Genomic DNA, 144179 nt, shown 5'->3' with positions numbered 1-144179 from the left:
TTAAGGTGACCGCTGACAGAATATGTGCAACAGTGCGCTCCAAAACTCGCAGGAAAGAGGGCGGTCTTTGAAGACCTGTATTCGATAACAGATCCAGTTCACTCTGTCGGTCAGGTTATACACCATTTTCCGAAAAGAAGCAAGATACTCTCCAACTCTATGTCTTAGGAGCGACAACACTTCCGTTTCCGCCTTTCCATGGTTGCCATTTCTCTTGGTATTGATAACCCAGCACACGGAGCAACGTAGTACGTACGTGCGTGTGTTCGCTGCAGTAGCCCGTGTTATATACACATTTGCCTTGGTGCAAAGAATGGTGCAATGCCGTATGCAACTCCAACGTCATCTGGACAGCACTGCGCGGTCGTGGGATGCGGCAGTATCCAGCGAAAGCGGTAAAATATTGCCGCTAGTTCGTGCGCATGGCATGGTACTCTGAAGTCCGAGTGCGGCTGCGACATGTTTTTGTTACATCGTTTTTTTTGCCTATCCGGAGTTGAATCGACAGTGGTTGGCCTCAATTAATAGGAAAAACTTCGTACCATCCCACAGCTCACGTGTATGCTCCCTGCACTTCGTCGATGGAAAGCGCACAGAAATGAACCCACTGCCTATGCTGAGTCTGGGATACGAACAAAAGGTACGTAGTCGCGACTGGCGATTTTCTTCTTCCGCGCTGTGATCGAAGTCGTTGGCGTTAACGCTGATGCACAGTTAGAATAGTAGCGTGTGTACTGTGAAAATTACTGTTTAACCAACTATAAACAGCACGCCGCAAGTCTGATCGAAAACCCTTAAGGAACTATCCATCTCACACCGTCAGCCGTTTTAGATGTTTTTTCGCTAACCGCAGTCTTTAGATCCTTTTATTTTTGCAGCGAAGGGTTCGTCGATGGATGCACGCCCGTAATTGCACGGCTTTGCCGACGCTTGCTAACAGAAGTGGTGCCTTTATGGATTGATTACGGGTGACATTTCTATGCGTTCATGTGTTCCACGGCCGCAGGCGCCTGATGCGCGAAGCCTGCATCCCGCCGACAGCGAAACTAAAGGTGAAACATATCAATTGTAAGCATAAAAGCTTTGTGACACATGTAAATTTTGTTTTCATTTCAGAAATAAGACAAGGACAGTAATGCACCAGATAACGCATACAATACATTACAAGTGCCTGCCCAAAATCTAAGAACTTTTTTTGTCACAGACCAGTCAAAAGAGCAGCATTAAAAATAACTAGGAATGATCTAAATATGGCAATATAAAAAATTATTCCTCTATTCAGGTTCACTCTGAAACTAGGTAGCTTAGCACCAGGGCTGAGCTACCTAAAGAGACAAGCTTAGCATGGTAACATATAGCATTTTGTTTTTTGTCTATGAGCACTGATGTTGCCTAGTGCAGGTCTGCATGTGTGTGTGTGGCAGTACTTGATTTGCCAACATTATGAATAGATAGGTAGATAGATATATTTATTAAGACACCAGCCTATCGGGTGCAGGGGCAAAAGGTAGATGTGATCTGCCTTACGGGGCCAAACCAGCCCTCAGACAACTCAGAATAGGCAGCGAAAGGAACAAGAACTTCATGCTTATTTATTACATAGAGAACGCACTTTTAAACCAAAGTAACAATGAGGACAGTGCATACTTTTGCAATAACTAAATTATACACTGAAGATACAAGGCACGAATGAAGTCAGAAATGCAAGAAAATTTACACAGTCAAGGAAACAGCAGAAACAATTTATATTTCTATCAACAACCCAATAATCGCTAGAACAAGAAAGCAGGTAATATGAAGCATTCTTTATAAAAGATTTCTCGGACACATATTTCTGAACAATTTTCATGGCCTGTGTACGTTTATTGAGAATACTGGGAATTAAATAGGAAAGCATTTGGGTACCATAGTTCGTTCGCACAAGTGGCATTCGGTAGTTGTGTCTTAACTTATAAGAGCATTACTAGTTGAGTGAATTGAAAATACTTAGATGGATACGGTTTCTATTCCTTGAGGATATGACAAAGCAATTTCAATTCAAATAATTGATCCACCTTTAGAACGGAGTGCTCTAAAAGTACTAACCTGTGTGATCATTATAGGCAAGATTTTCGACATATCGTATGGTTCGGCGTTAATTTCGTCTACGTCTGAGGCAGTGGGTTTATCTAAATTTTTAAAGAATGCTGCAAGCAGCCTGTTCTTACATTTAAAACATTACCATCTTCTGCTTTTCACAATTCACTCTTCCTTCGAAAATTTACTTTGAGCCATTCAGTTGCCAACTGAGTAACAAATTTTCACCTTCAGACTGCTCTTTGCATTGCACAACCCTCAGTAGTAAATGAATTGTACCTGCACGGATTATTGTGCTGTCTCGACAGCTGCCTCCTAATAGTGAAGACATGGCAACACGTCTGCTCCCAAATAACAATCAAGCATGCGTTCAGCTGCATACATTAATTCTAACTGCCACTTAGGCACAATTAGCGCACCTTATTGTTCGCATTTTTAGGCCACTCCTTGTACTGCATCTGAAACGGCCGACTAGGCTTCTGGTAAAAATATAAATGAGGTAGTGTTGTTTCTGTCTTAACATAGTACATTTATCATACTGTGACGACTCATTTTTGCACTCGCCTCTCTACAGGTGTCTTCCGACACCGAGACGCTGCAGATCTGCTCCCAACCTTCGAGAGTAATGTAACCATGCATGCTGCTGCAAATGTTAACTGAATTGCCCCACAGGCACAATTAGTGTGCCCTGTTTCTATTTCCAGGCTGTAGCTTCTACTGCATCTCGAACAGCCGACCTGGCTTCTGGTTGGAACGTAAATGAGGTGGTCGATTTCTGTGGTTACATACATCTATCATATCATGCCAACTCATTTTTGCACTCATCTCTCTACAGGTATCTTCCAACACTAAGGACGCTGCAGATCTGCTCCCAACCTCTGAAAAACAATGTAAGTAGGCTTGAAACAGTACAGTGTGAAAAAAGCTCACAGTTCTTTTTTCGTGTGTTGACAGGTTACCATTTCAACGGACAGTTACCCAAATGTAAGTATGTACTGGTGAAAGGCTTGACCAAACTCATTACCATTCTATGAATGTGTTAATAGGTTCTGCCTTTTGCCACTGATGATACCTGGCATGGCCTGCCCATCAGGAATACAGTGATTGTATGTGCGCAGGCACTGGGCCTAGAAGCGTGCGGAGGATTCTAGGCACAGATTCACTAATTTATTTTTCCCCAGGATGGTGTTCCTGTTCAGAATATTCCAAGCAGTTCACACAGCAGCGAACTAAATGTAAGCGCACATGATTTCCCAACTTTCTCGACTTGGCTGCAAATTAGACCAAAATCACTACTGGTTTTCTTTCCTGAATGGTTGATGTTGTGTCAGCTGGCATGCTGCGTTCAGATGACAAAGACGTGAGTGGGCATGCAGGTCTTTTCATACATCATCTCGACATGCAGCAGATGCTAAGTGGGTGTATTTTGTGTACCAACAGGTGGCGGCCGACCAAAGAAACGCGCCAGATAAACAAACAAGAAATGTAGTCCTGTTTTCCGAACCTCAAATGTGGCCTCAAAAATAGCCTCAAATATGGCTACGCTAAATTTATCATTGCAGGTCAAAACAAAAGACAACTCTACGCAGTGGAAGAAAACACCAACTGACCACTCATATGCATCAATGAATTAATTACTCTTTAAGCACTTCTTTTACCACTAAAAGTATTCATTCCCAATTCCTGACACCACAGCACATGCTCTTCTACACAGGAGTCCCAATAACAGTATTCAACAAACTTGTGAAACTGCAAGCGATGAGCGCTAATGTTTCGAAGACTATAAGTCTCAAAGAGCAGCTACTCCTGACGCTCATGATGCTTAGACTTGGTCTGCTGTGTGCAGACCTTGCAAGGAGGTTTGAGATTTCCGCGGCAAGTGTGTCGAAAATTTCTGCAAATATGCTGTGCCACTTAGAAAACATAATGGAAGATGTAGTGCTTTGGCTTCCAAGAGCAGCTATATATGACAGCATGCCGCACAGCTTCATTAAAAGTGGTAATGGCCGTACCACATCCATCTTTGATTGTACAGAGGGGCTGCTTCAAAGGCCCAGGAAACTTCTTGCTAGATCGCAAAGCTATAGCCCATACAAGGCTCAAACACAGTGAAATTCCTCACTGTAATAGCACCCAACGGCCTTATAATGTTTGTGTCGGATGTGTACGGCGGAAGGGCCTCGGACAAGTACATTGTCAGAACATGCGGCGTCGAAGATTACCTTCTTCCAGGGGACCACATTATGGCTGACAGAGGCTTTAAGCTATAACCTCACCTTGCAGCACAGGGCATCAACACTAAAGGTGAGTGTTTTCAAGTTTACAAGAAAACACATTACTTATTTTTTTTCCCAAACTCAAATGGCTTTGATCTTCACTTTCAGGAAAGACCCAACTTTCCGAAGAGGAAGTGACAAGAACAAGGAGGATCACTTCAGTGCGAATACACGTCGAAAGAGCGATAAATAGGATAAAAACTTATCGAATCTTCAAGCATGCTCTGGCAATTAAGTCCAGGAAGCACAAAAACAGAATTGTTTTTGTGCGTTCCGGGCTCTGCAACTTGAAGGGTCTTTTAATTAAAAAAGATGAATAAAACAGGCGTGCACACCTGCATCACAGTAGTCTGAGTCACATTTGAAGCCAAACATACATAACATACTAGTAATATGGGACACATATAGAAGACACTGTACAGTAGTATTAATGTGCAAACTGGGGCAAGCAACTCCGATTATTAAAGGGCATCTGAAACACCTTCCGAGGAGAGGAAACTAACTTTTTCAATCACTGCAGTATGTTGTCATCAACAACTGAGCCAAATAATACACTTCTACAAGAAGCAGAGAACCCACAATCGCGCGAAAGTTGGCGAGCCCTTCCCGGCGACATTTTCATGTTGGCACCCTCCTCCGTCGCTCCCATCTACGTATATATATGAGAGGTGGCTATTGGTTAGATTATTTCAGACGTCAGGCAGCTACCAAGGTCGCGGCCAATTAGCCGCGTAGCTCCAGCGGGTCAGGAAGCTTTCCCTCGGAGGTGGGGCCGGCGGAGAAGAGCATCGACCTTCCAGCGTGCAATAAGTGACGAGAGGAGAGGGAAAGGCTTGAAGACACTGAAATTCAACTTTTAACTACAGATAACTCTGTTTCTATAAAGCGCTATAAAAAATTCTTCCTGGACAATATTCGTGAAGCAGCGTGCTTTAACATCCCAGGCATACCGCAACTTTATTAGAGCCCCTTTAAAAAATGACTGCTGCATCACTGCTCAAGCTGATGTTACAGCCTGGGCAGCACTATCTTTTAAAAAAGCTCTCTAGAGCCTTTACATGTGCGTCCATGAAATCCTCCGCTTTCTGCACACCAAGCAACATACCTCCGTTGTCCACAGGCAAATATAGGTAACACATAGTACTGCCTATTATATTAAGATGGAGCTGTGCTTGAACTTGAGAATAGTACTTGTGAGTCACCTTTAATGCACCAGTGGCATCTAAACAAAAGTCTGCCTCTGTTTGCCCTGCAGTAACTAAGTGATTAGGATGGAGGTCTCGGAGTGAGTAAAGGCATTTCATTTCAAGCAGTGCAGGAGAACGGCAATCGCAACAAAAAACCCCATCTGGACTGCACCCAAGATAGGGGTATTCAGGAGGTATCATAAGGCCACAGTCGTCTAGCCTTCTATTTACATGCTGAACTTTAAATGCAGTAAAGGCACGCGACTTAGCAATTTCTTCACACTCTATGCCATATTGGATGGCAGGGCTGAAAATTGGCTTAGCTTTAAATATTCTATCCACTAATGATGCGCAGTTCTGCCGCTTTGAGCGGCTGACTTCCTTGAATATGGAAGCAGTTATTCTACCCTTCCTATTGTGACATTCCGTGTGTGCTACGAGGATCCACGTTCGATGGCGCGGCGTAGACGGAGACCCGTGACAGCGGCATCATCAATTACCCAGCCATGCTCTTTGAGTGACGACCAGAACAACCGGACCCGCCGCCGCCCCGGAGAAACAGGCTTTATCCTCCCCAATTTCCGGGCACATTCCAGGACAAGGGAGCTGTCAGCGGGCCAGAGCGCGCCGTACCACAGCCGACGCTATGCGCTACCGCGAAGACAACATTCTTTCCCTCCCCCCCCCCTTTGTCGTGGGCTATCGCCGGGAAGGCACCCACAGCTTCCCAGAAGGGCCGTGACGGACACCTGTCATGGCGGACAGGCAGTACTCGCCAAGAATGTGGAAAGACAGGCGCTAGTGAATTAGCTCCGAAGAGAGAGCCTGTGTATACTATCACTTGAGAGAGAGTGGTGGCGTTTTTGTTGTTTATTTAGTTTGTATTGTTAACAGACTCTGGGTTCGAGGCTAAGCCCAACCCAAGGGGTGGTCCCCATCTCGCATGTTATTTTGGATTGGAGAATTGATGCTTTGGGCGGGCCACTGGAAATGACCGCCCTTAGTCCTTTGTTAATCAAGTGCTTAAAAGCACATGTAAACGGATGCAGTCCAGTCTGAGCTGGGGCTCCATGCTGAGCATGTAATGTGATGCTACTTAGGCACTAACCTGCCCGGTCGATGAGTAAAGTAGTGCAAAGTTTGTTCTTCTGTAAATTCAGTTCTGCTTTTCCAGTTTAACTCTCTGTATATGTATGTTGTAAAATTATGCTCTGCTGTCATCATCTACAAGCTCGCCTCCTGTTCATCTTCCAAGCCGAACGACACTAGAGGAAGGGTTTGTGAACCATCCTCGAAGAAACGGACGACTATTGAAATTCTACTGCATACACGCTCAGGACGACATCGTTCGCCAAGAGGGCCTTCAGCGCCGAAGCCCGTCGGCGTGCAGCTTCTGCCAGCAACCGCTCGAGCCCAACTCCGGAGCCACTCCATCGCCCCCATGAAGTCGTCGGCACGTAAGCTCGGACGCCCCAGCCTCTGATGTATAATCTTAATCATGTGTAATTATTGAATATACCTGTTTGTTTAAACTGAGCCATACGGTGTCTCTTTGCCTCTCCGTCCCGTGTGGACCTGCGCATTATGGGGGTCATCACACTGGTGCCAGAAGTGGGGTCTCAAAAGCAAATGTCCTCTGAATGCTGTGACATTCATGACTTCAAATTTGTAATCAAAAGGGAATCACGGGACTGATTGTGGGACTTTTACCCCCATTTGAGAGGCTTGAGGCACTGGAGGGCTTGAAAAAAAAAATGACTGTATCTGAGGGAGCTCCCACTCCACAGCCGTCGCTCGGAGCAAGCATGCTGGCATTAGGAAGCGTCATTCCGACGTTTACGGGAGATAAGACAGGGGTTCCAATCTGCGATTTTTTTTCCATGCTAGAAGAGATTGGGAAAATGGGGGGATGGTCCGATGCTCAAATGCTGGGAATGGCGAGGTGTAAGATGGCAGGAGCTGCTCATGATTTTGCCTGGCGAGACGAAAAAGTAAAATCCACAAAATCATTTGCGGAATTTAAGAAGCTCGCGTTTGAGCATTTCGACACTGAACCACGTCACGTGCGGGTACAGAGGTTCCGTGACGCCGGACAGATGGTAGGGGAGGACGTGCGAACATTTGCGTCGCGGCTTCAGCGCCTAGCACGCGATACGTTAAGCAGGGAGGAGGAAGGAGACCAGTTAAGGAAGAAATACGCGGAGGATATACTTAAAGAGGAAATGACCGCTTTGTTCGTGGCTGGTCTGCAAGACCCCGTGCGCCGGTTCGTGCTCTCGCGCAAGCCGAGCAATTTCGACCAAGCCGTGGAGGCCGTATTGGATGAGGAACGAAATGAGGCGTTAACGACAGCCGCAGCGAGAGTACGCGTCATAGAGAGAGCGGTGCTCAACCCTGAGGTTGCTCTCTTGACAGAGCGGTTAGATCGCTTGGAACAGCTGCTAACTCAGCAGGTAGAACGCCAGGTTGAAGCGCGCGCTCAACAGCGCCCATTCGCTGGAAACCGGAGACCGCCACAAAGCTACAGGCGCGGTATGCGAGATTTTGAAGAAATCGTATGCTTCGCTTGCCAGGGTCGCGGACACATCACCAGGTTCTGCCAAAACGTGCGCCGTGGGGAGCCACAAAGAGAAGCAGGCGAGACACGCCCTAAGCAAGCCGACAGCGGGGCTCCAGATACCGAGACAAAAAACTAGTTAGTCCTCCCCAGCCTGAGGAGCGTGGGGAGGGAGCAGTAGATGATGAGGTGGTGGTAGTTTGTGTGGCCGACGAGGCATGCCCTGTTGTGCGTTGCAAGTTAAATGGTTGCTGCATGGAATTGTTGATAGATACGGGGTCAAAGGTGACATTGCTTAAGGAGAGCAGTTTTAACACGCTTCGAAGGAAGGGGGACCGCGAGGTGTTGGAAGCGTCTGGTGGTATGGCAACCAAATTTGTAGGCATAACGGGGGATCCTCTTGGCATAAGTGGACTCTACCGGTTACACTTCTCCCTCGGCGGAATTGCATTGGAGCACCCCTGCTACGTATGCCCGGACACGGTGTCTCTGCCAAACGGAGTGTCAGGTATATTAGGGCAGGATTTTTTGAGAAAAGGGAAGGTAGTAGTCTCATTCTCTGAGGAAGAGGTTAATGCGGGCGGCTCAAAAGTTCCGTTTTTGAACAGGAGAGGGGCTGAGATTCGCATTACCGATATTGACACCCGTCAAACAGTGGGATCATTGGAGAAGGTATATTCGCGGGTTGCCGTCCGGCTGGTCGAGGAGGCGGTCGTCCTTCCTTGGTCGGAGCACATTTTGTACGCGTTTGTGCCTTCAGATGTAGAGAGCGGCGCCGTGGGAGTGCTTGAGCCGGTCGACTCTCTCAGCAATGGCCTGAAGGCAGCCGCGTGCCTCGTGACAGTTAATGACGCCCACAGAGTGCCCCTACGGGTGGTTAACTGTAGCCAGCAGCCACTGAGCCTTCCCAAGAACAAAACATTGGCTTTCTTCACCTCTGCGATAGAGCAACGTGAGCCCACCGATACGGTACTCGCAACTGTAGAGCATGCTAGTCCTTCGGCTGCTCCAAAGGTGTCGTTCGATCTTTCTCACGTAAAATCCAGGGAGAGGGAGGCTCTGGCTGGTTTGCTGAACGACTACTCGGAGGTATTCGCCGCGTCCAACCTGGATTTGGGCTGCTGTGGCGTTATAAAGCACAGGATAGAAACCGGCACTTCATCGCCCGTTTACCAGCGTGCGTACAGGATTCCTTACTCCCAACGTGAGGAGATGGAGCGGCAGGTGCAGGACCTGATTGATCGCGGCATTGTCGAACACTCAAAGTCACCCTGGGGAGCACCAGCACTATTGGTGGAAAAGCCAGATGGCTCGTATCGATTGGTAGTGGACTACCGCAAACTAAATGCCGTAACTCGCATCGATCCATACCCCATCCCCAATATACAGGAGACGCTTTCTCAGCTGGGCTCTGCCAGGTACTTCACGGTAGTGGACATGGCGGCGGGATTCTGGCAGATAGCAATGGATCCGGCAGATGCCGAGAAAACGGCATTCAACACGCCCTCAGGGCACTATGAATGGAAAAGAATGCCGATGGGTTTGGCCAACAGCCCTGCTGTCTGGCAGAGAACCGCTGATGTTATCCTGGCAGGTCTTCTGGGAAGGCTGTGCTTCGTGTATATGGATGACATTATCATATACAGTGACAGTTTTGATAACCATTTGCGCGATATTGAGCAGGTTTTGGTGCGACTAAGAGCAGCGGGCCTCAAGCTGAAGCCCTCTAAGTGCCAATTCCTCAAAAACGAGGTGAAATACCTCGGGCACGTTGTTTCAGCTGACGGCGTGCGACCGGACCCTGAAAAACTAAGGTGTGTCTCGGATTTTCCATCCCCGACTAGCGTCCGCCAGGTCGGGCAGTTTCTCGGCCTGATCGGTTACTACCGAAGGCACATAGAGGAGTTCGCCAAGCTCGCTAAGCCGCTCACCGCCTTAACAGCCAAAAATGTCGCCTTTCGCTGGGACGAAAACGCGGAGAATGCTTTTGGGGCCCTGAAAGGGAAGCTAATGAGTGCACCGCTGTTGCGCCACCCGGATTTTAATTTGCCCTTCGTTATGGCCACAGATGCGTCAAAGTTCGCAGTTGGTGCCGTGCTATCTCAGATTATCGAGGGCAAAGAACATCCCGTTGCTTTTGCTAGCCGACAGCTGAGCCCCACAGAGCAAAAGTACGGAGCTACGGAAAGGGAGTGCCTCGCCGTTGTCTGGGCAGTAAAGCACTTCAGATGCTACCTTTACGGCCGCAAATTCAAGCTAGTCACAGACTGCCATCCTCTGAAATGGGTGATGAGTGTCAGGGACCCTAGCTCGCGACTCGCTAGATGGAATCTACACCTGCAGGAATACTGCTTTGAAGTTGAGCACAAGTCAGGAAAGACACATCTGAATGCTGATGCACTCAGCCGCACAGCTGCCGTGGCAGCTATAGAAGAGTTTGTCCCCGTAGTCGACCCCACCGAATTACGCACAGAGCAGTGCAAAGATCCTGACCTGAAGCGAATAATCGAAAGCTTAGAGGGCGCACCGTCTCACCCCGAACAGCTAGGTTATTTCATTGACAAAGACGGCACCCTGTGTCGGCGCACGAGGCCAACCAGGAAAGGGAGACCAGAGAAAACCGCTTGGGAGAGAGTCGTCATACCTCGGTCGTGGACAGAAAGGGTTCTTCGCGCGTTTCACGATGCGCCATGCGCCGGTCATTTTGGCGTAGCGAAGACACGCAGGCGTGTGGAGCGTTTGTACTTTTGGAGTGGCATGCGACAGGATGTTAGAGACTACTGTGCGAAGTGTCATTCCTGTCTCGAAAGAAAAACACCCAAGGGACGAAGACCAGCTCCAATTCAGCCGTTCCCTGAGGTTTCGGCTCCCTTCGAGCGGACAGGTATGGACATAATGGGCCCATTGCCCACGACCACTTCCGGAAACAAGTACATTTTAGTATTTGTCGACCACCTTTCAAAATACGCGGAAGCGGTAGCACTCCCAGATCAGAAGGCAGACACGGTTGCAAGAGCATTTGTCGAACAGATCGTGCTCCGACATGGACCCCCGAGGCAACTCTTGACAGATCGGGGAACGAACTTCGTGTCGCAGCTAATGAGGAGAGTTTGCGAGCTGCTTAAGATCGCTAAGAAGCAGACAACACCGTACCATCCGGCTTGCAACGGCGCGGTGGAGCGACTGAACCAAACCGTGGCCGGGTTCCTGTCGCATTTTGTTTCGCGCGACCAGCGGGACTGGGACTTGTGGCTCCCGTATGCAATGTTTGCCTACAATTCCGCAGCACACGAGAGCACGGGCGAATCGCCATTCTTTCTTCTCTACGGCCGAGACCCGGACCAGCCTAGTGAAGTGCCAGAGGGCCCCCGTCGTGTCCCATACGCTTCACTGGACGACTATAAGGTGGAGCGAGAATCGCGCTTGCAAGTGGCGAGGGGCATCGCAAAGGAGGCCTTAAAGAAAGCGGCGAAGCGCAGGAAGGAGGTGCACGATCGCAGTGCTAGAGACGCGCCGTTTAATGTGGGGGACAGCGTGTACATTGAAAACTGCCAAAGGCAGATTGGGCTAGCTCGTAAGTTCCAGACGAAGTGGAGAGGACCGTGCGAGGTTGTCGAGAAGCTTTCTCCGGTAAACTTCAGAGTCCGAGACGTGAACCGGCGTTTGATAAGGATACACGCAAATCGCCTCAAGTCGGCACCGGTTCAGTATTCACGAAATGAGGAAAGGGAAAGCGCGGATTTTGATGGGGACAGAAGTGAAGCGGAGCGCGCAGATAGTTCGCAAGAAACGCCCTCTCCTGCATTTGTTCGGCAGGCGCCCGAGGTGACGGCCGGAATGCCACCGGATTTACTTCATGCATTGCTAGAAGAAGAAGCGCGCGAGGTTGCCGCGCAGATAACGCCAGGAGAGGCTCCTGCCACGAGCCCTCGCGAGTCCCAAAGCAGACAAAGGGGCACAGACTTAGTATGACTCATGAAGGCCGATATCCGCTGCGAAATCGGAAAGCTAAGTCGGACTAATGGCGTAAACAGAGCGGAGTTGTGAACTGGTTAGAATTGTGTAATGCCGCAGCTCATAACATTGCTATGTGCTTATGTGTTAAGTTATCGGAGTTGGTAGTTAAACCTTTCTGTCATTAAGTAACACCTTCACAGGAGAGCATGCGGAGCGCATGCAGAACCTGCCCTACTTCCTTTCGTTATCTATATTTTTGTCTGTGCCGTGATCGTGCTAGAAGTGGGAGCTCCTTTGTAACTGTGGTAAATTTATTTCGTCCAGTTTGGACTAGAAAGGAGAGGCTTGGGGGCTGAGTTTCATGTTTATCTGTAAAAGAAGATCGGTGCTGCCCCTGGAGACGCCAGTATTGACAGCGGAGGCATATGGTGTTGTGCAGTGGTGTTGAGTGCAGCGAAAAGTGTTTTGTCGGACGCACTGTGCGAGGCGATTCAGAAAGACAAGGGGAGCTGCGTGGACTCAAACGTTCGGAGAACATTCTTCTGGAGGGTGAGCGAGTGTGACATTCCGTGTGTGCTACGAGGATCCACGTTCGACGGCGCGGCGTAGACGGAGACCCGTGACAGCGGCATCATCAATTACCCAGCCATGCTCTTTGAGTGACGACCAGAACAACCGGACCCGCCGCCGCCCCGGAGAAACAGGCTTTATCCTCCCCAATTTCCGGGCACATTCCAGGACAAGGGAGCTGTCAGCGGGCCAGAGCGCGCCGTACCACAGCCGACGCTATGCGCTACCGCGAAGACAACATTCTTTCCCTCCCCCCCCCCTTTGTCGTGGGCTATCGCCGGGAAGGCACCCACAGCTTCCCAGAAGGGCCGTGACGGACACCTGTCATGGCGGACAGGCAGTACTCGCCAAGAATGTGGAAAGACAGGCGCTAGTGAATTAGCTCCGAAGAGAGAGCCTGTGTATACTATCACTTGAGAGAGAGTGGTGGCGTTTTTGTTGTTTATTTAGTTTGTATTGTTAACAGACTCTGGGTTCGAGGCTAAGCCCAACCCAAGGGGTGGTCCCCATCTCGCATGTTATTTTGGATTGGAGAATTGATGCTTTGGGCGGGCCACTGGAAATGACCGCCCTTAGTCCTTTGTTAATCAAGTGCTTAAAAGCACATGTAAACGGATGCAGTCCAGTCTGAGCTGGGGCTCCATGCTGAGCATGTAATGTGATGCTACTTAGGCACTAACCTGCCCGGTCGATGAGTAAAGTAGTGCAAAGTTTGTTCTTCTGTAAATTCAGTTCTGCTTTTCCAGTTTAACTCTCTGTATATGTATGTTGTAAAATTATGCTCTGCTGTCATCATCTACAAGCTCGCCTCCTGTTCATCTTCCAAGCCGAACGACACTAGAGGAAGGGTTTGTGAACCATCCTCGAAGAAACGGACGACTATTGAAATTCTACTGCATACACGCTCAGGACGACATCGTTCGCCAAGAGGGCCTTCAGCGCCGAAGCCCGTCGGCGTGCAGCTTCTGCCAGCAACCGCTCGAGCCCAACTCCGGAGCCACTCCATCGCCCCCATGAAGTCGTCGGCACGTAAGCTCGGACGCCCCAGCCTCTGATGTATAATCTTAATCATGTGTAATTATTGAATATACCTGTTTGTTTAAACTGAGCCATACGGTGTCTCTTTGCCTCTCCGTCCCGTGTGGACCTGCGCATTATGGGGGTCATCACACTATGGAGAAACCATGCCTTGCACTGTCTTTGTTTTTTTGTGGCTGCTTCGATATACACGGATGCGGGAACTGTAATTTTCAGCTGCTCTAGCACATTGTGCTGATTTTCTTGGCCAGCTGCATTCATACTGCCCAGGTTGAGATAGCAAAGGGGCCTGCCCAGCGCAATCTCGAATCCAGCCACTTGTCCTGGAGTACTCCTGGCACCAGCTGCTTTTGCGGCCACCTAAACAATAAAAAACAACAAAAACTTGTAAATAAACCCGCATCTATGACTGGAAAAGAGAGGGTCCATTTTATTCAGCGACAAAGGGACATCAAGGCTGTGCCTGCTTGCCACTTAGTTATCAAGGTTGCTTCTGCATTCTGTGAAACGCGTGACTTGCCAAGAGAAAGGGGCAGCCTGAAGGTTTCATAACACTTTTTTCCAAATTTTTATGGCGCAAGGGCCTCTATGGCCAAACAGCGCCATGACACAAGAAATTTTCGACTTCTCAAGGTGGGGTCAGCGATCCATTTCCCAAGCATTTCACCCTAAATAAGCTGAGCACCAGGGAAAGCTTATACCCATTGTATCACCGGCGGGTATCGGGTGGCACTGGGGATCGAACCCCGCACCTCCCACATGCAAGGCGGATGCTCAACCACTTGGCCACCGCTGCGATAGGTTTCAGACTTTCAGATGTTATGTTTTGAATGTTTTTGTGACGGTTCTACAAATTGGAGGCTAACAATAATTTTGCAGCCAGTCTTTTAGATTGAGGAAGCTAACCTAAGCATACAAACATAAAAAACATGTTCTAAGTAACAAAGTGAAGACATTTGATGGGTGCATTGTTTCCACAACTGTAAAGTTGACAATTTTGTTATTGTTGGGTTGCGGAGCTTTCTGTCAAGAAACATGAACTTTCACTGCTATAATTTTTTTATAAATACACCAGATGCAAGTCTAATCTTGCATGTGGTGTTCTACCTTTTCTGGTGAATGCGAAGACTGCCGAGATGGTGTCTCTTCATTTTTTTCGATGGCCGGCTATTGCATCTTCATCCTTGTAGCACGTATTGTTGCTTCTAGAAGGGTACCTGCATGGTATGCTCTATCTGTAATTGGTCAATATGTAAAACTTTGAAAAACATAAAAAAATAATTTATTCCTAAGTTCTCTTGCATAGAGTACTTTAATACTCCGTTTACCACTGCATCGCATCACAGGTTATTTGATTGAATGAGTACTGCATATGCTCTACTATCTGCAAACCCAAGCGACTAGTCAATTTAATTTAGAAATAATGCACCTCAATGATGTGCACTACTCAGATTACCCACCAGGTATATTGAATAGGCCCTGGAATGGGGACTTGTTGACGTGGTCGAGAATGGCTTCCTTGCTGCCGAAGTGTTTTATCTTCCTAGTTGGTCTTGGCTTTTTGGGGCTTTCCTGCTCAGAAGTGCGCTGCGCTGAAGTGTAAATCCTATGTCACTAACCAAAGCTGGTTCGACATTTCTTTTCGTGCCTCGGTTCCATGCTGTTGCGACACCTGTGCATGTGTGTCCAGTGAGGCCATGTTGCACAGCGATGTCAACCTTCCATAACGGTGCACCAATATGGCTGCACACTCGTGCCTTCCCTGCCATGCAATTGCAGCCGGCAGTCAAGACCTGCCCCGTTGTTCTGACGCAGGCCCAGGCTAGCCATGGCTTTTTGCTAATCGCCAGGGATGATCGCACTTCTGCTTTGAGGCACACAATGTCTTGGCTCATTTGGTAGCAGAGCACTTGCCCAACCCACCCACTCTGCACATAATTAGACGTGTCCAGGCTCTTGAATGCTTCGGCCTCCCTGAGGTGACAGGCTTTAGTTTTGATGAGGTAACAAACAATGTGGCCACTTGTCAGATTTGGCGATGACTTGGTATCATCGCACCATTTGTCCGCAAGGCTTGGGTGAGTGTAGGTGCAGCCATCTTAAACAAAAGACAGCATGTAGAGAACATAAGAAGGGACAAAAGCACAGTACTGCATGAATGGAACTGGCCGAGATGGAACATTAGGCAGAGATGAAAATTAAGAAAACATGTGGCAACAGTACTAAACGATGTAAGACATGGTCGAAACAAAAAATTATGCCATTCATTGCAACCTTGCTTTGGCCGAAGGTCGATCAGATGCAACTAAAAAGAAAAGTTGACCTCGTTGAGAGTAGGTGTAAGCATGAAATGGATTGCAGGGAAGGCCTACCAAACTCAAGGGCATCTCATTTCTGCTTTGACACGTAACTTCTTTCAGTGCAATGCTGAGGTGACCACCGAGAAGCGAGAGTCATAACATTTTTTCTCAAAACCCATTTTTCACTGCACACTATTAACTAATGAAGGATAAGCAAACTGCAATAAAAATTGATAGCCGACTGACACTAAGTGCACTGTGTCTTTGTATTTCTCCGCTTTCATGTTGCACTTTACTACGTACAAGCTTAGAGCCAGTGCTTTGCGACCGGCTTGTTGTTTAGCAACCTATGCTTCCAGGCTAGTTCGTTCTACATTCGTAAACTGCCAAAGATAAGGTGCTACGTGCAAAAGCAATGATTACAAGCAGTGCCTTTTTTAATTAAAAACAGTCTTATTTTGTTCCTTACTGCGAGCAAAAAATGCATTAGGGCAAGTTACCCGCTGCAGTACCACCCAGGACCTAGATGTTGGTGACAGTTGGGTAGAGTATCTGTTGTTAGAGCAATTGCTTCTAACCGAGTGCTTAAGCACTCGGTTAGAACGTGGTTATTGCCTCGCAGCTAATCAGTCAATTTTCGTTGTTGTAGCGAGTGGGGGTATCGACTGCTTCAGCAATCGCTTAGGCGAACGTATTTTGCTGCGAGCGTAATTTGCCAACCCGACGCAGCGACTGACTGTGCTACCCATTCTGGAGACGCAGGGTTCGTCAAAGCTTGTTTAGGATGGCCTTGGCGTTTTTCCCTCGGCTCGCCTCAGTTTTCTCAATCTGGTTCAAGGCCACTATTTCGAATCGACAGCGAAATCTAAAAGCATTTCACGTTAAAGAAACGCACTTTGTTGCAGTCACGCATGTCAAAGGAGCCGACGACACGAGCGCATCTGTACAACAGATATGAACGCGCAACAGACAGCTGGTTTGCTTCGTAAGCGGAATAACGCTCCTCTGTGGAACCCACCTCTCAGTAACAGTATTACGCAAGAACTTCAGCATGTGCAAAACGAGTGGTGCCGACGACAGCGGAGAATATTCGAAGGCAAACAGATACCAAAAAAAATGGCTCGTAGTCGCACCTGCAGACCGACGCGCGGTGCAGAGGTGATTGAACTCAGCCAATCAGTTTAAACGTGCGTACTAAAGCGAGTACAACAATTGCAAAAAAAGAGAAATGTCTAGAAGAACTATCGCCGTTTTTTACTTTCAACACACCGTGATCTTTATGGAAACAACTCATTGATGCTAATTGTAGTCTCCGTCGACGCCTGCTGCTCGCCTCCTCCGGGTTGATTGCAGCGGGTGCTTGTGGCCCCTAACGCCATATCATACACGCAGATATAAGCAGAACGAATCCCGATATTAATGTTTCCGCGTTAGAGCAAAACAGGAATGGGAAACGCAGCGCGAATCCACACAAAACACCGCAAACAGTCTTCAGGTATGTCTCTGAAGGCAGCCTTATCAGTCCAAGAGCGCACCGACGCTAGGCGGCACCAAACCAGACAAGCTACGACAATGTGGCGGCGCCCAGGTATCGAAACTAAAATCGTGTATAGCGAAATCCGAACAGAATGCATAGAGCTCCAATATATGACCATGATAGACAGTTAGAAAAACATTTGGGGCAAGAAGAAAAGGGGTAAATGTACGTGTTGAAAGAGATAACAAGAAAACACATGTGCAGCCATTCAGGCCACTATAATACATTCGTGAAGTAATGCGAGCACAAATTTAATCCTTATTTCAAGACAAGAATGTTACGCTCTTTCTCAAAATCACCACTCCGTTGTATGCTTCTTAGCCAATTGCTTTGATCAGCAACGCGCCAGTATCAGGGCTATTGTCTAGATAGACATTTTTGAAGGCGAACATAGACACCAGCCAGCAAGTATCTCACGCTTGTGAGATTGTCACGGGCGCTGAGATCGAATTAAAGAAACGAAAAGCACTGTTTTAACATCCCCTCCTTCATTTCAGCAGCTTTTCCGGAAAATTTACGTGGTAGTATTGCGTTGAATTTATTACACTCGAAATTGGCGTTCACTCACGGATATGTGACAGTGTGAATGATTTTATTTCCTTGAAATATGCCATTCATTTTGAGTTTGAAGCAAAACATTTGCAAATGTCGACTAATAAGTCCATGGCTACTATTTTGTTCGGTTTTCAGAAGCTCCCCCATAATCCGCACACCATCAGGGCGACGAAGTGCCAATTATATCCGTGACAGTATTCCGTAGGTTGATAGTTTTTTAGAAAGTAAACGACCCTTCGCGACCGCTTGTGACAGTGCAGTAGTTTATAAAGACAGTCTATAACAAAAAATCGGAGGCAAATCTCGACACGCTCTTCACAACGCCTATACCTCCGCTACACCTTCACTCACTACGCAGAGCCCTTGTCATCGGTCCACCAGTCCAGGCAAGCTAATTGATCGCCGACCGAAGTTTACAAACAGCAGCCGTGTGTGATTTCCATCGCCGTAATTGGAGAAAAAAATGTGGACACCCATGAAAGTTCTCGATTCACCGTCGGCTTCTGTTGGTTCTCATAACGGAATGCTACCATCGTCATCTGTCAGGAATGGCTGAAGCACAGTTGGGAGCCTTATATATGTGTCAGGATCTCAAAATCGTCTAGAAAATTGGCTACACAATTTTCTACGCGATTTGTCGCCGGACCAGCTCTTACCAGTAGTGATGACCATGTTTACTAAAGGACATCTCTATCTGCTGCAGCTGCTGCTGTTGCTGCTGCTGACAGGAAGAAAAGGAAAGTGCACGGGCCTGCCCATTGGCTCAAGCCAGGAGGAGGAAAAACATTTATTCAGAGCACAAAAACTGGTTGGGTTCAGTACGAGAACCCATTGGTCGTCATCATAATCCGGCCCCTCTCAACCAGCAATTTCTGGTCGAGTGGGCTTTGGCTATGAAGGGTTGCCTCCCAGCGCTCATGAGTCGGATCGGGATTGCTGTCCAAGTCTGGGTTTTCTTGACATTCCCAAACCGCGTGAAAGAGTGTGCCAACTGCTCCACAGAAGGGGCAAGACGAATTGTAGGTTTCTGGGTACCATTTACTCATTAGGTAAGGATTGGGCAGAGTATTAGTTTGTTGTCGCCTGATTATGTGCTCTTCATATTTACTTGGAGTTTTGTGAGAAAGAGAATATTCCCGTCTTGTGATCTTATAGTACTCCGTAATTTCTGCGTAGCTTAGTAAGGATGAGGGGTTGTCAAATGTGTCAGAGAGAGGCTGCGTGCCAGATGCTCGGAGGAGGAGAGCTCGAGCAGCTGTGTTGGCCGCCTCATTGCCCGTCGTTGAGAGGTGCCCTGGCGTCCAGAAGATCTGGATGTTGGAAGGATTAGACCTTTCCAAAATTTCCCAACACGGAGCGCCAACGCGGCCTCTGAGGTAATTGCGTACCGCTGCTTGTGAGTCGGACATAACCGTTGCCTCGCTGTTCTTTGATATCGCTAGTGCGATAGCTGCTTCTTCAGCCGATGTGGTATCCACCGCTTGGATAAGGCTGCTTGCAATGATATCCCCCCGGGGTGAAACTACTGCAATTTCCGCGAATCCGTTAACGGGTCCAGCCGCATCGACGTAGATCGTGTCCTTGTTTCCATCCCGGCGTAGCATTCTAGAGACTTGTTCGGAATAGGCTTGGAGCTGTCTGATTGTAGTGGTGTTAGTGTTGCCGCTGGGTATGATGGCTCCCAGGATCTTGATCTCTCTCTTGATCGGAATGCTCATACCCTGGACCGTAATGGCGACAGAGGGAGTGGATGGCAAAAGCCCCGTATTCTGCCTCTTGCCACGGTCGATCAGGAGTAACTCTGATTTCTCGGGAGAGCACGTTAACCCATGCCTCGCCGCATGCTGGCACACGACATTCGCTGCTTCCTGAAGCCGGCCTTGAATTTCCTCTTCATTACCACTGCAACACCAGATCGTAATGTCGTCGGCGTATATAGCGTGCTCAATGCCTTGGATGCGGTCTAGCTTCTCTGGTAGCCCACGCATGGCCAGGTTGAAGAGAAGCGGAGACAAGGCCGCTCCCTGCGGGGTGCCCTTGGAACCTAGATTGAACGGAGAGGAGGTCCGATCACCAATACTTATTGACAATTTTCTATTGGAAAGTCTCTCACGTAATTATATGTGCGGTCACCACAGTTGATGCTTAACAGCTCATCCAGTATTCCCTGGTGGTTGACATTGTCAAATGCCCCCTTTTAAATCGAGCGCAAGGATGGCCTTGACCTGACATCTGCCGGGGTTGTCCAGAATATCCTATCTGATACGGAGGAGAATATCCTGTGTAGACAGCTTTTCTCTAAACCCGTACAGCGTGTCAGGGAGGATATCAGTCTTCCTCAGGAGTTGTTCCAGTCGGGCGTTCACGACCCTCTCGAACAGTTTACCCAGACACGACGTCAGGGAGATCGGTCGTAAATGATCAATATCGCATGGCTTATTGGGCTTGGGAATAAATCGCACTAAAGCCAATTTCCAGGAGTCGGGGATCTGGCCCTTGTGCCAGCACAGCGTGTTGAAGTATTTCACTAATTTTCTTAAAGAGATGTCATCCATATTAAAGAGCATCTTGGTGTTTATCTGGTCCGGTCCAGGAGCGGTGTTCTTACGCATGACGTCAAGCTCCGCCCTCAGTTCCTCAACCGTTACGTCTTGGTCCATCTCTTCATTGGGTGCACCGGTGTACGCAGGGAGAGGGTACGAGGATCCCAGATCGAGGAATTTCCGTACAAGTTCTGCAATGAGGGCTTCGTTGTCCCCTTTATAGCTGTGCAAGGCGTTACAGAGCGTGTCTGTTTGCTCTTTCCGGTTTGAGTTCGGCTCGATAAGGGATCTGAGGAGTCCCCATGCTTTAGCCGTGCCCATTCTACCGTTGAGCTCATCACACAGCTTGAACCAGTTTTGGTTAGCGAGGTTATGTGCGTAGTCATCCGCTTCTTTGGTGAGTTCTGCAATCTTGGTCTTCAGCTTGCGATTTAACTTTTGCCTTTTCCACGTCCTTGTCAGAGATCTCCTGGCTTCCCACAGATGTAACAGGTGCGGGTCAACTGCCGGAGTTTCCTCCGTGGTGTTCACTGTCGCAGAATGCCTGGCGACGGTTTTCATCTGCACCGCTGTCCATGCCTCAATATCTGTGATATCTTCGTCCGGGAGACGTGCGAGTTCCTCTCTCCACTTGTCCCAGTTCACAATCTTAGCCTTGCCAAATGGTTTCCGACATTTAACTCCCTGAACAGTGCAGGATATGATGAAGTGATCACTGCCCAGGGACTCGCCAGTGTTAGACCAGGTGGACTGCAGGAAGTTTTTCACAAGCGTGAGATCTGGACAGGTGTCTCTGCTGACGCTATTACCCGCTCTGGTGGGTTGCAGGGGATCCGTTAAGATTGTGAGCCCTTCTCTGTTAGCGATCTCAAGGATACTCCTGCCTTTCGGGCTGTTAAAGTGATATCCCCATGCTTGGTGGGGCGCATTGAAATCACCGGCTATGACGAGGGGGTCCTTACCTGCCCTCTTGATAAAATTATTAAATAGCGTGGCTATCTGACGACATGAGTCCCTGGGGCGACTGTACACATTCAGTATGTGCAAACTGAGTTTTCCCCTGTGTTTGGGAAGAATTTCAATGTAAGCATGTTCGATATTTTCGGCTAGCGGTTCTTCCAGCGTTGCGGTAAACTCCTTGTGAACAAGTATTCCTAGCCTATGCTCGTCTTGGAAAGTTTTGTACCCCTTCATGCTGATGACCGTATTTGCTTCTTGAACTACTATTACAGCAGGTGGCGCCTCCGACGTGTCGATGAAAAATTGAAGGCTTGCTTTTTTCTTTTTAAATCCCCGACAATTCCATTGCCAAATAATTGTTTCCTGTCCCCTACGTGCCATGGTCCTTATTCGTCCTCTTCTGGAAGGGGGTGCCTGTCGGCATATTTGGATATCCTATTTCTGAAGTTGCACTCGTTGAGTTTCGATTTGAATTCGTCTCGGACTGTGGCAATGGCAGAGTTTATGTATTTCCTAGTGTTGGCGGACTCGTTTGCGAGCTCGTTTTTGACCATCTGAATAACTTGTAGGAACTTTTTATCCTGCTCCTCTCTGTCAGCCCTCAGCTCTGCAATGACGCGCTTATAAACTGACTTTGAGTTTGGCCGGGCTTCGGGTGTTTTGTTGTGAATTGTTTGGGACTGCAGCCTGACCAATTTAAGTTCAGCTCGCAACGCCTCATTTTGTTTTTTTAGCTGAATAATTTCTGCTTTCACGTCGTTAAACTCCTTAGATATCGCGTTTCCGGGGAGGGATGGAGGCAACCCAGCATAGCCCACCTTTACGATGTGTCTTATGTCTTCTTGCTTCTCAGAAGACGGTCCGCGTTCTCGGGTGCGTGGCGTCTCCTGTGCCGGTGGATCCGCCTTAGGTGGAAAGGAGACTGACCTGGTGGTGCCCTGCTCTTTATGATGTCTTGGTTTGGCTCAAGCCAAACCACGCTCGCTGCCGCGCGCTGAAACTAGGAGAGTTAAAGGACAGGAGAGGAAAGATGGAAAGAAAATGAGCTCGACATTATAACCCGGGCTGATCCCGGAGGCAGTGCAATACCGGGCCAACCCGTGCCAGAGTGCTTCAAGCACTCCGCCTTGCGGCTTAGCCAGGGACACAACGTGCATTGAATCAATAATAGGAGTTACAGAAGAAGCTGCGGAAATTCTAACCGCGGTCCTCTCGCAGCTATAGCGAAAACGGTCACTCCAATACTTATTCCAAAACATCAAATTTCGTCTCCACACTCTATACCAGCCATATTATACGCGTCCGTCACAGCCTCACCGCATACATCTCGTATTTGACCGTTTGAATGCGCCACCTTCCGCCATACTGTGGGATGAGGCAAACGAATTGGAACACGAAGTCTCAAAGTGAATTTCCCTGTCCCTAAGCGGAGGAAACCCCGCGGGCACACCGCCGCGTGCCATATGCCCAACGACCGCGCCGCGAAACGCTGCTCACGACCGCCGTCGCAGAGTTCCCGAGGGAGCTGGGCTTGCACATGGCACGCTGGCTGCCATGAGCGGCTGGTATCGAAGGTCGGGGGGGGGGGGGGTGTAGGAAGGAAGGAAAACGATTATTTAGCTCCAGAGAGTAGGTGACGAATTTGGCGGAGTCAGATGGTGTCTTCCGTCTTCATAGCAATGGCCGTCTGCCCCTAGTCCAGGGCTCCGCTGGATGCCGCTTACAGCTGTGCTCGCCGGATTAGCACAAGTTGGTTGTCCTGACGGTCGCTAGAGAGCATTCCTTCCCATTACTCCGCCCTCGGTTTTGGTATTTTTGGTGCCACCTCTTTTTTCTGGTAGGCCCACGTTATGTGATAGAGCGTGGGTGTTTCGTGGCACCATGAGGTGTATTGTGTGGGTTGTATTTTGTTGAGTGTCAGCCGCAGCGGCAGATGGGCTTTGTATGGGAGGCCGCCGATGATGTGACATACGCCGAGATCGGAGATGGTGCCCTTATTATACAGTACTAGTGCGGTAGCGGTGGGGACAGCGATGCACCAACGCCCTTTCCGGACCGAGGAAGACAGGAAAGAGAGACAATTAAAAAAGGAGGGTTGGGGGAACGGATTCGGGGTGGGGTTCCGAAAACCAGGTGCTGGCATCGGAACATGGGTCTGCCGGACATGTGTGTGAGGCACGGTTGCGGCGATGCCGCGGCACTGTGGGAGCATCGTTGGGAAAGGAGAGTATGTGTGTGTGTCAGGATAGGGCGAGAAGAGGAGGGCGTTGAAAGTGGATTGCGCGTTCATACGAGATTCAAGCATGTGAGCGTATTTGCTAAGCGTGCACTTGCTCATCTGTGATATCCGTGTACTGTTTAGTTTCGAAACTGCGCAGCTGCTGACAGTGTCCTTCGAGCACTGTATATTTTGGTAACTCTGTGGAGGGTCAACCACATTTATTGGACATCCCGGTAACCGCGGCTGCTGAGACGGTGGAGTGGACTGTTGATGCCTGCTAGGTCGGTTCTGAAAGCGTTCTCTGTTGCACGAGAGAGAGCTTCTGGATTGCGCGAGGCAGGTCGCGCCCGCGTCATCTTAATCAGCGCCGCTGGTGATGCCAGCACCGCTACAGATGCTCCCCCTCCCCCCCGCTATCGCGGCGCGATGCGCGATAAAGGAAAAAAAAACGAAGAGGGTTATGTACAAGTCCCGTAAAGGGACTGGAGATATGGGCGAGCACAAAATGTCCAGGGGGAATCGAAAGTCGATGATCCGAGTGGAGCGTCAGCATTGGCTTCAGGCCTCGGGAGGTCGGACAAGGCTGAAGGGCGGTGGCCGAAGAAGGGCCACGGGGCAGCAGGATGAAACCAGAATATAGGTGTCCCAATAGGCACAGGCAAACGGCACACTGCTCACGTGAGAAATGGCGCGCTGGGAAGTGACCCGTAAAAGATCACTGTTGAAAGCAGAAGTGTCTCGGTGGCAGGAGGCTTTGGGAGACGGGAAGGAGACACTGTTGTGCGCGAAAGTTTCAGGTGAAAGGGGCGGCGCTGAGATGGACTGAGGCACAGAGCGCAGGCCATCGGAGGTAAAGTTCGGATGATGTGGTAGCGTCTGGGCTTCCAAAAGGACAGAATGATGAACTGCGCGAATGCGGCCGCTCAGGTGTCCAAGCGCAGGGAAAGGGGATGTGGGACCGAGGGCAGAAGGGTGCTGTGTGTCGAGCTCACAAGAGGACTGTGCCGGAGGATGTGCGCCGGAATGCACAACACAGGTCGGTGGGACAACTGAAGTCGACACAGCGCTCTTGGCATCGCCCGGTCGCCAGTGCCCGCCAGTGGCATGATGGGCGCCCGGGGGTTCGGAGGCGTGGAATGAAACGGAAGAGTCCGAGTGGAAGCTGGGGCGCACAGGGCGTGGGGCATCCCTGGAGGCAGTGGTAGCGGCGCTTGAAGGGACGGATGCAGCAAGCTTGGGAGACACCACGGTGTTGGATGAGGCAGCTGAATAGGATGGGTGGCAAGAGACCGACGCGTGCTCGCGTGGCACTTACCGAGCCATGTGTGGGAGCTCAATCGGAGGCGGCAATAGTCGACATACCGGTGTGGGCAGCGGCTCCGGTGCATAAGCTGGCGGAGGGAAAACTGAAGCAGCTCGGGTCGAGAATGCGGCCAGGGGCGGTGAGTCGAGTGACGCCGCAGCTTCCGAGTCCGGAACAGGAGCGCAGAGAGTCGGCGGGAGCTCCAAGCCAAAATATGCCCGTCAAGCCCTTCGTGAAATCGGCGTATATGTCAGGGCCAGGAGGCGGCAAGCGCAGCTGTGCCAGGAGACCGAATGGTAGTTCGCGGCTGACGTGCTGATAGCGCAGCAGCTGGCTGGACACGTTGTGGACATGAAAGTACGGACCCAGCAGCGCCAGCTACAAAACAGGGTCGCTGGCGTAAAACGCGGGCAGACCGGGCAGTCGAGGAAGGAAGGGGCGTTGATACGGCTGAAGGAGCTCACCGGATGTGATGGGAGGTGCGTACATGGCGATGAAAAGCTGCCCAAAGCCTGTTGTGAACAGGGGGCGTGCAGCGTCAAGGCCAAGTGGCGGGACAGGACGGGTAGTAGATGTGGAGGGTGAACCACATTTATTGGACGTCCCGCTAACCGCGGCTACTGAGACGGTGGAGGGGGCTGTTGACGTTGCTGGCTAGGCCGGTTCTCAAAGCGTTCTCTGTTGCACGAGAGAGAGCTTCTGGTTTCCGCGAGGTAGGTCGCGCCCACTTCATCTTCATCAGCACCGCTGGCGATGCCAGCGCCGCTACAACTCCTTGCCTTTTACCTAGCGTTTTGTTTCTTGGTTTATTTCAGTCGAAACGAAGTGCAAGACTTCCTCGCTATTACTATGGCTAGAACGAAAGCTTCAACTAAAGCACAATGCATGTGACAAATTTAAGCGATATGATCCTCTTTACATGTTAGACAGAAGTTTCTTTTACCATAAGTGCAGTCAATACACCAAAAAAACGCAACGTAAAGCCACCCTGTGCCTTGCGAATCCTGTGATAGTAGTGACGTGACCACGCAGTATTAATCGTACAAATATAAGTTGCTGTACATTATACGTACCCTAGGTGCATCGAAAACCAAACTTTTTTGGGCTACCACTATGTCCTAATCAGCAGAGAAGTGAATGCAAAGAGGTGCTGTCTAGGTTCGCTTAAGCTACAGAAAAATACCCCCAAAAAACAGAAGACCCACGTTGCGGGGGTATAAGTGCCAGGAGAGCAGACGAAACGCAACCCTCGTAAGCAACAGAATTGTAGACATAGCCCATGACGTGATCGAGAATACACAGAGTGAACACGTAATAACAGAAGTTATATCTTAAAAGAAAAGAAAAGCTAGGAGTACCTTATAGTAAAACTAATTGTCCCCCAAGGCAGAAGAAAGCGGGCGAGCAGGCTTGCCGGGCAGAACACCCTAATTATAGCGGGAGACTTTAACGCGAGGAACCCGAGCTGGGGCAACCCCAAAGACGTAAAGAAGGGGCGTAATGTCTGCGTAGCTGCAGAAAGCATCAAATGCGAGCTCATCACAGACGAAAATCAACCAACTAGGCAGGGTAACAGCGTAAGCCTAGACACATGTCCCAACCTAACATTTGTCAAAGCAGCAAAAGAAGCGGAATGGGAGAATCTGCTAGAACACCTTGGCAGCGACCATCACATCATAAGAATAAGTACCGCAGCAGATAACGTCAAGAGAAAAATTGGCACGACCCGCCTAACGGACTGGGATGCCTTTAGGCACCACTGCTGGCAACTAGAGGGCAACATCACCTCGATAGGAGAGTGGTGCCTACAACTTGAACAAATACAAGAAATGTATGCAAAGGGGGTAGACCGTACAGAAGAAGCACCAGTGGTGGACAAGCTGCTACTCAGGTTATCGGAGGCAAGACGTAGTCTTACTAAGAAGTGGAAGAAACAGAAATTTAATAGGAAGCGAAAGAAGAAGATAGCCGAGGTAACATCCCAAGCAGAAGAGCACGCAACACATTTAGCCAGGCAAGGGTGGCAACAGTTCAGAAATTCGCTGAATGAAACACTCAGCACGGCTAAACCGTGGCGGATTCTAAAGGCTCTAATGGATCCTACCAAGACTGAAGCAGAGAGCGGAAAAGCCATACAGAGACTAGTGCACCAATATCAAGGAACAGACGAGCAGCTCCTCGATGAAGTCAGAACCAAATGCTACGGCAAAGATGAGCCCAAGGCCTACGAAGGAAACTACCTTGGAGAAGTAAATCCAGATATGGACAAGCCCATCACCAGAGAGGAAGTCACCGCGGCAATGAGAGCCATTACGAAAAACACAGCGGCAGGAGCAGATAGAATTAGAAACTGTCTCATAAGAAAATTAAGCGACGAAGTGGTAGACCAGTTGACGGCCTACCTAAACAGACCATGGGAACAGGGAAAGATACCAGCTGAATGGCAGCATGCCGTAGTATTCATGATCCCCAAACCAGGCAAGAAGCTACAGATCGAGAACCTCAGACCAATCTCCCTCACTTCTTCCCTGGGAAAACTGTACGAGAGGATCGTCACGAAACGCATCCAGCAACACCTACAAAAAAAGAGGCTCTACCCGGACACTGTGCTCGGCTTCACAGCGAACCTCTAGACGCAGGACATACTTCTGCAGCTTAATGAAGCGCTGGAGACAATGCTGAAACAAGGGGAGAATGTAGTCATGGCACCCGACATAAATGGTGCCTTTGACAACGTCGGCCACGCCGCTGTAATGGAGGGGCTAAACAACACCAACTGCGGGAGAAGAATCCTTGACTATATCGAAGACTTCTTGACCAACAGAACGGCCACGGTGGGACTAGGGGAGCTGATGAGTGATGTCTTCACCACCCCAAGCAAAGGAGCACCCCAAGGCTCGGTCCCCTCGCCCATACTCTTTAATGTGGCGATGATCGGCCTAGCGAGAAGACTCCGCAGAATCCAGGACATCCAGCACGCGATGTACGAAGACGGCATCACGGTCTGGATGAACCATGGATCCCTGGGGAAAAGCAAGAACTGCTACAACGAGCAGCAAAATATGTTGAAAGATACGCGAAGAAAAGAGGACTAGCCTGCTCCAGAGAAAAGTTCGAACTATTGAGGGTAGGAAGACATCCCACCGACGCGCGGCTCGTAATGAAACTAGAGGGGCGAAAGATCCCGGAGAAAAATATAAGAGTCCTAGGGATGTGGCTGCAAGCAAGAAGAAATTGCAGCCACACACTCTGCCTGCTCGGAGAGTCAGCCGAACAGGTAGGCAGATTGATAACCAGAGTCTCCAACCGAAGACATGAAATGAAGGAATAAGACACGCTAAAACTAATAAGAAGCCTCATAATAGGGTCATCTACTCGCTGCCATACCACCCTATGATCAAAAGCGAAACGGAATAGTCAGAGGCAATCCTGAGGAAGGCATACAAGACGGCACTCCACCTACCAAGAAACATATAGAATGAGAAGCTGCTACAGCTGAGAATCAGCAACACTTTTGTGGAGCTGGCAGAAGCACAGCACAAAGCACAGCTGCAACGACTCATAAACACGGCTGCAGGAAGAGCGCTCCTGACACGGTTGGGTGACGACTTAAAGGGGCATCTCGATCGATCCGCCGATATGCCGGACGAGATCCGTAAAACCCTGCAGGTCAATTCCATTCCGAAAAACATGGACCCAGATCTCCAGGAGGCCATGAGACAGGCGCGGGCAGATTATGTGGAGAGGTACTTAGACAAATTAGAAAACTGCCTTCACGGATGCAACAATGTATCCATGGAATAGACGCGAAAGCTACTACAAGACAGCTTCGGTGGTAGTTGATAACGCAGGCAATCTAATCACCTGCGCAACCACACGTATCGTCAGGATAGAGAAGCGGAGGAGGTCGCTGTTGCGCTGGCAGCGGCTGAGGGCTATCGAAAAGACGAATCACTGGTCATCCTAACGGACTCAAAAGAGACATGCAGAAACTATACGAAAGGTAGAATCTGCAGGGCTGCCTTAGCTGTCCTCCGCAAAGAAGTACACCTCAGAAAGACAGCAACCCAGAAATTAATCACGATTCTGGCACCCACGGGGATAGAAGGAAGCGAAAGGGCAGACAGCTTGGCTCGAGAGATCACGTACCGAGCAGAGCGCCCATATGCCCTGGGACAGCACTTCACCGTGGAGATCGAATTTTCAGATTACCTAAAATATCAGAGTCAGGAGAATTAGATACTCCCCGCCGTATAAGGTCCTAAAACAACAAGTAGCAGCTAGTTGGCGGAGGCTGCAAACGGGAACATTCTTTATCCTACATATACTTAGCAAGATGTATCCTACCCAGTATAGGAACACATGCCCGGGGTGCTGGGCAACCCCCACACTTTACCATATAACCTGGGAGTGTAAGCGAAACTACACTTTCCACCAGCACAAAACCCCGAGTGCGGAGAAATGGGAGAGCCGGCTCACCAGCTGCGAGCTCGCCGCCCAAAAAGCAATGGTGCAACACGCAAGCGCAGCAGCGCGACTCAGTGGAGCCCTGAACTAGGGGCCCAACCCTGCTTTGAAGGTCAAGAGTCTGCAGCGATGAAGACGAAGACCGAACGCTAAACCCTTAATGGATCAAATAAAGTTTTTTTTCTCTCTCTTTCTAGCACCGGCATCTTGCATCGATACTGAAGCACCTGAGTTGGGACAGCGGTGATAAAGGATAGCAGGCAGAATGGAGAAATGAATGTAAAAAGTGAGAGACAACAAGAGAGCATAGGCGGAAAGGTAATATACACAAACTATTTACGCAATAAATAATGTGTCCAGGTTGTGCGCGCGATTATGTCATGACGGAGCACAGCGATGGTGCCTCAGTGGATGTGCGGGTTGTTTCTATAGTAACGCTGAGCAATGATACACCGATGTGACATCAGCAGACAGAGAGCCTGGGAAATCTATTAAAAAATAGCTTCGGCTTAACTGGCGAACTTTGTTAAAGAGAGCGAAAGCTGTGGTGTGCCCGGCAAGTAGACGCGGCTTACCATGTGTAACGTTGAGTGCGTTTCGCACACTGGATATGAAGCGCGCCAACCCTGCCACCCTTGTAGGTGGCAGTTAATGGTTCATCGCGAGTGGTTGGTCATCCAATTAACGCTTCGGCCTATTGTTCCGCCCTCTTCCAGCGAATAGAAAGGTAAACTGGTGCGAGACCATATGATGGACCACAGATGGCGAGGTCTGTAGCCACACTTTACCTCTGGCTCACTTGAAGGTCAACCGGCAACGCACGGCGAAAGCGGCTTTACCGAGTGTAGTGAAGCTTCCGTTTCGAAAAGTACCTCAGGCAGAAGTCTGCTTACGTGCTATGAATGCGAAAGCATTGGGCACTACTGCAGTTCCCTTTGGTGCGTTCGTGGAATGTGCGTTTGTGCAACTTTTTTTGTCTTGCCCACCTAACCGCACACCATTCGGAGATGCGTGGGCTAATGCCGATACATGCAGAATTTATCATTCTCTAACCCGCAGCGGAGACTCAGTGGTTAGGGCGCTCGACTACTGATCCGGATTACCCGGGTTAGAACCAGACCGCTGCGACCGGGGTTCAATGGAGGCGAAACGCAAAAGGCGCACGTGTGCTGTGCGATGTCAGTGCATGTTAAGGATCCCCAGGTGGTCGAAACTGATCCAGTGCCCTCCACTACGGCACCTTGCTCTTCCTTTGTTCTTTCACAGCCTCCTTTATTACTGATCCGGAGTTCCCGGGTTCGAACCCGACCGCGGCGGCTGCGTTTTTATGGAGGAAAAACGCTAAGGCGCCCGTGTGCTGTGCGATGTCAGTGCACGTTAAAGATCCCCAGGTGGTCGAAATTATTCCGGAGCCCTCCACTACGGCACCTCTTCTTCCTTTCTTCTTTCACTTCCTCCTTTATCCCTTCCCTTACGGCGCGGTTCAGGTGTCCAACGATATATGAGACAGATACTGCGCCATTTCCTTTCCCCCAAAAACCAATTATTATTACTGCCTCCTTTATCCCTTCCGTTACAGCGCGGTTCGGGTGTCGGCCAAGATATGTGAGACAGTTACTGCGCAGTTTCCTTTCCTCAAAAACCAATTTTCCTTCTAGATCGAACGCTCACAATGGCACTAATGCTTTTCCTTCACAGCACAATATTAATAATTGGCTTTGGGGGAAAGGAAATGGCGCAGTATCTGTCTCGTATATCGTTGCTTCACAGCACGTAAGCATTCTTACGCGCCCTCTGAACGTTAACGGGATCACGTTAAGGAGCTCAAGTCACAGAAAATCTGTCGTCACCGTCCCCGTTGGCGTTGACCGTGAGCGAAAAATGCACGAAACAAATAGGAGGGACCACTTAAGCGCGGCCTTAAGGATATGACGCGGATAGCGTAATGCGGTTATTCCGATTTACGCAGTACGTCTTTGTCGACTTTACATGTTTGCAAAAAATTTTAGTTGCATAGGTGCACATGCCAAGGTTTTCGAATACATTGACATTCACAGGCATACATGACGCTAAGCGTGTATGGCGAGCCAGTTAAAGAGGTACCATAAGAATTTTTGAACAATTAACAGTAATTGCTTGTGAGCGATTCAAGACGGGATAGCATACATATCCACAGAAGAGTGGAACAGCAATAATCTGACACGGAAAAATGTCCCTCACGCACTTGACATTCATATATACCCGGCAGTCCTCATGCCCCTCCTGGCACAGTAGTGCAGCGGTTAAGTTGTGCGCCACTAAGTTGCGATGGCAGGTGCTCCTAGCAGTGGACCTTGTGCGTTCAAGTTGCTCTTCCCGAGTGACAAATGATTAAGTGAACCACCGCCTGTCATGGTAGATGTTCTTTTTAAAGGTATGTTTTTGCCACAGGGGTTAAAAGGTTATGCAATGATGCATGACCAGAATGTTTAAATAAATGAAAAAAAGATTTGGTAGTGGTTTAGCTCTGGTTAACCATAGTTGAATTGCGAAAGCTTTGTTTCGTCGGCACGTCGTCTACACAGAGTCTTATTCTGACGCACTCGTGAACTCAAACCGGCCACTTCGGCAATTCAGTCACTCGGGAACGTGGCGCGACTTCTAGCCGTATCTTCGTTAGACGCTTCTCGAGTCGTGCGGCGTGCTTTTCTGGCGTCTCTTGAGCGCGTTGTCGCTTCCTCGCTTCGTTCTGTCGTGGGTGCCTTAATTTCGCGCTCTTCATATCGACTACAATACACTTATATATATATATATATATATATATATATATATATATATATATATATATATATATATATATATATATATATATATATATATATATATATATATATATATATATATATATATATACACCCCGCGAGGCGACACGTCCTATCCCTCCACCCACGCGGAGAGCATCTGGTGGAGCGAGCGGCAACGGGAGCGGCTTCGACGGCGGCGCCATCTGTTGGAGCGCGCCTGCGGCGTTGCTTGGCGACGGCGGCTCAAGGTCGTTCATCGGCCACGGCATACGGCTGAAGTGCGCGACGAGCCAAAATGCTCGCTGGCTGAAGTAGCTTTAAAGGTTTCGTTTTAAAATTCCGCTGATTTAATGACGTCAAGGAGTGAACGATGTTGTGGTCCCTGCGTTCAAGCGGTATAAGAATAAGGATTGTGCGGCGAGAGACCCGCTGCCACCCGGTGCCGAATTCTCGTCGGCTTCAGCGCTGGGCAAATCCACAGCAGGTAGCGAATATCGGCCAATGAGTGCATGCAGTTCGCTCACCATAAAGTGGGCAGGTTGCAATGATGCCGCAAAGACACATGACGTAGGTGGCTCACCTGCATCCGGTGCTCTCTGGGGACAACCTGCCCCAGCTATGATCGTGATTTTTGCTGGCAACGCTGACACCGGCAACGCCGACACCGAGAGCGTTAAAAGCCCAAGAAAGAAAAACCTAGATGGCAGGTGCTCACCATGGTCGCGTAACCTTGACGCGTCGTCAAATTCTGCCACCGGATTGTCAGCAAACTGCGCGCCGTGGCAGGTGGCAGTTAAATTGATGATTGGTCGCTAGAGGCAGCTCGAAAAGAGGGCGCATAGGAATCTATGAAAGTTAAGTGCAGAATGACGAATTCTGAACATAAGGCCCATAATAAATTATCAGGTCACACACTTAACGCGAAGCTTAAGTGTCCCCTTCATTTTTACAACTCCTCTCCGTAGCTTCTTCGCCCAGTGGGCCCTGTGCGCGTGTTTGACATTGAATCTAGGAGAAATCACGTGATAGCTATGACGTCACTCAGCCGACGCCACCTCCGGAACCGAGCGCTCGTCGTAGGCGTTCATTTTGTTCATTGACGTTGGCGTGGAGAACGTTCTAGACTGTGATGATTTTTGACGAAAGGAAGGGCAAAAAACCGGCTGCCTGGGTCAGTTAACGCCTCCATGGCGCTTGGATGTGCGTGGCGGTGGTGAGAGAGAGATTATGGCTGCATGCCGTAGCGCCGGCAACGTTGCGGCAGAGATGCGTCACTGCAGAATAGGCCGCAGCGTTCATTGGATGACCATCCTGTCGCGATCGACCATTAATTTAACTGCCGCCTGCCAAGTTGGCACGGTGGGGGCGCTGCCTATCCAGTGAACGGAACGCAGTTAACCTTACGCACGCAAAGCCGCGCCTACTTGCCCGGTACATCACAGTTTTAACTCTTTACCCAGGTTCAGGAGTACTTAAACTGCAGCCAATTTGTTTCATAAATCCCCCGCTGAACAACACCTAAGCAGTTCAATAGTTTTGTTGATTACTGTGTTGTCTAAGAGATGTCGCCACCCTCTACCTCACTCGCTATTTCGAAAATAGCTAATGGGGACAGTCGGATTGTGGCGCATCCGCCCACAAGAACCGAAACAAGGTAGCCTGCATTTGATCTCGGCGGCACCGATAGGGCTCGGCGTTTTTCATAGCTCTGCACTGGCTACATGTAAATGATCTTTTCACCGAGAATTAGAGGTCTGATGGCATTTGATAATCACTGATGATTGATCAAGCAGACGGACAGTAATCAAGACCACAAAGCCGTAAACTCCGAAATGAAACTGCCCCACAACATCGTAAAGCAGAGAGAGAGGGTTTATTGACGAGAAAGGCCGAGTTGTTGGCCTGAAAAATAAAAATTGGCAGGGACTTAGCTTGGCTATGCCAGGATATACGTAGCGAGAGGTACGTTTCCCTGACTGAGCTTGTTTTTCAGAAACTCGAATGATGTGATTCGTCACACGACGGTCCCTCACATCCGCTTCTGTTGGTTCCGGTTGACTGACGCCTTCCCTATCGGCTCCATGGCGGCGGCTATGCGCCATTTACTATGCTCGGAGTCTGGCATCCCCCTGTGGCAAGGCGCTCCCCTTTTCTGGCGTCTGCGCTGCTCTCACTCTTTTCTGGCGCTCATTGTTTCTATGTATTCAGAGGCTTATTCAGAGGAGGTATTCAGAGGCTTGAATTGAGAACAGTTAGGAATAAGAGTTAATGGAGAATACTTAAATAATCTGCGATTCGCTGATGACATTGCTTGTGAAGTCACGAAGGAGACCAACTGCAAAAAACAGGAACTAGTGTATAGAGGGAGGGCAAATGCGCAAGAACACTTTGAAAGGTACAGGCCTATCGTATATATAAAAATGTGGGAATTATTGTGCTAGCACTGCTTGGTTGGCGATCCATACAAATGAAACTGGCTTTCCTTGTCTCTATGAAAACTGTTGACCAAGATGTGTTGATTTCCTTTGCGTATCGTGTTCTTCTTGTGGATGCCTGTTTCATCGCCCTGCCTTCACGCGATTTAATCAATCTTTTCTGTTATGAATAACATATCGCAAGCATTACTTGCCCTCTAGTTCTGTGTTGAAAATGTGCTTTCGTTTTAAGCTGCATCTAGAGTAAGCAAGAACAGTTCTTCTTCTAAATGTTCATGACCTGACACACAGGCTGCAATGGAAATGCTTAATTTTATGTTCAGGTGGATTTAATGTCGCTGCTGAAGTCAAAAGTTGTTTTGAGGGTGGTGAATAAAACTAAGACACAGGAATGCAGGAAGTTGTGGCGTGAAACGCGTCTGGAGCTTTAGACACTTAGCAGCATAACATGCACAGAAAATCACTTCGCTTTCAGAACGCGCCCTATCGGGGGAAAGCGAGCATTGTGTGAATAAACGACCGAATGAAATTTAGTAATAATGCCATATACTACAAACCCTCAAAATTGACCTCAAGTTGCTCAAGCTGCTGCTGCACGCCTTATTTTGGAAGCACAATAATCATACAAAATTATGAGAGAAACTGGTTATCAAAGCTCTTATAATGTTATAATTCAGCAAAGGGGAGATTAATGTAGAACCACAGTAGTCATCAACATGTTATGAAAAATAAAAACCGCCAGATGCCGATCTGATCTCATCTAATATTTCACATCAAGATGACGTTTCTGCTACTTTGATTTCTTGCTTTATTCTGCTAACTCTTCCCCAGCCACTTCTCGCAACAGCAGGTACAAGAGCCCTGACTAGAACGTCAGAAACAGTTCTTAGCTGCTCTTCGGCCTATCTATTTGGTAAATTTTCGTCCTTCTTACTAACCGCAGTGAAACCCAAATCTGGAATGCTACAACTGGTACAAATGGCCCACAGAAGTCTAGCATATATGGACTTCCGTGGCCAGCGGGCTCAAGCAATAACTGATATGGCCTTTGGGAATCATTGGATGTGCTGCCATTACCTAGCCTGTGCCAGTGCACTGTTCTTCACGAAGTGCGCTGTTTTTGACATCGGGAAGTTATGTGTAACGTGTTCGTGATTTTATGGGGAAGCATTTCTTATCCTAAATAGCAAATACCTTTTACTAAGTCTTTAAAAGTGGCTATTTAATTAAGTGAGGCCATTTCCTTCTCTATATTGCTTAATTTAAAACGGTGCCTGTGTAAAGAATCAAACGCGTTGTTATTTTTTTTTCTGTATCACAAAAATGGCACAAGAATTACTAACAGAATGATTTATAATAGCGCGGCTTGCGCTTCTTTGGACATCCATTCTTTGCAGGTATTGAAGGGACGTCTCACGTTTGCATTATTCCACTATCATTACCTTGCAACCAAGTGAAAGGGAGTTTACGGACGGGTTGTGCTGCATGCCTGTCGAATGAGAATTCTGTTTAATGAAAAGCACTGTTGCGTTGTTCAGGTACAATAAAAAAATTGCGTTCAAGATTTTTCAGGCTACGCGTTGCTGTGCTGCCTCTCGTCCTTGTCGCCTGACACTTTTCATTGCACGCTCTGTCAGCAACGAGTGAAACACGAAAAAGAAAACTGAGGTAGCAAAACAAATGCATTACTGTATTAGCTCCTAGAGAGCAAATACAATCAAGGTTCATTAACACTTCTATAGAACAGTCTTCTCGCTTTCGAAGTGACATTACCTTCCGCTAGCATAGAGCTTATCCTGGCTAAGCGTTTCTTATTTTCCTGTTCGTGGCTCAGTTGTCTTCTTTGCATTTCATTTTTTGCTGATAGTGCACACAAAGGGCACAGATGTAAGCATAGGTCCCCGCGCAAGAGAACTAGCGCGTTGAGATGGGGCACTATACTTTTGTAGTCTTCTAACGCTAAATAAGGTAGCTTCTGGTATGCTTCTACCCTGACGCTAGCACACATTCCTACAGCTACAAAAAAAAACAAAAATATTTTTTTCAGCTATATAAGACCTTGCAAAGAAATTACAGGACGTGCATGCATACCGTTATTAACTGTGTACATAGTATAGAAAACAAGCAACCGATTACAACTGCAATTACTTCATCTAAAGTGTAGCTAATTTCAGTGATCATTAAGCCAAGGAAGTGCAACTGAATAAATACACAGGAAAAATTTATTACAATACGTTATGTCTCGTCTATCTCTTACTAGCTTAGCACAAATATATACGTACCAGGATCATTTGGTCCAGCTTGCCTGATCTAAACTTTACTGCAGTACAAACGTGGGTAGCTTCATCTGCAGCAGTCGTCTTTCTATGCAGGTTTCTTTGGAAATTTTTTCACGTTCACAGGAAAAAATCATCAGCGACACTGAAGAATATCTCGATGCACGCGTCGGAGGGAAGTACTCTTCCTTTACATACGAACACCTTGCCCACTATCTTAAGCTACGCAAAGCGCCGCGCTTCGCAGTTGTTCTCGCTTTCGGGGAACTAAGCCAAAGCTCTCTAAATGCGATATTTGTAGCGTCGTTGAGGGGAAATGTGAAATCGAAAGCACAGAACACGGGGCTATGCATATGCAGGCAGCTCGAGCTTAGCGTGCAGACATTCTCGAGCGCGCGGTTTTGCTGGAGTTCCACGCTTGTAGCTGTAATGACGGAGAATTCTGTGCTACACCAGTAGCTGCCGGCCACGGGAGGTTCTCGAAGGTATACCACTAGTTACAAGTTGTATTCAGAAAATTTTTTAAATAGATTATCAATAATCGGGAACGGAAAAGAGGAAATGGATCGCTATTGAGCGTTACGCCTTACAAAACGCAGTCAATGCATAACTAAAGTCTTAAATGTCCGGATCCCGTAGAGTATCTGTTACGGGTTCAATGAACTTATTTTTGGAAATGTGGTGGTGGTGGTAAACATTAATTATTTACAAATTTACAAGGAGGTGTTTGGGCCCAGGCCCTATGGCCCAGGTCCTCACAAATCTAGGTGGAGCCCCTAATCCGGAGCCCCAATGGCGTCTAGCGCCGCTTGCGCCCTGTCGACCAAGGTCCGTTGGGACTGCAGGTCATGGCAGCTGAGCAGCGCCGCCTCCCAGGCCTCCCTAGAAGGGTGGAAGATGAAAGATTGGGAAGGGTGGGGATTGGAAGGGCAGGCCCAGACCATATGGACGCGCCCTCAGGGTGCGACCCAATCCCCGAAACATGTCACACTCTGACCACAATGGCCAGAGTTTGAAGGATGCTTCACTCCCGCCAACGGTTGGCCCGGTATTGCACTACCTCCGGGATCGGCCTTGTCTTTAGCGCGTCTGTACTATCCTGTCTTTCTATCCCATCTTTCAACTATCCTACTATCTGCACGTGGTAGCGATTTTGGCTCGGCTTGAGCCTGTGAGCAGGCCTGTGCACTTTCCTTTTCTTTCTTCTTGACAACAACAGAAAGACAGACAGACCAAAGTCGTATAAAATGTTGTTTATGTCAAGTAATTAATTACTTGCAACGTGTTACCTACAAGTGTGACATCTGAATAACTTTCAGCAAGGGTCATATGAACATATGCGACAGGAGCATCTCTCAAGCTGCTCCACTGCGGTGGTAACTTCAAGCGGCTACCGGTAACACTGAGCAGGATAGAGAAGACGAACAAGTTGTTCCGCATCAGAACGCTGCTTTCACTACTCTGCAGTTTTTTGGTAAGTAGCCAAGAACCCCCACATGAGCGACTGGGATTGCTGATGGCCTTATAAGGTCGAGAGACTCGCGGTGTTGTGCTCGGGACCGCCTGGATTATCGCCCATTAACAAAGGTTAAGATCCTCGGACCGTGGCTGCAGCAGTCGACTTCTCTCATGCCATATAACAACATTCGTGAGAGCGTCTGGCTTGAGTGAGAACCTTTGACTGTGCTCCTCACCCTTCTTCCTTTCTCTTTTCAATACCCTCTTCCCTCCTCCCCAGAGCAGGGTAGCCAACTGGAACACCCTTCTGGTTAACATCCCCGCCTTTCTTCTTCCTCTTTATCTCTCTCTCTCTGAGCAGGATGGTTCATCAGCAAGTTGGACATCGATTTGTTCTTCTTGAAAAAGCTTTTAGTGGTTAGATTGTTTGCGTATTTGTTCTTTAATGTGAAGTGAAAGCACCCCGCGTAGAGTCCTATGTGCGTAATACTTATGAAAAAAGTGTGCGCAATATACTCTAACTTTGGCCTGCTGGGCCAGGATTCTAGTTCATGCGCCGGTAGTTCAAAAAGCCGCCACCACGCGCCGCATGAAATTGAGCTCCTCCTCCTTCTCTTACATTCTCCTTGCCTGGTTTAGGAGAGAGACGACGATAAGCATCATTGTCCACTTTGTGCGCTTTCCCCTCACGCTCATCTTCTCGGGGGGGGGGGGGGGGGGGGGGGGGCTCTGCGCTTCTGTTTTTTTTCTTTTCTCACCCAGCGTGTTGAAAGGGCAGAGACTGTGTGGCTCCCCTTCTCACTTCCTTCGCTGGGGTGCAAGAAAAGGAAAGAAGTCGGGTCGCAGCTAACGCGGCGTAAACGCGCTATCTTCGTCCGACATTGAGCGGTCATCTGTCAAAAAAGATGCCGCCACCGTCTGGAAGACGTTAAAGTAACGAGCGTTAGCTGTGGGGTTTACTAGAATTGATATGCAGTGAGATTAAGGTGAGGTACAGCAATGAAAATACGAATTTGAAATCTTGCAATTATAAATGACGCAACCAATCAATCACCAATTCGATAAACTCATGACGTTACCAGTTAATCACCAAATGGGTCGGAATATCGGTTTACTATGGCGGCTGCCATCTAGAATTCCTCGGACTTAGAAAACTGCACACCGAAGGGAGGTGGTAGCAGACCCCAAGATATCGAGAAACGTGATGAGTAAGAGCTAACGCTCTTAAAACTACTGTAATTATGCACATCACATAATAAATGGTCGGCTTTTCGCCTTTATTTTTTACGGCTACATAAAAGCTGCTGTGGTGACAAAGACGAGTCTTGCTTTACCGTTAATCACTCGCACTCTTTCACTGCACGACCCCTGCGAACCGGAGAACGAAGCGATGAAAGATGACGATGACGACGATATAGGTAATTCCTACCAGCAAGCACTTATCATAGCGCGGGATGCCACGGCTGTGGCTCAGTGGTATGAAGCGTACGGAAAGAAAGAATGCCAATTTGTGGCGGTGTCGGTTACAATCCTCTCTGCGCTCTTGGTTGCAAAGTCTTTTTTTTTTTGTTAGTACGGTCAAACGAACTTTGGAAGGCTTTGCTTCAGTCTGCTGAATGTGGCGGATAGAGAATTTCAACGCTAAAACAGTACTCGAAAGCTTATTCACGTCAGTGTTTTAAAAAAAATAACAAAATATTGACACACTGAAGTAGCTTTAAAGACTTGGACGATTTGTTCGAGAAAATTTGCGAAGCAGAAAGCGCCACTGCGCGTTGACTTTCAGATGGAGAGACATGGAGCAAAAAAGCGGCGTGGGGTATCGCTCCATGCTAAAGCTAAATTTTATCAACGAGGGGCAAACACTGCTAAGCAAGAAGGGCTGCCAAAGCAGCGACGCTGACTCTTCTGTAAAAGTGGCAGAAGCTGATTTCGGCGCCGCTGCACTAACTGAAGGATAGGGCATAGTGATCTAAAAGAATTTGAGTGTTAGACTGAACGAAGCTGACCGGTTGCTCACTCAGCTGCAAGTACCACCAGGGGCACGGTTTTCCTCCGACACGTTGTGCATTGCGTGCGGAGATGAGGAGGAAACGGCTGAACACTTGATACTTTTCTGTAAAGGGCTTCACCCTACAGTGGAAAGCAGCGGGGTTGATTTATCCAAGGCAATGGTGTTTCAGGACAGTGAACGTAAAGTAAATTTTAAGCGGGTAGAAGTAACCAAGCGAAGGATATCTGATTGGTGGCTAAAATCAAGAGAAGAGTAAAATTTCATAAGTCATGGCTAGGTGGCTTGAGCCACCGCCCGATTTAAAGGGTTCAGCCGTATCCATCCATCCATCCATCAACCGACACATTGAGAAAACACGATCATTTTTATCCGACATTAGGCCATGTCCTCATAAAAAAGAGACATTTTATGCTTGATGAATTGTTTGTCTTCAAGAAAGCCACGCCTCCGTGCACGGCGACACACTTCCTAGTTTTGTTAGCTAGGAAGCCGCTCTTTACACACCTCTATGTGAGAATGAGTCAACCCGAGTACACACACGCGACCCGGCCGATTCCTTTTAATTTTTCGAAAACGCCGCATTTTCTCGCATAAATCCTCATCTAAGAAGAAAACAATTCTGTGTGCTTGTTCGAACATTGCCGAGCGCTGTTTCGAGCGCACATGTGCTTGCCGGAAAGCCTTCCTCTGGTCTAAACAACGTGACGTCAAGGGATCGCAGCTAAGTGTGCAAAATTTCTTTCCCCACTCAGCCGGTTCGGAAATACTCCTCCGCCACCTCTGTTCTGCCGTTCAAAGGCGCCTCGTTATGCGCCGCTGCCTTTCTTTATTCGCTATGCGGAATTCACAGAGCAAGAAATTCAGCAATATCGAGAGCTAGTTGCTCACACGTCACAAACGGCGTCATTGTTGGAGCTAGGATGTGCGGGGAATTCCCAACCATCCATGGGAGTGCTGGAGCTTTTGTTCTGCCAGCACAAACGCTTCCTGCCTACACGAGAAGCCAGCTCGGAGACGCAGTCAGCGCAGGGGAACAAAGCGGTGGGGTCTCACCTCTCGGCCACCTCTCAGCCATGATAACAGTTGTTAACACTTCCCTCAGTGCAGTTCTATGCACATGATCGTGCGCGCCAGCAACCATTCTTATTTTCTAAGAATGAAAAAAAAAGAATAGAAAATTGCCTCCCTTCTATCGATGAAGACAGCCTTTCTGCGCCTTAATTCGACGCTGATTTAACGGAAGATGTTCAGGATCACCGAAAAATTTTGTTTGTGAGTCCAGCAAAACTAACCCAGACAACAAAGTAGGTCTTAAGTCCAAGTTTTAAATGCGTGGCTTGAATCCCAACGGAATTCTTCCTGAATTACCGCTTGTCCTCGAAGAGTTCTGAAACACAAGCTCGGTTTTAATCTTCGCGTCCTATAGCTTCGCCATCGTAGAGAGACATGCTTCAGTAAAGCCTTGACAACACACATGCAGCATCAACTTCCTTTATTGCAAGGCTGCCGCATAGACCTCAGGCTTTTCCATAAAACACACAGGAGTCAGGGACGATTTAACAAAAAGACAACAGCTCAGCAGATACGAATCAACATGAGCACGAACTCTCGGTAAAAATTATGCACACATGCGAAGGCCCCTAACTGCCACAGCCAAGTGCACTTAAGAGGTGGAAATACGACATTAGGAAGACAAAAATAAATTGCTACAAACGATAAACGACGCAACCGAGGCATGCTCCTCGCAAACGCCCGGGAGAATGTTCGGTGCGTCAAGAAAAAAAAAGTACGTTGATAAAGTAGAAGGCTCGAGGCAAAGCCTTGCCAGAAAACTAGGAGAAACACGCAGTAGCGCAACAAAACTGAAAACAAATACCACGTGCTTATAATATATAAAATAGAACCGAAGCTGAAAATGTGACAAGAGTAAAACGTTTTTTGGTTGCACGTCTTTCAGGTCAGTGCTTAGGGTTTAGTCTGCGTTTACATTCCTATTAATTTTAAAAGAAGCGAAAACCGGTTTCTTTTACTGGTTTCCTTCCCAGTACCCACAAGTGATCAAAACGGTTGCTATGATTTATTACAATATTTTTGAATGGCTTGCTTGCTGCTGCTAACTGGAGATGTAATTCTTCCGCAAGGGCCTACCACCCGCTCCGACCGAGTCTTCACTCTTCCAGATAAAATCATTTGATCTGCAACTATAAATTTCAGTCGGCTCTTGATCAAATGGAAGTCACGTCGTGTTAACAGTTTTCCTTGACTCTCTGGGTCATAACAATATTTCAAGAAACTTAAATATACGGAAAGCTGTAATAAATTGTTTCCGCTTTTTCCGCTGAACACATTCTGGTTGCCATGGCTCAGACGCAACCACGTCCTGATGAACTGCGCTCTTTAGTCGCAAAATTATACAACTTTAAAATAAAAAGAAATGTTATCACTACACATGCCGTTCGTTTCGATCACATCATACGTGATGACAACTCATCCGCGAATCGCTCAATACGAAAAGAAACGAATTAACTTCGCTTGCAGTCAACCACAGCTGCCTAGTTTTCAGCCTCGTTACAACTAGATTTTATGAACAAGGAATGCAGCATATATAACTCTATCGCCCATAAGGAGCAGGAAATTAAGGTACGTTGTTAGGAGAGCGCAAGGGGTGATGGCCGCTAAAACAATCCGCTTCTTGCCTTCCTTTTCACCACCGCTAGCAGCGTACTCTAAAAATGTAGCTCCTATTCATTCACGCTACAGATACGTTCTCACCTCAAGTCGTAGCCATGCCCGGTAAGCGGATTTCTACAAATGCTTACTTTGAGCTGTCCTTTGGGCTGACTAAGATTATTCCATCGGCATGTATAAGTGCGAAAGCACTAATCCGGAGCTTCAGCACCTAGAAAGACCATCCCTTGCCGATGTGTGTCCACTCCGTCCCGAGCATAGAAAAAAAGAGGAAGAAAAGGAAATCACAAATATCCAAGAATGGAAGCCAAGCCCGCGGACACGCGAACAAAGGCCGCTGCGCAAGACTTCTTGGATATCAATCACCGCATTTTTCTTCAACCTGGAACTTGCTGCACGAGGTCACGTATGTATAGAAAGGGGCTATATACAGATTATTTACTAAGCACGCAGCTAGTGGCTGCACAGCACTAGCTTGACAAAAGGCAACACAACAAAAACGGCGGCAAACATAGACACCGCCTCAACAGCTGAAACCAGTCCGGAAGAAAGTCTTTTCTGTCATAAACGTTCTAAGTTGTAGCCGCTATGCTACAACTAAGGTTATCGCCGCAGCCGAACACGCCTCGTATTAAACTCTACCGCACTCTTGATCTGTACATTGCAGAGCGTCGTCTTCGTCAACTTCTATCCGCTCCGTCCCGCGGCACTGGTCGCTCATTGTCGTCTTCTCCGTAGCACAAATCCGTGCTTTAGCAATGATTGGGATGTAAACAATCTCTGCAGATTTTTCTTGTCAGCATCAGCCTGGACTTCGCCAGGGGTTTCGAGTTATGGCTTAGCATAAAATAGTTTCCAAACTTCGCTATGTTTTGCCGACTTTTGAATAGATCTTTATGTTATAAGAATGAAACCGTTTGGCGGCTTTATTCATCTGCCGTGTATTTGTTCGATGAATTTCGTTCATCTGACGTTGTGTGCAATGTTGAGCCAGCTTTATTTTATCCTTTTCTCTATCGAGCATGAGTGTTTCTAGGCCTGTGTTCTACATTCACCTTCTCACAGCTAACCAAGCTACTAAAATTCACACCTGCCTCAGACAGAAACAGTAATTTAACTTTACCTAAACCAAAGCTTATACATAGCACATCGAGCTTTCAAGGCGTACGTGACCGCTCGTTACTTAACCTGGCCAAATGGCGCCTGCTTTAGTTCCCTTAAAAGAATCTCTTTGGGATCGGTCAAGTGGCTGGCGATATACACGACATCGTTAATGTAGTGGTCTGCCTGAAAATCCCACTTAGACTTGACGCTGTAAAAATGTCTTGTCTCGATCGATCTCATACGTTACGTGATGTGTAAGGTCGCATGCGACATGCAGCCACATGGGTGATGTGCCGTGCCTGTGCCCATCCACGTCTGACTGAATTGGTCGACACTACTTGAATGCTAGGATTTCCAGAAATAGCTCTAGCTATGCAACAAGTAGTTTTTCAAATAAATTTTACTGTTAAATCTGAATTTTTAGAAACATGTAGTTTCATCCCTCTGTGGCTATGACAAGAGGCAGCACATTTCGCAGCTGTCAGCGGATAGTTAAGAAACCAGAGGGAGTGAATGCCGGAGGTGACAGATATTTAGGTTGGGAGATCAGGGAGAAAGAAATATGACACAGTAGTTGCGCGGTACGTTTATTCACTTTCGTCACAGCCGCGGATGTGGTCAATTATAGTTAGGGGTCGTGAGGGAGCGTCGAAGGAATGGCTCTGTCCGCGTTGTAACCGCAAGTTTGTTCTCTATGTTTTCAGAGGCATGTTTCTGCGTTTTGTCGTGCTGTTCAGGTAGCAGCATTTGATGTCACTGTGCCAGTAAGAAATTATTTCACCACCTTATAATGCTTCCTCAAAATTCAGTCCATAATAGCAGCGCAGCATTCCCTGTGTTTTGTCTAGTAGGCATTGTTTGAACGTGACGGGTTAAATTTTTAACTGAAGAGAGCAATTTTCTTTAACGAGTTGCTTTCATTCCATTGCCAAGCATATTAAAGTTTATTGATGCCATTACTCAAATCACCCAGGAGCTTCTGTGGTAGCTTAGTGGTTATGGTGCTCGGCAGGTGACCCAAAAAAACGCGGCTTCGATCCCGACCTCGTTAGTCGCATTTCGATAGACGCGAAATTCTAGAGGTCCGTGTACTGTGCCTTGTCAGTGCACGTGAAAGAATCCGAGATGCTCGAAAATATCTGGAGCTCTCCTCTACGATATACTTCATAGCCTGAGTCACCTTGTGACATTAAACCCTGTAAAACCAAATGATTAAATCTCCCCACCACAATAACGAGTGAAATAAAGTTTTGGTCAGATACATATTTCATTTCGTGCTTCTGTTGGGCGAAAAACGTTTGTTAGGACTCGATATTTTGTTCAGTGAAGAGGGATAAGTAGGGCTGGTTGGTGAATGTTGATGCAAACGACTGGACAGCGCCAACGGTACGGAAGAGAACACAGACACCAGCGCATGTGTATGTGTGCTTTTCTTTTGTCCCGTCTGTTAGCGCATTTCAGTCGTTACCAGCAACAACCAGGCGCACATACGCATTTCTTTTTGTGTAAATAATTTGCGTATATTACCTCTCCCCCTATCCTCTCCCACTGTCCCCTGACCTCTTTCATTTCCTTTCTCCATTCTGCCTGCTATCCTTTACTTCCGCTGCCCCAGCTCAGGTGCTTCAGTATCGATGGCAGATGCCGAGGCTAGCAAAAATCTTTTCCTGCCTTTTTATTATTTAATAAAACCACCACTACTATTACTACTTGCATATATTCAAAACAGTTACAAAATATTCAGTTCGCAAGCAGAAATTTGATACTCGCACACCATAAGGTTCTCGCTCTGAAAGAACAAGTCACTCACTTTTTTTCGCAAGCCTCCTCTCTTAGTTTGCCAAACAGCCATTTTTCTTGAAAGCGAATTCATCATCATCATCATCATTTATTTACCCTTAAGGGCCCCAGGGGGCATTACATAAGGGGGGGGGGCGAACAGTAATCATGTCACAAAGAACAAAATTGGAACATAAACTTAACACATGTAGATACAACTGTGAACACTTCAAAAGAAAAACAAGCAAGTAAGTTAGTAAACAAAAAAAAAGAAAAGAAAAAAGGGCCTTCAACAGGAATTAGTTGGAGAATAAATCAATTAACATCTGTTTAAATTTTAGGGAATTAACTTCATTCACAACACTGTCTGGAAGGACATTCCACTCGGCTATGGCAGCTGGCAAGAACGAGGAATTGAACGCATTGGTTGAACCATGAATGCGTTGAATACTACGGCAATTATACAAACGTCGCGATGATCTTAAAGGGGGCATAATTAGGCTCTCACGCAGTTGGGGAAAATTATAATAAAGTTTATGAAATAGACAGAGTCTTGCTATCTTACGACGGGATGCCAAGGAAGGTAAACCAACAGAGGATTTGATATTTGTAACACTCGACCGAGAATCATAATTTGATATTATAAACCGAGCGGCTCGATTTTGAATGGCCTCTAACATATGTGTTAAATACTTTTGATGGGGATTCCAAATGCTCGATGCAAATTCGTTTAGTGCGGATGAAAGTTTCGTATGCGATTAGTCTAACCTTAGGGGGAGAAAATGTGAGCGATCGTCTGATGAATCCTAGTGATTTAGAAACGCTAGCAGCAAGGGACGTTATGTGCTTCGACCAGTTAAGATCACTTGTTATTTCTATGCCGAGGTATCTGTAGGATTCAACTTCAGATAGCGCGGTCCTGTTTAGCGTGTAAGAAAAGTGCAGGTTAGATCGTTTACGGGACACGTGCATAAACTTGCATTTAGTTTCGTTCAGTTTCATGAGCCAGGTCGAGCACCAACATTGTATCAAGTTCAAGTCGTCCTGCAGCAATAACTGGTCGTTCGTAGTGCTAACACGGCGGTAAAGAACGCAATCATCTGCGAACAAACGGATGGATGATGAAATGCCGACAGGAAGGTCATTGATAAAGACAAGAAACAGGAGCGGCCCAAGAACAGAGCCCTGAGGTACTCCAGAGGTGACTTTAGTGACGGTAGAAGGATGGTTGTTGATGACGGTGTATTGCGAACGATTAGTTAGGAAACTGCAAATCCATGATAATATCAGCGGGTGCAGTGAAAGGGAGGAAAGTTTAGCCAAGAGGCGCTGGTGAGGAACTCGGTCGAAAGCTTTCGAAAAATCGAGGTAGATAATATCTGTCTGAAACAAGGAGTCAAGGTTTAGGTGGAGGTCAGTCGTAAATTCGAAAAGTTGAGTTTCACATGAGTAGCCTGAACGGAATCCGTGTTGGTTTGGAAAGAAAAAAGAATTTCTATCGAGGTGATTAGCTACTTGGGAGTAAATAATATGTTCAAGTAGTTTGCACGCAATGCATGTTAGCGAGATGGGGCGATAATTTGATGGATCAGAGCGGTTACCTGCCTTAAAGCAAGGCACGACTCGGCTAATCTTCCACTCAGACGGGATTTGGCCACTAGAAATGGATTGCGTAAAAATGATTTGCAGGAAATGACTGGATATTACTTTGGTACCTTTAAGAATTTTCGCAGAAATGTTGTCGGGCCCAGGAGCACTTGATACCTTTAAATCTTCAATAAGTCTACATATTCCTTCGGCTGAGATACTAACAGGTGGCATTTCAGATACATTTAGGCTCTGTGATGTAGGAATGTTTACGGCTGGTTCGTTGGTGAAAACAGATGAGAAGTACGTATTCATTACGTCCGAGCGAAGCTCATTTGGAACATGACAACCATCTTGATCTAATAAAGATATATTATGTGAACCGCTACGACCTGGAGTTAAAATAGTCCAAAACTTTTTTGGGTTGTTTCGAAGGATATCGAGTAGGTCATTGTTGTAAAAGTTTTGTTTAGTGCTCTTAAGCAACTTGGTATAATTTCTCAGACAGCTAAAGTATTTCTCCCATTTAGACGCCAAGTTGGAGCTCTTAGCTTCTCTAAATAATCGTTTTTTCTTATTGCACAGACTTCTTAAAGAGTTGGTAAACCATGGTTTTACGGCATCACCACGAATGCAAACGAGGGGTACATAAGATTCAGTTAAAGAGGTGATTTTTTCTTTATACATGGACCAGTTGTCATCAATAGACCTGAAAGAAGCAGTCTGTTCGAAGTGGAGAAGAAATTTGGCTAGTTCCTCATTGATTTTAGAAAAATTGGCTTTTTTGTAGTCACGTATGTGTTTCACTGAGCGTTGTTGTGAAGTAATGCGAACTGAAAAGTTGAACAACACTATGCTATGATCGCTAAGACCGGCGATGGATGACAAAGACTGGATTAAATCAGGATTAGATGCAAGAGCAAGATCTAGGATGTTGGTGCCCCGAGTTGGTATTTTGACTGCTTGAGAGAGGTCAAACGAAAGAATAAGGTCCAAAAATTCTCTGGAATGGCGGGAAGATGCGGTTAGATTATCCCAGTCGATGTCTGGGAAATTAAAATCGCCGCTAACTATGAGGTTGGCATTGGGAAACTGTTTATTTATGTCGAGCAGAATGATACTTAAGTCGTCGATGAAGGAATGATCGGAGTCAGGTGCTCGGTAACATGCAATTATTATATTAGTGCAATGAGCAAGAGAAACGTTCACGCAAATGATTTCGCTTTTACTATTGACTGCGATAGCAGAAGAGACCAGAATACTTTTAACAAGAACCATCACGCCGCCTCCCCTACGCCCTGGTCTGTCACGACGGAAACAAGTGAAGGATTGCTTATCTTGGAAAAGTTCGTCATTCAGTATATCAGGTGTGAGCCACGTTTCAGTAAAGATGGCAATATCTGTGCTGTTGTCTTGCAATATAGCTTCAACAGCTTCTTTCTTTGGAAAATAACTTCGGATATTTGTTAGTAAAACGGAAACTGATTTATCGGTTGGGGCAGGGGCTGCACGCGTGCGATTCTGGAAACATTGGTGCATAAAGGACCTGTGTGCCTGCGGTGAGCGCTATAAATTTAAGTCAACCACAGAATCTTTAACAGCATCGTACACAAACTGTTTGTTGTTCATGATGAGCTTATCAAAACGGATTTTAAATGAGCCACCTCGTTGCTGACCATACGAAAAAAGTTTCTTCCTTGCCAAGCGAACGCGTGCAGAGTAGTCCTCACGGACAGAAAAGGAAGAATTTTTAAGCTTGGAACTGGCAAAAAGGATACGCCCTTTGTCTTTAAATCTCATAAAATTTACAATGATAGGGCGGTTTTTTCCTTGTTGGAAACGGCCAAGTCTGTGAACACGCTCAATATCATGGCTATCAATTGTGACATCGAGCTCGTCCGCGCAGAATGAAATAATCCGCGATTCAGACTCGGACCATGATTCATCTTGTTGATCTGTGATTCCAAAAAACAGCAAATTGGACCGTCGGAGACGGTTTTCAGCGTCATCACATTTATCTGAAAGTAGCTTAATGTCGGATGAAAGTTTAGCCATATCAGGATCGGCTGATAAACTCGGGCTACTTAACTGATTAGAGCTCGTGATTTGTTCCAGGGCGTCAACTCGCACCGAAAGGCTGGATATTGAATCCTCGACCTTCGACTGAGCAGCCCGAATCAACGCTAGTTCACTAAGCATAGTTTTTTGAGAGCATTCAATGCGGGATATAGCCAAGGCAATTGACTCGAGGGACGGGTTAGGGGCGTTATTCTCTGGGGGTCCTGGGTTCAATTCCACATCCCCGGCTAGCACAAGCATTAGGCAAACGACATAGGCGTTGATACACTGGTAACATGAAGTGCACAAGAACTTTCGCAAACTGCAGTCAGCGTCGATGGGGCACGACACCGCAACCAAAAACGCGTTATCAGAGCGAATGCAAATTGAATTTGGTAAGTAACCAACCTGCATGAAAAAGGGCATTCGTGTGACCTGCATCGTTGCGGTGGCGTGCCCCGAGTGATCGCAGTGTGATGGCGGTATTTGTACTCCAATCGATGCGGTGGCGCTGAGCGCAGTTCCTGGTTGCCAGATGCGGAAACGGTTCGCCAGATGGGGAAAAGTTGAAACAAGCGGGTAGTGCACGGCGTCGCTTTCGTTGTCCAAGAAGTCAGCTTGCTGCCAAACGTCGGAATCCATGTCCAGGTTGTAACAGCTGCCTTGACAGCCCGGCAGCGTGGTAATCCATGTGAGTAAGGCCTGCATGAAAAAGGGCATTCGTGTGACCTGCATCGTTGCGGTGGCGTGCCCCGAGTGATCGCAGTGTGATGGCGGTATTTGTACTCCAATCGATGCGGTGGCGCTGAGCGCAGTTCCTGGTTGCCAGATGCGGAAACGGTTCGCCAGATGGGGAAAAGTTGAAACAAGCGGGTAGTGCACGGCGTCGCTTTCGTTGTCCAAGAAGGCAGCTTGCTGCCAAACGTCGGAATCCATGTCCAGGTTGTAACAGCTGCCTTGACAGCCCGGCAGCGTGGTAATCCATGTGAGTAAGGCCTGCATGAAAAAGGGCATTCGTGTGACCTGCATCGTTGCGGTGGCGTGCCCCGAGTGATCGCAGTGTGATGGCGGAATTTGTACTCCAATCGATGCGGTGGCGCTGAGCGCAGTTCCTGGTTGCCAGATGCGGAAACGGTTCGCCAGATGGGGAAAAGTTGAAACAAGCGGGTAGTGCACGGCGTCGCTTTCGTTGTCCAAGAAGTCAGCTTGCTGCCAAACGTCGGAATCCATGTCCAGGTTGTAACAGCTGCCTTGACAGCCCGGCAGCGTGGTAATCCATGTGAGTAAGGCCTGCATGAAAAAGGGCATTCGTGTGACCTGCATCGTTGCGGTGGCGTGCCTAGCCTCTCAGGAACCAATACACACAGTAAAGGCCGGCCAAGACCACGTGGATCGAGTACTGGGCAGAAGAGAAAGGCGTCAGAGGCATGTTTGGCAGTCCATGTTCTTGGTGCTGGCTGGCTCCCCCTCTCGAGCCTATGGAGGAGGAGGAAAAGCTTTATTGTACTCTGGTGCTTCTTTCTACTAACAGAAAGAATTTTAAGGCGTCAAGAAAAGAGGCTGGGGAGCGCTGAAAGGACAACTTAAACCGCAATGAAAAGTCTGGGAACCTGGAAGAGTTTCAAGCCATGAAGAAAAGTCACCAAGAGCGCCGCTGTATTCAGGTTATCGTAAGCCGGACTCCGCTTCCAACACATGCGCGAGCGCCCGTAAGCTGGCGCTGGTGTCTAGCACGGACAGATATAGGCACCTCTCAGTGGTTCGGCGGCGTCTCCTGCAGTGCGCATACGTAGACCGGTTATGTCGTATGTTAAGAGCACCCACTTTGGGCGCGTGCACCAAAAAGGGCCATTGGAGCACACTTGCAGAATATCGATTGTCCTCTACAGTTTGCTAACCGAAAGCCCTCGTTTACAGGCGGCCATCTCTCATTCTTGCTTGAAAATGAGGAGGGAGATGTCCCTTTTATCTGTTTGAGAGATGAGTTGTTGAAAGGATGTGAGGAGCGGGTCGAGAGAGGTAGTCGTCAAGGGAAAACATCATTGTAACCTTTCTACAACTTCTTTTTACAGCTGGTAGTGACAGCCGGGGCTTCATGTTCGAGAATAATAGGTGACCGCCCCTCTCATCATTTAGAAAAAGAATACAGTGGAGGATGACTGGCTCATCTCTCCTGATGCTAAACCCTTCAATCAGCAGAGCAGGAAGTGAAAACGTGGTTTGCGAACGTGGGTTGATGGTTGAAAAAAACCCTCCTTACAGGAAGGTCAGCAATTCTGCAAGTTGCCCATTCACTTCTGAGACAATGAATGCTGCTTGTCGGTTGTAGGCAAGCGCCGCCAAGCTACCCACTGCGAAAGCGGGTATCTTCAAAGGAGCCACTCTGTCGATAGTTCTTTGTGTTTGGCTGCCTTAGGGTGCAGTGACGCGAGGCAGTGCACGCGCTCACGTTTCCCCGCTGAGAGGTATACTAGCATAGTGACATTACGAGTAAAAGATTACTGGCGCCATGCGTACTCAACGAAATATGAAAATAAATGGAAATAAATAATAAGAAATATGGCGTTTTGCAGTCGTAACCGAGCCTTGTGATTTTTGTGTTCTACTTTCTGGTGTTTTTTTTATTTAGTGGCGTTGGAGACTCGATGAACCGTGCTCGACGCTTTTCGTCGCCAGATGATATCCGGAGAAATGGACAATTTGCTCCATTCGAGTCGTTTCTTCGCCAAACAAGGAGAAAACACTTCATTTTTGAAGCTTTTACCAATTACGTGGCCGCAGAAGGGACTCGCCCGTTCACAATGATTCGTTTTATTTTGTACTGTACACAGGCCATAACAACACAGTGCACTCACGTTGGATGACAAGGAAAGAAGTAAAGGCTAAAGCATTTCAGCGTGCCGTCTTCAGTGAGCGAGCAGATGAGAACCACCGGCACTAGATGATGCGATTCCACCGAGCAGCCGCACTGGTACCTGACCTGAAATAAAATAATCGAAAATGTTTTACAGCCGCGAGTGAGTTTCGAACCCGGGGCGGCGACAACATTTCAGTTTTGCTGGTTACTGCATTAGACAACTGCAACACCACCGCAGCCGAACATTCTGCGTCCCAAAATACCAGTCTCTTGCGCTGTGTTTCGGATATCGTCGTCTTTATCAACTGCATCCGAGCGCCACGGAACCGAACACTGAAACACTGAAAACCGAAGTGCTAGCCCCCCTAGTTGCCTTTGGTGAAACCACGCTAAATTGTCCGAAATTTGTTTTTGTGCCACTGTTTACCTGTTCCATGCGCTGCGCTTTTAACAAAGCTGGTGGAATTCCTTAGGTTCGTGGAAAGCATTAAAGAATGTAACTCATCTTCTGCAGAAGCTCTGATGTCATTTTTAGGGAAATATTTGTCCACCCGTGGAGAGACCCTTTGCCAGGACTGACACATTAGCGGTTGTAAGTTTATTTTTATGACAACCTAGAGAAAAGAGTGTGTCCATAACCATTCCAGGCCGTTTGCGCCGAGGCGTCGACTTCGCCGTGCTACACACTGTAGGGAGCAGAAATAACGCACGATATTCAAAGAACTCATCATATATGGCTACCCGAAAAACTTTATTCAGAAAACAACTCGACTTCAAAAATACTGCATGCGCCCAGAAATCAACGCACAAAGACCAACGCCACCACCAAAATACGTCACTCTACCTTAGGCTGCAGGTGTCAGCGAAACAATCGCCCGAATCCTGAAAAAAATGGGGCCTCCAGGTTGCGCACAATTTGCGCTTTGCCTACCTGTTCCCAAAGACCGGCCGCGGAGAGAGAGCCCAAGGCATTGTCTGAAAAATTCCTTCCGCCGAGTGCGACGCAAGAGACGTGGACGAAACAAAAAATCTCAAAGAAAGAATCCGGCAACATTAAAACGACGTCCGCCACTTCGCAAGAGAGCGCAATTCTGTAGCAGAGCAATCCGTGGACTCAGATCAAAGAATCAACTGCGAAGAAACCAGCATCCTCGGAACCGAAACAAATTACCACAAAAGGCTCCTTCTCGAATTATGGCGCATCCAAACCACCACGAACAACATCAAACGCACAAAAGGTTTATGGTTTACGGTTTATGGGGGTTTAATGTCGCAAAGCGACTTAGGCTATGAGGGATGCCGTAGTGATGGGCTCCGGAAATTTCGACCACCTGGGGTTCTTTAACGTGAACTGACATCGCACAGTACACGGGCCTCTGGAATTTCGCCTCCATCAACCGCACAAAAGAAAACCTGCCCCAGTATATGCCCAGGGTCTTCGCTCTTCATCTCAACGAAAATAAGTCGCCATTCACCACCTCCCGACAGTGGGACAACGTGACTGACAGCCTAAACCCCCTCCCCCCCCCTCTCCCACGCCTCTCGCATTACAACTTTCGTTCCTTTGACCCCCTCCTCTCCTCCAAAAAGATGCTAGCTACTGCCCTCAGTAACCCCTGATGAAGGAGCCGAGTCGGATTCCAAACGTCGGGTTAAAATTAAAGTTTTTTGGTTGGAGATGTGCAGTTTATTATAAGTCTTCAAACCCAACCAGACAGGCAAATCTGTCAAAATTATTAGTTTTCATTCAAGAAGCAACCACGGTCTGCGCTCCACGATTCGAGAAAAAGTGAAAGGAGGAAAAAAAAGAAAGGCAGGCAAAGCCACAGCTGGAGACCCCTACCCACTGTCATTTTCTACCTCCCACTTACCACCCTGCAACGGGCTGCCCGTGTAGCTCTTGAAAAAGAATATTTCTCTACCTATGCACATGCACCTGCTCACATCCTTCGCTCTTCACGTTCTTCTTCTTCTTCTTGTCCTCAAGTAATATGGCACATACCCACGTGGGGGGGATTGGCCAAGGTATAGAGTACCGCCCCTTCCTCTTCTTCATCCCTTTGATGCTGTGAACAGCGCGTCTTGTTCTCGTAGCTTTTTGTGAGAGGAACACTGCCAAAAATTGTGTCCGAAGGGTAGGGTGAAATTCAAGCAAGATTTGGTTCAGGCGATTCCCAATTCTTGCTTATTGGTTTTAGAATCAGCGACAACAGCAATGGCATATCGCTTTAAGCATGAGGCTCGAGGACGGTGTGTGATTCGTTCCCCAGTGCCGCCGTGTACCCACTGGTTTCCAATGGGCACACGTTTCCTCGAAGCCTGGCGCATGGTTTCCTTGAGTTGAAGTGCTCGGAAAATGGTATTTCTCCTAACCTTGGGTTTAAGAAAGCACTCAATCCCATTACGCTTGGTGCGAGGTTGCCATTGCGCTATTAAAACTCATCATCAGCAAAAGAAAACATTTCTAAGAAATGGATACCCAAGATTCCTCACCCGATGTATCATCCAAAATCGAAAAGGAAGCAACAAAAACAACTCTATATCCTTACGCTAAGGACACGCCAGTGGCAAAAACGCGCATGCATTCCGTACGTAAAAGGTGTCAGCGAAACTTTGGCCGGTATTCTCAGAAAGTAACGGATACAAACTACACACAAGCCGACCACCATTATCGACTTATCGACCCTTCAAAGACAGTCATCCTAAAGAAATGGCCTACGGCGTTGTATGCAATATACTTTGCTTCGACTGCTTGGCGTGGTAGGCTGTGGAAACCAATCATTGCGCATTTAAAAGTCGCGGGAGAGTGATAATCTTTTGCGAAAACAGATTCCTCTTCTTACACCCGCGGTTTGTCTCCTTAAAAAGCCCCTACAACTCCCCCGGAGCCACACCTCGAAGAATTAGTATTTTTGCAATCGCCTCAGAGGCAACAACTGACAAAAATACAAAAAGACAGCTAAAAATGTTGCCGGCCCGGCGATTGCAATCTAATCTCTCAAGCACCGGAACTGCAACCAGCGTAATTAAAGGCAAAGAGTGATGATAGCGAGACGTACATAGAGCGACAGAAAAAAAATATGAAAGACGGGGCTAGGTCTGCACCCTATGCAAAAAAAAAAATATTATGTTCGCGCCACTCGTGAGTGAGTGCCTATAGGTATTCTTGCACTTATTCGCAAAACGGTAAATTCACTGCATATTCAGGGCCGCGCGCACGTAGAGTCCTGTCGCTAATTAATCACGCGACCGGCACAATACAGAAGCGGGCTGTGGGGAGCGCACAGCCGCTGCGCTGGAGAAACCCAGTAAGCTTTGAAATGTCGTGTTATCCGACAATCTGTTCATTTCTGAGCAAATTTAAATCATAATCAAGAACATTTAATGAAGGTTTGACTCTTGATTGCTGCTCTGGGTAACGGCATATTTACTTGCTTGCCGAACAGATGGCCCACTCTTCAGAATAGTTCCCAGCATGCCATTCTATGAAGTCTTAGTTGGCGGTTCATAGTTTACGTACACCGTTGACAAAATTGCCGAAACTAGCATCGATTACAGCAATGATAAACTCTTTATCGACGGCGAACGATCGAATCATGAGAGGCACGTTACCAACCTAGAAAAAAAAGCTGTGAACTACCACACTACTAATTGTTACATTAGCCAAATTATCTACTGCCATAAAACGCATTCACTTCAACGCTGCCGTGCTGCACTTTCACCACATTGACAAAAATTTCGAAGAGAGCTGTCTGCTATTGAGGCCAATAATATCAGTGTTAAAGTCTAGTCATTATTACAAGATTTTAATATTTTAAATGCACAGTGCAAGAACCATATAAAGGAATCGGTGAGTGAGCTCTAGTATTAGTGAACGCATTTCACTGCTTGAACAAAAGTACCTGGAAGTTTCATTGCTTTGCACTGTTACTTCGCACGCAATTCCACTATCACCTATGCCTGTGTGGTCACTGTACGCGCTTAATAAAAAATATAACTGTCAAGCAAAAGAGTCTCTATAAAATTTCCTCTATATACCTCATAGTAGGCACGCGCTTTCTTGTAGAATTTTATGTAGCACCCCATGGTCATAGCCTCACTCCGATGGGGGAACTTTTGATAAAAGTGCGCATTCGTACGGCACGGCTCAACCTCCCGAAGCAACCTACCAAAGCAGGGACGCTTAGCAGGGACGCTGTTGCAGGGAGAATGTAGCAGGAACTTGCGCCTTGCCAACACACCGAGAGAAGGCGCCACACGTTTCTTGCCGATGCTGAGGATGCACGATCAATAGAAAAACAGCGCCGGGAAACTTTTACTCACTTCAAATGTAAAATACTTTATATTTCTTTAAAGGCAGGACATTACGCTACTTGAAGCTCCGAGAGCTTGTCGACATATTGTAAATTAGGCCTGTGGTCAGCGATAAAGTGAAGTCAAGTGGGGTATTTTTTAGGACCTCGCCATAGGCTCCATGCTATCGTAGCTCATTGCGCATGGTAAACGTAGCATGTAAGCTACATAGATGAAACTCTACAAAAAGAAACTTTAAGAAGCATTTAACACCTAGACGAGAGAGTTGATCTCAAGCTTTTATACGCGAGGAGGTAATAATTTTAATTTTTCATCGCATTGGATTACGCACCGCCACGCCGCTGGCTGTCGCGAGATGGCGCGACCGGTTTTTCGAGGGGCATGGGTCTGAATCCTAGGGATGAAGGAAGCTAAATTCTCTTGAAGGGCAATGACTTCTACGTTATCCTGTGAAGTTTCCCGGCTAAATCTGGTCACCAGTAGCGGGCTTTGCTGGGCGTGTTATTGCATTACTGCAAAACAAATGCTCCCAACCGACATCTGTTCTTTTATGTGGCATTTGTGGCTTTAATTCCGTTCCTTTTTTCTGTTTGTTTATCCATCTTCTTTCGTTTCCCAACAGTCTTGTGAGAATATGGTCATCAGATTGCGCCTTTGAATGTTAACCACTGTATCGTAGCTAAAACGGAAAGTTCCGTACCCAGAGAACATATCTTCAAGCCACACAGGGCTAAGACGAGGCTGCGATACAAATCTATTGTTTATTTGCATTCTCAACATAAAGTACTGCACACAACAAAGACGCACAACGCTAGCCCGCAGCATCACAAGCAGCCGAAGCAAATAGGGTAAGCGCCCCAAATATTTATTTCATGTCGAAAGGGCTCCAACATGGACCGCACCTCATTGAGCTCCATTTCTGCTTCCACACCATTAATGAGCGGGCGTTTGAAGAGCGAATTGCCAGTCTGCACTGTCAGCAACTAGGATAGCCGGCAGTAATCATTGCAGAGAGCCTTCGAATGGGTTCTCTTCGAAGAGCAGCACCCGGGCACCCGACGGGTTCCTCGCCGACGGCATTGCCAGTAGGCTGCGGCGGAGCGTGGCGGACGCCACCGGAAGGTGTCGTTTCTCGCCGAACCCTCGCTTCCTCTCGCCGAAGCCACGCTTCCGCTTCTCGCCGAATCCGCGCCGCTTCCTCTCGCCGAAGCCTCGCTTGCCAACCAGCTCCTGCAGCAAGAGCCGCCGGTCATACGGCGACGCTTCGTCGTCGTCCTCAGCAACTCCACCGCCACCACCCACGTAGGCAGCACCCCCGGCGTTCTCCTGCGATTCCGTAATGGCCTCAAGTTCCAATGAAAACTGCATCTGGGAACCAATTAATGCTAGTAAGACCAAATACATTCTCTTCGGGGCAAAAGGTGTAAAAGCTCCTGACAACCTAAACTTAAACTTTGAAAACACTCAGCTGCAACAGTGCTCACAAATTCGTTTTCTAGGTGTTCTGTTTCATGAAAATCTCTCTTGGAACTCGCATGTTGATCAGCTTCGCAGTGATCTTTGTCGAGCGGTTGGCACTTTAAACAAACTGAGATATTATCTCCCGGCGTCCGTAAAGCGGCAAATATACTATTCAAAAATACATTCCCGTTTAAGCTACTGCTCCCTTGTGTGGTTAACGACAACACAGACAAATCGAGATTCCCTCCTTGCAATTCAAAAGCGGGCATTACGAGCTGTTGGGAAAATACAGTTATTGCGCAGCTGCCGGCCTTTGTTTAGGTCTTAAGGAATATTAGAAATAAGTAAACTGCACACATACAAACTATGTCTCGAAATATTACGCCAGTACAAACTAGACAAAATAACCTTCGAAACCACCTATCACACTAAACTTAGCACATACGAACTTCGAAAACAATGTATGGAAACACCTCGTGTACGCACAAATTATGGTTTTCAGAGGTTAGGATGGCAAATTCCTGACTTAATTAACCAATACCCTATTCTGGATACTGCACTCACTACCCCCTCTATACGTAAATACAAAATGTTAATTAAAGCAATGCTCATAAATGAACCTTAAAGATAAAAACTTAACGTATACATATCACTAGTGTATGTTTTGTAAATATTGCTATGGTCGTATTCTGGTTAATGTATGCTGTGTGTGTTTTGTAAAGCCAGTGTTTTGTAAAGATGTCTTAATATATTGTGTAAAAATACTGAAAGTGTGTTCTATTATGTAATGCTCTTCTTGATTTTGTGTAGCCAGTGGTGCCGCCTGTCATCCGGGTGGCGTGGCCTCGTCAGGCAATGTATGCCTTTTGCCACGTCACCCTGGACAACCTCTTCGTTGTCTGAAATAAATTCGGAATGAATGAATGAAAGAAAAAGCATCTGCGAGCAGTGCTTTGCACTCAGAAAGGTACGCATGGAAGATGCGGCATTCGACCGAAGTAATACCCTGGCCTTAACAATAATTTACCCACGAAGCGGTTTTAAAAAACATGTTTATTTGGAATTGAAGTTTTAACTCCTTTTTCTTAAAGTGCATGAAAAATACATGCGTACAATGATTGATCATACACTGATTGATTGCGGAGTGAGTTGTCGCTTCTGTGCAAGAGTGCTACATCGTGGAACCCTCACAATTAAAAAAATTATACCGCAGCTTTCAAAGAACTTGGTTAATTGGAGAGACATGGGAGAGCCCTTTTCCCCACATTGGGCGTAGTCAAGCTTATTGATAATTGTGGTACCAACCAGTCCACAATTAATTTATGTGAAAGCCCGAAAGCAGTCCAGGCTTAGAAGGAAATGCCCGTTGCCTCTTACAGGGTCTTTCACATAAGACTTTACAAAGTTTTTAGCCGCCGCCGCGGTAGCTCAATGGTTATGGGGCTCGGCTGCTGACCCGAAAGGCGTGGGTTCGATCCAGGTCACGGCCGTCGAATTTCGATGGAGGTGAAATTCTACAGACCCGTGTAGTGTGTAATGTCAGTGCGCGTTAAAGGACACCAGGTGGTCTAAAATTCCTGAGCCCTTCACTACGCCGTTAAACATTAAGCCCCCAGAAACGTAAACGCAAACAATTTTTAAATATAGGATTTTTGAATTAGAAGAGCGCTTTTTTCATCGTAGCTTTCTCAGCTATGTAGTACATCAGAATACAACTAGGACGTGGTATCTAGCATGCTGGTTAACTAATATTGAATAGTTACCTTTTTGCCTATTGCTGTTAGGCTGCTTAATAATTGAGAGGCGTGTAGCCCACACCAATTAATATCCATATCAATTCCTAGAATTTCGAAACCACTTACCGTGGGCGCTGTGAACCAAAAAATTTTGGCTATTTTGACGAGTTATGTTCACTGGAGAGGTTGTTTTGGCTTAGATCTTCTCGACGTATCGCCTGGGTATGACCACGCAGCAGCTGTGCCGTTAAAGTACGTCTCTTCATCGACATCTGGCGTATTGTCTCACATTATAAATCTTATGTTTGAAACGGGAGTGTTCCTAGATGACTTAAAAATTTCTCGTGTGTGTCCTATCTATAAAGGCGGTGACAGGAATGAAACCTACAACTATAGGCCAATTTCTGTATTACCTGTATTATCAAAAGACTTTGAGATTGCGATTAACAGCACATTGCAGAACTTTTTCGACAAACATAGCATGATAGCTTCTACACAGTACGGCTTCTTAAAGAACAGGTCCGCCGAACAATCACTGCTAAAATTAAAGACAAAATTATCAATAATATTGAAGAGCAAAGATACACCTTGGGTTTGTTTCTTGATTTTCGCAAGCCGTTTGACTGCGTACAGCTTACCATTCTCCTCAATAAGTTACATGCCTACGGTTTGCGCGGAATAACCCTGGATCTCAACACAAGCTATTTAGAAAACCGTTTACAGCATGTTCGAATAAATGAGAATTGTTCCGACAGGTTAGCCATAACCCAAGGTGTTCCGCAAGGTTCCATCTTAGGACCTTTAATATTCTTAGTTTACATTCATGATATATTCCCAAATATTAAATTCACCTGATCTTGTTATGTACGCAGAGGGCACGAAGCTTTTTTTCACAACCCTTCACTGTCTGCCCTGGAAAGTATGACCATCAATTACCTAACTAGATTACATACGTGGTTGCAGGCATATAGTCTGAGCCTAAACCTGAAGACAACTACCTACATTATAGTTTGGCCCATCAACGTTGTTGAACGCTATGCAGTCAACATTCATTACGGGAACACAATAATTGATAGAGTCAGTAGTCTCAAAATCCTCGATCCTCGGTGTCTGGTTTTCCGAAACTCTTTCTTGGAATAGTCACGTTACTAATCTTATATCTGATCTTTGTAAAACAGCTGGTTGCATTTGTAGAATCTCTCATGTCCTACCTAAATAGTTGAAGTTATCTATAAACTGCGCACTTTTTTATTCCAGATTGTGTTATTGTTGTCTCGTCTAGGGCACTACGACTAAAGGCAATTACAATAAACTGATACTTGTACAAAAGAAGGCATTACGAGCAATTGAAGGGTATCACGGTTATCCTCAATATTTGGCTACAGCACCACTCTATCTCAAACACAGTTTGCTTAAAGCGGATCAGGCATATTTTTATCGTTTGCCCCAAAACAACTACATGAAGTAGACACGATCTCGCCAATGCTATTCACAGCCTGTTTAAAGGAGGTATTCCCAGCCGTGAATTGGGAACAGTTGAGAATAAGAGTAAATGGAGAATACATAAATAATCTGCGATTCGCTGATGACATTGCCTTGCTGAGTCACTCAGGAGGTGAACGGCAAATCGTGATCAATGAGATAGACAGGCAGAGCAGAACGCTGGGTCTAAATTTAACATGCAGAAAACCAAGGTAATGTTCAACAGTCTAGCAAGGAAACCGTACATCACAATTGGCAGTGACAGCCTGGAAGTTGTAAAGGAATATGTCTACTTAGGGCAGTTAGTGACAGCTGATGCGGATCATGAGAGGGAGATAACTAGAAGGATAAGAATGGGATGGAGCGCAAATGGCGGGTTCTCCCAGATCATGAGTGTAAGTTTACAAATTTCCCTCAAGAGAAAAATGTACAACAGCTGTATCTTACCAGTACTCACCTACGGGGCAGAAACGTGGAGGGTAACGAAAAGAGTTCACTTTAAGTTAAGGACAACGCAGCGAACCATGGAAAGAAAAATGATGGGTGCAACGTTAAGAGACCAGAAGCGGGCAGAATGAGTGAGGAAACAAACGCGGGTTAAGGACATCCTAGTCGAAATCAAGAGGAAGAAATGTGCTTGGGCAGGCATGTTATGCGAAGGCAAGATAACCGCTGGTCCTTAAGGATAATGGAGTGGATACCTAGGGAAAGTAAGCGTAGCAGGTTAGGTGGGCGGATGAGATTAAGAAGTTTGCATACAAAGGGTGGATGCAGCTGGCAAAGGACAGGGTCAATTGGAGAGACATGGGAGAGGCCTTTGCCCTGCAGTGCGTGCTGTAAGGCTGATGATGATGGTGATGATTATCTACAAAAACCGGCTGTATAATACCATTCCAGACTGCTCATCACAGTATATCCTCCGAGCACATAGGAAACTAGTCCCTAGGACATGTACCAACTACAAGAAACAGCAAATCATCTATCAAGCACCTACCGCCCTAAATAATTTTTTGGGTGGTCTTGACTTTAGCGTTCTCTAAAACATTTTAATGCAATAACCAAGGGCTACTTAATGCAAAATGACATGTTAAATCCTTAATCTTTTGTGCACCGACGTTATGACGTCATCTTAGCTTACCTAATAAATACAGCCCCTTTTTGTGCCTGAACAGTATTAATACAATCGAAAAGTCTTGTGTATTTCACTTATTTGTTTTCTGTGCGCAAGCGAAGCATGGTTTTATGTCATGTTTGTTGCTCCGCCGTGATCACGTTTCATGCAATGTGTGAACCCCTTTCTCTTTGCTTTGTTCTGTAAAACGTTTAATGTTTGTTTGATTTCTACATGTTCAATTTTTTTTGCCTCTGCACTGTACTGCAAAATGTACAAGGAAGCTGAGGCATCGTCAGGCGCTACAAGCCTTTTGTCTCAGCTTCCTTTTTCTTCGTAAGTAAGAAATAGCCTTTCAAGTTTGAAGTTTGAAAGCGCATGTATTTTGGTATGGTTAAACGAAAATTTGTTGGGCTACAGCGCCGAGAGTAACAACCTTATAGAAATTCGAAAAACGAATATATATATTACTTACAGTGGGCTACTCGCTTCTCAGTAATTATATAGATTAACAGTGCTAGTTAAACTTAACCAGCCAGCTAGGTAGCTCCTCTTAGCTGTATTCTGAGATGCTACAGCGGTGTCAGTGCTATTCCTATGAAGAGATTTTTTTACTTAAAAAGCTCATTTCAAAAAATTTGTGAAATCTTTTATGAAACATCATGTATGCTATGCATGTATCTGGCACCTATGTATGTGCAACCTGTGTATTTATTTTTATTTATACACAGTACCTACAGCGCCCTCATTGGGGCATTATTGTAGGGGGGAAACATCATAAATAAACATCTAGTACATAATAAATTAGGCAAATGATGTGGTCTACACAGAAAATAAAATAAACCCATGCACACGGAAGCAAAAACAAACAAACAAACAAACAAAATAAAAACCATTGTAGAAAGGCAAACATACCCTAAACATACACATACAAACACAAAAAAAGATACATTTTAAAATACAGCACTGCTTAAAACATAATACACTCGGACAAGAATTATTGCACTTATATTGACAGGTGGCTTTGCAAATCGGTCAGAAACGATGTAGGAGGAGCGGTAGCGACCCGCGAAGGGAGACAGTTCCAATCATGCACTGTTCGTGGGAAAAAAAACTATATTTGAATACGTTTATACGGAAATTGTACTCGCGCACCTTAAGTGGGTGGTCAGTGCGGGCGGAAATGTAGCTGGGTTCACTAATGTATTTCTCTTTTGGAATTCCAGTTTTATTATTAAGCACATTATAAAAGAAAGAGAGTCTCAAATATTTGCGCCTGTTTTCAAGTAATGGCCATCCCAACTTCTCGCGCAAACCAGAAGAACTTTTTTGGAAATTGTAATCGGCGGACACAAACCTAGCAGCCCGTTTCTGGACGCGCTCCAGCTCCTCAATATTCAGTTTTGTATGCGGGTCCCAAACCGCGGAAGCATACTCAAGTATCGGACGTACAGTAGACATGTATAATGTCTCCTTCAGCGTAAGGGGAGCGTCCTTAAAGTTACGTCTGAGAAAGTTTAATGTGCGACTGGCTTTAGCAGATATGTAATTTACCTGTGTATTCCATGATAGGTCAGTAGAAAAAAAGACTCCCAAGTACTTATAAGTTGAAACTGCGGATAATTCAGTGCTACCAAGGAAATAGTCTGTTTGGAGGAATTGTTTCTTTTTTGTAAACCGGACCAGATTACATTTGGAGATGTTTAGCGCCATATTCCAGTTGTTGCACCAAGAGAATACAGAGTTGAGGTCATGCTGTAGTGAAATTGCATCTGCTTCAGAAGAAATATTGCGGTAGATACAACAGTCATCAGCATAAAGTCTGATTATACTTGAAATGTTACTAGTGAGGTCATTTATAAAAATGAGAAATAGAAGAGGGCCCAAAACCGACTCCTGCGGAACACCTGAAGTTACACCCACACTTTCCGAGCTGACACCGTCGATAACCACGCACTGTCTCCTTTCCGCAAGATACGCCTCAATCCAGGATAAGAGTGAGGTAGGAATATTTAATTTTGAAAGCTTCTGTAACAATAGGTTGTGAGCAACTAAATCGACCGCTTTTCGAAAATCTAAAAATATAGAATCTACCTGACCGGCGGAGTTTAAGGAAACAGAAATGTCATGTGTGAATTCCACGAGTTGTGTTTCACATGAGAAGCCGGACCTAAATCCATGTTGTGTCGAACAGGAAAAACTATTGTTTTGTAGATGGCTAATTAACTGAGTATAAATGACATGTTCCAGTGTTTTGCACGACACGCTCGTCAGCGATATGGGCCTATAGTTACATGTTTTAGTTTTATCACCACTCTTATGAATCGGAACGACATTGGCACTTCTCCAGTCAAGGGGCAAAGAAGAATTCTCTAACGATTTCTGAAATAATGCAACGAGATACGGGGCAACTGAAGCTGCACAATTTTTCAAAACGTAATTGGAAATGTTGTCAGGCCCTGGTGCTGATGTAACTTTAATTTTCTGTAATAAAAGCATGATCCCCCGTTCAGAAATTTCTACGTCATTCATTCTGGTCAGGGTGCTGGAAGACTGAAAGTCAGTATGTGTATTAATGGGATCGGAAAACACCGATTGGAAATAAAGATTGAAACTTCTCGCTTTACCTTTTGAATCCCTTCCAAAATCAGTTGTGTCTAGTATATCAGGCGCAGAGACCCTGCTGTTTCTCTTATTTTTAACATATTTCCAGACTGCCTTTGGGTTTGTATTTAGTTGTTGGCCTAGTGTGCTGAAGTATGCCCTTTTCGCTTTACGGATTTCTTTCGATAAGTTCTTAGTTTGCTTTTTCATCTCGGAGTACAAAGTTAGTGCGGGCGTATCACAATATCTGCGAAAGAGCCGTTTCCGCCGGTTGATCATTGCCCGCAACTGTCTATTCATCCAATGCATATCGTCACGACGCTTGGCTGAAATCAAGCGGGATGGGATGAAAGTCTGCGTCAGTGACAAAATTTTAGTTTTAAACAAGTTCCAGAAGGAATCAATATTCAGGGATGGCTGATGTGAAAGAAACTCAGGAAAAAATGCGTCGAGTTCCTGTGATAGCGAAGCAAAATCCCCTTTTTCATAAAAAGACACTTTGCGTGGTTGGGTGTGGTGGGTCTTCATAGCATTACAGGATACTTTTGCTAAAACTACATCATGGTCGCTTATGCCTGGCAGCGTTATGACAGACGAGACTAGGCTAGGGTCATTGCATAAAAACAAGTCTAGCACATTAGCACTGGTAAGGCCGAGTCTGGTAGGGGTTTGAACAAACTGAAATAATGAGTGAGCACCAATTACTTCACGGAAAGCGGTATACAAGAGGGATGCAGTGCGAATTACTGGTTTAAAACAAGACCATTCTACGCTGGGCATATTAAAATCACCGGCAAGGATAATATGTGTTGCGTCTAAGGCTAATAATGTGTTGCTAAGTTCAAAAAATGGCTGTGCGCAGGTTGAACAGGGCATCCTATAAAAAGAGCCAATTGCCAAAGAAGTACCATCGCCCAGCCGTACCCTGCACCAGACAGCTTCAGAGGAATCGTTGTCTAAGTTAACAGACACGCTTCTCAAACTGCTATGAACGAGGATGAACACACCACCACCGCGTACATTGCGATCCTTCCTATACGTCGTATAGGATGGAGGAAATATTTCACCATCACTTATGTTGCTGTCCAGCCATGACTGTCCAGCGTTCTTCAATTTATTACTGCTTTTGAAAATGCAGCACTTGCAATGTTCACGAAAGAATGATGAGAAGGAAATTATTCTGCATTTCTTCGGAGTGGCTGTAGAAGTGCATTTTTTCTAAAATTCTTTCATCAAAAATATTACACGAGTACTCGTACGAGCTGCGCACCCAATAGTTAATGTTTAGAAGCTGTGTGCACTGGCGCAAGAACCTGTTTTTTTGTTGCTTCGTAAGATTTTTTCTGGTTTGCCTGTCTCGCCTCTCGCGCATGAACACAAAAGAGTTTTTTTCTACAATGTCTTCGAGAACTTCTTTATAAGGAATAGATTGTTATGTCCAGTAGGCGTTTGGCAATTAGAAAGTAATTTTGGATCACATTGAACGTCATCCTCATCGCTGTCGAAGACAGTGTTGGGCATGTATCCTTAGTTAAGAAATAGCCTCAATTTTCCCATCTCCAAAGCAATTTCTTCGTCTCGCTGCATCCATGTAGAGCTAAGAAGCACAAAGGTAATCCCAGTAAGCTCTCGCATGTCAAACAGGCAGCCAAAAAGTGCGCTAACTGCTCTGAATCAAATCAAAAAGCCTTAGGCAGTTAGCTTCTCATAGAAGCGCACTTACCATAGGTGCCCAGAGTTGCTCCTGAGCAACCTTTTTTTTATTTTTTATGGAGCGCTCATAAGTCACCCGCAAGTCACAAATCGTTCACATGTCACAGGGCTAGTTCAGTGTGTTTTCTGAATAAAATGTGAGCGCGGCCGTCTGCTTGATCAGTTACAAAGTTCAAATGGCTTTCTCTTAAAGCAGGTGGCAACAGAAATCTCAATGTCGAACTTCGTATTCGAGAAAAAAAAGTTTCAGCAGTTTTTCCTGCGCAACGCCAGGACCCATTGGTTAGACTCACAGGCAATGAGCCATCACTGTGGCTTTAAACTACTCGAATGCCAAAAAAGTTACATTGACTGACACCCTCAATAACACTGACTTGAACACCATATTTGGGCTGCTACTTCTACTCCGACCATTCCTTAATAGATTATAACAGACTTTTAAGAGTAAAGCTTGGAATAGCCGCCCATAGCTTTATGGATAATTCGAGCAGCATCAAAAGGCAGTACCGAAGGCAGAGGCCACACACGGGTATCCCGCGCCGAATGCATCTTGCGGCCACTGACAGGCGGAAGGATCGGCTGCGGTGATTGCAACGAGCGTGCTTGCAGCCTTCAAGGAATAGGATAGGCACTGCTCTCGGGCGCGATAAAGTAAATCTGGCAAATAATTTCTGAGATAAAACACGATAAAGGATTACAACAATATTGAACAGTGTAGGAGGGGTTGCGCGTGGCGGTACCATTCGAGATCAACGTGGCTGCACCTCGCGTCACAAAGTGATAAAGCCTCGTTCCGGTGGCTTTCAACATTTACCAAAGCTTCGCGAAAATATCGAGGACAGCGACCTTCGGAAACACTTTGTGGTGGCTGCGCTGTGCCACTGCTATAGCTAGCCATATGAGTTATGCCATGCAGGTTGGTAAATTGGAAAAAAATTCTAGCAATTACGCATGAATGCAGGGATAAAGCCCTAACCGTCTAACCACCGTAACTGAATCCCTGTCTGTGTGTCCGTCATTGTTGTTATTGTCGGAGAACATATCAACTCAGCCCAATGCCACTAGAATCGCTGCTGTGCACACTAACCTACAGAAATAAAATACTGGTCAGGGTAGACTAACCGCGAAAATACAAGTTTCAAACCCGTAACGCCAAGCGTTTTAAATAACACACAGCGTAAAACTGAATAATTTTACATTCCTACTCACATCAGCAGGCCAATTGCTAGCATATTTGCAGCAAAAGTCTACTCCGACAAATTTATCAAGGCAAGGCCAATGTCGTAGCTTCCAGGAATACAGGAAGCCTGCTGAAAGATGAAGTCCTCCCCAAAGCTAACCTTAATGGCAGAGTAGTCCCAAATTAGAGGTAGTAATGCTACACTTGCAGAGTGTAGATGAAACTTAAGTAAAAATACGGGAAGATATCTATAGCGGGCACACAGCTACCCTAATCATCCATAAACGAGGCAATAAAATTCTATAAAGAAAGGGTGCTAGGTAGGGAGACACGATCTGGCCAATGCTATTCACCGCCTGTCCACATGAGGTATTCTGAGGTCTTGATTGAGAACAGCTGGGGACAAGAGTTTCAGAGAATACCTTACTAACCTGCGACTCGCCGATGACATTGGCTTGCTAAGTCATTCAGGAGAGGAACTGCCAAATATGATCAGTTATTTAGACAGACAGAGTAGTATAGGACTAAAAATGTTTACGCAGAAAGCCAAAGTAGTGTTCAACAGCCCATGAATGAAACAGCAGTTTAATATTGCTGGCAGGCGCTGGAAATGGTGAAAAATGCATCTTCTTAGGGCAGGTAGTGACCGCAGATCCGGATCATGAGAGCAAGATAACGAGAAAAATAAGAACGGGGGGAACGTATTCGGAAGGTTCTAGCAGATGAATGGCAGTTTACCAATGTCCCTTATTAGAAAAGTGTACAACAGCTGTATCTTAAGGATGCTCAGCTAAGGGGCACAAACATGTAGGCCATCGACAGGGCTTATACCTAAGGGGAGCGCAGCGAGCTATGGAAACAAAAATACAGGTGTAACATTGAGAGCCCGTAAGTTGGGAGGTTAGGTTAGAGAAAAAACGCGGGTTAAAGTCAACTTAGTCGACATCAAGAGGAAGGAAGGTGCTCGGGCAGAGCATGCAATGATAAGGCAAGATAACCGATGTCCTTAAGGGTAACAGACTGAATTCTAACAGAAGGGAAGCGTAGCAGGGGGCGGCTGAAATTCAGGCGTGTGGAGAAGCTTCAGAAGTTTGCGTGGATAGGGTGGCCGCAGCTAGCACAGCAAGGGGTTAATTGTAAGATATGGGATAGGCCTTTGTCGTGCAGTGGGTCTAGTGAGGCTTATGATGATGATGAATTTTGTTCCAAAATTGCTGCATGCACATCGATATTTGCGCCGAGGTTTATCGACCTTCGGCATTCCGGAATACTGAAAATTACTAAAAACAGCGTGACCTCTATAAACAGCTATCGCACCCAACCACACCGGGATCTGGCGCCGACGTCAGGTTCTTCATCTAGTTCGTTACTCTTGCTTTTGTGTGAATGTTAAACCGGTTAGAAAATTGGCGCAGGATCCCAAAGAGTCCGCTGTGTTCATGATTGTACGCCTTATGTGTCATGTGACCGCCTTCTGTTCCGGATACGCACATTTTTTTTTCAAACATTGCTTTTACTTGCGGGAGACGTACAGCCAAATCCAGCGCCTCTGTCGCTTGAATAGGAAAAGCCGATGTTTGGCACTAACATGAAAATACCTCTGATACAACACCAGCAGTCCGATATAGTGGAAGAACTACATTCCATTCGGCTAGAGCAAAACTCGGTTGAAAAAACACTAACCAATCTTACTGTTAATATGAAGTTTGTTGAAGGTAATGTGTCGTTGCTTGTCCCGCAGAAGCTTGAAGTGGAGCGTTTATAGCAAAGTTTCGAAAAATACGGCACTGCTGTCATCTCGTGATGATTTGGGGAAGGAGTCACTAAGAAACAATTTATTTCTACGGCATTTACGACAGTGAAAACGAGTCGTGGGAAGAGTCTCAGAGTAATATTTTCCTTTTGGTCTGAAAAACTCAGTATTTCTGCTGACGCTGCCGCTCTTGATAGGGTCGGTCGGTAGCACAGCCTTTCTCCACAGTCGACCGAAGGGGAAAGCCAGCAAGCAGTGCTCATAATGCAGGGGGTAGGATCTTCGAATGAATACGGAAGGAAAGAGCACAAACTTGAACTTCGGCACTGGCAGCGAGAGAAACGATGGAGCGTGAATCAGAAGAAAACGAAGAGAGTGAAGAAAGGCCCAATGTACTAGATATGGTCTTGAGAAGGGAGTAGGCTTGGGCAGGTCAGTAATTCATTGTAACTATTGAAGCACAGTGCGGGAAGAACGAAGGACCATGCCTTGACGGGATGGGAGATAACTTGCAAGACAGCGGATTTATTGCAGACCATTTCCGCAATGGTCAAACTTAAGTACTGCTCAAAAACATCGGCGAAGAGCATCAAAATGTCAACAAAGGCACGGCGATTGCATTTCTCGATAAAATCACCGACATACGAGATGCCTTCGCTCTAACCGACTCATCCGGAAGAGATCTGCTCTTCCAAGACCACCCGACAACCTTCGACATCAACTCAGTGCAACCTGAGCAAAGACAAGAACCGATCCGCAGTCTCCTTCAATGTTAAAGCGACTGTTTTTCTGCATCATCAAAACAACGACAAAGCTTTGTTGCAATGCATCGCACTACAACAAATTAAGATACCAGCCCTCTTCATCAAAGCACCTACCGTGTCTCGGCGCGTTAATGTCAAGCAATCCGGAAAGAAGTTCAGGAAAAGCTGCGCGACGATGTCATCTAGCGATCCGAGCCACTAAGCAGCCCCAGTCGTTTTCGTGAAGAAGCATGACGGTAATGTCCTGTTTTCCGTCGATAACCGCTGACTGAACGACGTAACCAAGAAAGATGTGTACCACTTAACCAGCATCGACGATGCCCTAGACCGCCTATGTGAAGCCAAATGCTGCACTTTCAAGGACCTGAAGACAGAATATTGGAAAATCGAGGCCGATCAAAGGGATCGTGAGAAGACCGCCTTCATAACGCCCGATGGTCTTTACAGGTACAAGGTAATGCCTTTTTGACTTCGTTAGGCCCCAGCAATTTTCCTGCGTGTAATGAGAAACAGTACTGGCTGGCCTCCAAATGGTAAATGTGTCTCGTATAGCTAATTTGATCACGTCGCAGTCTCCTCCTCAACTTTTTACAATCGCTTAAAAAGGCTTCGAGCCGTGCTAGAGACAAGTCATCAGGGCTCACTCTGAAGCCAGAGAACTTCCAATTCGCTCATGAGCAACTGCTGTTTCTAGGCTGCATTTAAGCGACGATTGAATACAACCGGTAAGAAGGCTAAGTTGGGTTGCTTGGTTCATGATGAACGAAACGACGAAACAGCGCTGACAAAAGGGGCGAGAGAAAATAAGAGACAGACACAAGCGCTGTTGCACTGCACATGGCTACAGCCAGAACGTAAATACATACAACAGATGAACGTAGGGTAACGGACAGAAAAGACTGTTCCCCATGCAAAAAAAAAAAGCGGCCGTGGCTTAGCTTGGTTAAGCCTGGTGATTGCGAAGCTGTTTTCTTCGCTTTTCGTTTTCCTTCTCTCGAAACGCACGTTCCTTCTCGAGCCGCTGTTCCGGGGTTTCTTGGACACGCCTCTGCCGTTTAGTCGCGTTCTGAACTAGTAGAAGGAGACTCACTGTCGGGCAAACTCATAATTTCTTCCTTTGCTTCTGCTGTTTCCACAGAGGAGGTTGCACGTTGTCGCCGAGCTGCATACTGGGCACGCCGCTTAGAAAGTCGTTCTTCTTCCGTCTCCGTAGCTCGCTGATGCTTCCTCTTTGCATTCTGCCGAGCTGCCTTGTTCGTAGGCACCATCGTAACATCTGGCAGTATGACTGCCTTGGCGAGAGGAGCGGAGCTATTTTATACAGCTGGTGTGACGTCACTCTGACCGTAGCGCCCCTGGTGAGAGGAGCGGGAGTTAGGCCGCCGTTGGTGGCTACCGCCTCGCCTCGCGACGGCGTGAGATGGGGCCCCGTTTTTACACAGCTGGTGTGACGTCACACCGACCGTAGCGCCCCTGGTGAGAGGAGCGGGAGTTGGCCGCCGTTGGTGGCTACCGCCTCGCCTCGCGACGGCGTGAGATGGGGCCCCGTTTTTACACAGCTGGTGTCACGTCACTCTAGGTCACGTGGTGTGACGTCACGCAGCGAGGTCACGCTAAAGGTCAATGGTGCCTATCACTGCCTCGCCACGGAACGGGCTGAAGTGCGACCTAAAGTAGTATTGCTTCGCAATAAAAATGTACCCAATAAGAGGGCCAAGCCGGGGTGGTTGGTTCATGTTGAAGAAAACGACGAAGTAGCGCTGACAAACGAAGCAAGAGAAAAAGAAAGGCAGGCACAGGCGCTGTTGCCCGGCACGTGGCTATAGCCAGAACGTTGACACATGCAACAGAAGAACGGACGCAAAATGCTGAAAATAATGTGTCTGATGTACAAGAAATGAGCCCCATAAGAGGACTAAGTCGGGCTGGTTGGTTCATGTTGAAGAAAGCAACTAAGCAGCGCTGACAAATGAAACGAGAGAAAAGGCAGACACAAGCGCTTGCGTCTGTCTCTTCATTTCTCTCGTCCCGCTTGTCAGCACTGCATAATCGTTTTGTTCATTACAACCGGTCCCACAGAAAAGCGCCGCTGTCACCCATTGTTCACAGCCGATTCACAAGAAAGCTGTGCGACGATTCCTGAGGTAGTGCACATATTGCAGTCAATTTGCAAGGAATTTTGGCGCATATTTGGACTCTTGACGCAGGTAACGAAGTTAGCTTTACCTGATTACATTAAACACAATGAACGAGTACTTTCCGATTTAGAGCTGGCGGATTGTTTTAACAAATATTTTGTTAATATAGCTAAGCCAAACAATCTCTCGCTTTCACGGCATAATATGTCGACTTCGAATTCTGTTGATAGCCTATTTTTTACTCCCACAGATGAGCTAGAAGTATATACAACCTTCAGGTCACTAAAAGACAGTAGATCATTGGATATAGACAATTTGCAAATCAAACCAATAGAAGAAGTCTGTCAGATCACTACTCCAGTACTTAGTTATAACTTTAACCTTGCCATTGACTTTGGCGAATTTCTCAGTTTCATGAAACGAGCTAGACTGTCGGTGTTGTGTAGAGGCGGTGATACGAAAGAACCCTCAAACTATCAACCTATATCTGTTCTGCCCGTGTTCTCGAAGGGCTTTGAGAAAATTTTATAAATGAGATAAAATAACTTTTTCAATAGAATAGGCGTTATTTCGGATGCGCAGTATGGTTTCAGAAAGGGAAGGTCAACAGAGTCGGCACTCCTGACGTTAAAAAAACACATTACCCAAAATGTTGAGAAACGACAAATTACCATTGGGTTGTTTATAGACTTTAGCAAGGCTTTAGACTCTCTTCATCATGGTATTTTACCTCTTAATAAATGGCGTTCGTGGTAAACCTCTTCAGCTATTCAAGTCATATTTGGAAAACAGATCGCAATGCGTTTGTATTAACAATCGAATGTCACTCCAATCACAGATATTAAATGACATCCCACAAGGGAGCGTGTTAGGTCCTCTTTTATTTAATCTGTTCATTAACAACATAGTTTGTGTCGACACGACAGTTAATTTCGTTATATATGCTGATGATCGCAATATTCTCTATTCAAGTACCGGTGCAAATAATTTAGTGATCAGATGTAATCAATTGCTTCAAAAAAATTGGTCATTGATCACAATCAAATCAGCTTAAAATCAACCCTAAAAAACCAAGGTCATGCTTTTCCGGGCTCGAAATAAAGTATTCGTTTCAAATCAACCCATTAAATTTGATGGACAGGATATTGAAGTGGTTGAAGATTCTTGGCGTTACATTCTCCTCATATTTAACATGGGATTTACACGTTGAGAAATTATGTAAGAAGCTTTCCTCTGCAACTGGGGCAATATAATGTACACGCGCTATTCTTCCGGTGAAAATAAAGCTTCAAATATATTACGCTTTGTTTGCCTCACAAATAATTACTGCAGCTTGGTGTGGCTAACAACCACTAAACAGAACCTAAAACCAAATTCTCGTGCTACAAAAAAAGGCTATTCGTCATATATTTTGTATAGATTATCTATCTTCCACCCTACATTTTTTCTAGCAGTACAGAATTCTTCATGTAAACAGCATGTATGAATACAGACTCTTACGCTCACATTACTTTTCACCTGTTAGCTTTCGGTCACTTTTAGCAATTACTGGTCTATTGCAGCATGACACCAACATCCTAAACACACGCAGTAAAGACACACGGCTTGTAACCTTTTTCCGCACCGATTACAAGCTCCAGTATTTACATCACAATCTTCCGTTCGTATTAAACAAATATCAACACATCAAATGTTTGACACCTGTTCAACTGCTAAAGCTTTTTCCAATTTGCAATGCAGTTTTTTTCGCTACAGTGTTTCTTAGCTATTCGTTCACAGTTTCCCTTTAATTGTTCACAGAGATGCCTTCTCATTATTCATGCGATTTTTGTCAATCTGTAACAAAAAATGCAGTGTTTGTGTACACATTTTCTATCGACCTACCTGTAAGTGTTTCTTATTTTTTGCAAAGCTGAATATTTCATGTTTACCTTTTCTTTCATCATTATTATTAGTATTATTATTATTTAGTGGTCTCGTCTATGCTGCCTTGTAAGGGTTGCCTGGGCCTCGTCAAGCTGTTTGATTACATCTCTTAGCCCGGGTGACCAACCAGCATTTGTGGTAAATAAAGATGAAGTTCTGTTCAGTTAAGCTCTGCAACCGGCTCTGTAACGCGAAGTATTTGTCATCGATTGACCCCAAAGCGGCTAGACGGTACATTTCCTGCGAAATGTACCGACTAGCCCAGACTAATACCCCTTTGGGAACTTGAGGTCGATGAAAGAGATCGCGCGAAGACCTAATTCATCACTCCGGATAGCCTCTTGGAGATTAAGGTGGTGATGTCATGTGGTCTGTTCCGCACCAGCGATATTTCAGCGAGTAATCGATACGGTACTGGCAGGCCTGAAGTGGCACATTTGTCCGTTTATGTCCGTTATTTGTCCGTTTGTTTGTCCGTTAGATGACGTCGTTGTGTTCACCTCAAAATTTGAAGACTGTCTAAAAAATCTTCGAGCCTAACGTTGGTGCATGGTTCTGAAAAAGACGATGCGCAAAACGCAGAGACGAAACAGGGCACATGTTTAGTCTGTCTGCTTTGCCTTTTTTTGTCTCTTTGTTTCATTTGTCTGTCTTCTTCTTAACCTTGAAAGGTTAACATAAGGCTAACCTTGAAATCACAGAAGCGCCACTTTGCCTATGAAGAGCTGCTGAAGGCCACATCCTTTTGCAAGGAGGCTACTGCCTCCCAGCCCCCCCAAAAAAGCAGCTGCTATCGCAATGTTTCCAACGCCAGCCGATAAGAAAGCAGTTGCGCGGATTCTTCGGACTGTGCGCGTATTACCGACGATTTTCCAAGAACGTTTCGCGCATCACCGAACCTCTGAACCAGCTCACAAAGGCAGACGTACCATTTAAATGTGAAGCCCCGCAAACAGAAGCCTTCAAAAAACATTAGCGTCTTTTAGAGTCCCCACCGATCCTCGCGCATTTTGTTGAAAACGCCGATACTCAAGTTAATACCGACGCGAGCAGATTGGGCCAACGCGCCGTCCTCGCTCAAAAAAGCGAAGGACTGGAGAAAGTCATCGCATGCGTTAGCCGTTCCTTTCCCAAGGCCAAGGCTAACTATTCGGCAACTCAGAAGGAGTGCCTTGCCACCATCGTCCCGGCCCTACCTATACGTACGACCATTCAGGGTGGTCTGGGATCACCACGCACTGTGCTCCCTTGCCAGTTTGAAAGACCCCTTCCGCCGGCTCACTCGATGGTTTCTGCGCCTCCATGAGTTTGAGGTCTCCGTCGTTTACAAGTCCGAACGCAAGCACTCTGATGCCTATTGGCTGTCACGAGCCCCTGTAGATGCACCACCGCTTGTGCCGGTGCAGGCCGCTTTCCTAGGGCCCACCACCTGCAGATGTTTTGCGCAGCTGCAAAGCTGAACACCAGACCTCTGACGACTAATCTATACTAGGAAGGTAAACAGCCTTGTTCACGCATGTATCAGCTTTATTTTTCATCCATAATAATGTACTCGTGAAGAAGAATTTCACATCGAACAAAACCGCTTATCTTCTGATTCTACCTGCAGTTATTGGCGAAGATGTTCTGCAGCATTCACATGTCGAGCCGATAGCTGGGCATTTTGGGTTTTCTCGCACCCTCCGTCGCATTCAAGCGAATATTGCTCACCCAGACTACATGTAGATGTCGCATGTTATGTGAAAACCTGCCTAGAATGTCAGTGACTAAAGACATCTTCCACTCGACCAGCAATATTTCTGAACCCTGTTGAAACCCAATCAAAGCCTTTCCATTTGACCTTCATGGACGTGCCTTGGCCGTTCCAGACCTGACCCGCTAAGCCAAAGCAAGAGCCCTGCCGAAGGCAATAGCATACCATCCGCAGGCTAACGGACATACGGAGCATCTGAACAAAACCATCGCTACCATGCTCGGCTTGTATATCGATGCCGTACAAAAGAGTTCGGACATCATCCTTCCTTAGATCATCTTCGCTTAATCATCATCATCGTCAACATCAGCCTGACTACGGCCAATGGAAAGCAAAGGCGTCTCCAGTGTCTCTTCAATTAACCCGGTGCATTGCCAGCTGCGGTCATCGTATTCCCGTAAACTTCTTAATCTTATCCGCCCACCTAACTTTCTGCCGCCCCCTGCTACACTTGTCTTCTCTTGGAATCAACTCCGTTACGTTTGAGTACCAGCCATTAGACGTTTTTAGCATACCAGAGGCGTACTGCCGTTGACGTATACCGGTTTACCGGACCCCTCTCGCGCATGCGCAGGGGCATTGTTGGGGTGAGGGGGAACCACTGCGCATGCGTAGCCGGCGTCCAGTAAACCGGTATACGTCAACGGTAGTACGTCTCCGGTATGCTAAAAAGTTTATTATCCTGCCTGTGCATTACATGCCCAGATCAAGCCCACTTCCCCCTCTTGATTTGCACAAAGGTGTCATTAACCAACGTTTCTTCCCTCACCTCTCCGCCCGCTACCGGTCTTTTCGCTTACAACATCGCCGCTCCAGAGACCACCCAGATGACATCTTTTAGGCTGGTCCGTGGTAGGGACCAGCTCGACGCCAAAGTTGGGCACCGTTGAACCTGCTCCACGCCAAGGTGTCCAACGCTACCGAAGAAAACTTCGACGTCGCCACCTACCTACACCACACGGAAAAAGCGCAACACCAGGCCTGCCTGCGCATTAAAGACAAACAGCGCACCAATGCCCGACGCTACAATCTACTAGGAGGCTATTCCGAATACAATCCGGGTGACCGTGTATGGTTTGGTTTGGTTTACAGTGATTTAACATCCCATACCGCCTCAGGCTAGGAGGGGCGCCGTAGTGAACGGTTTCGGAAACTTCGACCACCTGGAGGTCTTCAACATGAACTGACATAGCAGCGAACACGGGCTTCTAAAATTTCGCCTCCATGCAAATTCGACCGCCGCGGCTGGGTCGAACCCGCGTCCTTGGGACGGTAGCCAAGCGTCATAAACACTGAGCCACCGCACCGGCTTTGACCGTGTATCGGTATTGACGCCTATTGGCCACTGCGCACTGACTGAAAACTTTTCCGCCGCTACGTCGGCCCGTGCAAGATCTTTTGTTGACTTTGAGAGCTTGACTACGAAATAGCCCCCGATGGAGCGGCAGTGACTCAGGGGCACTTTGTGCGCCTGAAACCCTATTATGTATGCAAATGGACACAGTGGTTGCATTTTCAGTGGTTGTTTTTGGGCTCATTTATTTCTTTCTGCCCCCATTTGTTTCGTTGTAAACCATTGGGTTCGTGCTGACTCAAGAGGGGGGTGATTATGCTAAGCTTTGGTATGCCTCTTTGTTTATTGTTCAAACCTGCCGTAACGTGCGCTTTATCGCTTTGTTTGTGATGCAAGACGCGACCACACTTATGTGGACTGACGGCACCCAGGCGGAGCCAATGTACGTTGTTCCAGACGGTTGTAGTTACTTTGCAGGCCGTATCTCAAAAGCTCGTTGTAAGCTTTCAACTGAGAACGGCCGAGGGCAGCGGGCATTCTGTTCGACGACCGCCGAGTACGCTTGTTTCTTTCGCCGCAGCCGGATCTTTAACTTGTTTTCCGACGTGGTCATCCCAAAAAATAATTTTTTGGAAGCTATATTCCCAGTCTTCCTGAGAGGTTGACTGTCATCAGCATTACACGAAAGTATACGTTTTGAAAATCTGTTAATATTATAAGTTAACAAGACTGTTACTATCAACATAGCAATATTTATTGTCCTTGTACATTCTGTTATTTTGCTGACCATCCCAAATTTGCTGTATTTGGTGCTAAATCAGTGCTGTATTTGGTTTCTAGATGATGTCAGCACGGCGCGAAAACAACAAGCACAAATAAGGCACAAGAACACAACAGGACAGGCGTCATTAGTTGGTGCACAGCTTATAGGTGATGTCAGGCCTGTGCAAAAAGAACAAGGACAAAAGAGGTACAAGAACTTCTTATGCCTCTTTTGTCCTTGTTCTTTTCGCGTCGTCCTCAACATCATCTAGAAGCTATGCACCAACTAGCCCAAACCAAAGTACTTCTTGAGCTGTATTTGGACTTGTTATATTCTCCGCGTACCTAGTGTGCGCTTTTTTTTCCTTCTAAAGCGTTTTTTTTTCATTCCTTGCTTTTTCTCCCATAATCCATGGGGTTTCTGGGCACATTGCATCGTTTGCCTAGCATAATGTAATATAATTCTGTTGTTTCTATGATGTCCCCACTACAACAATGTCCCAGAGTGGGCACTGTCTGTATTTTATATCAATAGTTATAAAAAATATGAATTATCTAATCACCGTTTCCTTGATAAACCTCCTAAGTCTTTAAGCTTCTGCCATGAAGAGACCTTATAGGGCTGAATTTGTGAAAGTTGAAACTTTTACGCGACGCTTTCTGCGCCTGGGACTTGCAGGTTTAAAACGCTGCCAGTCAGCTACAGATCACAAATCAATATCTCATCCGCCCACTTACCTTCTGCTGCCCCCTGCTACGCTTCCCTTCTCTTCATCAAATGTGACAGCGCAAACAGTAATCGCCTTTTATGGAGCCTGGAAAACCATCTCAATTATTTAGAGCACTGGTCGCGACAAAACAGCCTTTTATCGTACGAAACACGAAACAAAAACTCTTCTGAAACCTTTGAATAATTGGAACTAATCAATAATCACTGTAAATAAAGCTTTTTAAACAAAAAGCTTCACAAAAACATTCGCCATAACCAGAAACTCAACATGAACGAGCCTTGAATTAACGAGCGCCTTGATGAAGCCATGGACAGTTGCGGCTAGTTGAGTAATAGATGACGGACGCGAACAGACACTGAAAGCATGGAGCATAGGGAATGTCTTTCTTTTTATTTGTGGTTTGTGAAACCCACCACCTCCGAATTTGGGAGGTTCGGACGCACCTCTAAAGTTTGGAGGACGTGGGTTTGGATTCCACCGGCGGCATGAAGTTGTTTTTCTTCTGCTTGTATTATTATCCCATTTAAAAATACCAAAAATTACAAAAAGGCATCCCTTACACTCCTTGGTTTCGGTCACTGTTGGCTTGCGTCATGTATGTCATTACGAGCACCTCTTTTCATTTCGTTGTGTGCTGAGTAGTTGAGTAAGGGTAGATATAGTCATCAACATCTCCAGCCTGACTATTCCTACTGCAGGACAAAGGCCTGTCTCATATATCTTCGAGTAACCCTGTCCTGCTCTAGCTGGGCAAAGGACATCTTATGTCAGCAAACGTTATAATATCATCCGGCCACTTAACTACCGCCCTGTGCTACGCTTAACTTTTTTCTATCCGGCCCGTTACTCTCAACGACCATCGGTTATCTTTGCATTACATGCGGTGGAGAAGCCCATTTCCTCTTTTGGATCTCGACTAGGATGTCATTAACTCGCGTCTCTTCCTTGAACACATTTACAATATTGTTGCCCCTTAACGTAAAACCACCCCTTTTCTTTTCCATAGCGCGCTGAACTCTCTTCTGTGCTGAGCCCTATCGTTAACCTTCACATTTCTGCTTTACAGGTGAAGTAAAAGAAAATACGGGGCCATAAATAACGAACTGTCTCCTTTTGATTACTTGAAACACCATTTTAAAACAGATCTGTTGAAGATAATTAGCTCATCTGTAATGCGGTGACTGCCATCCCGAGAGCAGAAAAACAGCCAAAATGACGTCTAAACAAAACTTCTTATTTAGGATGAATTGCGCCCACAATGGACTGAATCACTCGGCGGCGTAGCAACAAGCTTCTTCATAGGTCGTCGAAGAGAATACCCGCCGCTCTCGGCCGTGATCAGTTTAAAGCTGACAGCTAACTTTCGAGATAGAGCGCGCAAAGTTACTAAAATGTTATGGAACATCGTAGAATCGGCTTCGGCTGGATGCGATAAATCTCGTCCCATATTGCATCGCAAAAAAAGCGATAAATCAGCGTGATGGCAGCTTTCAACAATAAAAACAAACACTACAAAGATTCGCGGCATTACTCCCTTCTCAAAGAAGCATCGAAAACATAAGGCGAAAAGAAACAAAACTTAATGTGCACTGACATCACATAGCATACGGGCGCCTTAATGTTTTTCCTTCATAAAAACGCGGCGGCTGCGTTTTTATGGAGGAAAAACGGTAAGGCGCCCGTGTTCTGTGCGATGTCAGTGCACGTGAAAGATCCCCAGGTGGTCGAAATTATTCCGGAGCCCTCCACTACAACACCTATATCTTCCTTTCTTCTTTCATTCCCACCTTTATCCCTTCCCTTACGGCACAGTTCACGTGTCCAACGATATATTAGACAGATACTGCGCCATTTCCTTTCCCCAGAAACCAATTATTAATGCTTAATGCAAAAATGACCACCAAGTGCGGAAACACCGCGTCCTTTATAAAGCACGCATAATATGGCTATAGATGGACGACATGGACAACTTCTTGTCGTACGCGGCGTCGCTGAGATGCAGTCATTGCGTCAGGGATGACTTCATATTCAAGTTCACTTACCGGACGGAGAATCTTGTACGGGCCGAAATAGCGGCGCAAAAACTTTTCACTCAACCCACGGCTGCGAATTGGCGACCAAACCCAGACTTCTTCTCCTGGCTTGTATTCCGCGTTGCGTCTTCGTAGGTTGTAGCGTCTGGCGTCGGTACGCTGCTGGTCTTTGATCCGTAATCGGGCAAGTCTTCGGGCTTCTGCCGAGCGTTAAAGTTAGGTGGAGACGTCCAAGTTTTCTTCTTCGGTAACGTTGGGCAGCATGGCGTCCAACCTGGTCGTGGTCTGCCTGCCATGGACGAGCCTCGCGTCATCTGAGTGATCTCCTGCACTGCGGTGTTGTAGGCGAAGACGACGTAAGGCAGGATGACGTCCCAGGTCTTGTGTTTGGCATCGATGTACGTGGCGAGCATATCGGCTATGGTTTTGCTCTAGCGCTCAGTCAGTCCGGTCCGTTTGCCTGCGGATGGTACGCAGTTGTCCTCCGATGGCCGGATTGGTTATAACGCGGTATGGCTTGCTTTAGTTCCGCCGTGAGTGCTGTTCCTCTCTCTGTGATGAGCACACCAGGGCTGTCGTGTCGCGGAAGAATGCACTCCACGAAAATTTGGCGGCTTCTGCTGCTGTTCCGTTCGGTAGGGCTTTTGCCTCGGTATAGCAGGCCAGGTAGTCGTCTCTATCATGGTCCACTTATTTCCAGACGTTGACATTGAGTAAAGGCCAAGAAAGTCCATGACGATCTGCTGAGAGGGCCTTGAGCGGGGTTCAGTGGGTTCAGAAAACCTGCTGGTAAGGTGTGAGTGGTCCTTCGTCGCTGAAAATCTCGGCAGGTTTTCGCATGAAGTGCAACATCGGCAGACAGTGGGGCCAGCAATACTTGTCTTGAATTCGGCTGAGGGTGCGAGTAAACCCGAGATGCCAAGCCACCGGCTCGTCGTGTGAAGCCTGTTGAACTTCTTCGCGTAGACAAGCTGGTACAATAAGGAGGTAGGCTGTTTTGTTCATTGTGAACTTCTTCACGAGGACATCATTCTTTAGACAGAAGGAAGACAGTCCTGCCTTGAATGAGGCGGAGAGGTGAAGAAACCTTGCCTTTCAGGTACTCGATGAGGTGTTTTAGGTCGGGGTCCGAACTTTGCTGCTGTGCTAAAGAGCTGGGGCTGATGGGTCCTAGGAAGGCGTCCTCATCATCGTCCGGCGGCAGTGTATCTACAGGGGCTCGTGAAAAGCAATCGGCGTCTGAGTGCTTGCGTTCGTACTTGTAAAAGACGGTGACGTCGAGCTCCTGGAGGTGCAGACTCCATCGAGCGAGGCGGCCAGAGGGGTCCTTCAAATTGGCATGCCAGCACAGCGCGGGGTGATCGCTGACCACTTTGAACGGTCGTCCGTACAGGTAGGGGCGGAATTTCGGCGTAGCCCAGATGATGGCAAGGCACTCCTTCTCAACTGTCGAATAGTTATTCTCGGGCTTGGAAAGTGAATGGCTGGCTTATGCTATGACTTTCTCGAGCCCGTCACTTTTTTGACCGAGGACGGCGCCTAGGTGCTCGCTACTTACTGTTGTTGTTGTGTTGGGTTTTATGGCACATAGGCAACTGAGGCCATCATGCGCCAAGCACAATTTACTGGAAACGTTTTTTTGTTGAATATTATAAAAATGTAAATAATCATCCCTGGTGTAGAGCCCCTGCAACGTTAATGCTAACTAGGGAACACATACTCGAAGTTTCGAAGCGGCTACTACTAAATGCTTTGAAAAGGGCTTGGTAACCTCAGTAGCTGTTCTTGTCTGGGCAAAACTATTGAGGCTCCCAAGTAATCAGGATTCCAAGCAGTGAACACCTCAGCCTTCTCAAGCGTGAGAAAGTGGCTGAGGTGTATTGGAATTCAAACAGACCAGTGGGAAAAATTTTAGCCTCTTGAGAAATCCCGTTTCTTTAGGAAAGTGAAAAGCACATGATGCATCAACCATTGCAGCATCTCCTCAAATCAGTACAAGATGAAAAGGAATGTATGCTTTATAAAGCTGCATAAAGTACTTTTTCCTTAGATTTTTCAGTTTCGCACAAGGAAAATAAATGTAGTTACTTCAACGCCGCATTCATCACGAACCGGTTGATCTTGTTTTGTCAGTAGGAAATTGTGTGTGAGGTGCGTGTACTCTATACTAAGACGGCAGATAATCACTTCCTTGAAACATTCCTGGTGGGTGCAGAACTTCCACTGGCCTATAACTGCTTTTACATTGCGTGCTTTGTTATTTACTTAGTTGTTCCACGCGGACTGCCATTTTTTTCTTATGTTACGAAGTTCTGTGTTAACACAATCTTAAAACGGTATGTTTACTTTTTTATTTGCTTGTTATGAGCTTAAGCAACACAAAAGTCTGCTTTCTCGATGCCCTTGATTTCTAGATGACTCAGTACCCAACAGAATTTTATCTTTTGTCCTTGAGTTCTGGCTCTTAGTATTTTGTGCATGATATGCCTAGGTGTAGGAGTGATTGCATTTCTTGTGTGGACAGCATTAAGTAAACTTAAGGAGCCTGTGTAAATAATACTGTTTGAGAGGTCTTCGGTTACCATTTGTTGAATCGCTACACGGCTTAACATTCGGCAGTGAAGATTGATGCACACTGGGGAAGCATTACTATTTGATTGCAATTCCCTTGTACCACTGTAGTTCCAACGCAAAAATTTGTTTATGAGCCATCTGTATAAAAAGCTATACGAGTACTGTATTTTTCCTCGAGTGCGAAAAATTCTGGTGTGTGATATGTTGTTGCGGAGTTTGTTTTTTCGCGGAACTCCGTGAGAGTGAAATCAAAGATTTCAAGGAAATTGTACCATGGCGGTTGTGGATCTCGTCTTCCAGCAATGCCAGGTAATATGTCTAGTACACCAAAATTTTGGCACATCTTTTCAAAACGCAATAGCAGTGGCCGGGTAGCTTGCGGTTTATTGTTAAAAACTATTCTGGGTGGGCACTTTATGACTATTTGTTGACAGATGTGTTTAGGTAGTGAACGAATTTCTACTATGTAGGAACACGTAAGCATCGTTCTTCTGTCTGTAAGCGATGATTCGTTTGTTTCTACATGCAGACTGCTTACGCGCGACGTCCTGTATGCATCAGTGGAAAGACGCAAACCTAAATTATATACCTGATTCAGTGACCTAAGATCTGATGTGCTCGCTCGCCCATAAGCTATACATCCATGGTCTAATGTAGAGCGTATTACAGAGCGATAATTGTGTACAAGGCATGTCCTATCGGAACCCCAGGGTTTTCGGGAAAGTACTTTGAGTACGTTAAAGGATCGAGAGGCTCTCTTTTTGAGAGCATTGATGTGAGGTAAAAACGTCAGTTTTTTGTCGAAAATAATTCCTAGACATGATATTTCACTTTTTTAGAAGTAGTTCGGTGTAGTCTTGATATAAGGTGGTGTTGGGATGTAGGCTCGTTTTAGTGAGAACAGAACAACCTTTTTTCTGTGTGGAGAACAGGAAACCGTTTTTGTCTGCCCATGTCTGTAATTTGCTTATTGTCAACTGTATTTTCTCTCGCATGCTGCTATGTTGGAGGACGTGCAGGCTATTTGCAGATCATCCACATATAGTGAGTACATAACGAATTTCGGAATTATTTTGTTAATAGAATTTATCTCTACAACAAGGAGAGTTGTGCTTAAAATACACCCTTGAGGAACCCCGTTCTCTTGAACGAAGTTGTTGGAAAGGGTTGATTACAGGCGTACATGAAATGAGCGGTTAGACAAGAAATCGTTTAGGCAGTTTCACATCCCGCCGTGAATTCCAAGTTCAGCAAGGTCACGAAGAATCCCAAACCTCCATGTTGTATTGTATGCCTTCTCCAGGTCAAGAAACACCGCTAGGCAGTCTTGTTTGTGTGTAAAAACTTCATGGACAGTATTTTCAAGGCGAACTAGGTGATCTGAAGAGGAGCGTCCTTTCTTAAAGCCACACGGATGACTGTCAAGAAGTTAACCGAATTGAAGCACAACAGTTAATCTTACATCGTGGACATTCAAAGAATTTTGCTAGGCTTCTGGTAAGGGCTGTGGGTCTACAACTGCTAGGGGAGGTTGGCGGCTTTCCAGGTTTAAGAAACGGTACAATAATGGCTTTCTTGCAAACCTCAGGCATACTCCCAAGTATCAAAATTTTGTTAAAAAATTTTAAAAGTGCCCCTGCATCAGGCTGCGAAGGACGGGCCAGCATTGAATAGTGTATTTATTCAGGCCCCGCATCAGTTTGTTTTCCGGCAGACAGAACTCTGTTAATTCCGCGTGTGTAATGAGATTATTGTATTGTTCATTTTGGCTGCCGCTGAATCTGCCAATGCAGCGGGGGTGAGGGAGGAGTTGTGTCCGCCACCTCACGAGAGGTGCTGGCGGACCGCGGAGAAGCCGCCCGTGTGCGCGTTCCAGTCCTCCCCAGACGGGGAGAGGTCCCGCGGGACGATGGCCCATGGGCCGGCGCTCTCTGCTTTGGGGGAGGCAGAACAGCCTTCGCTGTCCCTACCCGGGGCGTGGATGGTCCTGCCGTCGGCTCAATGAAAGTGGCCTCGGCAAGTGCCAGAGTGCGGTGTGGTGCTACGCCCCTGCGCACCACCTCAGCAAAGTTGCGTTTTCCTGTGAAGGAGACTATGTTGATAAGCGGAAATCGCCTTCTCGCTTCTTTGAATGAAATGTTTTCCTTCGTGTTTATGGTGATTATCTCTTTCTTATAGGACGGACATACACTGAAGTACGCAGCATGGTCTCTTTCGCAGTTTGCGCAGCACAGTGCTTCGTCACATTCCTCAAAATGATGGTCCATCGAAGTGCACTTCGCGCCAGTTTTCCGGCCGCGGCACCTTTGTGAGCCGTGGCCAAATTTCTGAAAATATATACATCGATGGGGATTGGGTATGTAGTGTTTAACGCAGACCATCATGTATCCAACATCGATACTTTCGGGCAAGGTGCTGGTAATAAATGTAAGGACCATGTGTTTAGTATCTATTTCTTTGTTGTCTTTGCGGATTTTGGGTTTTGTGAACCCCAATTACATTTTGGTCAAGAGGTCCTTGAAGCATTTCGGTTTCTGTCAGATGGATAACGTCAGTTCAGGAGATAACGCCTCGGATTGTGTTGAGAGATCGGTGGCGGGTCACTGAGACAGAGATGTCCCCTATAGACGCAATGTTTAATAGTTTCGAACACTCGATGTTGTCACGTAATTCAAGCAGTATATCGCTGCTGGACATTTTTGAGACCTTGTAGCCAGATCCCAAGGTATCGGTTAAGCATTTAGACACAAGGAATAGAGATTATGGAGAACGTGTTTTCCCCTCCATTTCGACGCGGCCGACCATCTCCATCGTCGTGCTTCAGGACAGCACCGGCTGGGCGAGGAAGAAATTCTTCCTCATTGGGGAAGCGGAAACAGCGACGGGAGCGCCACTTCGTAGGTTACGCGGAATTCGGGAGGACCCGGAGAGGGGTAGGTAGGTAAACTCTTTTATTGCGCCCAAAAACAGGGGACCAGTCAAAGGACCGGTTGCGCTGACTTAGAGGAGGTCGGCGGGGATCCTTTGGGATGCCGCGGCCTCCACAGCGCGCTGGATAAGCCAGCGTTGGTCTGCTGGCTTGGAAGTACACAGGAGAGACTCCCACGTCTCTGGGGTGTTTGCGTTGTCTCTGTTGTAATGTGGACATGTCCACACCATGTGTATGAGTGTGGCTCTTCGCATAGAGTTTCTTACTATTAACTAGAGGGAGAGCTGGCGCTCCGCCTACGGGAGTTTGCATGGAGCTTCCTTGAGACGACCAGGGCCACCATGAGCGCTCTAAGCATCATGGAGCGGAGAGCTAGCGACTACAGAACCAAAACGTTTGGCTAAAAAATAATGAAACGACAAACGTAGTTCTATAATGAAGAATGTCCTAACATTCAATATTCTGTCTATAAATTGCAACAAATGAGCAGAAAAGCATGTAAATACAAAGTTTGCCCAAAATAAGCCATTGGTCAAGTATTGCAGACCACAAAAGCCTACATTTGGTGCATAACAGACGCGTTTTTAAAACGAAATATGTTTTCAAAAAATATTTTCTTGCTCCAACACATTAAGAGGTTTTTAATGGCACTACGGAAACCAAGAGCCTTTTATTGGGCGTTGTGTGCTGTTTCGTTTTCGCTGCTATGGCTTTTGCGCACTGCATTTGCGTCAAAGTCGTCTGGGTCGTGGACGGAACGGGACATCTCAGTAACGCCACTCTCTATCCCTGAAAAAAAACCCGACTGTCCCGCAACAAGTAGCTCATCGCCCCATGATGCTTTGAGCGCACATGGTGGCGCAGGTGCAGTGCCGCCAGCTTTTCCTATAGTAAATAGTAAGAAACTCTATGGCTCTTTGGGATCCGGCCAGCATCACAAGCGGTTGCAGCCGCACGCTCCCGTCACCTTCCGCGGCGGGCACACGGAAATCCGTCGTGCCTTGCCGCTGGACTTCTGGTTCCGGGCAGCGAAGCGAGTGCAGCAAACGCACGCTCTCGTCACCTTCCCCAGCAAATGCTCAGGAAATGGTTTGCCCCAACAACGCGGCGCGCACAGAAAAACCCGGCCGCCATTGTCGGCGGATACAAATAATCGCCGCCGCTACTTCCGAAATCGCGCCCCTGCCCCAGCCGGTAAGTCGGAAGTCCTTTTACGTAGCCTTCTATTTCCGAGGAATGTCTCGTTGATGTTTTGTAGCTAGCTGGCCCGCTCTGTGTATTAATTGCAAGTGTAATAAATACCACACGAGTGTCCACGCCTTGTCATCCCCCCCTGTGTTCCTTGAGCACGAACCCTTCCACGGTTAGCGAGCGGATACGCTTTATCCGCGCTGTAGGAGTGCGGGAGAGGGGGGGGGGGGCGGAAGGCTGTTCCTTCATATTTCTGTCCCCCCATATTTCTGCAAGATATTATTCTGCCTTGTTTCTGATCACTTTGACTGTGAATCACGTGACACTCTGTTAATGTTTGTTTTTTTTCCAAGAAAAAATCTGCTACTTCGTTCCGCCTTCTTTTGAGAGAGCGATCAAGTTTGGAAAGGAGGAGAGCCGTAAAAAAATCAAGTTTTTTTTGGTCATGATGCCAGAAACCCACCATGGAGCCCAAGAAGTGGACGGGACAGGAACTTGCAAGCAAGGCCTGCAACCGCCAGCTCTACACCCTCACTAAAACCATATATGACACAACTCAGTGCAGTTGGCCACAAAAGGTTAATCCTCGCCGCCTATGAAAATAGGAAAAAAGCAAGAAGGAAGGAGACAGGAGAGTTGCAAGAAAGATGATAGGAAAGTTAAAGATAGGGGGGGAGGATAGGAAAAGGAGACTGCCGATTTCCCTCGGTCGGGTCGGCCTGGAAGTGCCGTCTACCGGAAGCTGGAGCCAAAGTGGTGCGTTGCCTCCGCCCAAGGGCCTTATAGGTCCAAACACTCGGCATCGCCTACATCACCAGGACCCGCTCTTTTCCCCGCACGGCTAAGCGCGGGTGATCGGCCACTTGAACATGTCTTCTCCGGCGGCACCGGATCGAGGCGGTGCTAGTACGCTGCCAGGATCGTAGCCCATTCCGGCCAACGTTGGCGTTGGCTTCTGCCCTAACTTTCCTGTAGAGGCTGATTGTCTGTGCAGATAAAAAAAATCCGGCCATGGAGGTGCCGATGAGGCCTCTTTTGCCCAAAGGCCAAAGCTAATTCTTCGCGCTCACACTGCGCGTAATTTTTCTCGGCTCCTGTGAGTGTCTGGACGCAAAGGCGGACGGACTTTCATCGCTACCAGCCATTTCGTGGAAGACAACCACGCGCAAACTATACACTGGCGTGCCACAAAGCATTGATATCGGGTTATCTGCATCGTAAAAAGTCAATATCTCAGTGATAGGCTGGAGCTGTTTTGTTGTGGTAAAGGTTTGGCTGCAGTCCTCTGTTCATGACCATTTTTGACCGTTCCTTAGCAGCTCAAACAGCTGATCTGCAGCGGGGGCAACATTATCTAGGAATTTAGAAGTTCGGAGTGCCTATGTAAGGCCCCAGGCCCGTCAGTGATGGGCTGCGGAAATTGCAGTATTCTTTGTCTCTGTCAGATAAATTCCATGTGTGGTCAAAGTTGCCGAAGTATACCGGGTTTTTCAGCGAACACATTAAAAAATTCCTGAAAATATTGGGTTTAATATAGCAAAAAATAGATGTAGGATCACACTCTCTGTCCCGACGGACACAATATACAGCAATACCTCTCTAATTACACAGCAAAATTATAAACCCCACTATTTAACTTTTTAATTATCGTAGCTGGGTGGTAAGTTCCAAATAGGAGTTTGATATCTTGTCAAGACGATGCCATCAGTTTTTGAAGGGAAGAAAATCTAAATTTCTAGAGCCCCGCAACGCGAAGAAATCCGACACTTTTTCCCGCACGCGACCGAAATTGATCGCACGAGGAGCGCCGGAAATATGGTGTAAGCGAAGCGTTTTCTGGTGCCGTGTCATAATAGATGGACTGGCCGATTCGAAACGCGCGTGCTAATTTTTCTCGCTAGAGGAACTCGGCGCCCAGCTTACACCGCGGCCGGCGTTATCGACTGCTTCGCGCTGGGAGTAAGAAAAATTAGTTATCGTCTGCTACGCGGCCGTCGTGTTTGGGAACACTGATTAACACACCTGTGGCTTTGCCTGTCTGGTTAAATCCGGAAAGTGTTTTTACTATTCTTTTTTCGTCACCAGCTTCGTGAAAGGGATAAAAGTATTCTACCCTGACAGTGTGCAGATTACTGGTTAACGTGAAATTGTGCCGGTATATCCACTTGCACTGTGTTATTTCTTTCGAGGGTCTATTTCTTTATGCCTTATCGGCTTGCCTGCTACAATAAAAGAAACTGACTTCGTTGATGAAAAGCTTCTACTGAAAACAATGCAAGTTTAGCAATAAGGTGCTCCGTACCGGCTGGCTGAATACGGCTGCCGTGTGCTGCCTCAGACACGTCCCGTGCTGCAAGAAGTGCTAGTACGTAATTAGGAAACCTTGTCCACAGATGCTTAGCACTTTTTATTGGTATAACGAACAGGAATGAATGAAGTTTGCACCTTTTATGGATTTAGTTGGTTGCAGCCCCACTTGTACACTCCAGGAAAGAACTAGCACATGGAATGAAAAGTAGCTGTTTACACACCACATGTTCAAAATGCCTACCATGCATTGCGATGCACAGTAGAATGCGGCCTTTGATTCACAGAAGAAATGAGCATCTCTGGGGGAATCTCTTCAATTGATATCTTGATACTCTGCTTCAGGTCTTCGAAGTTCGCTGGCTCTGTATTGAAAACTTCGTTCTTAATGTATCGCCGGAGGAAGATCTCCAGTGGTGACAAATAGGGCGATCTTGGAGGCCACGCTGTTGTCCCCCCACCCCAGCCCAAGTCATTGGTTGTGAAATGTGCTATCCATGAATTGCACCGCGGAACGAAAAAAAAAACAAAAGTGGCGGGGCTCCGTTATGCTGGAACCACATTTTTTTCAACTCGGCCTGTGGTAGCCCTGAGAAAAATTCAGAGACGCCGCCTTTTAGTACTCAGTCTGTGTACTTTTTTCCAGTGAGGTTTCTGACGATGAAGTAAGGACCGACTATATTGCCGTCAAAAATGCCGCATCAAATATTTGCTGACCATCTTACTTGGTGCTTGCGCTGGCGTAGCCAATGTGGGTTCTTGTCGCACCAATAATGAGCATTGTGCAAGCTGTCATTGGTGGCCCTGCAAAATTGGGCCTGGTCTGTCCAATGCGCTTTGTGGAGTAATTCCGGCTCTTCATCAAATTTAATTTTGATGTAATTTAATTTAATTTAATTATTAATTTATTAATTTGAAATTAAACTCAAGGCCGTGGCGGTTGCCAACGAAGACATCATGGTCTCTTTCGATGTGAAATCGATGTTCACATGCGTTCCAGTAAACTTCGCTGTTGAATGCTGTGAGAGGGCACTGGAAGAAGACCCATCACTACCATCCCGCGCGCCTTTTGAAGCAGTTGATCTGTGCCGCCTCTTCAGCTTCTGTCTTCAGAGCACATATTTTGTGTTCAGCAACGTATATTACAAGCAGGTGTTTGGTACGGCCATGGGCGCATCTGTTTCCGTAACCTGTGCCAACCTCGCGCTGGAGTGTATTGATAGTTCGGCCCTACAATCGTTTCATACTCGTCCGAAACTGTTTTTACGATATATGGACGATTGGTTCAGCGTAATTCAGCGTAAGGATGCCAAACCTTTTTTGGACCACCTCAACTCTTTTCAACCAATAGTTCAGTTCACAATGGAAGAAGAAGTCGCCGGAAGTATTGCTTTTCTCGATGTTCTCGTTCTCCGCACTCCCGATGGGCTCGCCACTACCGTATACCGAAAGCCCACACATACCGGCAAGTACCTCGATTTTAAATCTGCCCATCCCATAGGCCACAAACGCTCCGTCGTGTCCGCTCTGTTCAAGCGAGCTGGTCGTCTATGTTCTAGTCCTGACCTTCTCCCGAGCAGCAGAAAGTTCCCGTCGACCTTGAAAATAATGTCTACCCCCGTCAGATGCTAAACAATCAAGAACGCCGCTTTAAGGAACCTGCTCAACCCCAGTTTGTTGGGCAACAGAAACGCGCGACTGTCCCGTATTTCCTGGGTACAAGTGAGGCTCTGGCGCGAATATTTGCCAAATACGGCGTTCGAATTGCACACGTACCGTCATGCAAGCTGAAACAGCAGCTGTGTCACGTGAAGGACCGCCTAGAGCGCACATGTTATCCCGCGTTGTATACAATATCCCCTGCAAGGATTGCGATGCATCATACATTGGCGAGTCCAGCGATTTTAAAAGAAGAATAAGGGAACACAAGAATGACGTCAAGAAAGGTCGCACTTCCTCCAACGCACTTGCAGAACATGCCCAAATGAGGCAGCACTCCACTGACTGGGAGAACGCCACAATCTTGGACACGAAGAAACCTTTATCTTCACGATTACTTCTCGAATCATTTTACATACAGACGACCAAGAATGCTATCAACAGGACGAGAGAGAACCTCCCCGATCTCTACGCCCACTCACTGTGCAGTCAAGTCCGCTTATAAGTATCGGCCCATTCCGCCCGTCCTCATTGTGAACAAGGGACCCGTACGGGTCTCGAAACGTCATGTGTTAAATATTTTTTCTTTGGCGAGTGTATGTTTCTTGTGCTGCCAACAATCGAGTTGTTTCTGAAAGTCATTCGGTGTCAGTTCCTGGGCAAAACACACATGATAGGGGTGATAGCTGCGTCTTGATAGTGACCACCAAACTGATGCCGGGCTGGCTCCGTACGCGTCGGCAATTTTCTTGACACTTGCTTCTTTCCTGGCAGAAACGTACGCGAGGACATCAATGTCAAAATTGTCGGTTGCGCTCCCTGGTTTCTTCCTTTTCTAACATGAATTAATCCAGCAGGCTTAAATCGATCAAATATAAATGCGAACGCGGGAAGAGTCGGCACACGACGACCAGAATGCTGGCCAGCATACAGTCAGGGTGTCAGCTCCGTGTCTAGTTGCGCGCTCACATAAAGGATCACAATGTCCACCTTCTCGGACGTTTAGTATTGGAGTTGCGCTGGCGCGACCATTCCCACAAATGACATGACGCAGCGTGACGTTTTAATCCTAGACGGCACTTCCACAGATTCAAGCGATTTAGGACACTAGCAGTGCAATGGCCTTGTCACACGCGCACCTATAAGACAAGCGCCTGAAGTGCAAGCGACAGTGCTCTATTGGTAAACTGAAGCTAAGATACGCTAACACAACCGCAAGAACAACTTCCCGATAGCACACAACACATTCTGCGCAAGCTCTCTTTGCCACGCTGAGAGAGCTTTTCTTTTTCGGCCGTGGTTCCTGATGCGCAGCGATCATAAGAAAACAGATCTACCTAGTGAGTAAATGTATTCATGATGACGCACAAAAACGAGCCCGTCGGGCAGCCATGCCAGCAGTGGCGCGTGCACGCACGCACGCACTCGCGCGCGCGCACACACACACACCTGCAGTGCGCCCATGAGGGAGCTCAAAATGGACTTCCCCGTACTGACGATGACCTCTCCGAGCTACGAAGCAGTCGATAACGCCGGCCGCGGCCTAAGCTTAGCGCCGAGGTTCTCTAACAAGGAAAGGTAACAGGCGCGTTTCGAATTGGGCACTGCATTCATTACGACACATCTCCACGGGATGCTTCGCTTACTCCATACTTCCAGCTCTCCTAGTGCGCTCAGTTTCGGTCGCTTGCCGAAAAAAACCGTCGGATTTTTTGTGCTGCGGGGCTCTAGAAATTTAGTTTTTCTTTCTTTCAAAAACTGATGACATCGTCTTGTTCATGGCATCGAACTTCCAATTTGGACAAACCAACCAGCTATGATAATTAAAAATCAATTTGAGTTTTTGTTAAATACTTGGATAATTAGAGGAATTTCGCAACATGGGTTGTCCGCCGGGGCAGAGAGTGTGGTCCTACACCTATTTTTTGATACACTGAACATAATATTTTCAGCAATATTGGAAAGTGTTCGCTGAAGCAATCAATATATGTCACGGCGTTCTGAATCAAACGGCACTTGGACGTTCTTTGTGTCATACTGTGCTCTCGCATCGTGTCTAAAATGTATTCGAGTGTTTTTCGGCAGTGTTCCGTGTGAGACCCGCCACAATTTTATAAACGTTCCGTCCGACGTGCGGAATGGCTTTGAACAGCACGTCCATCACGGCGTGAAAAATCACTGGTGCATTGGCCACACCACAGGGACATCGCTGAAACTCAAGTAGTCTCCACCTGGTAATAAAAGGTCGAAAATGGTCGTGACTGAGGTGTGAGAGGCACCTGCTGACACGTGGTAGATTAGTCAAGGACACAAAACACCTTGCCGCCTGATAGTTGTCAATACAGGTCCTCTGGCAGGGGTAAGTGATACTGATCGGCTTTCACAACTGATTTTACAGTCATTCTTGTAATCTGCAAACAATCTGAGACTGCCGTCGTGTTTCGCAACTGTAAATCACGGCATTGCAGAGTCACTCTGTGAGACGGCGTAGAATTCCGTCTTCCACCTTGCTGTTCAGCTGCTCTGTTGCCTGCTCTCGAAGAGCAAAGGGAAACGGTCTAGCGCGGCAGGAATTGGGAGCAAAGCCAGTTCTCCATACTACCTGCGCTTCCAACTTCTGTATGGTGCCTAGTAAGTCGGTAGGCATAAGAAGATAGTTTTCCTGTAGTGCTCGCAAGCCATCTTTCGCCTTTATTTTACCAATTGGGAGCCAGTCAAATTTTAGGCATTCCAACCATTTTCTTCCCAGGAGCCATGGAAGTGCGCTTACGTTGTCCTTCACAACTATCAACGATGAAGCGAGTCTGGTTCTTGTACCGAACATATACCTCAAACTGTCCCTTAAGGTGCATTTTTTTCTGCAATATATATGCGGAGAGACATTTTAGAGGGTTCGCACTTCACATGCGTGAATAGGCACTCCCGCACACTGTCGGGCACGATTGTAACAACCACCTCTTTGTCAATCTGCATGCTTAAGTCTTTCCCCTCAACTTCCACATTCCCTTCGTAACACGAATGGTTCGAGTTTATCAAATGATACACCTCCTGCTCTTCGTCTTCGTCAGAACACTCTAGGGCATTTGTTCTGCATTAACGAGTTTGCCAGCTCGGACACATATTTTTAGATGTCCTTTCGAACAATTCTGACACAAGATGACTTTGATACCGACAAGCGTCTTTAGACCTCCCTGTTGAACGCCGGCGGACCACGTGCAGCGAAGCTTTTGTCTCTTGTTTGTTTTAGCGCCCAGTTCCTTTCCGCTAGTTATCGAGTGCGATCTTGCAGGCGGATTCGAACCGCTGTTTTCGGCGGTGAATAAGGCACGCTGGCCGTCTTCATTGCGTATCTCTGCAATTAGCCTGTCACGTAAGGGATCTTGCTCAGTCGTATGCGCACTTTCTCGTCAAATGTTTCGGCTATGAAGTCTTTGAAACCTTTATGCTCATTCTGAACCTACCGGTTAAAATTACAGCGCTTCGCTATCACCGAGCTCTTGGGGCTGTATTGGTTTTTCAGCAACTTGAAAACGTCGATGTAAGACTTCTCGCTTGGCGATGCCATTACAAGCATGCTCTTTAAGACTACATATATATGCTTCTGGGTCGATCACTGTTAAAAACACCGGCAACTTCTTTTCCTCGCTTCTGTAATTCGCCAATAGAAGCTGGTCAAATCTTTTCAAGCATGATTGAATTTTCTGTGTTTTGGCGTAGAACACTCCTATCCTCCCTGCACGCGACATTCTGTAGCAGAAAGGAAAACTCAGTACTGATCCGCTTGGCTCCTTTGAGTAGCCGAATTTGGTCGTCACTGATCAGGTCTTTTTCAGTCGCCGTTCCATGCCCGGCATCGGTCGGTAATCGCTGGCATGGGTCGGTGATAAAGAGCGATGCCTTGCCTCCTGGAGCATGTAATACGGCTTTAATTGCAAAACTGGAGCTGCGCTTGCTTTTGTTCCCTTGCCGTTCGTTTCGTGCCTGCACTGCCGACCTGGTGTCATTTGATGCCTACGCGTTAGACATCCTCGTCGCCAGAATAAGTAACTTACCAGGATGGCATCCTGGGAAAAACTCAGTGTTTGTACACGAGCGCAATACATCATCATTATCATCTTCAGCCTCACTACACCCACTGCAGGGCAAAGGCCTCTCCCATTTTTCTCCAAATTAACCCAGTCCTTTGCCAGCTGCATCCACCCTTTGCCTGCAAACTTCTTAATCTCATCCGCCCACCTTACATTCTGCCGCCCCCTGCTACGTTTACTTTCCCTAAGAATCCACTCCGTTTTTCTTAAGGCCCAGCGGTTATCTTTCCTTCTCATTGCATGCCCTGCTCAATCCCATTTTTTGCTCTTGATCTGGACTGGGATGTTAGTAACCCGCGTTTGTTTCCTCACCCACTGTGCCCGCTTCCTGTCTCTTAACGTTACACCTGTCATTTTTCTTTCCATGGATCACTGCGTTGTCTTTGACTTAAGCTGAACCATTTTCGTTAGCCTCCACGTTTCTGCCCCGTAGGTGAGTACCGGTAAGATTCAGCTGTTGTACACGCTCCTCTTGATGAATATTGCTTAACTGCCATTCTTGATCTGAGAGAACCTGCCATATGCGCTCCACCCAATTCTTATGCTTCTTGTTATTTCCCTGTCAACCCGGATCAGTTGTCACTACTTGCCCTAATTAGACATCTTTATTTACCACTTCCAGCCCCTCACTGCCGATTGTGAACTGCTGTTCTCTTGCTTGACTGTTGAACATTACCTTGGTTTTCTGCATGTTAATTTTAGACCCAGCGTTTTACTCTGCCTGTCTAACTCAATGATCATGATTTGCAGTTCACCTCCTTAGTGACTCAAGAAGACAATGTCATCAGCGAATCGCAGATTATTTAGGTATTCTCTATTTACTCTTATGCGCAACTGTTCTCAATTCAGTCTTCGGAATACCTGTAAACAGGCGGTGACTAGTATTGGCAAGATCGTGTGTCCTTGCCTGACGCCCTTCCTTATTGGAATTTTATTGCTGACTTTATGGACGACTATGGTAGCTGTGCAGTTGCTATGTATATCTTCCTGTACTTTGACATAACGCTCTTCTACACCCTCATTACGCAAAGCCTTTATGATTGCTGAGGTGTCCACTAAGTCGAATGATTTCTCGTCATAAATGAAGGCTATATATAGACGTTGATTTTAATGTGCGATTTCTCTATCACCTTATTGATGTGTGAATGTGGTCACATGTTGAATATCTTTTATGAAAGCCTGCCTGATCATTTGGTTGATTAAAATCTAAGGTCGCCCTGACTCTATTAGCGATTACTTTCGGTCTGTAATTTTTATAGTTCTTGGCTTCTCCTTTCTTGAGAATTAAATAAATGTTTGCATTCTTCCAAGCTTCTGGTAAGGTCGAGGTCAGAAGGCATTGCGTATACAGGGTGGCTAATTTCCTGGCGCGATCTCCCCTCCGTCCTTCAACAGATCTGCTGTTACCTGCTCCCCCCCAGCTGCTTTTCCCCTTGTGATTGGTCCTGTGGCTTTCATTATTTTTTCTTTCATTACTGGCGGGATGACGCATTGCTATGCGCTAGTGTCTCCACCATTAACGTTCTGATTACACTGGCTACTGTACTGACTTGTGTAGAACTCTTCGGCTACTTTAACTATCATCCATATTGCTAATGACATTGTCCTCCTGGTCTCTTAACGCATATATCTGGTTTTTACCGATGCCTAGTTTCCTCTTCACCGCTTTTAGGCTACCTCCGTTCTTTAGAGCTTGCTCAATTCTATCCATAATATATTTTCTTATGTCGACTACCTTGCGCTTTTTATTAACTTTGATAGTTTTACCAGTTATATTCTGTCGGTACGGTTATACGCCCTCATGCTTTCGCGTTTTTTAACCAGATCTTTCTTCACCCGAGATAGCTTGCCGATATCCTGTCAAACCGTCCTACCGCCAACTTCTAGTGCGCAGTCCGTAATGATAGCTATCAGACTATCGCTCACTGTATGAACATCAAGATCATCTTCCTCAGTTCAGCCGAATATCTGTTGTGCAGGGATATCCTGAATTCCTGTGCTTTGCCTCATCCCGCTAACTTGTTAATGGACTTCCTCTTCAGTAGCTCCTTCCGTTTCCTCTTCAAGTCTAAGCTAATTCGAGACCTTACTATTCTGTGGTCGCTACAGCGCAAGTGACATCACGCACTCAAATACCTGGCGACACTTTCGTGCCTGATAACGCGATCACGCGCTATAGCACTAGTAAAGCTCTCAATGTTGCAGGGGTTGTAATATTAGTGTGCTTGTCTTAGAACGCACCAGAATAGTGTTTTTGGATTTTTTTCTTTTCCTTTGGCTTAGAAAATGATATCAACGCTTCTGCCAGAGCGACACATGCACCTAAAAGCCTGCGTGACTTGTACTCCACAACGCAAAATGTTTGGTTAGAATCGGGCGTGTTAATTTCTGAAGTATTTGGTCAAACTGCCGATTATCATATTTTTTAGACCTAAAAGTTACGCCGAGAACAGAAACGTGACACACGATTACAGCATAGAGTGATAAATAAGGACACGATTGCTGGTTTCGAAACCTTAGTAAGAAAAAGGGACTGGTCAATGACGTACAACTTGATGGATCCCGTTAAGGCGTTAAACTAAGTTGCTGTCACAATCAGAGAACTTCATTACAAAGCTTCTTCATTAAGGGGGACTACTCGTAGCAATAAAAGCCGGAAACCGTGTGTTGACGACATACTTTTAAAAGAATTAAGGAGCAAGACAGACAATTCACTCGACAGTTTTAAGAATAAGTTCGCTCATATTCTTATCGCTCCTAAAACAGTTCGGAAAATATTAAGTGAAACGCTCCCACACAATGAACAAACTTTTGTTTCTACCGTAATTGATAAAGGCTTATCGTACGCAGAAGCTTCACAAGCGGATATTTTTATTCAGTATTTCTTGAGGATGAGAGCCCCAGACGCTTCGATTAGTTAGAACCCTATATTTAGGACATGTATTTCTCTATTTCTCGCACCTACAAGTGATGCCCAAATTAGTAACTGACTGCTGAAGCTATAGAATTCATACAGCAGCTTGTAGCGTACATGCTATCGAAGCTTAATCTACAAAGACAGTCGTCTAGCACAAAAGTAAACCTTCGTCATAATAATGCATTCTGATACTGTCTACAGGTGTTCTTGCTAATGAACTAAAGAATAGCAAATTTAAAGGTAATCTTTAAGGGAGGTAACAGGTAGGGCATTAAAAACTGCTAGCCAATATCAGTCCTGGCTCTTTTTAAAACTTCCTTGAGCAGGTGACGAAAGAAGGTATTCGAACTTTTTGCGCTAAACATAACATGACAGAAACTCAATCCGTTTTCGAAAACGCCTACCTATAGAAACAGCACCGCTGCACATTAAAGAAAGAATACTGGGTAATTTTGAGGACAAGGTGTACCAAAAAGGAATATTACTCCTTCTAAGAAAGGCGTTTGACTCCAATAAACATTGTATCTTGTTACAAACGTTAAAATGAGTGTGGCATTAGAGGCGCTGCTCTTAGAGCCGCACAAAGCTAACAAAGGAGCCACAGTACAGAGTCATTCTATAATTGAGATCCGTAATAGGATAAATTCAATTCGGGGTCTCACAGGGTATACTGTCGGTACGCTTTTTTTTTCTTTTATACATAAATAATATCAAAATGTGCTTCTAACACCGAACATTACCGAAAACTTAGGAGTTCTTCAGAAGGAAACGAATGTTTGGCTCAGTAACACTTCTAATTGGCTCAGAGTAATAAATTCGAATTAAATGCCTTAATTACAAAATGCAATAATTTTGGTCTTGTAATAAGCGCATTGATTATAACATAGTGTTCAAAAAGCCGTAATGAAGTCATACAACTCTCTTGGCGTTTTGTTTGCAGCAAAATTAAATTGATCCAATCATATTGACAGCATGAAAACTTGCGTTGAAATATTCATCGGCGGTATTAGTTAGGATATCTATTACCTCACCGACTGAAAAACCCCTATTACACGCTAGTGCATTCATTTTTCAGTACTGTGTGTCTCTTTGGAGAACCATGACGAAACTTAGTGTCGATAGTTCGAAAAGTTCACAAAACCGCATAATAAGTATAAATGAGAACGCACCCTTCAGAAGAACTCTATTCGCCTTTTCAAGAAGAACACCATATTATGAAAAGAAAGCATTATACAGAAAAAACAGCCATCTCTAGCTTTGAAGAAACAAATCTTAATGAAAGTGCCTTTTTAGAATGCACCTTACAAAAAACATTACGCTCTACACAGACTTGCAGCAAGGGCAGGATCCGCACGTGCAATCGTATGCAAAAGTCGTCACTTAATCGTGATGCTGCTTTTACGTCCACTGTGAAAGAATCATCCTCGATAGCGATCTTCAAAATATAGTAAAGGTGTACTTCTTCTATCACTCTAAAAAAGACTTTTTTTTACTGCCAGCTCCGTTCAGTAGCTGCAACACTTCTTTTCATCTCTTATCGCTCTGTGTTTTTGACGCCTATGTAATATTATTCGCTGTTAGCCTCCTTTTCAGTGTATTTCAATCTAGGATATTTTTTCTTACCCGTTATGCTTTCTAGTGTACTCAGGGAAAAGGGACCGACATTTGTCAGGCATCAGTGCATTTTGGACAGCCTCCTATACAGACGACCTTGTATGTACCTTGTCTGTCTGAATAAACATTTATTAATTCATCTTGTCCAGTCAGAGTCACTCCGTCATTTTCATAAATTTTTAATCATCACCATCAGGCTGACATGCCCACTTCATGACAAAAGCATCTCCCATATCCCTTCAATTAACATTGACTTGTGACAGCTATGGCTTTCCTATTTCCGCTACCTACCTAAGCTTATCCTCCTATCTATTTGGGCACATGTTGCAACACTTGCCTTGTCATGAACTTTATTCTGTTACCATCAACGACCATCAGTTATCTTGCCTTCACATTACATGCCCCGCTCAAGCCCATTTCTTGTGGCAGTGGTTGAAAGGTTGCTGTTCACAAAGTTAAGCATGAAATACAGCTTTGCTTGGGTACCATAATACTTGAGACGGGTCGTTTGAAGATTTTGTGTCTCAGGTTATAAGTTGCGACATAACGTGCTTTTAAGTTTCCTCATGTAAAATTTTTCAATGCTTGATATAAACCGGCTGCTCCTCTAGATTTTAAGGTTCTAAACGATATCGCCGTTATCATCATGATCACAGAACACAGGACGGCCGCAATGAGCCAACTAACCCATGCCAAAAAATTGATTAGACGCATATTGTAAGAAGCTCACAAAAGAAATGAAATTGGAAAAGCGGGCGTTTCAGGTTCCCTTACTTGTTAATAGCACTGCAAACAAATTGTTGCTTTGCAAAAGTGAATTTAAATTTGAATATTTTTAATCCGCCAATTTTATCAGCAATACTCCTACAAAGAATGCAAATGACTAAAATATTTGTTGTTTTTAAGGGTAGCGAAAAATTATCCACTTGCTGCACTTTTTAATTTCACCTCTTATCTCTAAAGCCTGCAAAAACGCTGAACAGAGCGAATACTTTTTCGAATAGCAATCCTGGATATTTGGGTCGCTGTACAGCTTTAGATAAGAAAAAATCAGCTGAGTCTGCCATACTCTTAAAAATTAAAATATTTTACATAACATCAAAATGAAGCAGCCAGAGATATTTGCAGATTTCACCCTTTTCATCTTTAGTAACCATATTATTCTATATTACAATTTGCAATCACATCCTGTTCGAGGATTTTGCTTTGAGGCCTATTCTTCTTGCTTAAACCTGAACAAAGTAGGTTGTTGTTGATGACCCTAACTGTTTTGAACAGATCATTCACTGTGCGGTTTATTAAGACAGTATTTTTCGTCCTTTCTTGCCTAATGTTTACATTTAACATTTAATCCAGATGCATGTTGAACCTGATTTCATGTTGTACGTTGGCATCGCTAGCTTTTTTTTAGTGGCTCTCTTTGCATAAACCGATAAACAAAGGCACTGTTATTTTTAGTGCCCTACATAAATCGTGATCATCATCATCAGCCTGACTACGCCCACTCCAGGGCAAAGGCCTCTCCCGCGTTTCTCCAATTAAACCTGTCCTCTGCCAGCTGCGGCCAGTGTATCCCCGCCAACTTCTTAATCTCATCCGCCCATCTAACATTCTGCCGACCCTGCTACGCTTGTCTTTTCTTGGAATACACTCCGTTACCCTTAAGAATTAATGGAATAACACAGGGGTATAAAAAGGCCGCATTAAATTACGGCAATTATAAATACTAAAGATTCGAAAGCAGCAAAGTTTCGACAAGTACACTGAAAGGCTACATTGACACTCTACCATGTGCTTGATAACTGCATGTAGCTGACAGCTTTACGACATTTGTTTTTTTTTGCTCGCTGCCACCGTTAGATGGGAAAAGCACATACACAGCACCGTTATAAAAATGTCACAGCTAGTTGTCTGTGTCTCATGCTGTCGATCTGAGTTTCTCACGTGCTTAAAAATAACCACATATTACGCTTGATTTCTCTCTTGCTTTATCTTTTGCGATATGATTTCGGGAGCTACATGCCATATGAAGTTTAGTAAAATATTTGTCCCAAAAAAGGTATTAAGGTACACTCCTGGAACAACTCAAAACCCCACACTCGCCTAATTTATCTCGAATATATATTTTTAGACCAGCCTCTTTTCCACACTCTCTATTATGAAGCCTGCACCAACCTCGTGTGCTTGTTTCCATACCAGGCGTCCAAAATAAGGTTGATTAATCGCCGTCAGCATTAAAACTGACCACTATTGAATATTTGCACGAGAAGAACGGGCACAGGCTGCAAGTATACACCGACAGCTCAGTGACCCCCTCCAGTACCTAGGGCTCGGTGGTCATCCCCTTAAGTACCATAGTGAAGAAAGTGAAAACATCGCACCAGCTTTCATGGACTGGTGCGGGACTTACCGCTATTCGTGCAGCCATTGAGCATTTCAGTGAAGAAAGACCCCAGCATTTGGCTGTTTTCACTGACTCAAAGGCAGCCCTCCAAGCATTACAATCTGCTCTTCCTCGCCCCAGCAATGGTCTGTTTTCACTTACTCAAAAGAAGAACTCCAAACCTTTCAGTCTGCTCTTCGCCATGGGCCCTATGAACAACCGGTCGCTGAAATCTGAGAGCTACACCACGCTGCCATCAGTAAAGGGCACGATATTGTATACCAATGACTGCCAGGACACAGCGGCACCGCAGGCAACCTCCGAGTGGACGAGGCCGCGCGAATTCCTCACCACGAGAGCGATTTTGTGTCCATCCGCATCTCGAGAGCCGACGCAGCGGCTAGGCTTCTAACACTGGCGCAAGATATCACGCCTGCCTTGTGGAATTCCGGCCTGTTCTCGAATCCGCGTCAATTTTTCCTGGATCCTGATGTGAAGCTCAACGGCTTCCATTCGGCCTGCCACGACGCGAGGCAACTTTGCTCTGTGGCTTGATGTCACATTCACAAATCATTACCCTTCTGTAATCGGCATGGCTGTTAACCCTGCATGTGACATCTGTGGCCGCGGTGAGACCATATCTCATATTCTTTGTGAATGCCCAGCGTACAGTTCCGAAAGAGGTTCTCTATGCTGTGCGGTGGAACACATCGCTTCACTCTCGCTAACGCAGTTCAAGGTTTTTGTACACTGACTGTTTCGAACATGCAGGTGAGGGCCTACCAGGCCTTCCTGCGGTTCTTAAGAGTGTCGCGTCAGCACGACAGGGTGAGACTTTGCCGAAGCCGTTTCTCCGTCTTCTTTTTCTAATCGCTCCCTTTTCTTCCTCACCTGTATGTCCCATCATCCCTTTCTTCCAGTGCAGGGTAGCAGAGAGAGAGAGAGAGAGAGAAAGAAAAAAGTTTTGTGCATACAATGTAGGGGAGGGCGCCCTCATTTCAGTAGTTCATTCGCTTTTGCCGCCAATCTTCCTCGGTTCACCAGCGAAAGGTGGCATTCAATTGTGAGCTGTGCAGCGCCGCCTCCGAGTCCTCAGTTGTTGGTTTAATGATTCCAGGTGTATCTGGGTTTTTCTGGCATGCCCGTACCGTATAATATTAGTCAGCCACTTCGTCGTGGAAGGCGCAGTGCAGATCGTACGAATTTGGAAACATATAGCTGAATTTGACAGGATCTATATAAGTATTCGATTGCAATCTCCTTAAAATGACTTCTCGCTTCTTCTTCAGATATTTGTGCTGTTCAGTGTATACTTTCTTTGTGAATCTCAAGTGTTGGAGTAAATCACTGTAGCTTAATAGTGGTTCGGAATAATTATGTCCTTAGAATGTTGGGGAACCCAGGGTAAAAGCGCGCGGACAGCTGTGTAAGCGCATTCGTTTCCGATATTCCCAGAGTGTCCTGGAGTAGGTATAATTGTAGATTTAAAGTTAGTATCTTCTTGATTTCTGAGAATTCTGTTTGCGTGTTTACCAATCCTTCCTCTTCTATATTTACGGCATGCAGTCTGGGAGTCCATGATTACACTCGAGACCTTCCTAGAAACCACCGCCAAAGCTACCGCCGCTTCCTCAGCCTGGGCGATTCTCTGGCATCGAAGTGATGCCCCATTAACTAATTTTTCTTCCGCACTCGTGCATGCTATCGTTGATGTCCTTTTGACCTGTACTGCCGCGGACACGTAAATTGCCTCTTCCATCACACCCCATGTTCTCCTGGTGGCGTTCAGCCTAGCCTTCCTTTTTTCCTTACGATATTCGGGGTGCACATTTGTCGGAATGGGCTGCACCTCGATCTTGCTTCCAAGCAGATTTTGTAAGTCCTCTGTGTGCTCTGTAGGATAAATGCATTGGAGACTTATCGAGTACATTCTTTCTTGTCCTGCTTCCTGACAGCCGTATCCTCTGAGATATCGAATGGCCTTCAGTAATTTCGTCTACATTGTTGTGAATTCCCATGTGTAGTAACCTTGCTTTTCCTGCATTGACCGGGATGCCAATTGCTCTTTTATACACTTTGCTTATTATCACGACCATCTGATTGTTCCCACTTTCTTCCATTTCAGATAAGGTACTGTGTAAGCTATCTTAATCAAAATTAAAGCATCTATTAACCTAATGGAAGTCTATGCTTGTGGTTTGATACCCTACTAATCATTCTCGCCACTTGCGCACTTGTTGAGTGCAATCGCCAAACTCTTCCTCGTTGTTTCCCTTGGCTTCTATTAACAGACCTCATATATTCGCAAGAGGCACCTCTTGAATTTTGCGCTCCCCCCACTTATATTTCAACCGAGTCAGAGTCTTCTTCCTTCATAAATATTAGTAACTCTGATTTGTTGGGTGTTCGTTGGAGTCCAGACCAATTAGCGTATTCTTACACGGTATGCGCCGCACATTGTAACATTTCACCCTCTGGAGGTCCAATCCCAACGTCGTCAGCATACACCGCGTGCCTGACATCCCTTATGGTGTCCAACCTACTCGGTAGTCCTAATAGTGTAATGTTAAAGAGCAAACAGGACAGCCCTGCCGCCTGCGGTGTGCCCTCTACTTCCCAGCCGCTTGTACTCCGACTTGACATCTCCGACGTTGATCCTAAATTCGGTTCGGCAGAAATTCTTTAATATAAATCATTTTTATTATTGCAGCCCGGTAAATCTTTGAGTAAGACATCATGTTTGACATTGTTATATGCACTTTTGAAGTCTAATGCTGCAATTTCCCTGGTCGAATAGACTCTAGGTTCGTCGATGATTTATTCTTTCAGCTGTAAATGTACATCTTCAGTCGAAAGGTTTGGTCTGAACCGGAACATCGTGTTTGGGAAAACGCCACTTTTATTTAAATGTCTCTGCACTCTTTTATATAAATCTTTTTCCGTCAACTTGCCTGTGCACGACGTTAGCGATATTGACCTCAATATATGGGTACCGATCTCTTTATCGAGCTTCGGAATAAAAAGAAATTTTGCCGTCTTCCATTCCATTGGAATGTTTCCTTCGGACCAGCAATTGTTAAGGAATTCTGTGATAGCCTCTAACGACTTGCCGTCCAAGTTAGCAAGCATTATAGTGGTAGCCAGATCTCCGCAGGGCAGGTATCCCTTCTCATGTCCACGAGTCCGGCACGCTCCTCCCAGGTTGTGACCTCCTTGTACATTTGTTCATACTTTATGACCGTGTATTCTTTCCTGTCCAGACCGACACCCTTTGATTTTCTGTATGTTCTTTAAAATTCTGCAATGAGCTCCCTTTCGCTCCCCTTGAAGTTGTGTGTGGCCTTCAACAGATTTGCTATGTGCATCTCTTTTGCTCTCTTCTGTATCCATCAGCCATCTCAATATGAACCAGGTTATCTTGAGATTAGGTCTGTCATTGAAAGACTCGCCGAGGTTGTGCAAGTTAGCTTTGACGAAGTTTGAGGCATACTTCTCCACGTGCTCTGTAACCTCTACTATTCTTTTCTTTACTTCTTCTTCTTCTTCTTCTCCTCAAGTAATATGGCTTTACTTTCCAGTTTAGCTTCTTCCTCCTCCACCTCAATGTGAGACCTCTCCTCCCTTCCCGTTGATGCGATAAATGCGGGTCAATTCCCGGAAAATCGTTCGATGCCCTAATCATTTTCGTGTGAATTTACATTTCCCCCATAATTTTCAACGCTGTGCTCCTCTTTTTCGCTCCTGCACTCGCTGACTTACGACAATTTGTAATTTTCGCTGCCCCCCTCTTCCTGCTGCTCTTGTTGCACTCAACTGTATTCTGCAGGATAAAGGGATCGCTCCGCAAGTCCTTCCAATTCTGCCAGGCGGCAAGTGTTAGATTTATACCTAGAGTTAAATCCGGGCTAGTGTCCCTACAGCCACTATTACCCTCTCTAGTAGGCTTGCTTGGGTCCATTAGAATCGTTAGCGCCTTATTCGTGATGGCATCTGCTAAGTGTTTTCCTTTCACAGTCTCATACGAGTAGCCCCATAGGTAGCTAGCTTGCGGCTTTGAAGTCCCCTACAATTGGCAGCGGACCTCATTAGCCGCAAGTTTGAATTTTGTGATAATTTTTTGAACCTGCCTCTTGTCTCTTTCAGCCTGCTATAAATCTTGTTTTCTGCAAGAAAGGGAAACATTTCTAAGGGAGTATATTCGACCCCCTCCACTTCCAGATCAACAATTTGGGCAGCCTAATCTTTGCGTGCTAATATGCACGAGCTTGGGTGAAGATGACAGTTCTTGTATGCAATTAGCTTCGCGTGTGCATTGGTCTCCTGCAGCGCTATTACCACGGGTTTGTTCTCAACGCAATTTTCATCTTGCTGTAATGTGGTCTTTTTTGTTTAAACATCTGCCTTTCGATTGCCAAATTATTAATATGTTCTTTTGATTACGACCGTCCATCTTGTTCGGGATACTCATCATCACCGTCTAAAACTCTATTTGCAGTCCAACTCCTGAGCGATGTTCTTTTGACCAGCGTTGTTGCCTTATTTTTCCTGTTCATTGTAATTTAAGGGCCGCTATTTCAGTTTGCTCTATGCCTATTGACTGTTGAAGCTAATTTTGGTTGATCTGTACCTGTTCGATGAGGAGTTGCATTGGCTCTTGGCAAAAACGCATCTGCAAACTTTCCTCTCTAAATTCTGCTTTCATCTCTATGGCCATACCCTTAATTTCTTTGAGGCTATTTTCGGAAACTCAAATTTGTTTTGTATCGGAGCTTTTATGGATGGTCCCCGCATTATCGATTTTCATAGTTCTTTTTACGCTTTCGATTTCCTCCTTAAAATTAAAATTTTCTTTCCTAAGCTCTTCCAGTTCTTTTTTCTTAGTTGTTTACAATCAATTATTATTTACCAGCAACTCAGGACCCGAGGTAACTCGCACTGCCCACCTAACTTTTTCCGCTCTTTTTTTGTTGTCTTCAGCTTGCATATCTCCGTTTGTCCGCCTCTTTTTCAGTCGATTGACGCACAGCCGACCAACCGCGAGTGGCAGCTTGATGTTTGGCCGCCGACTGCGCCCGGCTCGAACCCGGCCTTGATTTCCTTTCCTTTGCTACTCCGTGGTCACGCAACTTTTCCGCCTCCCTCTTCTTACTAATGTACGCAGTCTTGAATTTCAGGTTCCAAAGGTTCGAGTTTGTCTTGTGTTCGCTGTTACACACTGACCAACGCACTGCCCATACACGATCCGGTGTCCCGCACAGTTCTCATCTCATGACCTTCGGGTTAGGGCAAACGTCAGCCCTGAGGCCAACCTCCGCGCACCCATTGCACGCCAATGTCATTTTAGTGTAAAGGGTGGAAGGCTTTTCCCCTCCGTCGTAATAGACGTAAAAGAGAACTGCTACCCGCGAACATGACCGCCACTGTGGCCGCTTGTCCAAATTTCTTTACAGCCAGGATTTCCTTCCTTTTGACCCCGGTATTTCTTCGGATGTTTTCTTCAATTTCCTCCGGTTTGATGTCCCTCAGTACTCTTTTGCACGTGTCCTGTGGGGGGGGGGGGGGTTGAAGTACACGCAGGTCTGATGTTTGCACCCGTTTGGCATTATCGCTTGCACTCCGAGGATTAGGCGAGCCGCTTCTACATTCTGTGTTCCTACCACAATGAAATTCTGCTCCAAACTGAGCCTGAATTTGAACTCAGTTTTTATGCCAGGCCGGTAAGTGGCTGCAGCAAAGGCCTCGGCAACTTTCCATACTCTCGCTCTGTATTTTGCTATGTTCAAACCACTTCTTGGTCTGATAATTGCTACGACATCTCCCCTTTCCAAAACTGGGCGTCTCGGAGAGCCTTTACCCTGGCCTGGAACCACCTTGGCATGTTCGGCGTCATTATTCCGGCCCGACAGCTGCCGGTCCTGCTTGGTTTTTCGCAGCGCATTCTTGGAATGTGCCTCAATTCACTGAGGCGAAGTTGGATTCAGGGCTAGCTTTTGTTTTGCATCTGCTTCTCGACGACTCCAAACCTGCATCTTATTGGCATCGTATCTCACGATCCCTTCGATGTCGTCAGGCGGAGCGCCTCTGCCGACTGTCGTAGAATTCCATTTTCTGGACTCATATTTTACTGGTTCGTATCCACGTACTCGTGAAAAGTTCGTGTATCCAACCGCTCTAAACGTCTGCCTTTGCAACCTCTTAGGTAACGACGAGAGGGAGACTTTTTCAGAGCGCCTCAGAACAGCGTCCTAGCAGATGCACTTCGTCCAGGGTAGCAAAGTGGACGCTAGGAGGGAGAGGAGGAGGAAATACGCAGAGGTTAGCCGGTAGACGAAACCAAGGAGGCAGACTGGTTTCATCTGCCGGTTAACCTCCGCGCCTTTCCTCGTCCTCTTTCTCCTCCTTCTTTAATATAAAATTGTATCAGTTAGAGTCGTAGAAAACATCGACTAATGAAGTATCTTAAACTTTCACCACCAGTAATAGCTGCATTTATCACATCCTTTCCAAGCAGCAATAAAAGATAAAGTAGATTTTAGAAGATCTAGAGAGCAATCGGCTGTCCCCGGCAGCAGAACAAACTTTAAGAGTCACACCGGTTTTATTACGACAACCGTTTGAAAAAGTAGTAAATTTTTACATGAATTTTAAAAAAGTGGCAAATCAGAATTGATGACCTTTGGCTTCTCTTGCTAAATTACTTTTGGCTTTATAATGTTGGCTTATTCCGTTTTTCATGTCGTAAATGGTACGGTTTTAATGCAGTTTAACCAAGTAGGACGCGCCAAAGCATTGAGGCGACACCGTCTCGAAAGAAGCCGTATGAAAGCACACGGCGCAGAGCGTCCGTGCTTCCATCGCCGTCGGGCGGTTTCTCGCGTGATTCCGATGCCAATGCCTCTCGCCTGTCAGCAGCAGGGACGGCGGAGTGCGCCGACGACAGATGTGAGTGGAAGTACAGGCGAAGCGTGGTTGCTAGGAGTGTAAACGATGTTGTGCGATGGCGGCACTTTCGGCACTGTCAGCAGTGATGGTACAGGCCCTCAAACATCGCGAACACCACAAGACCTTTATCAGCGTTTACCCATCCAAATAGCTTTCGAACTATACATCATAAGCTATTCGATACAAACGTGCTATCGAGGACAGAACTAACCAGGCTGCACCTCCGCTGGCTCAAATGCTTCGCTGCGTCACAGGAGCCAGGTACTGGTCCGAAAATAGCGCGTCCATTTTGCGCGCAGTGTTGCTCGTCCAGCAGTGCCTGATCTTGAGCTTGGTGCGAGAAGCAGTCCACACGATCAATTTACAAACTGGCGCGCTTCATGGCGTATGCCGCCTCTCTCATTGGGCGCCAGCAAGCAGCATTTCTTTTTTGGGTTTTAACAGCAGCGCAAAAAAAAACGAGGACAAAAGCGAACGAGGAGACACAACACAAGCGCATGTGTTGTGTCTCCTCGTTCGCTTTTGTCTTCGTTTTTTTGCGCTGTCAAGTATGAATCCACACCAACTAGCCCAACTTTCTGTTCTTATTAACAGCAGCTTGCTGCTGCGACTTACTTTGGGTTTTAACAGCAGCTTGCTGCTGCGAGTTACTGGAACGTAGCTTCGCGCATCAATAAAGAGCAAAGAAGCATGGCTTTTTCCACCAAGCTGAATGGCTGGAACATCGTTCCAGAACGTTGCATACTACCGCCCCTTCGCAAAGGAATCGCCACGACGATAAAATGTATAACGCCACCAGTGATACGTTTCTTGCGAGGGCTCGCGCTTTGTCGGCACTTCTGTTCCTGCTAGATAACATCTTACCCCAACGAGAGATTAAACAGTATTTTATACAGGCAAAGATGTAGGCGTCTAGATATACAGGTCTTTTTATTTCGGTTTAATGCAAGCACAGTGATTTGGTTCATTTTGTTAAAACATTCGCGTTGTGTACTTTAAATTTATGGTTCACTTATTTCTGCTTAGCGGTCTCGTGTATAACAGCGTCAAATATTGCAAACGCCTACGCTCGCAGCTTTTCGTATAGGGTTCGTTTGCTTTGTAAAGGAATGAGATTACTTTATCATTTTTTAAGAGCAAGCCTGCCATCCAAAACTGTCAAGTACGTCATATAGTCGGAGATAATTACCTGTTTAGATGCTACGAACTTTTTCAGCATTCGCAGCATGGCTGTCGAAAAGTATTTTGACCTGAAACACAGTTGGCATTTTGTCCTCATGACCTGCATGAAAATCTTGATTGCAGCCTCTACTCTCAGGCTGGTTTGTAAGATTAAACTAAAGAATTTGATAAAGTGGCTCACCGGCACTTCTTGCTCAAACTTTCCTTCTACATTCACACCCTCTTATTGCAAAATAGCAGGAATGATTTTTTATTGAAAGCAGACAATCTGCGCTAATTTTGTAGTCAGTCTTCTAGCCCATCGTTCGTGTATCACTACCTTAGGACTATGACAAGCGTCTCCATTGTGCCTTCTTTTCTTAACAAATATTAAAGAATTATCTTTGCATGTATCTTCCTCGATCCGCGTCTTGCTGAAGACTGCATGAAAACTTTTTCTAACCAAAATGTCCTTCAGAATAATCATAATGGTGTGCAAGAAGGATGTGATTAATGGTTATTCACCCTTAACTATAATTATTGTAAGCTCCTGTCGTTTACTCGAAATCTTAGACCATTTCGTTCTACATATATGATCGATCAAGACCAGTACAATCTGTGCAATTGTTTACAAAACTCTGCATACCACTTCGAATATCTCTTAGGACGCACATGGTGCCAACATTTTATAAACTAAAACAAGGACATGATTCCTTAAAACGCCTCACGCGCTATTGTCATATAAGTTATTGCCATATAAGTTAACATGAGACAAAAGCTCAAAACTCCGCCACCCATCTAGGATTCTCACCAAAAAACCTTTAGAAACAACCTCGGGCGGCTTCAAAACCTTGCTGCTGTGAATATGCCCACTGTCATGATAACACGTGCCCTTACGGTACGAAGTGCGCATGCTCATGCTTGTACCTGTTCTTATATAAGCAGCCCCTTGTCTGATAATAAACACACTTTGTTCCATGCCTGCCGACCGTTCACATAGTGTCAGAAGTGGGGCGGCGACGCGTTTCGCAAGCCGCGTTCACCGCTTCTCGTCCCCGCCCCTTCGTCCAGCTGCACCCCTAGTGCACTCCCAAGAAAGAAGTTTGGCGTCGACGGTTCTTCCACCGCCAAAGCCACTGGAAAGTACGGGTGACGCTTACCAGAACTGGATCATCTGGAAAACTGAGTTTACTCTGTTTTCTACGGCGACCGGACTAAGGAAGCAGCCTAAAGAAGTTCAGGCAGCAACACTTCTTGTGACAATTAGTGAAGCAAGGCGGGTGTTCTATACCATCAAATTCGTAAATGAGGACGAAAAGCAAGACCTCGATAAGCTGATTGAAAAATTCGAGAGCCACTACAAACCAGCGAAGAATCTAACGTTCAACGAGTTTCGTTTCCGCTCCCAAGATCAACGTGAGGGCGAATCTTTTAACGAGTGGCTAATCGATATCCGAACTCTTGCTCGCTTGTGTGAATTCGGAGAGCTAGAGGACAGACTACTGCGCAGTCGAATTATTCTAGGAGTTGGAGACAAGGACCTGCAGCAGAAACTTCAGTCTGAAAATCCGTCGTATGCCAAAACAGTGGAAATATGCCGAGCAAGGGAACAAGCGAAGGAGCACTTTAACGAGATCAGGGAGGCAGAAGTAAGCGCTACAGATGAGGCCACCGTGCATGCTGTGAAATCGAAAGTTAGCCTCGGAAATTGCCCAAACTGCTGCTTCACAGAACACGGAAAAGCAAAGTGCCCTGCGCAAGGGAAGTGCTGTGACAAGTGTGGCGGCCCGAAACCACTTCGCTCGTGGCTGCCGTCAACCAGAAGCGAGACCGAGGGGCCAAGCATGCAAGATAAAACAGGTCGAAATGGCAGAGAACGACGGCTATTTCCTTCAAACCCTGGAAGTCAATGCAATTGACGGCCACGACCGCTGGTCAGCAACTGTCGACATCGCAGGTTCCGCCATACGCTGCAAAATTGATACGGGAGCCAACTTTTGCGTCATGCCCGAAGCGACACTCAGAAACATAACTACGAAGCCAGCACAAGACTGCTGCTCTACGCTATGGTCGTTTCTCGGGCACATAGAAAAAGCGACAACGAAGATTGAGCTTCAGGTCGCCAGTGCAGCTCAGTCTACCACGGCGCTATTCTTTATCGTGAAACAAGCAGTTCCTGATTGGCCGCATAAACACTGTGGACACTTTGGAAACTAAGGAAAAAGTAGAAAGATTTGGAGATGTTTTCCAGGGGCTGGGAGAAATCAAAGACGTAGCCTACCACATGGAGCTGGCACCTGAAGCTCGAGGCGTCGTCAAGCCAGCACGACGAATCGCCATCACCTTTCAGAAGCGCGCCCGAGCTGAGCTGGACCGGATGGAGCACGACGGCGTCGTTGCTAAGGTAACATAACCGGCTTCCTGGTCTAGCCACATGGTTGCGGTAGTAAAGAAAGAAAAAGTACTCATATGCTTGGACCCATCTGACTTAAATTAGGCACTTCTGAGAGGGCACTACCACATGCCGAGGTTAGAAGATATCCTACCGCGGCTGCATGGAGCGAAATTCTTTCTATTCTGGATGCACCGTCAGGATTCTGGCAGATTAAGTTGTACGAGCCGAGCTCCCGCTTATGCACTACGAGCACGCCGTACGGGCGATACAGATTCCTGCGCATGCCGTTCGGCATCGTTTTCGTGCCGGAAATTTTTCAGCGGGTAATGCACCAGGTACAAGAGGGCTTGAGGGGCATTGCCGTCGTTATGGATGACATATTGGTTAGGGGACAGTCGCGAGAGCAGCACGACAAAAATTTAGTAGCTTTGCTGTCCCGGTGTAGACAACACAATCTGAAGCTCATTAAGAACAAGTGCAATTTCCTCCATCCCAGAGTCCGCTACATGGGCCACATTCTGACTCCAGAGGAGCTGTGCCTGGACCCCAGCAGAGTCGAAGACATCGTGCAAGTTCCGCCACCACAAAATCGTAAGGAACTCCAAGTTTTCCTCGGCATGATCAACTTCGTGGCGCGGTTTGTCCCTAACATACCCACGTTGTCAGCGCCGCTTCGCGAGTTGTTGAAAAAGGACGTCGCGTGGGTCTGTACATACCAGCAAGATAGCAGCTTTCGTCAGCTTCGAGCGAACCTCACAAAGCGCCAGTCCTTGCCTGTTTTAACCAAGGAAAACCATTCACCTTGTCAGTAGACGCCAGTCAGCATGGAGTAGGAGCCGTTCTTCTACAGGACGGGCAGCCAGTTGCCTACTCATCCCGTTCGCTAACAGAAGCACAGCAGCGCTACGTGCAAGTCGAGAAGGAAACATTGGCAATTGTTCATGGTTGCACAAAATTTCATGATTAGATCTTCGGGCAGTCAGAGGTTACCGTCGCGTCGGATCACAGGCTTCTGGAATCTATATTCAAAAAGCCACATTGTGAATGCCAGCTACGATTGCAGCGCATGAGGCTTGTTTTGCAAAGATTCCATATCACGGTGACGTTCAAACCAGGAAAGGAGTTGTTTCTAGCTGATGCGCTTTCTCGCGTCCCGAGTGCTACGGAACTAACTGACGAGACAGAACAATTTCAAGTCAGCGTTATTTCTTCGCTTCCTCTGTCAGATCAGCAGCTCAAGAGTATTCGGCACGAAACTAACAAAGACTCTAGTATGGCTGAACTGCGCCCTTACTCGAGCACACAGTGGCCGGAAACGAAGAACCATGTGTCGCATGCCCGGCGTCTATACTGGTGTCGTCGCAACGAGCTGCATGTTGAGGAAGGCCTGCTACTCAGAACGAACAAAATAGTCGTTCCTCCTGCCAAGCGACCGGAAATTCTGCGCTTGCTACACGCCGCGCATGGAGGCGAAGTCCAAATGAACATGAGAGCCAGAGAAGTAATGTTCTGGCCCGGCATGAACGCAGACATCTCAGCTCTAGCTACGTCATGTGCAGCGTGCGAAAAGTACAAGCGCAGTAACACTAGACTGCCTATGCTGAGCCACGAGATACTAGGCCTGCCATGGCAAGCAGTCGGGCTTGACATTTTCCACCACGATGACCAGTCCTGCCTAACGCTCGTGGATTTCTACTCGTTTTTTTCGAGGTTCAAAAGCTACGTCAGACAACGTTGACAGCGATAAACAACCATGCGTGCATGCTCGTCTTCGCGACTCATGGAATCCCGGCAAAGCTGTGCAGTGATAATGGCCCACCTTTCAACAGTGCGTGCTTCCGCTCTTTTGCTCCACAGCTCGAAATTGCCCACCTAACTTCAAGCCCGTACTATCCTCGAGGTAACGGCATGGCGGAGCGTGCAGCGCTGGAGGCGAAAAAACTGCTAGCGAAGTGTCCTTTCGCAACCCTCGAATTTTACAGCGCCCTGCTGGAGTGGCGAAACATGCCAAGGGACGAGCAACTAAAGTCGCCCGTTCAAAGGTTGATGGGCCACCTAACAAGGACGCAGTTGCCGGTTCTCCCCCAGCACCTCGAGCCGCAGACTGTGCCACCACAATCCGTTCGCAATCGCCTCCAGGAAATAAGAGAGAAGCAGCGGATGTTCTATAACCGGACGGCCAAGCGTCTACCACATCTTCGCAGCGGGTCTCCATTATCAGTGTACGACACCAAACGCAGAACCTGGTCGCCAGCTGTGGTTGTAGGCCCTGCAGGCACACCTCGGTCGTACACCCTACTTACAGACAACGGACAAGAGCTGCGGCGCAACAGGCAGCATCTCAGTTCCAAAGAAATGCAACCTACGTCGGACACTGAAGGGACAGTTTCTGCGGAGTCGGTATCCCAGCCTGACCACATGGCGGAGCTACAACCTGAGGCCATCCTTCGTAGAAGTGACCGTCTGCGTAGACCGCCACAATGCTACCCCCTGCCAGAGAGACCACAGCATTAGGTCCCTGTCATGTGAATTTGTAAAATTTTTCGCCCTGTTTTTCTCTTCGAAAAGAAGGAAGATGTAAGTATGCGCACTGTCATGTTAACACGTGCCCTCACGGTACGAAGTGCTCATGCTTGTACCTGTCCTTATATAAGCAGCCCCTTGTCTGATAACACACTTTTTTCTCTGCCTGCCAACGGTTCACAGCTGCTAGGTCTGTAGTAGCAGCAGCATATGTCTCACGCAGTACATATGGCAGCCCGCGCAGATGAAGACGACACCAAGGAGCATCCTGGTTGTGCCCCCTCATCGCGCTGGAGCCTCCCGCGACACTGTTACGGCTGGCCGAAGGCAGCGCATAAAACTCTGGCACTACTACCAATAAATAAGTCGATGTTTGCCTCATCCCGCGTCATACTTGTCGACGCGACAAACTTGTGACTTCGGAGGTCAGCTAGAACACGCGCACGCAGCATGGCCAATGCCGACGGCAACGCCTCTGCTTCTTCCGGTGACAGCCTTTCTTGCGACAGTTCTACGCTGTCCCTTCGCCTACCCCTGTTCTGGGCTGCCTATCCTAACCTGCGGCTCACTCAATAAGCAGCCAGTTCACTATTGTCCACATCACCTCCGAGACGAAGAAGTTTCATAACGCAGCTTCAGCACTCCCAGTTTACATTGCTGACAAGGTACGCGATCTTCTCATTATGCCACCCGCCTCGAGGCACTTTGACGTGTTGGCTGCTGCGGTCATCCTTCGAACAACCGCTTTAGAGTACAGCCGCCTGCAAAACATAATCTTTTTCGAAGAAATAGGGGACCGCAAAACTACACAGTTGCTGCGGCGGCCCCAGCAGCTCCTAGGCGAAAAGGCTGCCTCCTTCGTCGAATAATTCTTGCTTAAGCTGTTCCTTCAGCGCTTGCCATCGTCAGTCCTCATGCTACTCGTGCTCACCCACGGTATACCTATTGGACAGCTCACCGTGCTTGCGGATTCAGTCGTGCACTAATCCTGTTTTCGCGCTTCTCTCGGCGCTGTCTCGCTACCTCACACCTCGCCATCACTTCTTCCCTCTATGACCTCTAGCGCCTCGGCGGCCAGTTCTGCGTCCAGCTTACCCGTCTATCTCACCAGGTCACCACACTGTCCATTGCCCATGGTCGCTGTCCTTCTCGCTGCCGGACGTCACCTGATCGGTGTAGCCCAAACAACCTGCTCAAGACGGCAAGTGCTGGTACCACCGCTCCTTCGGGGAAGAGGCACGTCGGTGTGCTCCACCCTTGCGTTTCCAGGGAAAATCCTACGGGCACCACTAGAAGCGGCGGCTTGTGGTGTCGGCACAGAGACAAGCCGCTTATTCTTCATTCGTGATCACACCTCTAGCCTCTATTTTCTTGTCTACGCTTGCGCAGAGCAGAGCGTCCTCCCGCGCCCCCTTACATCATCACCCCCTCGGTGCTCCAGCCCAGAGGTTAAAACCGTTAATATCCTATTGCTAAGTACACAGAGCATGCTTCCACATTACATTTGGGTCTCCGACGTGTAATTTGATGGGTTTCCTAGTCGCAGACGTGTGCTACCCGATCGTAGGAGCTGATTTTCCTGCCTGCGCTTCTATAACTTGCTTGTCAAAGAGCACAACAAGCGTCATGTATACACCACAACGAACCTCACTGCTCAAAGCCTCTCTATTCGAACACCGCTTGCCGTTATGGCCAGCACACCCCAGTTGGCCATTGAGAACCTCCTGGACGAACACCCGTCTCTGCTCCGGCCATCGAAATTACCGCCCGTCAAGCACCAGCTCGCTCATCACATTGTGACCACTTGCCCACGTATACACGCTCGACCCTGCCGCCTTGCTCCAGAACGATTCCAGATTGCCCGCAACGAGGTCGAGCACATTCTTGAGCTTGGCATTATACGACCCACCTTTAGCCCATAGACGTCACATCTACACTTGGTCATCGCTGCATGGCACGACAGTTTTCTCCGATATTTAACTGGTCAAGGCATACCACCAAATTCCCATAAGACCAGCCACTTTATCAAAAACTGGCATTATTACAACCATCCGCCTTTGAATGCACCGCATGTCCTTCGGCCTCCGTAGCTGTGGACAAACGTTTAAACGCTTTCTGGACACCATGATTCGGGTTCTACCCTTCTGCATGGCTTAAAGAGATGACCTCCACGTATTCAGCGGTGTGCTGCAAGTGCTGCTCAGCAGCACTTGCAACTCCTCTGGCACCTTTCCCAGCGTCTTCCCAGCGTCATTAACAGAGTCAAATGTAACTTCGGCAAGTCGGCGCTTGAGTTCCTCGGCCACCATGTCGACCTTTCGGGTATCCGTCCTCTTGCATCCAAAGTTAAGGCTATTCAAGAAGTTCCGCAGCCTTGAATCGACAGACTCCACGAATTTCTTGGCCTTCATACCTCCGCTTTATACCTCACTTGAGGGACACGCTTCAAGGCAAACAAGCACACTCACACACTTACATGGTCTCTCACCGCCCTACATTCTTTCGAAGACGCAAAACCGAAGCTATCAGATTCGCTCTCCTGGCCCATGCGCGTTATGATGCACGTCTACGCCTCACAACCGACATTTCCGACACCGGCGTTAGAGCTATGCTTCATCAGCTGGTGGCTGGTGCCTGGCGCTCTCTATCCTTTTTCTCCCGCAAGTTCTCTGCTGATGAAAGCCGCTACATTACTTTCGGTCGTGAGCTTTTAGCCATCTACATGCCCGTTCGGAATTTTAAGCACCTCCTCGAAGGTCGGCAGTTCCACATTGTCGCCGGCCATAAACCACTGGCTTTTGCCATCAAGCCAGGGAGCGTTCTCGCCATGCGAAATTCATCATCTATCATACGTGGCGGAATTCATGACAGACATCAGCCATGTGAAAGGCCTTGCCAATCTCCAGTGCCCCAGCTGGCACACTATCTGTCTGACGCGCTCTATATGTCATCTGCTCTTTCCTGTGTAAGTCTTGTCGTGTGCGCAACGCCATTCCAAGAAAGCACTGTCACGGGTCACCGCTTCCCTAACCCATGTCGCCTCGTATACCAACCTCGCCTTCGCTACCCTCCCCACAGCACAGCACCAGGGTGCGGATATCGAGGACCCCCTCAAGGCCCCAATATCACTGGCTCTCCGCGAAGTTCATTCGCGCTCCCCCCCTCCCCACCATTTGCGATACTGCGAAAGGAACTCTCCGCCCATTGGCCCCCTCTGCGTTTCGCCACTTTGTTTTCAACGCCCTCCACGATCTGTCCCATCCTGGAATTCATGCAACGCAGCATCTCATCACGCAACGTTAATTCTGGCCTTATATCAACGAAAACGTGCGCTCCTGGTACCGTTCCTACCTTGCCTGTCAGCAATCTAAAGCATTACGACACACGACTTCTTTCGGCTTGGCACGTCCACCACCAGCACGTTTCGACAACGTTGTCAAGATATCGTGGGCGGCTGTGGTGTTGGTTGGCGCCGAAGTTACAATTAATCGGGCCAACCTGCCCACCACTGCACTATCCGTAAGTTCGGAGGGGGAGGAGTGACAAACTTCTCCACCCCGCGTGCGAAAGATTGTGATTCGACTGCTGACCGGCGATAGGGGCCACGCCTGATTAGTCGTTGACCGGAGGCATGAGGCGTAGACAAGTTCCGCAGCGAATTAATTTAATTAGGCAAACAACAACCAAGTATTACAATATGCCCGACAAGGTAGCGCCGTACACAGACGTGACGCAAATAACACAAGCACCAACTGAACGCGTTAACACAACCATTAACACAAAGAAAGAAACATCAGGGCGATTGCTATACAAAAATGTTGCGAGACGGAAATACAGTACAAAGGATTACAACGAGAAAAACAGAAAGCAAAAATGCAAAGATAAAAGAGTTGGTGAGAAACGATGAGTGGTGAGTGGTGAGAAACGATGGCTTAGCTGCGGAGTGGCAAGGTCCGGTCGCAGGGAGCGTCGGGCTGCGGTTGATCGTCGCGGGGCTGATGGGGGCTTGCGGATACGGGCGAACTTGGGCCTCGCGTCTTTGGGACCACCGTCGCCGCGCCCTACGCGTCTGATCTCCGCCTAGGCTCCTTGCCGACCACTTCCCTGGCTGACCTCACTCACGACCGCACGCACCGAAATCTCTAGACCAACAGCTCGCGCGCGGCGTTCCCGTCGCCCTCTTCGCATGGCAAAGAATGAAAAAAAAAACACAGGAAAAAAGACTCTTCAGGAGCCACGCACAGGGGAATGCAGCTCTCAAAAAGAAAAAAAGAACACATGAAGGAATATCGAAAAAATTCGATACAATGCCTTAATCCCACGAGGAGTCATTGGGGGCCGCGAACAGTCCCGGGGCATTCAATCCGCTTCTGCTGTACCCAACACGTGCAAGTGCCTGCCACCTGTATGGCAACAATGCTAGGAGGGGAGGGGGGGAGTAGTTTTGAGTGACCCCTCCAGCGCTATGGTGAGAATGCCGTTCCCCCGCGGGGGAGGGGGGAAAAAGTCGTCGACGCCGCTCCGCGACTTGTTTCTGGGAAACAAAGGTCAAAGCTGGACAGGGCAGGCATGAACTTTGTGACAAACGTACACATCGATATCATGGGCTCTTGGGCACCTTCTGCTTCATATTCCATCTACCTACGTATATCGATCCTTTCACTCGCTGGCCCGAAGCTCTCTCCATGTCGAATGCCACAAGTGACATCATCGCCAGAACATTCGTCGGCGGCTGAGTGTAACGATACGGGGTTCCCTCGACTGTGATCGCCGATCGTGGCCCCCAGTTTCAATCTTCCGTTTCAAGAACGTTGTGACTCTGCTTGAAACTTCTCTAATTCGCACTGCCGCTTACCATTCCATCGCCAAGGAAAGGATTAAATGATTCCATTTGTCGATGAAGCACAACCGGATATTACTCACTGGACTGTATCTCTACCAGTTATTCTGCTCAGCCACAGGGCTACTTTGAAACAATATCTCCCCTGCACTCCGGCAAAACTTGTCTGCGGATCGCCCCTGCATCTTCCTGGTGAATTTTTTTACATCACTCTTTCGACTCCGAGCCCCGATCCTACTGATTACTTGACGAAGCTGCGAGATTTTGTGGCAATCTCCGACCTTCTGCACCTCGACACCAGACTCGTCCATCTTCGCACGTTCCTCCAGAGCTTGCGGCTCGCACTAACGCTTTCGTCCGGCGAGGCTCCGTCCGCAAACCGCTTCAGCGTGCCTACAATGGCCCGTTAATTTTTTTAGAATAACAATCAAAGATTTTTATCGTGGTCATTCACTGACGGTCTCACTCCATTTCAATCGACCGCCTGAAGGCAGGCTTTATAGAGGACTTTCTCCTCAGTGCACCTTCCAGTGCGGTTTCTCTGCCCCAAACGGCCGGCTCCTCACCTACGCCATCTTCCAGTGCTCCCCTACAAGAGAGAGATGTCTCGTTCCAGCTCGCAACTCCACCGCGCTCCTTCACTAGCGGGGGGGGGGGGGTGAGGGGGGGAGGGGGAGGGGCTGCTCCAGCAGCAGCACCAGTCTCATGCAGCACATACGGCAGCGACCGCAGATAAAGAGGACACGGAGGAGCACCCTGGTTGGGCCCCCTCCTCGCGCTCCAGCTTCGCGCGAGTCTGTTCTGGCTGGCTCAACGCAGCGGATCGAACTGACACTACTGCCAATAAATCAGTCCATGTTTCCCTCATACCTGCCTCATACTTGAACCGACAGGTTCAGTCACTAGACATATTCATACATCAGTGCGTCATCTTTGAAAGTAGAAAGCAATCTGTCAGTTTATTACCATTGCTGGCGCAATGCTAGCATCTGCCTTTTAAAAACGTTTTTCAATAGCTCATTGTACCGAAAACCTTACATTGTACGCCGAACACATAACTCAGCACATCGATCATCGGCCTTAAGATTCCCGCCCACGCTCCCACACCACTACATTCTCTGGCTCGTTTTTGTATGACAGCAACACTTCATGAGGTCTGACCTGCCCACCGTGTTTGTGTGAAGCTTGACCTTGAAGGTGACCATGGCAAAGCCTAGGATAGCAACAGCCCATTCAAAAATAAAACAAATATCGTCGAGAGGGGGGGGGGGGGTTGAATCCGTAGCGGCGCGAAAAGATCAGCTTCACTGGCTAATGCACGAGGGCACTGCTTTCGCCGCGCCCGATCACGCCTTGTTTTAAAGAGCAACACACACTCGCCCTGTGCACTGCACATCTTGGTCGTCAACAACTTCCATCTGCGGCATGAACAGATCAGATCAGCTCAACCTTGGTCAGAGCTTAATCCTAGTTTAACACCGTCGCGAGATGTACCGACCACTCAGTAAAGCAAAATCATGAGCCAACCAAGCTAAACACACGCGCGGCTACTGGGGTTAGCTAAGTTAAATCTCTGCCACTTTCTTTTTTCCTGAGCAGTGTCTGACTGAAACGGCATTGGTTTTTGGCATTGCAACTTGGTTGAGCCTCAATCGCTAATCAATTCTCTTATTCAACACCACTAATACATGTCGCAGAGTCTATCGTTTAAAGTGATAACCTTCGTGTCAGTTTAATTATTACTCTACTGCTTTTTTACAATCCTTCATAACAGAGGCGCGACTGGATGTCTTGCACTTATTGTTAGGTTTGTGATTCTCGATATGCAAATCTGCTGTATTTCCACTCGAGCACCGCGGTCACCTTGTCGCCGGCAGAGTACTGCCCCAAGGCACCCTCCGAGTTGACCACGAAGAGCTCTTGATTGTCCACCGCATCCACGGTGACGCAGAGGCCAGCACCGCTGACGAGTACCAGCGCCGACAGCAACACGAACCGCTCTAGGCGGCACATTGTCTCTGTCTTCGCCTGCAGATAATTCCAAGTAAAAAGTGTAAGCGGCAAAAACGTCTATATTAGTAAGAGAGAGAACTGAGGGGTGGTTGATTGATTCTGTATCTTAAAGATATAAAATTTTACCTTAATTTGAGATGAGCTACATAGCTTTTTATTTATTTGTATATACACATATTGCCCTGGTGGCGTTACAGTTCGAAGAGAGGGGGGAGGCGTGGTAAACAAACACTTGATGGCACCAAAGCCACAGATTAAATATGCTCATAACTCCAACATACCGCCCTAGCTTACCTAATTACCTTGTTTTCTGTCTGTGTCGGTTACTTCTCGTAAGTATGGCTCGAGGTTATTTTTCAACCTCTTCAGACAAGCGGCGCAGATCTATTTCGAGCTCAGCTTGGAAATGACAGTTGAAAATCCATGTAAAGCTGAACATTTTCCACTCTGCAAATAACATGACGCCGGCAAGTGAGGCATGACCGCTTTAAAAACATTTAATACACTGATTAACTAGCATAAGACTTCTTTTTATTGTTATCATTCAAAAGATGTACAACGGAAACCATGAAATCAGTTCTAACTCACCATGTAGACATATAAAAAGCAGACAGAGACTGTGTAATAATTAATATTTGTGCGAGGCAGCAATGGTTGCTGTGCTACCTAGGTTTGTTACCTCCAAAAGTTTGATAATGCAAAGATCTAACCTCCACTGTCTAATTGTTCGCAACCGAAAGCCTTTCGTTGATTTAGGACTTCTGTTGATACCGTAACGAAACTCGGTTCATCGCTTGAACGGGCGGTCCGTGTAGCGCACTAATTTCACCTTGAGTGAAATAAATTACGCGGACTTATTAGAGAGTAAATCTTGATAAATAATGAGAAAATTTAAAAATATTACAATGGCAATCTATAAAGCATATTGATGCCTTTGCAGTGCGTTTTAATATCTCTTAAATGCACCTCTTTCCACGAGTACTTATATATGCGAAGTTTAATTGTCCCGTGTCGTCTCTTTGCGCTATAAATGTTTGTTATTTTGTGAACATTTCAATTGCGACCTAGTCTCTGCCTTCATCGTCATAAGAAGCCTAAGTCCGCACCTGCAGGGCAAAGGCCATTACCATGTCTCTCCAATTAACCCTGTCCTGTGCCAGCTGCGGCAACCCTATCCCCACAAAGATCTTAAAATCATCCGTCCACTTAACTTTCTGCCGCCCTCGCCCTTGCTCCGCTTCTCTTTTTTTGTAATCCAGTCTGTTACCCTTAAGGACCATCGGTCATCTTGCCTCCGCATTACTTGCGCTGCCCAAGCCGATTTCTCTATTTTGCCTTTCACAAGAAGGTCATTAGCCTGCCCTAGTTCCCTCACCAATTCTACCTGCTTCCGGTCTTCCGGAAAAACTGTATGTTGTGACAGCGAACGTGCCAGAGAACACTACAGGTCGATCGAAAAGGCATCGGACTCGTTCCACTGTCAACCCGCCCACTTCCGCTTTTTCAATGAAGGGAACGATGAAAACTGTGAGCTACAACTAGAGGCAATAAAAATTTTGTATAAAAGTAAAGAAAGATTGCCGCTTGATTTAATAGAAGCACATTTTATCACTAAGAAAAGCGACGCGTACAGTAGCACTAGTTAGCTCTCCCTTTGACAAAGTCAATTCTGATTGATAGAGATAAAGAGATTTATTTTCGTTATCCTAGAATGCATTCCTTACGGCCATAATGCTCTTGTGCTCACTGCCTTCTTTATGAATCAATGTAAGTGTGCGTTTTATAAATTTCGTTAGAATCAGCGCTCTACCTGTCATGTCCATCTGTGTGCTCGTCCGAAGCGAGTAGTGGTGAATTACTGCTCTAGATTTTTGGTATTTATCCGGTGTGTCCTCTGTGGTGCCCGAAATTCCTTCCGCTTGCCACGTATAAGGAAATCCTAAACCATCACAAATTAGGCCGAGCGGTACTTCCAAAAGCAAGTAAGCAGCTAACCAAAAACGAAGAGGTTGCGTGGCGCAAGCTCCAAACCGGAGTATTCCCTAACCCTCAGCTTTATAGCAAGCGGCACCCTGAGATTTTCAGCCCCAGGTGCAAACGTTGCGACGGCATAGCGGATATGATCCATATGGTATGGACCTGTCCGAGCTTTGGACAACTTGACCGAACAGATGAGTCCGGGGAGGCACTGCTTCACAACGAGGACGAAACTAAACAACGAGAAGTCATCCGTCTCGCCCTTGCCGCTGCTGAGATCCAAGAGATCCCGGTCGACGGCTGAGGGGGAGGACATGGCTGGGACCGAGCGGTGCCTCGGATACCCATCATCCTTTTGACGGGTGGTAATAAATGTTATTTCTCTCTCTCTCCGCTTGCGGCTGAGCTAATGTCGGGGAGATATTTTTGTGGGGTGTCTAGCGGTGTTTAGACCCTGCACTCAGTGGCAGCACCAAAGGCGAGCCGTCCACGCGATCGCGTGGCCGCCTCCATCCTGCTTCCTCTTTTGACGCTCGGAAGGGGCCGGTAGGAAAGAGCCGCGGTATGCCACGACTCCCACAAGAGAGAGCTTCCTCAGGCGCGCCAGAGGCAATGTGAATCCCTGCACCCTACCTCTTCGAATCGTTGCTTCCACCTACTGGGAGCTAATTTGCGCTACTTTCTCTTTTCGCATTGTTGTAGACCTGGTTACTCAGCAGGTCTATGCAGCCGGACAGGACGCTGGGCCCCGGGCTGGCAGGCTCTGCATCTGAGGCCGCGTGCGAGACGAGGAGGGCGCCTGCGAAAGCCGGCATTCTCTGCACACAAGACACCCATCATCAGCTCATGCTCGCTGTGTTCCTGGAACCGCCCTCATTGCCGTATGCGATGGTATGGGGACGAAGTTCGGTAGCTCACTCTCCGGTCGCGGGCCGGCTGTATGAACCACCGCGCAATGTTAGCCGTGGCCGTCGCTGAAACGCTAGGGGTCGTAAAAGAAGGGGGGCTCGGTCTCTTCGACCGGGTGTCTTACGGTGCTCCGAGTACAGGAAATACACCGCACTGTGTATCTGCACGTGCCGAGTGGCCACGAGACCTCCCGCACCAGGCGCCGCCAGGGTCGGCATGGGGCATATTCGGCAATCTCGCCAAGTTCGGAGATTGTGATGTCGGGTCAAGGACCTACACGTAGTATGTCCGTCCGTACGCAAACTCACGTGTCTGGTGTTCCTCCGTCGGTTGCTCGATCTCGAGCTGTTTTGGTAACCAACGCCGCTGTGTGCGGAATCTCACGCGTTCGGAATTCTCTCATTCACCCATCGAACTCGCTGGCTTCGGGTAATATATCAGTCTGTAAGTTCGCTCGCAGCTGCGCAATCCTGCGCGGGTGTCGTTACCGCTTCCACAGCAACTTCTTCTGGAAGTAACTTTAGGTGTCCGACAGGAATAAGTCCACTGATTTAGCCCGACCTTGGGCTTTTCAGCCGATAGTTCAGTCGCGAAAAATTCTCAGCAATCAGAAAGGGTTGCATCCATTTGGGTGCTGCACCGGCCGCGAAACCTGCGGTTACATCGCTGAGTGCGCGATTGCGCTTCAGAACGATGTCTCCCACCTGAAAGTCCGCGTCCCTGTCCGCGCGATCACTCTGGCCATTTGACTTGGCCTGGCTTTCTCGGGACTGGGGTTTCCTCCATAAAGGCATTTGGCAAGCGCTCGTGGAATCGGCTTCGCAGTCGCCGACTCTCCCGTGACTCCGCGGACATCATCCGACCCGCCGATCAGAGTTGTGTATGTAGGCGTGCTACGCTGCCTGCGAAACGTGAGAAAGGCCGATGTGAAACCGGTTGGAGTACTGTGCTGAGCAAAGGAGGTTACGTCCAAGGGCGGATCCCAAAAATTGTCCGATCTCTCATATGCGCCCAGGAGAGGCCTGATATCTTGACTTCGACGCCCGCTCACATTGGACAGAGAATCCGTGCCCGTGGATTTCTGCTGCCGGTGCCTAATGCAGCACGCGTATCACGGAAAACATTCGATGTGAAATACGTGGAATTTTCAGTGATCAGCCGCTCAGAACGCCATAGCCTTGGGAGATCCTAGCGTGTGATTTCATAGGGCTACTATCGCGCAACAAAAGATAGTACAAATACCTGCTTGTAGTCATGTATCGCTTTAGTCGGATCACTGAATTGTACTAGCGGCGAAGAGTGACATAGCGTGTTCCTACTAGGTATATACGTAGCCTTTATTCCTGACCAAGCGGCGAACCCACAAAGCTTGTTCTATGTTTTCGGAGCGCTCCCGTAAAAATCGGCGCCGTGACAGTGCCGCATCACGGCGCTCCGCAGTATGCGCTGAATACACGTTTTGAAGCGTTCATCTGAGGCCTCTTTGTACACAACATATTTTAGCAAGGCTCCATCATAGTCTAACAGGAAATTTGATAATTCACTCGTCGTAATACCAACAACTCTATAGTGAGCGCAAGCAACACTGCCAGTGGCTTCCCAGCGCAACTCGGCCTTACTCGAAGGAGGGTCCCTCCTTTCACTAAGCCGATTGTTAAACTACTTGCAAAATGAGTCTTCCTGCTGAGCCTTCACAAGCTTTTCGCCGCTGAGTGCAACGTGTGGGGGATCGTCCTTCTAACGAGGTGGATGTGCTCTCGAGCTCCTTCCACACGGGGAGTGACAGCTGCCACTCTGCCTCCTCCTCATCCTAGCCCGAGGATGTCAGTGACCAGCGCCCGTGGCAGCGCATCCACGATTACATTTTTAGTCCCTTTGCGGTAGCGCACACTTCGAACTGGAAGCATTTAAGTGCCAGGGTCCACTGCGCAAGTCTCATGCCGGGATCACGCAGGCGTTTTAGACAGGTTGAGAACATCTGGTCGGTGTCGGCCGAGAACGTTTCTCCTTCTACGTACATCTTGAACCTTCGGAGTGCGCGGATGATGTCAAAGCTTTCCTTTTTGTCGATGAGTAATTGCGTTCTGCCGGCGTCAGTGTGTTGCAAATGCTACGGGTCGCATTTATCCCCCTCCATTTGAAGGTGCACTGCACCCACTGCTATACCGAAGGAACCTGTCTGGATAACAAATGGGCTGTTGAGGTAGGGCAGCTTCAAAGCTATTATCTCAGCGATAGCGTGCCAGTGCTGAAAAAAGCTCTTTTCCTGGCAGTCTCCACAGGTCTATGGAGAAAACTTTCTCAGCAACCTTTGTAAGGCCGCTTCTAATCGCACGTAGTTCGGAATGAAGTAGCGATACTATCCATTATGCCAAGATAAATGCGCGGACACATCATATCTTTAGACCCAAGAAAGTCCAGGATTACCCGAAGCTTCTCCGGACCAGGAGACACCTCACTCTGTTGTACTCGATAGCAAAGCAACCTCACCTGAGCCGGACAGATTTGTGCAGCTTTGCGACATTGAGCGCGATACCAGCGACCTTAAGCTGTCCCCGGACATCTCTCCTGAAGGGGATCGACGTGCTCCTCGAAAGATTCAGAGTAGAAAATTACATCGTCCAGGTAAGGGAGAGCGTGACGCCATCTGGCGTAACCTTGCGAACGGTCAATCACCGTTTGGAATGTGCTCAAAGCTACAGACCAACCCAAGGACATTCTCTTTACGCAAAACAGACCTTTTTTTCACGTGAAAGCCGTTTTCACTGGTCGCGCGTCACATTTCGAAACCCGGAAGGGGAGGAAGAAAACGGGCAGAAATGTAGAGGTTGCGAAATTCTACGTTCGACACCCCCCTCCCTTCATGAAGACCCCGTAGCAATACCAACCCCAAAGCAGTACCTGCCACGTGTACTGCTACACTTCACCAGGGTCCAATGCAATGGACACCCACTCGAAGTTGAAGCCGGCAGCCGCTCCAAAGAGCAGAACAGAACGTGTCACAGCCCGGCGGCGTGCTGCTGGTCCTTTGATGATTAAGCGGGTCGTCTATCGTAAGCCTTCGTTCGCTAAGTGTGCTGTTTTGTGGCTTTCTTTCACAGTCTTTTACCTCTTCTTGCGTTTTTAGTTTCTTTCGTAGCCTACCTGTGGCTGTTCATTTCTTTTAATTTTAAAAACGGGTGTGACGACAGAGAAAAAGAGCGGCTCCACGACTTTCGTGTTCGCCTCGTGTGCCTCCTGACACCAGAAACCATGTCTTCACTAGTAACCTTCGCCCTAAGGGCTGCCCGGAATTCGTTACTGGCTGCAAAGGTTTCTACCCTCATCCTCAGATCATATCACTTGCATACCCTTGTCCTATCTCATGTCTCCCCTCCTTCGCCCTCCACTCAGGTCTTCTTTTCCTCACCCTTGTCCACGAATTTTCATGCGCCCGTCGTCCCTCACCCTCAGCTCATCGAGTGTAGCCCGCATGAGGTCAGGGTGAGGACGCCCTCATAAGGGCTCGCCCTCGTAGGGATGCCCAGGTCTCGTCACCACTACGTGACATCGGGTAGAAGTGCGTCACGGCCTACCGGGCACCGCCGGTAGGCCGTGACGCCAGCACCTTTGCGTTTGTCATCGTAGGCTCGGTCAGGAGTACATGGAGGCAGACAACGTCTTCGAGGAAAGCTACCCGAGTCGACCCCTTAGCAGACCTTATTCGGCAGTGAAGACAATCTTCCACGTATAGGATGAACCCGACAAGTGCATAAAACCCGGCCATCCTGCAGCAGCCGTGGGTGCCGCCAACTTTCAATGGCTCCTCGGGATTATCAAGATAATTCGCTGGACCGATTTGAGCGCGTGGCATATTTCAACAGTTGGTGACGATGCGAAAAAATATAACATTTCTAACTTCTGGACACAGTACATACGTGGTATGAAAACCACAAGTCTTCTCTAGAGACATGGGGGCTATTCAAGAAGGAGATGTTGAAGGCGTTGGCTTTAGCGTTGTGAGGAAAGAAAAATCCTATATTTCGTCGAGTTTAGGGTCCAGCTCTCGAACGATTGCGTGCTCAGTTGCGCCGAAGCAATCACCCCCACAAGGCAAAAAAATAAAAATTTTCAATGGGGGACGGCGAGGGCTAATTTTTTGACGACCTCGTAGGCAGGCTAACCAGAACCGTCGCAAAATTCACGCAAGAAGCCTCCACGATAACAAAACAACAAAAATTAAAATAAATAAACAAACCAAATATTAAAAATAAAAAATCAATTGAATTAAAGAAATGTAACATGAAGGCAGAACGAGAGAAAAAGAATATGCTTTCGAAGGCGATGGTGGCCTATGAGAACATATTTTTCAGATATCCAGAATGTTTTCTAGATTTACTTAGCCTTCCTTGCATTTGCTGCATTCCTCAATTTGTTTGCTTGAATGTAGATGCTTGTCCCAATGGCTTTTTGTCGGCGCACCCAACATCGTCATGATGTTAAATAAACATGATTGATTGATTGATTGATTGATAGATTGATTGATTGATTGTTTGCACCTTCCACAATGCTCAGCTATAGGTTTCTTCGGGAACTTAACTGTTCACACTTGTCACATGGTCGCGACGGGGCCATTTTGTGCATATTGCCAAACCGCGTAACAAGGTTCAGCGTGATTTTTCAAAATCTGCTATGCGCTATTGCACTGTGATTGGCTCATAACGCTCATGTTGAGCCATTTTTGAAAGTCCTGCAGTGCCGAGACGGCAATCGACGTGCGAAGGCTGAGACCACATTTGATTTGAATACATTTCTTTACTTCTTGAATTGTATTTCCAGATTCCCTGCTTGGCACCTGTGCTAAGCTCTCCTGCATGACATGCTTTGAACTCTAGTAGTTTTTCTTCTTGCAGGATTCTCTGTTTAAAAAACAATAGCTTAGTTTTTAAAATCGACATCTGTGAGATTATAACAAAACGGTCATACTGTAAGCGAGCGGCTTATATAATTAATTTGTGCAGCGAACAAAGGGCGCCAAGAAATGAGTCACCGATCCTTTTAGTGCCAGTGGTTTTGAAACAAGAAAAGGAATTCCTTTGTGAACCAAGTAGTGTGAGCGGAGAGTTCAAGTAGAATTCTTTAAAACTGCAAAAATATTTAACAAAAACTGGACGCGATATTAAAATTTGTATGATGGCATTTCCAAGGTGCAAGAGCCATATGATTCAGTCTGTATTTGCCACCAAAGTCTTGTAACAGTCCTTGCACTGTGTAGTAGTAAATGGTTACCACAGTTCAGTTGTTCGCATTGCTGTCCACATTGGAGGACAAAAATATGCGCGTCCCAATAGGTTTTGTCCATTTAAACACTGTCCCCTGTCCAAGCGACAAGTTTCCATGTTAACAAGGTGTGCATGCTTTGATAAGGTATTGTTCCCAGGAAAACTGTCCATATTTGAGCTCATCATATTACAGAGTGGATATTAATGACGCATGGCTTAATACAGCAAAATGTGTTAAATTTTAGCAAAGATAATATCCTCAGCACCAAATCGATCCACCAGTTATATGACCAGCATGCCTAATTAAACGTGAAAGACACTAAGTGGCCTCACAATGCTAGATTGCTGTGGCCTATTAAATTGTTCCTTCCAACTTGGCACGCTTTTTGAAAACATTCCAGCGGTAGCCAACATGTAATTCTTCGTGACATACCCTTGCGCGTCGTACTTTTCGGCAAAGCATGCGATAAAATTCATTATATAATAATGCCTTCCTTCCAGCCTGCTCTTCCGACCTGGATTAAAGTTATCCTAACCGGCTCTCCGCAGTCGGCCCATGGTAACTCTTACTCATCCTGCCTTTCTTTAGGAAGCATAGAAAATTGTGAGACAGCAGGACTCGAGGGTTTTTTGCTAATATTTTATTCAGTAGTGTAAGATATTCACTGTCAGGAACACTTTCGCCATTTAAATCTGATAGGGAGATTGTGGAGTTCTCATTGGGGATAAAACTATATTAAAACCTTTTTTCGGCTATTACATTGCATTGAAGGTAGAGTATTTTGTAGAAGCTTAGACATGGGGGCGGAAATGAAACTAATGTAAACATCTGCGACAGTTTTATATGCCAACGAACGTTCTTTCGTGCCAACTTCCTTGGCTGAACGATGCAGACGTTTTTTAATGTGAAAGCATTATATGGCTCAGTTGTGACCGAAGTATGTGTCCACACGATGACCTCACTCCAGCTGAATGAATGTTACGGGGAAACGCCGTAGACTAGCTCAGCAGAAGAGCTGCCGAGGTCAGCCTTAAGTGCCGAGCAAATGCCCGAGAACGAGGGGAAGGTGGTCGGACCAGCGTTCCCTTAGCTGATAGATGGTAAGGGAAGCCTTCAGTTGCCGATGCAGACGTTCCACCAATGCCATTGGAAGAAGCATGGTAGGCGGTCGTATGGATGTGGCGAACGCCCAGAATATTGGCAAGAGCAGTAAATAGGGCCGACTGAAACTGGCGGCCGCGGTCGGTGGTGACGACCGACGGGCAGCCAAAACCAGAGACCCAGCCGGCCATGCAGGCCGAAGCGACGGTCTCGGCTGCAGTGTAAGCAATGGGCAACGCCTCGGGCCAGCGGGTGAAACCGTCCACACAGGTGAACAGATAAGAGGCACCACGTGATAACGGGAATGGTCCAACAATGTCTACGTGAACGTGGGAAAACCGTGCGTCAGGCGGCTGAATAGGAGAGGCATGCATGACGGTATGCCGGTTAACTTGCACGCGCTGGGAGTGAAAGCAGGCTCGTGCCCAGTGGCGGTCGTCGGCATTGATGCTCGGCCAAAGTAAACGAGATGTGATCAGCTTCTGCGTAGCACGAATACCAGGGTGGCTAAGGCGGTGCAGTGTTTCAAAACTGGTGCGACAGAAGGAAAATGGTACGTATGGGGGCGAGATGCCAGTGGATGTCTCGCACGTAATGAACTGGGAGGAAAACGGCAGTGGACAGTCGGCGAAGAAGAGGGACGTGGATGAGGAGCGAAGACGTCGCAGCTCCGGATCATTGGGCTGTGAAGCCGTTAGCTTCTTCAAGTGCACTGGTGATTCGGACGCTATGGCTCTAACACGGAAAAGCGCATCAGCAGCAGCATTCTCCGGGCCATGGACGTGACGGAGGTCCACTTTGAACTCGGAAATAAAACACAGTTGGCGGATCTCGCGTGCAGTGTAGGTGCTGTGGTTCCTTTGGAACGCAAACGGCAAGGGGATGTGGTCCGTGATTACGTGAAAGTCTCGGCCCTCCAGGAACTGGCGAGAGTGCTTGATTGCGAGGTACGCAGCGAGCTATTTTCGAGCGAATGTGTTCTATTTAGTCTCAGGTGGCTTCAGCTTCTGGGAGAAAAAACCTAGGGGCTGCCAAGTAGAGACGGGCTGCTCGAGAACTGTGCCGACGGCAATGCTCGAGACGTCGGGGACGAGGCGCAGCGGAGCATCAGGAACTGGACGTATGAGCGAAATAGCGTCTGCAAGCGCCTTCTTGGCAGCAGCAAATGCAGCGGCAGTGCCCTTAGTCCACTCAAGTGGCGCAACAGATTCTTTTTCGTAGCCAAAAGCTCAGTCAGAAGCTTCAGGAAAGATGCGCACTTCGGGAGAAAGCGGCGATGAAAGTTCAGGAGGTATAAGAATACTCTGTGTTTTTTGACTGACGTGTGGGAGGAAAAATCTTGATTGGCTTCGACTTTGCTGTCGAGAGGCCGAATGCCCTGTGGATTGAAAAGGTGGCCTAGGAACTCTATTGTAGCTACGCCAAAGAGGCTCTTCGAGTTGACGACGAGCCCATGTTCATCTATTCGGTGGAAGAGGGCGCGCAGAAGAGCTTGAACTGAACTGAACTGATCTTTATTTACCAGAAAGGCTGGTGTGTCTCCCGGGCTAAAAGTTGTAATCAAACAGCTTGACGAGGCCCAGGCAACCCTTACAAGGCAGCATAGACGAGACCACTAAATAATAACAACACTAATAAAAATGATGAAGAAAGGTTAACATGAAATATTCATGTTTACAAAAAATAAAAATTTGCAAGTAATTCGATAGAAAATGTGTACACAAAGACTGCATTTTTGTTACAGACTGACACAAATCGCATGAATAATGAGAAGGCATCTTCGTGAGCAATTGGAGGGAAGCTGTAAAAGAATAACTCAGGAACACTGCAGCGAAAAAAACAAAGAAAAACGTTTACAAATTGGAAAAAAGCTGTAGCAGTTGAGCAGGGGTCAAACATTTGATGTGTTGATATTTGTTTAATACGGACGGATGATTGTGACGTAAAGACTGGAGCTTGTAATCGGTGCGGAAAAAGGGTTCGAGCCGTGTGTCTTTACTGCGTGTGTTCAGGATTTTAGTGTGATGCTGCAATGAACCAGAAATTGCTAAATGTGACCGAAAGCCGACAGGTGAAAAGTAATGTGAGCGTAAGAGTCTGTATTTATACATGCAGTTTACATGAAGAATTTTGTACTGCTGGAAAAAATGTAGAGTGGAAGATAGATAATCTAGACAAAATATATGACGAATAGCCTTTTTTTGTAGCACGAGAATTTTGCTTAGGTTCTGTTTAGTTGTTGTTTGCCATACCAAGCTGCAGTAATTAATTTGTGAGGCAAACAAAGCGTAATATATTTGAAGTTTTATTTTTACCGGAAGAATGGCGCGTGTACGTGATATTGCCCCAGCTGCAGACGAAAGCTTCTAACATAATTTCTCAACGTGTAAATCCCATGTTAAATATGAGGAGAATGTAACGCCAAGAATCTTGTGCTGCTCAACCACTTCAATATCCCGTCCATAAAATTTAATTGGTTGATCTAAAACGAATACTTTATTACGAGCACGGAAAAGCATGACCTTGGTTTTTTTAGGACTGATTTTAAGCAGATTTAATTGTGACAGATGACCAATTTTTTCAAGCAAATGATTACATCTGATCACTAAATTATTTGCATCTGTACCTGAAAGCAGAATATTGCAATCATCCGCATATGTAACGAAATTAACTGTCGTGTCGACGCAAACTATGTCTTTAATGAATAGATTAAATGAAAGAGGACCTAACACGCTCCCTTGCGGGACGCCATTTAATATCTGTGATGGAGATGACATTTGATTGTTAATACAAACGCATTTTGATCTCTTTTCCAAATATGACTTGAATAGCTGAAGAGGTTTACCACGAACGCCATTTATTAAGAGTTTTTCAGTTAAAATAACATAATGAAGAGAGTCAAAAGCCTTGCCAAAGTCTATAAACAATTCAAGGGTAATTTGTCGGTTTTCAACATTTTGGATAATGTGTTCTTTTAGCGTAAGGAGTACTGACGCTGTTGTCCTTCCCTTTCTGAGACCATACTACGCATCCGAAATAACGCCTATTCTATTAAAAAAGTTATTTAATCTCGAGTATAAAATTTTCTCAAAACCCTTCGAGAACACGGGCAGAACAGATACAGGTCGATAGTTTGTGGGTTCTTTCGTATCGCCGCCTTTATACAACACCGACACTGTAGCTCGTTTCATGGCACTGGGAAATTCGCCAACGTCAATGGCAAGGTTAAAGATATAACTAAGTACTGGAGCAATGATCTGAATGACTTCTTTTATTGGCTTGATTTGCAAATTGTCTATGTCCAATGATCTACTGTTTTTTAGTGACATGAATGTTGTATATACTTCTATCTCATCTGTGGGAGTAATAAATAGGCTATCAATAGAATTCGAAGCCGACTTATTATGCCGTGAAAGCGAGGGATTGTTTGGCTTAGCTATATTAACAAAATGTTTGTTAAAAAATCCGCCAGCTCTACACCGGAAAGAACTCGTTCATTATGTTTAATGCAGTTAGGTAAAGCGTCTTTCCTTTTATCCCGGCCTAGTAGAATATTTACCACTTTCCGGGCAGCTTCAGGGTGTTTTTAGTCACATTGGAAAACAATTTCTCTAGATAATGTTTCTTTGAGCTCCGTAGTTCGGAATTCAGCTTATTTCGGAAAGCCTTAAATTCCTTTAATGCTGCTTCGGTTCTAGTGCTAAGAAAAATATTAAAAAGTCTGTTTTTCGTTTTAATCATCTTAGCGTGAACAAGGGTTAACCAGGGTTTCCGGACTTTTTTTTGATGGTTTCATTGTTTTCATGGGAAAACGCTTTTTATAAAGCTGCAAAAATACTTGCATAAATTTCTGATATGCGTCATTAGCACTGCATGCATCCTGAACAAACGACCAGTCACATGCCTCGATGTCATGCCTGAAGACAGATATTGTCACATCTGAAATACACTGCACTGTAACAATTTTATCTGCACAAGTGTTAGGGCGGTCAAGAGGATAATAAAACATGAATACAAGGCAGTGGTCACTGATATCACATGCGATTGAACCGGCATCAGAGATTACAGTTTCAGCGTTAGTTATCAGGAGATCTAAAGCAGATGATGTTAGAAGTTTGACACGAGTAGGTGTTGTGATTATATTTATGAAACCTGATGAAGAGAGCCTTGAGGTGAAGTCGCGTGTGATCGATGTATCTTGTAGAACGTTAATGTTGAAATCGCCTCCGCATAAAAAACGAAAGTTATTTTTGCGTACATAATCTAAAAATATTTCAAAAAAGTCAGGGAAAGATGGCAAGTTTCCACTTGTAGGTCGGTATACAACCGAAGCTATTTTTTTTTGCTATATTTTAGTGTCAAATTTTCACAATCGTCACTTGATATAGAAAAATTGGAAAGTAACTCGCAATCATGGCCAGTTTCGACATACAGAGCGACGCCACCTCCTCGGTGGCCCGCGCGTTTTCCAAAAATATTCCTATATTCTTCTGGGCTAAAAACATCGGAGTTATCGCAATACCAAGTCTCAGTTAGTATTATTATGCCTGGTTTAAAAGAAAGTTGGCCAAAAAAACACTCCAGATCTTCTGTTTTGCCAACCGCAGAACTAAAATTAAGATGCAAAACAAAATGCACTGCGGGTGACGGAAGGAAAATATTCTGGGCTACAACGAAGTTATGATAGTTCATGACTATTCACGGAAAACAAGTGCGGATAACCGTACCGTTCATTGTATTTTCTGAAGGTCTTGCTCACGAGTTATCTCTACCGAGCATGAATCGTCACTTTGCTTAGCGAATACTCTGCCGTTGTAGACCCAGACCGACTTCCACTTATACAGATATTTTCGTTTTACAGCCATGCCGAGCAATTTCTTCAAAGCAGGGCAGAGGTGCTCGTTTACGTAGAATGGTACTGAGCTGTCAATTCCAATGTATTGGTTTGTGAGTTGCAACTTTTTTGCCTTTCTCAGCACCGTGTCACGCTTTGCTCTGGACCTGAACCAAACAATAATGTTAAATTTCTCAGAGTCCCGAGTGGGGACACGATGAAAAGACTCGATCTCGCCTTCGGCAATTGGCTCATGTATGGCTCTCCCGATTTCTGACACAATTTTCCCAACATCTTCACCTTCTTCCTTAACAACGCCCTGTATCTTGATGTTTGTATTCCTTGAGTATAGCTCCAGTTGGACTACTCGCTTTTCAAGCTCTGCATTTTCAGCAGCCAAGGTCACACATTTAGCCTCCATCGTTGCCTTTTCATCTGTCAATTTTGCACTTTTTGCAATCTCTGCATTCAGTTTTTTTTTGCAGTTCTTCAATAGTTTCATGTACGTGTTCAAGGCTCTTAGTTCCATTTGTTCGCCTTTAAGGCCTTGCACCTAGTTTCGCAGTTCTCTTTCAAGGGATTCACTCGTAACCTTGATTTCTTGCCTAAGTTCCTCTTTAAGTTTCGATAAATCATTTCTAATCTCTTCCTTAACCTTGGCCACATCTTTAGCCATGAAGAACAAAAAAAAATTCACTAGGCTGTTTTATCAAAAATGCAAGCAAGTGCACAGAAACAAGAACAGCTGAGCAGAAAGAAAAATCGTCAGATAAATTTGCAGAACAGTTGGCAGCGAACAATTGGCAAATAATTGGCAGTGGCGACGACCTAAAGTGATCAAGATGTAGAAAACAATTTTCTAACTAACCTGTAGCAAAAAGCAGAAGCGGTTTTCAGATGATGTGCACAGTAGGTCGTCGCCGCTGCTAAGTGAAATGCGCTGGCGCTCGTTGGGTTCTTTTATAGCCGTTCGATGCTGACGCCCCCCCCCCCTCCCCCAGCAGATAACGGGCTTGCAGATGACCACGTTTTTCGATGATGTCTGCTCGTATCGCGGGGTGGGGCGCTTGTCTTGATTGCCTTGATGCGGCAGTGCAGAGAAGGAATCTGTAGCGAAAAGCAGAAGCGGTTTTCAGATGATGTCCACAGTAGGTCGTCGCCGCTGCCAAGTCGCCGCTTCATGCTCAGTACCGGATGAACTTGCTACGAGATCATCGATGTAAGCGAACACGAAGTCGAGGCTTCGCGTAACCTCGTTGATAGCCCGCTGAAAAGTCTGTGCGGCGTTGCGCAAGCCAAAAGGCATCCACACATACTCAAAGAGACCGAACAGTGTGGTAAGGTCCGTCTTCGGAATATCAGTGGGCTCTACAGGAATTTGATGATAAGCCTTCACTAAGTCAATTTTTGAGAAGATCGTGCACCCAGCCAGATTTGATGTGAAGTCATGTAGGGGAAGTAGTGGATAGCAGTCTGGTAAAGTGTGAGCTTTGAAGGCGCGGTAATTTCCACACGGTCTCCAGCCCTCCGCATCTTTCTTTGGCACCATGTTAAGAGGCGATTCCCAGTTGCTGGAGGAAGGGCGTACTATGCCGAGTTCCAGCATGTGTTCGAACTCACGGTGAGCGATGCCGAGGCGTTGTCCCGACAAACGACGATGGTGAGCAAACACCGGAGGTCCCGAAGTCACGATGTGTTGAGTAATCGATTGCTTCGCCGATGACTCTCTGGTATGCGGCTTTGTGAGGTTGGGAAAATCAGCCAGAACTTTCGCATACGGCGAAACAGGAACGAGAGCGCGAAGTCCCGTCGCCGCATTGGTGGAGAGTACGCCATTGACTAAGAGGTGCGTGCTGAGGTCTATGAGGCCATGAGCTTGCATGTCGCCGACTAGATTGAAGAAACTGAGGAAGTCCGCACCGAGAACAGCTTGCGAGACGTTAGCAATATTGAAGATCTAGCGAAAAGTTCGTCACATCCGAGGGTAAGCGTCAGGGACCGTTGGCCCTGTGTGAATGGGGAGTTGTTGATCGCTTGGAGCGGGGAAGTCTGTTCGTTGCGACGGCGATCTGCCCAAGAGGCCGCTATGACACTGACTTGTGCTCCCGTGTCAATCGGGAAACGAGTGCCAGTAATATTGTCCGAGATGTAAAAGAGGAGGCATGTCCGTCCGTCAGCACCACTCGCGGCCTCAGCGGCTGGTCGCAGCGTTTCCCGACCAGGAGCACGGGTGTGTGCACTTGCGGGCAGAGCTGCCGAAAATACGGTGGTACCAGCAGACTGCCGAGAGCGAGGTGCCTGGCCGCGCGTCGGATCGTTGGGATTCCGGGGAGCGGCGGCCTGGCCTGAACCTCGGTGGAAAACGGCGCGGCAAAGGCGCAAAGACATCGAGCCATCTGGGAAGAGCATCAAGTCGACATTCGATGCTGGCAAGCTGGGAGTCTGCTGCAATAGTTGGAGGCGGACTGGTCACAGAGTTGACGTTGGGGAGCCGTGAGAAGTCCGCAACACGGTCAGTGAGTTCAGCGAGCTTGTCTAAAGAAACGCAGTTGCGAGGATGAAGATAATGTGTTGGGGAAGACGCTGAACGAACAACTCACACAGAAATGGGTCGTGCTGAGCAGCGGAGTCTCCCAGAAGCTGGCTGATGTGACGGAGGAGCTGTGAAGGGCGGCGGTCATTAAGATTTGGAGCGCTGAGGAGGTGCCGGAGCTTGGTGCGCTCGGACGCGGACTGCGGTCAGTGAGTGCTGCCTTCAACGTGTCGAAGGGGCGAGCCACGTCCGGCGAGCTGATGATGTCCACTAACTCCTCAGCGACGTCAGGAGGCAGGGTGGACACCAGGTGTAGAAACTTGGTCCCTTGGCTGGTGATACGTTGCATCTGGAAATGCGCCTCCACCTGCCGGAGCCAGGCGCGGGGGCTCTTGGGACAAAATGGCGGCAGGCTGAGTGGCTGTAACGCGGCCACCGAAGCACCGAGAGGCTGAGCGTTCTGAGGCGTGTCGCCGCCGGTAGTAAAGGCGGAAGAGACAAGGGAATCCATGTAGGATGATGGGGTTACATGTTTGAAGCCGGATCGTCAAACCTGACGGAGCTAAGGCGAGGAAGAACCAGCTCCGACAGCGTTGAGGCTGTTGCTGTTGTTGTCAGTCCTACACCTACACTGGGGGATTGGCCAAGAATCGGGTGGCTGTTCACCTGTACGCAGTTAATGAAAAAGAAAAGCACGCGGGAACGCAACACCAGTGGATTCTTCCTGATGAACAGAAAAGGAATAAGAACTTGCTTAAAATTAGTTGCTGGGCGAGTTGGTATTTCATGGGGCGACACCACACGGCGCTTTGTGGTGTCTCCCCTCGTGTTCGTGTTCGTCTTTGCGTTGTGAATGTAAGAAAGGGATAATAGTTTTGATTTCGAAGTAATAATTATAGAGGGATTAAATAAGAATCAGTAAGTCAAAATATATTAATTGATAAAAAAGAAAATTTTGGAACACTTAGCAAGGCAGTCGGTGAGATTCTATCAAGAAATTTTTGAAGTGTTTATTTGCGCTGCTCGCGCTGCGGCGGCCTAGCCAAACTTCCTCTTTCTTGTCCGGCGCGCGCCAGGGGCGCTAGAGATTAAAATTGCAAGGAGATTGAAAGGCACGGTATCTATCATATCACTATGTAAACAAGTTTCAGTGAGAACAACGATATCAGTTTCACATCTGTCGATGACAGAATAAAGAGTAACGCATTTATTTATTACACTTCTGATGTTTGTGTAGACTTCGGATAAGTTACGCTAAGAAGCACCTCTTGGAGATGCTGAATCGGAAAATTCCTATACGGGGAGCGGCGAGGGAGCAGGGCGATTCTCTGTTTCCTCGATAGTTATTCACATGGTCGTAGACATGACATTTGTTGTGTATGAACAACCTGTCATATTTTAGACTGAATCGCAGTTGGTGTGGCAGTGAATTACCGTACTGCAAGAGCTTTTTTCTATCGTGTCTAGTTTCAGGGGAAGAATCTTCAGACACAGTCACAACATCTTCCTTAAAATAGACCGTGCAGAGGACTTTTCCCTTACTTTATAACTGGAAAAGTAAGCTATAATTAGGCTGCGTCGACATTCATTATAACGGCCTAATCTATGAGCACGCTGGATAACATTAGCAGTCAAGCTGTAACCTGTACAGCCTGATAACACTGAAAGGAGCTTCCCAATTTCTGTCCATGTCTCGTCGCCTTCAGAAATCCCACGAAAAATTAAGTTGTTCCTCCGGGATCGGTCTTCTAATTCCTTAGCGCACGTTATCAGCGAATCGTAATGTGGCGTAGTGGTGACGGCAGTTGAAGCAGTGTGAAAAAAAGCCAAAAGTTTTTCTAAAGAAAACATTATTTCAAGGGGGCTGACCTACGGCCAGAATAGACTGAATTACTCGGTGGCAGCGAAAGCAACAAGCGTGCTCGGCGGTCGTCAAAAGAATCCCCGCAGGTCTTGGCCGTCCTCACTTTAAAGCTAAGCGCGAACTTTCGAGATTAAGCGAGCAAAGTTGCTCGAACATTTGGACAAGGTTGAATTGGTTCCCGGGATGGGATCAATCAAGATAAAGCTGGTCGCATCTTTCTTCCACGAAGTGATATAGGGGCGTGGTGGCAGCTCTGAAGATTCAACAAACAAACACTACAAAAATTCATGGCATTACTCCCCTCCAAAAAGGCATCGACCCGGTGCGTGAAAACAAATGAGGTGACTAGAAAAAAAATGAAACGGGTTGCGCGAAAGTAAACACCGAGAGTGGAAACACAGCGTCCTTTAGCGCGCACATTAGGGGCTTAGACGGACGTGATGGACAAATTCTGGGCGTAGGCGTCGTCGCCAGGAGGCAGTCATTGCGTCAGGGGCGGCATCATAATCCAGTTCACCTAGCCGACGTAGAACCTTGTACGAACCGCAATAGCGGCGCAGAAGCTTTCCACTCAATCAACGGGGGCGAATGGGCGTCCAAACCCAGACTTGGTCTCCTGGCTCGTATTCCGTGTTGCGTCTTCGTAGGTTGTAGCGTCTGGCGTCGGTCTGCTGCTGATCTTTGATCCGTAATCGGGCAAGCCTTCGAGTTTCTGCACATTGAAGGTAGGCGGCAACGTCGACGTTCTATTCTTCGGTAAAATTGGGCAGCATGGCGTCTAGCGTGGTTGTGGCCTCCCTTCTACGTACGAGCCTAAAAAGCGTCATCTGGGTGGTCTCCGGCACTGTGGTGTTGTAGGCGAAGACAACGTAAGCTGGATGACATCCCAGGTCTTTTGTTCGGCATCGACATAGGTGACGAGCATATTGGCGATGGTTTTTTTTTTTTAGACGCTCAGTCAGTCGTTGGTCTGCGGATGATATGGAGTTGTCCTCCGGTGGGTGCTATAACGCAGAATGGCTAGCGTCAGTTCCGCCGTGGATGCTGTTTCTTTGTCCGTGATGAGCACATTGGGGGCGCCGGCTGGCAGACAAATGCAATGAACGAAAAATTTGGCGATTTCTGCTGCTGTTCTATTCGGTCGGGCTTTTACCTCAGCGTAGTGGGTCAGGTAGTCGGTCGCTATGATGATCCACTTATTTCCAGACGTTGACTCAGGGAATGGGCCAATCAAGTGCATGCAGATCAGCTGACATAGCCTTGAGCAGGTTTGAATGAAGTTCAGATATCCTACTGGAAGGGTGGAAGGGGTCTTTCGTCGCTGACAATCTCCGCACGTTTTCCTGCAAAATGGAACATCGGCAGACAGTCGGGGACAGTAATACTTTCCTTGAATGCGGAAGAGTGTGCGAGAAAACCCGAAATGTCCAGCTGTCGGCTCTTTGTGTACAGCCTGTAGACCTTCTTCGCGGAGACTTGCAGGTACAAAAAGGCGGTAGGTTTTGTTCGCTGCGAAGTTCTTCACGAGGACATCAATCTGTACACAGAGGGAAGACAGTGCTCGACTGAATAAGAGGGGGGGGGATGAAGGAACTTTGTCTTCGAAGTATGCTATGAGGCGTTTTAGGCCGGTGTTCGAGCTTTTCTTCTTTGCAAGAGAGCTTGAGCTGATGGGTCGCCGGAAGGAGTCCTTATCGATGTCCGGCGGCGTTGCATCTAGAGGGGCTCGTGACAGACTGTCGTCACAGTGCTGGCATTCGGACTTGTAAACGACGGTGACGCCGAACTCTTGGAGGCGTAGGCTTTATCGAGCGAGGCTGCCGGAGGGTTCCTTCAAGCAGGCAAGTCAGCACAGTGCGTGATGACCGCTGGCCAACTTGTACGGTCATCCGTACAGGTAGGAGCGAAATTTTTGATCTTGCCCAGATGATTGCAAGGCACTCCATCTCACTTGTCGAACAGTTAGCCTCGGCCTTGCAAAGGGAACGGCAAGCGTATGCGATTACTTTCTCCAGTCCGTCGCTTCCCTAACGAGGAGGGCGCCTCGACTTACGCTGCTTGCGTAGGTATATGAACTACATTTCCGATGATTTCATTAAAATGCTTGAGGATTGGTGGGACTGTAAAAGACGCTGAAGTTTCTTAAAAGCTTCTGCATGCGGCGGATTTCATTTCAATGGCACGTCTGCCTCGGTCAGCTGGGTGAGAAGCTCGGCAATACGGGAAAAGTTGTTGACAAATAGTCCGTAGTACGCGCACACTCCGAGAAATCTTCGGGGAGCATTTTTATTTTCCGGCGTTGGAAGCAGTACCACAGTAGCTATTTTGTACTGGTCTCGGAGTACTCTCTATTTGTGAAAAATGTGGTCTAGAAACAGCAGCTCTTCATATGGAAAGTGGCACTTCTCTGGTTTAAAAGTTAGGCCGGATTACTTGTTTGCCTCTAGCACGGTCTGAAGCTTATTTACAAGTTCTTCATAGTTCGAGGCGAAGACAATGACATCATCTAAATATAAAAGACTAATTTTCCACTAGAGGCTTGCCAGTACCATATTCATTACTCGCTGAAACGTCGCTGGTGCGGAACACAGACCAAATGGCATCACCTTCATCTTGAAAACGCCATCCGGAGTGGGAAATACGGTCTTCTTGCTTTCTCTCGCATCGACCTTGATTTTCCAGCAGCCGCTCTTGAGGTCGACTGATGAGCAATACTTGGCGTGGCAGAGCCAGCCCAGTTTGATGTCGATGCGTAGTAGAGATAGACGTCCTTTTTCATTATGTTGTTTAAGCGGCGGTAATGACGCCAGAATCGAAGTGCG

The 144179-nt window shown here is 46.9% G+C and overlaps 2 protein-coding genes across 2 annotated transcripts; one reads left to right on the top strand and one right to left on the bottom strand.

The window, feature by feature from the left end:
* Positions 1–57829: 57829 nt before the first annotated feature.
* On the bottom strand, positions 57830–122877 carry LOC144108767 (uncharacterized). Its single transcript, XM_077641937.1, has 2 exons — positions 122728–122877; positions 57830–58226 (listed from the first exon to the last, which is right to left on the bottom strand). The coding sequence occupies exons 1-2, from the start codon at positions 122875–122877 to the stop codon at positions 57903–57905; spliced, it is 474 nt and encodes a 157-aa protein (XP_077498063.1). The 3' UTR covers positions 57830–57902.
* LOC144107287 (uncharacterized) lies at positions 115263–116015 on the top strand. Its single transcript, XM_077640289.1, has one exon. The coding sequence runs from the start codon at positions 115263–115265 to the stop codon at positions 116013–116015; it is 753 nt and encodes a 250-aa protein (XP_077496415.1).
* Positions 122878–144179: the final 21302 nt, after the last annotated feature.

The sequence above is a fragment of the Amblyomma americanum genome, chromosome 10, assembly GCF_052857255.1.
Source record: "Amblyomma americanum isolate KBUSLIRL-KWMA chromosome 10, ASM5285725v1, whole genome shotgun sequence".
NCBI classification, from domain to species: Eukaryota; Metazoa; Arthropoda; class Arachnida; order Ixodida; family Ixodidae; genus Amblyomma; species Amblyomma americanum.
This window is presented reverse-complemented; position numbering and strand designations above follow the sequence as displayed.

Excerpts from the sequence above, each read along its gene's own strand:
- LOC144108767 (XM_077641937.1), bottom strand. The coding sequence starts at position 122,877 with ATGTGCCGCCTAGAGCGGTTCGTGTTGCTGTCGGCGCTGGTACTCGTC. Across the intron at positions 58,227-122,727 it reads AGTACTCTGCCGGCGACAAG|GAGAACGCCGGGGGTGCTGC; the intron begins GTGACCGCGGTG and ends ACGGAATCGCAG.
- LOC144107287 (XM_077640289.1), top strand. The coding sequence starts at position 115,263 with ATGCTCGTCTTCGCGACTCATGGAATCCCGGCAAAGCTGTGCAGTGAT.